We start from the raw sequence: 144,179 nt of genomic DNA, 5'->3' as shown, positions 1-144,179 counted from the left end.
ACAGCCCTACACCTACTATTACTGTCCTGTATAACACAGACCTACACCTACTATTACTGTCCTGTATAAGACAGCCCTACACCTACTATTACAGTCCTGTGTAACACAGACCTACACCTACTATTACTGTCCTGTATAAGACAGACCTACACCTACTATTACTGTCCTGTATAAGACAGACCTACACCTACTATTACTGTCATGTATAACACAGACCTACACCTACTATTACTGTCCTGTGTAACACAGCCCTACACCTACTATTACTGTCATGTATAAGACAGCCCTACACCTACTATTACTGTCCTGTGTAACACAGACCTACACCTACTATTACTGTCCTGTATAAGACAGCCCTACACCTACTATTACTGTCCTGTGTAACACAGACCTACACCTACTATTACTGTCCTGTATAAGACAGCCCTACACCTACTATTACTGTCCTGTATAACACAGACCTACACCTACTATTACTGTCCTGTGTAACACAGCCCTACACCTACTATTACTGTCATGTATAAGACAGCCCTACACCTACTATTACTGTCCTGTGTAACACAGCCCTACACCTACTATTACTGTCATGTATAAGACAGACCTACACCTACTATTACTGTCATGTATAAGACAGACCTACACCTACTATTACTGTCATGTATAAGACAGACCTACACCTACTATTACTGTCCTGTATAAGACAGACCTACACCTACTATTACTGTCATGTATAACACAGACCTACACCTACTATTACTGTCCTGTGTAACACAGCCCTACACCTACTATTACTGTCCTGTGTAACACAGACCTACACCTACTACTACTGTCCTGTGTAACACAGACCTACACCTACTATTACTGTCCTGTATAACACAGACCTACACCTACTATTACTGTCCTGTATAACACAGACCTACACCTACTATTACTGTCCTGTATAACACAGACCTACACCTACTATTACTGTCCTGTATAAGACAGCCCTACACCTACTATTACTGTCCTGTATAACACAGACCTACACCTACTATTACTGTCCTGTGTAAGACAGCCCTACACCTACTATTACTGTCCTGTGTAAGACAGACCTACACCTACGATTACTGTCCTGTATAAGACAGCCCTACACCTACTATTACTGTCCTGTATAAGACAGACCTACACCTACTATTACTGTCCTGTATAAGATAGACCTACACCTACTATTACTGTCCTGTGTAAGACAGCCCTACACCTACTATTACTGTCCTGTATAAGACAGACCTACACCTACTATTACTGTCCTGTATAAGACAGACCTACACCTACTATTACTGTGCTGTATAAGACAGACCTACACCTACTGTTAATGTCCTGTATAAGACAGCCCTACACCTACTATTACGGTCCTATATAAGACAGACCTACACCTACTATTACTGTCCTGTATAAGACAGACCTACACCTACTATTACTGTCCTGTATAAGACAGCCCTACACCTACTATTACTGTCCTGTGTAAGACAGACCTACACCTACTATTACTGTCCTGTGTAACACAGCCCTACACCTACTATTACTGTCCTGTGTAAGACAGACCTACACCTACTATTACTGTCTTGTATAAGACAGACCTACACCTACTATTACTGTCCTGTATAAGACAGCCCTACACCTCCTATTACTGTCCTGTATAAGACAGACCTACACCTACTATTACTGTCCTGTGTAAGACAGACCTACACCTACTATTACTGTCCTGTGTAAGACAGACCTACACCTACTATTACTGTCCTGTATAACACAGACCTACACCTACTATTACTGTCCTGTGTAAGACAGACCTACACCTACTATTACTGTCTTGTATAAGACAGACCTACACCTACTATTACTGTCCTGTGTAACACAGACCTACACCTACTATTACTGTCATGTATAAGACAGACCTACACCTACTATTACTGTCCTGTATAAGACAGACCTACACCTACTATTACTGACATGTATAACACAGACCTACACCTACTATTACTGTCCTATATAAGACAGACCTACACCTACTATTACTGTCCTGTATAAGACAGACCTACACCTACTATTACTGTCCTGTGTAAGACAGACCTACACCTACTATTACTGTCCTGTGTAACACAGCCCTACACCTACTATTACTGTCATGTATAAGACAGCCCTACACCTACTATTACTATCCTGTGTAACACAGACCTACACCTACTATTACTGTCCTGTATAAGACAGCCCTACACCTACTATTACTGTCCTGTGTAACACAGACCTACACCTACTATTACTGTCCTGTAGAAGACAGCCCTACACCTACTATTACTGTCCTGTATAACACAGACCTACACCTACTATTACTTTCATGTATAACACAGACCTACACCTACTATTACTGTCCTGTGTAACACAGCCCTACACATACTATTACTGTCATGTATAAGACAGCCCTACACCTACTATTACTGTCCTGTGTAACACAGACCTACACCTACTATTACTGTCCTGTATAAGACAGCCCTACACCTACTATTACTGTCCTGTGTAACACAGACCTACACCTACTATTACTGTCCTGTATAAGACAGCCCTACACCTACTATTACTGTCCTGTATAACACAGACCTACACCTACTATTACTGTCCTGTGTAACACAGCCCTACACCTACTATTACTGTCATGTATAAGACAGCCCTACACCTACTATTACTGTCCTGTGTAACACAGCCCTACACCTACTATTACTGTCATGTATAAGACAGACCTACACCTACTATTACTGTCCTGTGTAAGACAGACCTACACCTACTATTACTGTCCTGTATAAGACAGAACTACACCTACTATTACTGTCCTGTATAAGACAGACCTACACCTACTATTACTGTCCTGTGTAACACAGCCCTACACCTACTATTACTGTCATGTATAAGACAGCCCTACACCTACTATTACTGTCCTGTGTAACACAGACCTACACCTACTATTACTGTCCTGTATAAGACAGCCCTACACCTACTATTACTGTCCTGTATAAGACAGCCCTACACCTACTATTACTGTCCTGTGTAACACAGACCTACACCTACTATTACTGTCCAGTATAAGACAGCCCTACACCTACTATTACTGTCCTGTATAACACAGACCTACACCTACTATTACTGTCCTGTGTAACACAGCCCTACACCTACTATTACTGTCATGTATAAGACAGCCCTACACCTACTATTACTGTCCTGTGTAAGACAGACCTACACCTACTATTACTGTCCTATGTAAGACAGCCCTACACCTACTATTACTGTCCTGTGTAACACAGACCTACACCTACTATTACTGTCCTGTGTAAGACAGACCTACACCTACTATTACTGTCCTGTGTAACACAGCCCTACACCTACTATTACTGTCCTGTATAAGACAGCCCTACACCTACTATTACTGTCCTGTGTAACACAGACCTACACCTACTATTACTGTCCTGTGTAAGACAGCCCTACACCTACTATTACTGTCCTGTGTAACACAGACCTACACCTACTATTACTGTCCTGTGTAAGACAGCCCTACACCTACTATTACTGTCCTGTGTAAGACAGACCTACACCTACTATTACTGTCCTGTGTAAGATAGACCTACACCTACTATTACTGTCCTGTATAAGACAGACCTACACCTACTATTACTGTCCTGTATAAGACAGACCTACACCTACTATTACTGTCCTGTATAAGACAGACTTACACCTACTATTACTGTGCTGTATAAGACAGACCTACACCTACTGTTAATGTCCTGTATAAGACAGACCTACACCTACTATTACTGTCATGTATAAGACAGACCTACACCTACTATTACTGTCCTGTATAAGACAGACCTACACCTACTATTACTGTGCTGTATAAGACAGACCTACACCTACTGTTAATGTACTGTATAAGACAGCCCTGCACCTACTATTACTGTCCTGTGTAAGACAGACCTACACCTACTATTACTGTCCTGTATAACACAGCCCTACACCTACTGTTACTGTCCTGTGTAAGACAGACCTACACCTACTATTACTGTCCTGTGTAAGACAGACCTACACCTACTATTACTGTCCTGTATAAGACAGCCCTACAACTACTATTCCTATCATGTATAAGACAGCCCTACACCTACTATTACTCTCATGTATAAGACAGCCCTACACCTACTATTACTGTCAAGTATAAGACAGACCTACACCTACTATTACTGTCCTGTATAAGACAGCCCTACACCTACTATTACTGTCCTGTATAAGTCAGCCCTACACCTACTATTACTGTCATGTATAACACAGACCTACACCTACCATTACTGTCATGTATAACACAGACCTACACCTACCATTACTGTCCTGTATAAGACAGACCTACACCTACTATTACTGTCCTGTATAAGACAGACCTACACCTACTATTACTGTCCTGTGTAAGACAGACCTACACCTACTATTACTGTCCTGTATAAGACAGACCTACACCTACTTTTACTGTCATTTATAAGACAGCCCTACACCTACTATTAATGTCCTGTATAAGACAGCCCTACACCTACTATTACTGTCCTGTGTAACACAGACCTACACCTACTATTACTGTCCTGTATAAGACTGACCTACACCTACTATTACTGTCCTGTATAAGACAGACCTACACCTACTATTACTGTCCTGTATAACACAGACCTACACCTACTATTACTGTCCTGTGTAACACAGCCCTACACCTACTATTACTGTCATGTATAAGACAGCCCTACACCTACTATTACTGTCCTGTGTAACACAGACCTACACCTACTATTACTGTCCTGTATAAGACAGCCCTACACCTACTATTACTGTCCTGTGTAACACAGACCTACACCTACTATTACTGTCCTGTATAAGACAGCCCTACACCTACTATTACTGTCCTGTATAACACAGACCTACACCTGCTATTACTGTCCTGTATAAGACAGCCCTACACCTACTATTACTGTCCTGTATAACACAGACCTACACCTACTATTACTGTCCTGTATAAGACAGCCCTACACCTACTATTACTGTCCTGTATAACACAGACCTACACCTACTATTACTGTCCTGTATAAGACAGCCCTACACCTACAATTACTGTCCTGTGTAACACAGACCTACACCTACTATTACTGTCCTGTATAAGACAGACCTACACCTACTATTACTGTCCTGTATAAGACAGACCTACACCTACTATTACTGTCATGTATAACACAGACCTACACCTACTATTACTGTCCTGTATAAGACAGCCCTACACCTACTATTACTGTCATGTATAAGACAGCCCTACACCTACTATTACTGTCCTGTGTAACACAGACCTACACCTACTATTACTGTCCTGTATAAGACAGCCCTACACCTAGTATTACTGTCCTGTGTAACACAGACCTACACCTACTATTACTGTCCTGTATAAGACAGCCCTACACCTACTATTACTGTCCTGTATAACACAGACCTACACCTACTATTACTGTCCTGTGTAACACAGCCCTACACCTACTATTACTGTCATGTATAAGACAGCCCTACACCTACTATTACTGTCCTGTGTAACACAGCCCTACACCTACTATTACTGTCATGTATAAGACAGACCTACACCTACTATTACTGTCCTGTGTAAGACAGACCTACACCTACTATTACTGTCATGTATAAGACAGACCTACACCTACTATTACTGTCCTGTGTAACACAGCCCTACACCTACTATTACTGTCCTGTATAAGACAGACCTACACCTACTATTACTGTCCTGTGTAAGACAGACCTACACCTACTAATACTGTCCTGTATAAGACAGGCCTACACCTAATATTACTGTCCTGTATAAGACAGACCTACACCTACTATTACTGTCCTGTATAAGACAGACCTACACCTACTATTACTGTCCTGTATAAGACAGACCTACACCTACTATTACTGTCCTGTGTAAGACAGACCTACACCTACTATTACTGTCCTGTATAAGACAGGCCTACACCTAATATTACTGTCCTGTATAAGACAGACCTACACCTACTATTACTGTCCTGTATAAGACAGACCTACACCTACTATTACTGTCCTGTGTAAGACAGACCTACACCTACTATTACTGTCCTGTATAAGACAGACCTACACCTACTATTACTGTCCTGTGTAAGACAGCCCTACACCTACTATTACTGTCCTGTATAAGACAGACCTACACCTACTATTACTGTCCTGTGTAAGACAGCCCTACACCTACTATTACTGTCCTGTATAAGACAGCCCTACACCTACTATTACTGTCCTGTATAAGACAGACCTACACCTACTATTACTGTCCTGTATAAGACAGACCTACACCTACTATTACTGTCCTGTATAAGACAGACCTACACCTACTATTACTGTCCTGTGTAAGACAGACCTACACCTACTATTACTGTCCTGTGTAAGACAGACCTACACCTACTATTAGTGTCCTGTTTAAGACAGCCCTACACCTACTATTACTGTCCTGTATAAGACAGACCTACACCTACTATTACTGTCCTGTATAAGACAGCCCTACACCTACTATTACTGTCCTGTATAAGACAGACCTACACCTACTATTACTGTCCTGTGTAAGACAGACCTACACCTACTATTACTGTCCTGTGTAACACAGACCTACACCTACTATTACTGTCCTGTGTAAGACAGACCTACACCTACTATTACTGTCCTGTGTAAGACAGACCTACACCTACTATTACTGTCCTGTGTAAGACAGACCTACACCTACTGTTACTGTCCTGTGTAAGACAGACCTACACCTACTATTACTGTCATGTATAAAACAGACCTACACCTACTATTACTGCCCTGTGTAAGACAGACCTACACCTACTGTTACTGTCCTGTGTAAGACACACCTACACCTACTGTTACTGTCCTGTATAAGACAGACCTACACCTACTATTACTGTCTTGTATAAGACAGACCTACACCTACTATTACTGTCCTGTATAACACAGACCTACACCTACTATTACTGTCCTGTATAACACAGACCTACACTTACTATTACTGTCCTGTATAAGACAGACCTACACCTACTATTACTGTCCTGTATAAGACAGACCTACACCTACTATTACTGTCCTGTGTAAGACAGCCCTACACCTACTATTACTGTCCTGTGTAAGACAGACCTACACCTACTATTACTGTCCTGTATAACACAGACCTACACCTACTATTACTGTCCTGTATAAGACAGACCTACACCTACTATTACTGTCCTGTATAAGACAGACCTACACCTACTATTACTGTCCTGTGTAAGACAGCCCTACACCTACTATTACTGTCCTGTATAAGACAGACCTACACCTACTATTACTGTCCTGTATAAGACAGACCTACACCTACTGCTACTGTCCTGTATAAAACATACCTACACCTACTATTACTGTCCTGTGTAAGACAGACCTACACCTACTATTACTGTCTTGTATAACACAGACCTACACCTACTATTACTGTTCTGTATAAGACAGACCTACACCTACTATTACTGTCCTGTGTAAGTCAGACCTACACCTACTATTACTGTCCTGTATAAGACAGACCTACACCTACTATTACTGTCCTGTGTAAGACAGACCTACACCTACTATTACTGTCTTGTATAACACAGACCTACACCTACTATTACTGTTCTGTATAAGACAGACCTACACCTACTACTACTGTCCTGTATAAGATAGACCTACATCTACTATTACTGTCCTGTATAAGACAGACCTACACCTACTATTACTGTCCTGTATAAGACAGACCTACACCTACTATTACTGTCCTGTGTAAGATAGACCTACACCTACTATTACTGTCCTGTATAAGACAGCCCTACACCTACTATTACTGTCCTGTGTAAGACAGCCCTACACCTACTATTACTGTCCTATATAAGACAGACCTACACCTACTATTACTGTCCTGTGTAAGACAGCCCTACACCTACTATTACTGTCCTGTATAAGACAGCCCTACACCTACTATTACTGTCCTGTATAAGACAGACCTACACCTACTATTACTGTCCTGTATAAGACAGACCTACACCTACTATTACTGTCCTGTATAAGACAGACCTACACCTACTATTACTGTCCTGTGTAAGACAGACCTACACCTACTATTACTGTCCTGTGTAAGACAGACCTACACCTACTATTACTGTCCTGTGTAAGACAGCCCTACACCTACTATTACTGTCCTGTATAAGACAGACCTACACCTACTATTACTGTCCTGTATAAGACAGCCCTACACCTACTATTACTGTCCTGTGTAAGACAGACCTACACCTACTATTACTGTCCTGTGTAAGACAGACCTACACCTACTATTACTGTCCTGTGTAACACAGACCTACACCTACTATTACTGTCCTGTGTAAGACAGACCTACACCTACTATTACTGTCCTGTGTAAGACAGACCTACACCTACTATTACTGTCCTGTGTAAGACAGACCTACACCTACTGTTACTGTCCTGTGTAAGACAGACCTACACCTACTATTACTGTCATGTATAAGACAGACCTACACCTACTATTACTGCCCTGTGTAAGACAGACCTACACCTACTGTTACTGTCCTGTGTAAGACACACCTACACCTACTGTTACTGTCCTGTATAAGACAGACCTACACCTACTATTACTGTCTTGTATAAGACAGACCTACACCTACTATTACTGTCCTGTATAAGACAGACCTACACCTACTATTACTGTCCTGTATAACACAGACCTACACTTACTATTACTGTCCTGTATAAGACAGACCTACACCTACTATTACTGTCCTGTATAAGACAGACCTACACCTACTATTACTGTCCTGTGTAAGACAGCCCTACACCTACTATTACTGTCCTGTATAAGACAGACCTACACCTACTATTACTGTCCTGTATAACACAGACCTACACCTACTATTACTGTCCTGTATAAGACAGACCTACACCTACTATTACTGTCCTGTATAAGACAGACCTACACCTACTATTACTGTCCTGTGTAAGACAGCCCTACACCTACTATTACTGTCCTGTATAAGACAGACCTACACCTACTATTACTGTCCTGTATAAGACAGACCTACACCTACTGCTACTGTCCTGTATAAAACATACCTACACCTACTATTACTGTCCTGTGTAAGACAGACCTACACCTACTATTACTGTCTTGTATAACACAGACCTACACCTACTATTACTGTTCTGTATAAGACAGACCTACACCTACTATTACTGTCCTGTGTAAGTCAGACCTACACCTACTATTACTGTCCTGTATAAGACAGACCTACACCTACTATTACTGTCCTGTGTAAGACAGACCTACACCTACTATTACTGTCTTGTATAACACAGACCTACACCTACTATTACTGTTCTGTATAAGACAGACCTACACCTACTACTACTGTCCTGTATAAGATAGACCTACATCTACTATTACTGTCCTGTGTAAGACAGGCCTACACCTACTGTTACTGTCCTGTATAAGACTGACCTACACCTACTATTACTGTCCTGTGTAAGACAGCCCTACACCTACTATTACTGTCCTGTATAAGACAGCCCTATACCTACTATTACTGTCTTGTATAACACAGACCTACACCTACTATTACTGTCCTGTGTAAGACAGACCTACACCTACTATTACTGTCCTGTATAAGACACACCTACACCTACTATTACTGTCCTGTATAAGACAGACCTACACCTACTATTACTGTCTGTATAAGACAGACCTACACCTACTATTACTGTATAAGACAGACCTACACCTACTATTACTGTCATGTATAACACAGACCTACACCTACTGTTACTGTCCTGTGTAAGACAGACCTACACCTACTATTACTGTCCTGTATAAGACAGCCCTACACCTACTATTACTGTCCTGTATAAGACAGCCCTACACCTACTATTACTGTCATGTATAAGACAGACCTACACCTACTATTACTGTCCTGTATAAGACAGACCTACACCTACTATTACTGTCCTGTATAAGACAGACCTACACCTACTATTACTGTCCTGTGTAAGACAGACCTACACCTACTATTACTGTCCTGTGTAAGACAGACCTACACCTACTATTACTGTCCTGTGTAAGACAGACCTACACCTACTATTACTGTCCTGTGTAAGACAGACCTACACCTACTATTACTGTCCTGTGTAAGACAGCCCTACACCTACTATTACTGTCCTGTGTAAGACAGACCTACACCTACTGTTACTGTCCTGTGTAAGACAGACCTACACCTACTATTACTGTCCTGTGTAAGACAGACCTACACCTACTATTACTGTCCTGTATAAGACAGCCCTACACCTACTATTACTGTCCTGTATAAGACAGACCTACACCTACTATTACTGTCCTGTATAAGACAGACCTACAACTACTATTACTGTCCTGTGTAAGACAGACCTACACCTACTATTACTGTCCTGTGTAAGACAGCCCTACACCTACTGTTACTGTCCTGTATAAGACAGACCTACACCTACTATTACTGTCCTGTATAAGACAGACCTACAACTACTATTACTGTGCTGTATAAGACAGACCTACACCTACTATTACTGTCCTGTGTAAGACAGCCCTACACCTACTGTTACTGTCCTGTATAAGACAGACCTACAACTACTATTACTGTCCTGTGTAAGACAGACCTACACCTACTATTACTGTCCTGTGTAAGACAGCCCTACACCTACTGTTACTGTCCTGTATAAGACAGCCCTACACCTACTATTACTGTCCTGTATAAGACAGACCTACACCTACTATTACTGTCCTGTATAAGACAGACCTACAACTACTGCTACTGTCCTGTATAAAACATACCTACACCTACTATTACTGTCCTGTGTAAGACAGACCTACACCTACTATTACTGTCTTGTATAACACAGACCTACACCTACTATTACTGTTCTGTATAAGACAGACCTACACCTACTATTACTGTCCTGTGTAAGACAGCCCTACACCTACTATTACTGTCCTGTATAAGACAGACCTACACCTACTATTACTGTACTGTGTAAGACAGACCTACACCTACTATTACTGTCCTGTATAAGACAGCCCTACACCTACTATTACTGTCCTGTATAAGACAGACCTACACCTACTATTACTGTCCTGTATAAGACAGACCTACACCTACTATTACTGTCCTGTGTAAGACAGACCTACACCTACTATTACTGTCATGTGTAAGACAGACCTACACCTACTATTACTGTCCTGTGTAAGACAGCCCTACACCTACTATTACTGTCCTGTGTAAGACAGACCTACACCTACTATTACTGTCCTGTATAAGACAGCCCTACACCTACTATTACTGTCCTGTATAAGACAGACCTACACCTACTATTACTGTCCTGTGTAAGACAGACCTACACCTACTATTACTGTCCTGTGTAACACAGACCTACACCTACTATTACTGTCATGTGTAAGACAGACCTACACCTACTATTACTGTCCTGTGTAAGACAGACCTACACCTACTATTACTGTCCTGTGTAAGACAGACCTACACCTACTGTTACTGTCCTGTGTAAGACAGACCTACACCTACTGTTACTGTCATGTATAAGACAGACCTACACCTACTATTACTGCCCTGTGTAAGACAGACCTACACCTACTGTTACTGTCCTGTATAAGACACACCTACACCTACTATTACTGTCCTGTATAAGACAGACGTACACCTACTACTACTGTCTTGTATAAGACAGACCTACACCTACTATTACTGTCCTGTATAACACAGACCTACACCTACTATTACTGTCCTGTATAACACAGACCTACACTTACTATTACTGTCCTGTATAAGACAGACCTACACCTACTATTACTGTCCTGTATAAGACAGACCTACACCTACTATTACTGTCCTGTGTAAGACAGCCCTACACCTACTATTACTGTCCTGTGTAAGACAGACCTACACCTACTATTACTGTCCTGTATAACACAGACCTACACCTACTATTACTGTCCTGTATAACACAGACCTAAACCTACTATTACTGTCCTGTATAAGACAGACCTACACCTACTATTACTGTCCTGTATAAGACAGCCCTACACCTACTATTACTGTCCTGTATAAGACAGACCTACACCTACTATTACTGTCCTGTATAAGACAGACCTACACCTACTATTACTGTCCTGTATAAGACAGACCTACACCTACTATTACTGTCCTGTGTAAGACAGACCTACACCTACTATTACTGTCCTGTGTAAGACAGACCTACACCTACGATTACTGTCCTGTATAAGACAGCCCTACACCTACTATTACTGTCCTGTATAAGACAGACCTACACCTACTATTACTGTCCTGTATAAGATAGACCTACACCTACTATTACTGTCCTGTGTAAGACAGCCCTACACCTACTATTACTGTCCTGTATAAGACAGACCTACACCTACTATTACTGTCCTGTATAAGACAGACCTACACCTACTATTACTGTGCTGTATAAGACAGACCTACACCTACTGTTAATGTCCTGTATAAGACAGCCCTACACCTACTATTACTGTCCTGTATAAGACAGACCTACACCTACTATTACTGTCCTGTATAAGACAGCCCTACACCTACTATTACTGTCCTGTGTAAGACAGACCTACACCTACTATTACTGTCCTGTGTAACACAGCCCTACACCTACTATTACTGTCCTGTGTAAGACAGACCTACACCTACTATTACTGTCTTGTATAAGACAGACCTACACCTACTATTACTGTCCTGTATAAGACAGCCCTACACCTCCTATTACTGTCCTGTATAAGACAGACCTACACCTACTATTACTGTCCTGTGTAAGACAGACCTACACCTACTATTACTGTCCTGTGTAAGACAGACCTACACCTACTATTACTGTCCTGTATAACACAGACCTACACCTACTATTACTGTCCTGTGTAAGACAGACCTACACCTACTATTACTGTCTTGTATAAGACAGACCTACACCTACTATTACTGTCCTGTGTAACACAGACCTACACCTACTATTACTGTCATGTATAAGACAGACCTACACCTACTATTACTGTCCTGTATAAGACAGACCTACACCTACTATTACTGTCATGTATAACACAGACCTACACCTACTATTACTGTCCTATATAAGACAGACCTACACCTACTATTACTGTCCTGTATAAGACAGACCTACACCTACTATTACTGTCCTGTGTAAGACAGACCTACACCTACTATTACTGTCCTGTGTAACACAGCCCTACACCTACTATTACTGTCATGTATAAGACAGCCCTACACCTACTATTACTATCCTGTGTAACACAGACCTACACCTACTATTACTGTCCTGTATAAGACAGCCCTACACCTACTATTACTGTCCTGTGTAACACAGACCTACACCTACTATTACTGTCCTGTAGAAGACAGCCCTACACCTACTATTACTGTCCTGTATAACACAGACCTACACCTACTATTACTTTCATGTATAACACAGACCTACACCTACTATTACTGTCCTGTGTAACACAGCCCTACACATACTATTACTGTCATGTATAAGACAGCCCTACACCTACTATTACTGTCCTGTGTAACACAGACCTACACCTACTATTATTGTCCTGTATAAGACAGCCCTACACCTACTATTACTGTCCTGTGTAACACAGACCTACACCTACTATTACTGTCCTGTATAAGACAGCCCTACACCTACTATTACTGTCCTGTATAACACAGACCTACACCTACTATTACTGTCCTGTGTAACACAGCCCTACACCTACTATTACTGTCATGTATAAGACAGCCCTACACCTACTATTACTGTCCTGTGTAACACAGCCCTACACCTACTATTACTGTCCTGTGTAACACAGCCCTACACCTACTATTACTGTCATGTATAAGACAGCCCTACACCTACTATTACTGTCCTGTGTAACACAGCCCTACACCTACTATTACTGTCATGTATAAGACAGACCTACACCTACTATTACTGTCCTGTGTAAGACAGACCTACACCTACTATTACTGTCATGTATAAGACAGAACTACACCTACTATTACTGTCCTGTATAAGACAGACCTACACCTACTATTACTGTCCTGTGTAACACAGCCCTACACCTACTATTACTGTCATGTATAAGACAGCCCTACACCTACTATTACTGTCCTGTGTAACACAGACCTACACCTACTATTACTGTCCTGTATAAGACAGCCCTACACCTACTATTACTGTCCTGTATAAGACAGCCCTACACCTACTATTACTGTCCTGTGTAACACAGACCTACACCTACTATTACTGTCCAGTATAAGACAGCCCTACACCTACTATTACTGTCCTGTATAACACAGACCTACACCTACTATTACTGTCCTGTGTAACACAGCCCTACACCTACTATTACTGTCATGTATAAGACAGCCCTACACCTACTATTACTGTCCTGTGTAAGACAGACCTACACCTACTATTACTGTCCTATGTAAGACAGCCCTACACCTACTATTACTGTCCTGTGTAACACAGACCTACACCTACTATTACTGTCCTGTGTAAGACAGACCTACACCTACTATTACTGTCCTGTGTAACACAGCCCTACACCTACTATTACTGTCCTGTATAAGACAGCCCTACACCTACTATTACTGTCCTGTGTAACACAGACCTACACCTACTATTACTGTCCTGTGTAAGACAGCCCTACACCTACTATTACTGTCCTGTGTAACACAGACCTACACCTACTATTACTGTCCTGTGTAAGACAGCCCTACACCTACTATTACTGTCCTGTGTAAGACAGACCTACACCTACTATTACTGTCCTGTGTAAGATAGACCTACACCTACTATTACTGTCCTGTATAAGACAGACCTACACCTACTATTACTGTCCTGTATAAGACAGACCTACACCTACTATTACTGTCCTGTATAAGACAGACTTACACCTACTATTACTGTGCTGTATAAGACAGACCTACACCTACTGTTAATGTCCTGTATAAGACAGACCTACACCTACTATTACTGTCATGTATAAGACAGACCTACACCTACTATTACTGTCCTGTATAAGACAGACCTACACCTACTATTACTGTGCTGTATAAGACAGACCTACACCTACTGTTAATGTACTGTATAAGACAGCCCTGCACCTACTATTACTGTCCTGTGTAAGACAGACCTACACCTACTATTACTGTCCTGTATAACACAGCCCTACACCTACTATTACTGTCCTGTGTAAGACAGACCTACACCTACTATTACTGTCCTGTATAAGACAGACCTACACCTACTATTACAGTCCTGTGTAAGACAGCCCTACACCTACTATTACTGTCCTGTATAAGACACACCTACACCTACTATTACTGTCCTGTATAAGACAGACCTACACCTACTATTACTGTCTGTATAAGACAGACCTACACCTACTATTACTGTATAAGACAGACCTACACCTACTATTACTGTCATGTATAACACAGACCTACACCTACTGTTACTGTCCTGTGTAAGACAGACCTACACCTACTATTACTGTCCTGTATAAGACAGCCCTACACCTACTATTACTGTCCTGTATAAGACAGCCCTACACCTACTATTACTGTCATGTATAAGACAGACCTACACCTACTATTACTGTCCTGTATAAGACAGACCTACACCTACTATTACTGTCCTGTATAAGACAGACCTACACCTACTATTACTGTCCTGTGTAAGACAGACCTACACCTACTATTACTGTCCTGTGTAAGACAGACCTACACCTACTATTACAGTCCTGTGTAAGACAGACCTACACCTACTATTACTGTCCTGTGTAAGACAGACCTACACCTACTATTACTGTCCTGTGTAAGACAGCCCTACACCTACTATTACTGTCCTGTGTAAGACAGACCTACACCTACTGTTACTGTCCTGTGTAAGACAGACCTACACCTACTATTACTGTCCTGTGTAAGACAGACCTACACCTACTATTACTGTCCTGTATAAGACAGCCCTACACCTACTATTACTGTCCTGTATAAGACAGACCTACACCTACTATTACTGTCCTGTATAAGACAGACCTACAACTACTATTACTGTCCTGTGTAAGACAGACCTACACCTACTATTACTGTCCTGTGTAAGACAGCCCTACACCTACTGTTTCTGTCCTGTATAAGACAGACCTACACCTACTATTACTGTCCTGTATAAGACAGACCTACAACTACTATTACTGTGCTGTATAAGACAGACCTACACCTACTATTACTGTCCTGTGTAAGACAGCCCTACACCTACTGTTACTGTCCTGTATAAGACAGACCTACACCTACTATTACTGTCCTGTATAAGACAGACCTACAACTACTATTACTGTCCTGTGTAAGACAGACCTACACCTACTATTACTGTCCTGTGTAAGACAGCCCTACACCTACTGTTACTGTCCTGTATAAGACAGCCCTACACCTACTATTACTGTCCTGTATAAGACAGACCTACACCTACTATTACTGTCCTGTATAAGACAGACCTACAACTACTGCTACTGTCCTGTATAAAACATACCTACACCTACTATTACTGTCCTGTGTAAGACAGACCTACACCTACTATTACTGTCTTGTATAACACAGACCTACACCTACTATTACTGTTCTGTATAAGACAGACCTACACCTACTATTACTGTCCTGTGTAAGACAGCCCTACACCTACTATTACTGTCCTGTATAAGACAGACCTACACCTACTATTACTGTACTGTGTAAGACAGACCTACACCTACTATTACTGTCCTGTATAAGACAGCCCTACACCTACTATTACTGTCCTGTATAAGACAGACCTACACCTACTATTACTGTCCTGTATAAGACAGACCTACACCTACTATTACTGTCCTGTGTAAGACAGACCTACACCTACTATTACTGTCCTGTGTAAGACAGACCTACACCTACTATTACTGTCCTGTGTAAGACAGCCCTACACCTACTATTACTGTCCTGTGTAAGACAGACCTACACCTACTATTACTGTCCTGTATAAGACAGCCCTACACCTACTATTACTGTCCTGTATAAGACAGACCTACACCTACTATTACTGTCCTGTGTAAGACAGACCTACACCTACTATTACTGTCCTGTGTAACACAGACCTACACCTACTATTACTGTCATGTGTAAGACAGACCTACACCTACTATTACTGTCCTGTGTAAGACAGACCTACACCTACTATTACTGTCCTGTGTAAGACAGACCTACACCTACTGTTACTGTCCTGTGTAAGACAGACCTACACCTACTATTACTGTCATGTATAAGACAGACCTACACCTACTATTACTGCCCTGTGTAAGACAGACCTACACCTACTGTTACTGTCCTGTATAAGACACACCTACACCTACTATTACTGTCCTGTATAAGACAGACGTACACCTACTACTACTGTCTTGTATAAGACAGACCTACACCTACTATTACTGTCCTGTATAACACAGACCTACACCTACTATTACTGTCCTGTATAACACAGACCTACACTTACTATTACTGTCCTGTATAAGACAGACCTACTCCTACTATTACTGTCCTGTATAAGACAGACCTACACCTACTATTACTGTCCTGTGTAAGACAGCCCTACACCTACTATTACTGTCCTGTGTAAGACAGACCTACACCTACTATTACTGTCCTGTATAACACAGACCTACACCTACTATTACTGTCCTGTATAACACAGACCTAAACCTACTATTACTGTCCTGTATAAGACAGACCTACACCTACTATTACTGTCCTGTATAAGACAGCCCTACACCTACTATTACTGTCATGTATAAGACAGACCTACACCTACTATTACTGTCCTGTATAAGACAGACCTACACCTACTATTACTGTCCTGTATAAGACAGACCTACACCTACTATTACTGTCCTGTGTAAGACAGACCTACACCTACTATTACTGTCCTGTGTAAGACAGACCTACACCTACTATTACTGTCCTGTGTAAGACAGACCTACACCTACTATTACTGTCCTGTATAAGACAGACCTACACCTACTATTACTGTCCTGTGTAAGACAGCCCTACACCTACTATTACTGTCCTGTGTAAGACAGACCTACACCTACTGTTACTGTCCTGTATAAGACAGACCTACACCTACTATTACTGTCCTGTGTAAGACAGACCTACACCTACTATTACTGTCCTGTATAAGACAGCCCTACACCTACTATTACTGTCCTGTATAAGACAGACCTACACCTACTATTACTGTCCTGTATAAGACAGACCTACAACTACTATTACTGTCCTGTGTAAGACAGACCTACACCTACTATTACTGTCCTGTGTAAGACAGCCCTACACCTACTGTTACTGTCCTGTATAAGACAGACCTACACCTACTATTACTGTCCTGTATAAGACAGATCTACAACTACTATTACTGTGCTGTATAAGACAGACCTACACCTACTATTACTGTCCTGTGTAAGACAGCCCTACACCTACTGTTACTGTCCTGTATAAGACAGACCTACACCTACTATTACTGTCCTGTATAAGACAGACCTACAACTACTATTACTGTCCTGTGTAAGACAGACCTACACCTACTATTACTGTCCTGTGTAAGACAGCCCTACACCTACTGTTACTGTCCTGTATAAGACAGCCCTACACCTACTGTTACTGTCCTGTATAAGACAGCCCTACACCTACTATTACTGTCCTGTATAAGACAGACCTACACCTACTGCTACTGCCCTGTATAAAACATACCTACACCTACTATTACTGTCCTGTGTAAGACAGACCTACACCTACTATTACTGTCTTGTATAACACAGACCTACACCTACTATTACTGTTCTGTATAAGACAGACCTACACCTACTATTACTGTCCTGTGTAAGACAGCCCTACACCTACTATTACTGTCCTGTATAAGACAGACCTACACCTACTATTACTGTCCTGTGTAAGACAGACCTACACCTACTATTACTGTCCTGTATAAGACAGCCCTACACCTACTATTACTGTCCTGTATAAGACAGACCTACACCTACTATTACTGTCCTGTATAAGACAGACCTACACCTACTATTACTGTCCTGTATAAGACAGACCTACACCTACTATTACTGTCCTGTGTAAGACAGACCTACACCTACTATTACTGTCATGTGTAAGACAGACCTACACCTACTATTACTGTCCTGTATAAGACAGCCCTACACCTACTATTACTGTCCTGTATAAGACAGACCTACACCTACTATTACTGTCCTGTATAAGACAGCCCTACACCTACTATTACTGTCCTGTATAAGACAGCCCTACACCTACTATTACTGTCCTGTGTAAGACAGACCTACACCTACTATTACTGTCCTGTGTAACACAGACCTACACCTACTATTACTGTCATGTGTAAGACAGACCTACACCTACTATTACTGTCCTGTGTAAGACAGACCTACACCTACTATTACTGTCCTGTGTAAGACAGACCTACACCTACTGTTACTGTCCTGTGTAAGACAGACCTACACCTACTATTACTGTCATGTATAAGACAGACCTACACCTACTATTACTGCCCTGTGTAAGACAGACCTACACCTACTGTTACTGTCCTGTATAAGACACACCTACACCTACTATTACTGTCCTGTATAAGACAGACGTACACCTACTATTACTGTCTTGTATAAGACAGACCTACACCTACTATTACTGTCCTGTATAACACAGACCTACACCTACTATTACTGTCCTGTATAACACAGACCTACACTTACTATTACTGTCCTGTATAAGACAGACCTACACCTACTATTACTGTCCTGTATAAGACAGACCTACACCTACTATTACTGTCCTGTGTAAGACAGCCCTACACCTACTATTACTGCCCTGTATAAGACAGACCTACACCTACTATTACTGTGCTGTATAACACAGACCTACACCTACTATTACTGTCCTGTATAACACAGACCTACACCTACTATTACTGTCCTGTATAAGACAGACCTACACCTACTATTACTGTCCTGTGTAAGACAGCCCTACACCTACTATTACTGTCCTGTATAAGACAGACCTACACCTACTATTACTGTCCTGTATAAGACAGACCTACACCTACTGCTACTGTCCTGTATAAAACATACCTACACCTACTATTACTGTCCTGTGTAAGACAGACCTACACCTACTATTACTGTCTTGTATAACACAGACCTACACCTACTATTACTGTTCTGTATAAGACAGACCTACACCTACTATTACTGTCCTGTGTAAGACAGACCTACACCTACTATTACTGTCCTGTATAAGACAGACCTACACCTACTATTACTGTCCTGTGTAAGACAGACCTACACCTACTATTACTGTCTTGTATAACACAGACCTACACCTACTATTACTGTTCTGTATAAGACAGACCTACACCTACTACTACTGTCCTGTATAAGATAGACCTACATCTACTATTACTGTCCTGTGTAAGACAGGCCTACACCTACTGTTACTGTCCTGTATAAGACTGACCTACACCTACTGTTACTGTCCTGTGTAAGACAGCCCTACACCTACTATTACTGTCCTGTATAAGACAGACCTACACCTACTATTACTGTCCTGTATAAGACAGACCTACACCTACTATTACTGTCCTGTATAAGACAAAACTACACCTACTATTACTGTCCTGTATAAGACAGACCTACACCTACTATTACTGTATAAGACAGACCTACACCTACTATTACTGTCATGTATAACACAGACCTACACCTACTGTTACTGTCCTGTGTAAGACAGACCTACACCTACTATTACTGTCCTGTATAAGACAGCCCTACACCTACTATTACTGTCCTGTATAAGACAGCCCTACACCTACTATTACTGTCCTGTATAAGACAGACCTACACCTACTATTACTGTCCTGTATAAGACAGACCTACACCTACTATTACTGTCCTGTGTAAGACAGACCTACACCTACTATTACTGTCCTGTGTAAGACAGACCTACACCTACTATTACTGTCCTGTATAAGACAGACCTACACCTACTATTACTGTCCTGTGTAAGACAGCCCTACACCTACTATTACTGTCCTGTGTAAGACAGACCTACACCTACTGTTACTGTCCTGTATAAGACAGACCTACACCTACTATTACTGTCCTGTGTAAGACAGACCTACACCTACTATTACTGTGCTGTATAAGACAGACCTACACCTACTATTACTGTCCTGTATAAGACAGCCCTACACCTACTGTTACTGTCCTGTATAAGACAGACCTACACCTACTGTTACTGTCCTGTATAAGACAGACCTACACCTACTATTACTGTCCTGTGTAAGACAGACCTACACCTACTATTACTGTCCTGTATAAGACACACCTACACCTACTATTACTGTTCTGTATAAGACAGACCTACACCTACTACTACTGTCCTGTATAAGATAGACCTACATCTACTATTACTGTCCTGTGTAAGACAGGCCTACACCTACTGTTACTGTCCTGTATAAGACTGACCTACACCTACTATTACTGTCCTGTGTAAGACAGCCCTACACCTACTATTACTGTCCTGTATAAGACAGCCCTATACCTACTATTACTGTCTTGTATAACACAGACCTACACCTACTATTACTGTCCTGTGTAAGACAGACCTACACCTACTATTACTGTCCTGTATAAGACACACCTACACCTACTATTACTGTCCTGTATAAGACAGACCTACACCTACTATTACTGTCTGTATAAGACAGACCTACACCTACTATTACTGTATAAGACAGACCTACACCTACTATTACTGTCATGTATAACACAGACCTACACCTACTGTTACTGTCCTGTGTAAGACAGACCTACACCTACTATTACTGTCCTGTATAAGACAGCCCTACACCTACTATTACTGTCCTGTATAAGACAGCCCTACACCTACTATTACTGTCATGTATAAGACAGACCTACACCTACTATTACTGTCCTGTATAAGACAGACCTACACCTACTATTACTGTCCTGTATAAGACAGACCTACACCTACTATTACTGTCCTGTGTAAGACAGACCTACACCTACTATTACTGTCCTGTGTAAGACAGACCTACACCTACTATTACTGTCCTGTGTAAGACAGACCTACACCTACTATTACTGTCCTGTATAAGACAGACCTACACCTACTATTACTGTCCTGTGTAAGACAGCCCTACACCTACTATTACTGTCCTGTGTAAGACAGACCTACACCTACTGTTACTGTCCTGTGTAAGACAGACCTACACCTACTATTACTGTCCTGTGTAAGACAGACCTACACCTACTATTACTGTCCTGTATAAGACAGCCCTACACCTACTATTACTGTCCTGTATAAGACAGACCTACACCTACTATTACTGTCCTGTATAAGACAGACCTACAACTACTATTACTGTCCTGTGTAAGACAGACCTACACCTACTATTACTGTCCTGTGTAAGACAGCCCTACACCTACTGTTACTGTCCTGTATAAGACAGACCTACACCTACTATTACTGTCCTGTATAAGACAGACCTACAACTACTATTACTGTGCTGTATAAGACAGACCTACACCTACTATTACTGTCCTGTGTAAGACAGCCCTACACCTACTGTTACTGTCCTGTATAAGACAGACCTACACCTACTATTACTGTCCTGTATAAGACAGACCTACAACTACTATTACTGTCCTGTGTAAGACAGACCTACACCTACTATTACTGTCCTGTGTAAGACAGCCCTACACCTACTGTTACTGTCCTGTATAAGACAGCCCTACACCTACTATTACTGTCCTGTATAAGACAGACCTACACCTACTATTACTGTCCTGTATAAGACAGACCTACAACTACTGCTACTGTCCTGTATAAAACATACCTACACCTACTATTACTGTCCTGTGTAAGACAGACCTACACCTACTATTACTGTCTTGTATAACACAGACCTACACCTACTATTACTGTTCTGTATAAGACAGACCTACACCTACTATTACTGTCCTGTGTAAGACAGCCCTACACCTACTATTACTGTCCTGTATAAGACAGACCTACACCTACTATTACTGTACTGTGTAAGACAGACCTACACCTACTATTACTGTCCTGTATAAGACAGCCCTACACCTACTATTACTGTCCTGTATAAGACAGACCTACACCTACTATTACTGTCCTGTATAAGACAGACCTACACCTACTATTACTGTCCTGTGTAAGACAGACCTACACCTACTATTACTGTCATGTGTAAGACAGACCTACACCTACTATTACTGTCCTGTGTAAGACAGCCCTACACCTACTATTACTGTCCTGTATAAGACAGACCTACACCTACTATTACTGTCCTGTATAAGACAGCCCTACACCTACTATTACTGTCCTGTATAAGACAGACCTACACCTACTATTACTGTCCTGTGTAAGACAGACCTACACCTACTATTACTGTCCTGTGTAACACAGACCTACACCTACTATTACTGTCATGTGTAAGACAGACCTACACCTACTATTACTGTCCTGTGTAAGACAGACCTACACCTACTATTACTGTCCTGTGTAAGACAGACCTACACCTACTGTTACTGTCCTGTGTAAGACAGACCTACACCTACTATTACTGTCATGTATAAGACAGACCTACACCTACTATTACTGCCCTGTGTAAGACAGACCTACACCTACTGTTACTGTCCTGTATAAGACACACCTACACCTACTATTACTGTCCTGTATAAGACAGACGTACACCTACTACTACTGTCTTGAATAAGACAGACCTACACCTACTATTACTGTCCTGTATAACACAGACCTACACCTACTATTACTGTCCTGTATAACACAGACCTACACTTACTATTACTGTCCTGTATAAGACAGACCTACACCTACTATTACTGTCCTGTATAAGACAGACCTACACCTACTATTACTGTCCTGTGTAAGACAGCCCTACACCTACTATTACTGTCCTGTGTAAGACAGACCTACACCTACTATTACTGTCCTGTATAACACAGACCTAAACCTACTATTACTGTCCTGTATAAGACAGACCTACACCTACTATTACTGTCCTGTATAAGACAGCCCTACACCTACTATTACTGTCATGTATAAGACAGACCTACACCTACTATTACTGTCCTGTATAAGACAGACCTACACCTACTATTACTGTCCTGTATAAGACAGACCTACACCTACTATTACTGTCCTGTGTAAGACAGACCTACACCTACTATTACTGTCCTGTGTAAGACAGACCTACACCTACTATTACTGTCCTGTGTAAGACAGACCTACACCTACTATTACTGTCCTGTATAAGACAGACCTACACCTACTATTACTGTCCTGTGTAAGACAGCCCTACACCTACTATTACTGTCCTGTGTAAGACAGACCTACACCTACTGTTACTGTCCTGTATAAGACAGACCTACACCTACTATTACTGTCCTGTGTAAGACAGACCTACACCTACTATTACTGTCCTGTATAAGACAGCCCTACACCTACTATTACTGTCCTGTATAAGACAGACCTACACCTACTATTACTGTCCTGTATAAGACAGACCTACAACTACTATTACTGTCCTGTGTAAGACAGACCTACACCTACTATTACTGTCCTGTGTAAGACAGCCCTACACCTACTGTTACTGTCCTGTATAAGACAGACCTACACCTACTATTACTGTCCTGTATAAGACAGATCTACAACTACTATTACTGTGCTGTATAAGACAGACCTACACCTACTATTACTGTCCTGTGTAAGACAGCCCTACACCTACTGTTACTGTCCTGTATAAGACAGACCTACACCTACTATTACTGTCCTGTATAAGACAGACCTACAACTACTATTACTGTCCTGTGTAAGACAGACCTACACCTACTATTACTGTCCTGTGTAAGACAGCCCTACACCTACTGTTACTGTCCTGTATAAGACAGCCCTACACCTACTGTTACTGTCCTGTATAAGACAGCCCTACACCTACTATTACTGTCCTGTATAAGACAGACCTACACCTACTGCTACTGCCCTGTATAAAACATACCTACACCTACTATTACTGTCCTGTGTAAGACAGACCTACACCTACTATTACTGTCTTGTATAACACAGACCTACACCTACTATTACTGTTCTGTATAAGACAGACCTACACCTACTATTACTGTCCTGTGTAAGACAGCCCTACACCTACTATTACTGTCCTGTATAAGACAGACCTACACCTACTATTACTGTCCTGTGTAAGACAGACCTACACCTACTATTACTGTCCTGTATAAGACAGCCCTACACCTACTATTACTGTCCTGTATAAGACAGACCTACACCTACTATTACTGTCCTGTATAAGACAGACCTACACCTACTATTACTGTCCTGTATAAGACAGACCTACACCTACTATTACTGTCCTGTGTAAGACAGACCTACACCTACTATTACTGTCATGTGTAAGACAGACCTACACCTACTATTACTGTCCTGTATAAGACAGCCCTACACCTACTATTACTGTCCTGTATAAGACAGACCTACACCTACTATTACTGTCCTGTATAAGACAGCCCTACACCTACTATTACTGTCCTGTATAAGACAGCCCTACACCTACTATTACTGTCCTGTGTAAGACAGACCTACACCTACTATTACTGTCCTGTGTAACACAGACCTACACCTACTATTACTGTCATGTGTAAGACAGACCTACACCTACTATTACTGTCCTGTGTAAGACAGACCTACACCTACTATTACTGTCCTGTGTAAGACAGACCTACACCTACTGTTACTGTCCTGTGTAAGACAGACCTACACCTACTATTACTGTCATGTATAAGACAGACCTACACCTACTATTACTGCCCTGTGTAAGACAGACCTACACCTACGGTTACTGTCCTGTATAAGACACACCTACACCTACTATTACTGTCCTGTATAAGACAGACGTACACCTACTATTACTGTCTTGTATAAGACAGACCTACACCTACTATTACTGTCCTGTATAACACAGACCTACACCTACTATTACTGTCCTGTATAACACAGACCTACACTTACTATTACTGTCCTGTATAAGACAGACCTACACCTACTATTACTGTCCTGTATAAGACAGACCTACACCTACTATTACTGTCCTGTGTAAGACAGCCCTACACCTACTATTACTGCCCTGTATAAGACAGACCTACACCTACTATTACTGTGCTGTATAACACAGACCTACACCTACTATTACTGTCCTGTATAACACAGACCTACACCTACTATTACTGTCCTGTATAAGACAGACCTACACCTACTATTACTGTCCTGTGTAAGACAGCCCTACACCTACTATTACTGTCCTGTATAAGACAGACCTACACCTACTATTACTGTCCTGTATAAGACAGACCTACACCTACTGCTACTGTCCTGTATAAAACATACCTACACCTACTATTACTGTCCTGTGTAAGACAGACCTACACCTACTATTACTGTCTTGTATAACACAGACCTACACCTACTATTACTGTTCTGTATAAGACAGACCTACACCTACTATTACTGTCCTGTGTAAGACAGACCTACACCTACTATTACTGTCCTGTATAAGACAGACCTACACCTACTATTACTGTCCTGTGTAAGACAGACCTACACCTACTATTACTGTCTTGTATAACACAGACCTACACCTACTATTACTGTTCTGTATAAGACAGACCTACACCTACTACTACTGTCCTGTATAAGATAGACCTACATCTACTATTACTGTCCTGTGTAAGACAGGCCTACACCTACTGTTACTGTCCTGTATAAGACTGACCTACACCTACTGTTACTGTCCTGTGTAAGACAGCCCTACACCTACTATTACTGTCCTGTATAAGACAGACCTACACCTACTATTACTGTCCTGTATAAGACAGACCTACACCTACTATTACTGTCCTGTATAAGACAAAACTACACCTACTATTACTGTCCTGTATAAGACAGACCTACACCTACTATTACTGTATAAGACAGACCTACACCTACTATTACTGTCATGTATAACACAGACCTACACCTACTGTTACTGTCCTGTGTAAGACAGACCTACACCTACTATTACTGTCCTGTATAAGACAGCCCTACACCTACTATTACTGTCCTGTATAAGACAGCCCTACACCTACTATTACTGTCCTGTATAAGACAGACCTACACCTACTATTACTGTCCTGTATAAGACAGACCTACACCTACTATTACTGTCCTGTGTAAGACAGACCTACACCTACTATTACTGTCCTGTGTAAGACAGACCTACACCTACTATTACTGTCCTGTATAAGACAGACCTACACCTACTATTACTGTCCTGTGTAAGACAGCCCTACACCTACTATTACTGTCCTGTGTAAGACAGACCTACACCTACTGTTACTGTCCTGTATAAGACAGACCTACACCTACTATTACTGTCCTGTGTAAGACAGACCTACACCTACTATTACTGTGCTGTATAAGACAGACCTACACCTACTATTACTGTCCTGTATAAGACAGCCCTACACCTACTGTTACTGTCCTGTATAAGACAGACCTACACCTACTGTTACTGTCCTGTATAAGACAGACCTACACCTACTATTACTGTCCTGTGTAAGACAGACCTACACCTACTATTACTGTCCTGTATAAGACACACCTACACCTACTATTACTGTTCTGTATAAGACAGACCTACACCTACTACTACTGTCCTGTATAAGATAGACCTACATCTACTATTACTGTCCTGTGTAAGACAGGCCTACACCTACTGTTACTGTCCTGTATAAGACTGACCTACACCTACTATTACTGTCCTGTGTAAGACAGCCCTACACCTACTATTACTGTCCTGTATAAGACAGCCCTATACCTACTATTACTGTCTTGTATAACACAGACCTACACCTACTATTACTGTCCTGTGTAAGACAGACCTACACCTACTATTACTGTCCTGTATAAGACACACCTACACCTACTATTACTGTCCTGTATAAGACAGACCTACACCTACTATTACTGTCTGTATAAGACAGACCTACACCTACTATTACTGTATAAGACAGACCTACACCTACTATTACTGTCATGTATAACACAGACCTACACCTACTGTTACTGTCCTGTGTAAGACAGACCTACACCTACTATTACTGTCCTGTATAAGACAGCCCTACACCTACTATTACTGTCCTGTATAAGACAGCCCTACACCTACTATTACTGTCATGTATAAGACAGACCTACACCTACTATTACTGTCCTGTATAAGACAGACCTACACCTACTATTACTGTCCTGTATAAGACAGACCTACACCTACTATTACTGTCCTGTGTAAGACAGACCTACACCTACTATTACTGTCCTGTGTAAGACAGACCTACACCTACTATTACTGTCCTGTGTAAGACAGACCTACACCTACTATTACTGTCCTGTATAAGACAGACCTACACCTACTATTACTGTCCTGTGTAAGACAGCCCTACACCTACTATTACTGTCCTGTGTAAGACAGACCTACACCTACTGTTACTGTCCTGTGTAAGACAGACCTACACCTACTATTACTGTCCTGTGTAAGACAGACCTACACCTACTATTACTGTCCTGTATAAGACAGCCCTACACCTACTATTACTGTCCTGTATAAGACAGACCTACACCTACTATTACTGTCCTGTATAAGACAGACCTACAACTACTATTACTGTCCTGTGTAAGACAGACCTACACCTACTATTACTGTCCTGTGTAAGACAGCCCTACACCTACTGTTACTGTCCTGTATAAGACAGACCTACACCTACTATTACTGTCCTGTATAAGACAGACCTACAACTACTATTACTGTGCTGTATAAGACAGACCTACACCTACTATTACTGTCCTGTGTAAGACAGCCCTACACCTACTGTTACTGTCCTGTATAAGACAGACCTACACCTACTATTACTGTCCTGTATAAGACAGACCTACAACTACTATTACTGTCCTGTGTAAGACAGACCTACACCTACTATTACTGTCCTGTGTAAGACAGCCCTACACCTACTGTTACTGTCCTGTATAAGACAGCCCTACACCTACTATTACTGTCCTGTATAAGACAGACCTACACCTACTATTACTGTCCTGTATAAGACAGACCTACAACTACTGCTACTGTCCTGTATAAAACATACCTACACCTACTATTACTGTCCTGTGTAAGACAGACCTACACCTACTATTACTGTCTTGTATAACACAGACCTACACCTACTATTACTGTTCTGTATAAGACAGACCTACACCTACTATTACTGTCCTGTGTAAGACAGCCCTACACCTACTATTACTGTCCTGTATAAGACAGACCTACACCTACTATTACTGTACTGTGTAAGACAGACCTACACCTACTATTACTGTCCTGTATAAGACAGCCCTACACCTACTATTACTGTCCTGTATAAGACAGACCTACACCTACTATTACTGTCCTGTATAAGACAGACCTACACCTACTATTACTGTCCTGTGTAAGACAGACCTACACCTACTATTACTGTCATGTGTAAGACAGACCTACACCTACTATTACTGTCCTGTGTAAGACAGCCCTACACCTACTATTACTGTCCTGTATAAGACAGACCTACACCTACTATTACTGTCCTGTATAAGACAGCCCTACACCTACTATTACTGTCCTGTATAAGACAGACCTACACCTACTATTACTGTCCTGTGTAAGACAGACCTACACCTACTATTACTGTCCTGTGTAACACAGACCTACACCTACTATTACTGTCATGTGTAAGACAGACCTACACCTACTATTACTGTCCTGTGTAAGACAGACCTACACCTACTATTACTGTCCTGTGTAAGACAGACCTACACCTACTGTTACTGTCCTGTGTAAGACAGACCTACACCTACTATTACTGTCATGTATAAGACAGACCTACACCTACTATTACTGCCCTGTGTAAGACAGACCTACACCTACTGTTACTGTCCTGTATAAGACACACCTACACCTACTATTACTGTCCTGTATAAGACAGACGTACACCTACTACTACTGTCTTGAATAAGACAGACCTACACCTACTATTACTGTCCTGTATAACACAGACCTACACCTACTATTACTGTCCTGTATAACACAGACCTACACTTACTATTACTGTCCTGTATAAGACAGACCTACACCTACTATTACTGTCCTGTATAAGACAGACCTACACCTACTATTACTGTCCTGTGTAAGACAGCCCTGCACCTACTATTACTGTCCTGTGTAAGACAGACCTACACCTACTATTACTGTCCTGTATAACACAGACCTAAACCTACTATTACTGTCCTGTATAAGACAGACCTACACCTACTATTACTGTCCTGTATAAGACAGCCCTACACCTACTATTACTGTCATGTATAAGACAGACCTACACCTACTATTACTGTCCTGTATAAGACAGACCTACACCTACTATTACTGTCCTGTATAAGACAGACCTACACCTACTATTACTGTCCTGTGTAAGACAGACCTACACCTACTATTACTGTCCTGTGTAAGACAGACCTACACCTACTATTACTGTCCTGTGTAAGACAGACCTACACCTACTATTACTGTCCTGTATAAGACAGACCTACACCTACTATTACTGTCCTGTGTAAGACAGCCCTACACCTACTATTACTGTCCTGTGTAAGACAGACCTACACCTACTGTTACTGTCCTGTATAAGACAGACCTACACCTACTATTACTGTCCTGTGTAAGACAGACCTACACCTACTATTACTGTCCTGTATAAGACAGCCCTACACCTACTATTACTGTCCTGTATAAGACAGACCTACACCTACTATTACTGTCCTGTATAAGACAGACCTACAACTACTATTACTGTCCTGTGTAAGACAGACCTACACCTACTATTACTGTCCTGTGTAAGACAGCCCTACACCTACTGTTACTGTCCTGTATAAGACAGACCTACACCTACTATTACTGTCCTGTATAAGACAGATCTACAACTACTATTACTGTGCTGTATAAGACAGACCTACACCTACTATTACTGTCCTGTGTAAGACAGCCCTACACCTACTGTTACTGTCCTGTTTAAGACAGACCTACACCTACTATTACTGTCCTGTATAAGACAGACCTACAACTACTATTACTGTCCTGTGTAAGACAGACCTACACCTACTATTACTGTCCTGTGTAAGACAGCCCTACACCTACTGTTACTGTCCTGTATAAGACAGCCCTACACCTACTGTTACTGTCCTGTATAAGACAGCCCTACACCTACTATTACTGTCCTGTATAAGACAGACCTACACCTACTGCTACTGCCCTGTATAAAACATACCTACACCTACTATTACTGTCCTGTGTAAGACAGACCTACACCTACTATTACTGTCTTGTATAACACAGACCTACACCTACTATTACTGTTCTGTATAAGACAGACCTACACCTACTATTACTGTCCTGTGTAAGACAGCCCTACACCTACTATTACTGTCCTGTATAAGACAGACCTACACCTACTATTACTGTCCTGTGTAAGACAGACCTACACCTACTATTACTGTCCTGTATAAGACAGCCCTACACCTACTATTACTGTCCTGTATAAGACAGACCTACACCTACTATTACTGTCCTGTATAAGACAGACCTACACCTACTATTACTGTCCTGTATAAGACAGACCTACACCTACTATTACTGTCCTGTGTAAGACAGACCTACACCTACTATTACTGTCATGTGTAAGACAGACCTACACCTACTATTACTGTCCTGTATAAGACAGCCCTACACCTACTATTACTGTCCTGTATAAGACAGACCTACACCTACTATTACTGTCCTGTATAAGACAGCCCTACACCTACTATTACTGTCCTGTATAAGACAGCCCTACACCTACTATTACTGTCCTGTGTAAGACAGACCTACACCTACTATTACTGTCCTGTGTAACACAGACCTACACCTACTATTACTGTCATGTGTAAGACAGACCTACACCTACTATTACTGTCCTGTGTAAGACAGACCTACACCTACTATTACTGTCCTGTGTAAGACAGACCTACACCTACTGTTACTGTCCTGTGTAAGACAGACCTACACCTACTATTACTGTCATGTATAAGACAGACCTACACCTACTATTACTGCCCTGTGTAAGACAGACCTACACCTACGGTTACTGTCCTGTATAAGACACACCTACACCTACTATTACTGTCCTGTATAAGACAGACGTACACCTACTATTACTGTCTTGTATAAGACAGACCTACACCTACTATTACTGTCCTGTATAACACAGACCTACACCTACTATTACTGTCCTGTATAACACAGACCTACACTTACTATTACTGTCCTGTATAAGACAGACCTACACCTACTATTACTGTCCTGTATAAGACAGACCTACACCTACTATTACTGTCCTGTGTAAGACAGCCCTACACCTACTATTACTGCCCTGTATAAGACAGACCTACACCTACTATTACTGTCCTGTATAACACAGACCTACACCTACTATTACTGTCCTGTATAACACAGACCTACACCTACTATTACTGTCCTGTATAAGACAGACCTACACCTACTATTACTGTCCTGTGTAAGACAGCCCTACACCTACTATTACTGTCCTGTATAAGACAGACCTACACCTACTATTACTGTCCTGTATAAGACAGACCTACACCTACTGCTACTGTCCTGTATAAAACATACCTACACCTACTATTACTGTCCTGTGTAAGACAGACCTACACCTACTATTACTGTCTTGTATAACACAGACCTACACCTACTATTACTGTTCTGTATAAGACAGACCTACACCTACTATTACTGTCCTGTGTAAGACAGACCTACACCTACTATTACTGTCCTGTATAAGACAGACCTACACCTACTATTACTGTCCTGTGTAAGACAGACCTACACCTACTATTACTGTCTTGTATAACACAGACCTACACCTACTATTACTGTTCTGTATAAGACAGACCTACACCTACTACTACTGTCCTGTATAAGATAGACCTACATCTACTATTACTGTCCTGTGTAAGACAGGCCTACACCTACTGTTACTGTCCTGTATAAGACTGACCTACACCTACTGTTACTGTCCTGTGTAAGACAGCCCTACACCTACTATTACTGTCCTGTATAAGACAGACCTACACCTACTATTACTGTCCTGTATAAGACAGACCTACACCTACTATTACTGTCCTGTATAAGACAAAACTACACCTACTATTACTGTCCTGTATAAGACAGACCTACACCTACTATTACTGTATAAGACAGACCTACACCTACTATTACTGTCATGTATAACACAGACCTACACCTACTGTTACTGTCCTGTGTAAGACAGACCTACACCTACTATTACTGTCCTGTATAAGACAGCCCTACACCTACTATTACTGTCCTGTATAAGACAGCCCTACACCTACTATTACTGTCCTGTATAAGACAGACCTACACCTACTATTACTGTCCTGTATAAGACAGACCTACACCTACTATTACTGTCCTGTGTAAGACAGACCTACACCTACTATTACTGTCCTGTGTAAGACAGACCTACACCTACTATTACTGTCCTGTATAAGACAGACCTACACCTACTATTACTGTCCTGTGTAAGACAGCCCTACACCTACTATTACTGTCCTGTGTAAGACAGACCTACACCTACTGTTACTGTCCTGTATAAGACAGACCTACACCTACTATTACTGTCCTGTGTAAGACAGACCTACACCTACTATTACTGTGCTGTATAAGACAGACCTACACCTACTATTACTGTCCTGTATAAGACAGCCCTACACCTACTGTTACTGTCCTGTATAAGACAGACCTACACCTACTGTTACTGTCCTGTATAAGACAGACCTACACCTACTATTACTGTCCTGTGTAAGACAGACCTACACCTACTATTACTGTCCTGTATAAGACACACCTACACCTACTATTACTGTCCGGTATAAGACAGACCTACACCTACTATTACTGTCCTGTATAAGACAGACCTACACCTACTATTACTGTCCTGTATAAGACAGACCTAAACCTACTATTACTGTCCTGTATAAGACAGACCTACACCTACTATTACTGTCCTGTATAAGACAGACCTACACCTACTATTACTGTCCTGTATAACACAGACCTACACCTACTATTACTGTCCTGTATAAGACAGCCCTACACCTACTATTACTGTCCTGTGTAAGACAGTCCTACATCTACTATTACTGTCCTGTATAAGACAGACCTACACCTACTATTACTGTCCTGTGTAAGACAGGCCTACACCTAATATTACTGTCCTGTATAAGACAGACCCACACCTACTATTACTGTCCTGTGTAAGACAGACCCACACCTACTATTACTGTCCTGTATAAGACAGACCTACACCTACTATTACTGTCCTGTGTAAGACAGACCTACACCTACTATTACTGTCCTGTGTAAGACAGCCCTACACCTACTATTACTGTCCTGTATAAGACAGACCTACACCTACTATTACTGTCCTGTGTAAGACAGCCCTACACCTACTATTACTGTCCTGTATAAGACAGCCCTACACCTACTATTACTGTCCTGTGTAAGACAGCCCTACACCTACTATTACTGTCCTGTATAAGACAGCCCTACACCTACTATTACTGTCCTGTATAAGACAGACCTACACCTACTATTACTGTCCTGTATAAGACAGACCTACACCTACTATTACTGTCCTGTATAAGACAGACCTACACCTACTATTACTGTCCTGTATAACACAGACCTACACCTACTATTACTGTCCTGTATAAGACAGACCTACACCTACTATTACTGTCCTGTGTAAGACAGCCCTACACCTACTATTACTGTCCTGTATAAGACAGACCTACACCTACTATTAATGTCCTGTATAAGACAGACCTACACCTACTGCTACTGTCCTGTGTAAGACAGACCTACACCTACTATTACTGTCTTGTATAACACAGACCTACACCTACTATTACTGTTCTGTATAAGACAGACCTACACCTACTATTACTGTCCTGTGTAAGACAGACCTACACCTACTATTACTGTCCTGTATAAGACAGACCTACACCTACTATTACTGTCCTGTGTAAGACAGACCTACACCTACTATTACTGTCTTGTATAACACAGACCTACACCTACTATTACTGTTCTGTATAAGACAGACCTACACCTACTACTACTGTCCTGTATAAGATAGACCTACATCTACTATTACTGTCCTGTGTAAGACAGGCCTACACCTACTGTTACTGTCCTGTATAAGACTGACCTACACCTACTGTTACTGTCCTGTGTAAGACAGCCCTACACCTACTATTACTGTCCTGTATAAGACAGACCTACACCTACTATTACTGTCCTGTATAAGACAGACCTACACCTACTATTACTGTCCTGTATAAGACAAACCTACACCTACTATTACTGTCCTGTATAAGACAGACCTACACCTACTATTACTGTATAAGACAGACCTACACCTACTATTACTGTCATGTATAACACAGACCTACACCTACTGTTACTGTCCTGTGTAAGACAGACCTACACCTACTATTACTGTCCTGTATAAGACAGCCCTACACCTACTATTACTGTCCTGTATAAGACAGCCCTACACCTACTATTACTGTCATGTATAAGACAGACCTACACCTACTATTACTGTCCTGTATAAGACAGACCTACACCTACTATTACTGTCCTGTATAAGACAGACCTACACCTACTATTACTGTCCTGTGTAAGACAGACCTACACCTACTATTACTGTCCTGTGTAAGACAGACCTACACCTACTATTACTGTCCTGTGTAAGACAGACCTACACCTACTATTACTGTCCTGTATAAGACAGACCTACACCTACTATTACTGTCCTGTGTAAGACAGCCCTACACCTACTATTACTGTCCTGTGTAAGACAGACCTACACCTACTGTTACTGTCCTGTATAAGACAGACCTACACCTACTATTACTGTCCTGTGTAAGACAGACCTACACCTACTATTACTGTGCTGTATAAGACAGACCTACACCTACTATTACTGTCCTGTGTAAGACAGCCCTACACCTACTGTTACTGTCCTGTATAAGACAGACCTACACCTACTGTTACTGTCCTGTATAAGACAGACCTACACCTACTATTACTGTCCTGTGTAAGACAGACCTACACCTACTATTACTGTCCTGTATAAGACACACCTACACCTACTATCACTGTCCGGTATAAGACAGACCTACACCTACTATTACTGTCCTGTATAAGACAGACCTACACCTACTATTACTGTCCTGTATAAGACAGACCTACACCTACTATTACTGTCCTGTACAAGACAGACCTACACCTACTATTACTGTCCTGTATAAGACAGACCTACACCTACTATTACTGTCCTGTATAACACAGACCTACACCTACTATTACTGTCCTGTATAAGACAGCCCTACACCTACTATTACTGTCCTGTGTAAGACAGTCCTACATCTACTATTACTGTCCTGTATAAGACAGACCTACACCTACTATTACTGTCCTGTGTAAGACAGGCCTACACCTAATATTACTGTCCTGTATAAGACAGACCCACACCTACTATTACTGTCCTGTGTAAGACAGACCCACACCTACTATTACTGTCCTGTATAAGACAGACCTACACCTACTATTACTGTCCTGTGTAAGACAGACCTACACCTACTATTACTGTCCTGTATAAGACAGGCCTACACCTAATATTACTGTCCTGTATAAGACAGACCTACACCTACTATTACTGTCCTGTATAAGACAGACCTACACCTACTATTACTGTCCTGTGTAAGACAGACCTACACCTACTATTACTGTCCTGTATAAGACAGACCTACACCTACTATTACTGTCCTGTGTAAGACAGACCTACACCTACTATTACTGTCCTGTATAAGACAGACCTACACCTACTATTACTGTCCTGTGTAAGACAGCCCTACACCTACTATTACTGTCCTGTATAAGACAGACCTACACCTACTATTACTGTCCTGTGTAAGACAGCCCTACACCTACTATTACTGTCCTGTGTAAGACAGCCCTACACCTACTATTACTGTCCTGTATAAGACAGACCTACACCTACTATTACTGTCCTGTATAAGACAGACCTACACCTACTATTACTGTCCTGTATAAGACAGACCTACACCTACTATTACTGTCCTGTGTAAGACAGACCTACACCTACTATTACTGTCCTGTGTAAGACAGACCTACACCTACTATTACTGTCCTGTATAAGACAGCCCTACACCTACTATTACTGTCCTGTATAAGACAGACCTACACCTACTATTACTGTCCTGTATAAGACAGCCCTACACCTACTATTACTGTCCTGTATAAGACAGACCTACACCTACTATTACTGTCCTGTGTAAGACAGACCTACACCTACTATTACTGTCCTGTGTAACACAGACCTACACCTACTATTACTGTCCTGTGTAAGACAGACCTACACCTACTATTACTGTCCTGTGTAAGACAGACCTACACCTACTATTACTGTCCTGTATAAGACAGACCTACACCTACTATTACTGTCTGTATAAGACAGACCTACACCTACTATTACTGTATAAGACAGACCTACACCTACTATTACTGTCATGTATAACACAGACCTACACCTACTGTTACTGTCCTGTGTAAGACAGACCTACACCTACTATTACTGTCCTGTATAAGACAGCCCTACACCTACTATTACTGTCCTGTATAAGACAGCCCTACACCTACTATTACTGTCATGTATAAGACAGACCTACACCTACTATTACTGTCCTGTATAAGACAGACCTACACCTACTATTACTGTCCTGTATAAGACAGACCTACACCTACTATTACTGTCCTGTGTAAGACAGACCTACACCTACTATTACTGTCCTGTGTAAGACAGACCTACACCTACTATTACTGTCCTGTGTAAGACAGACCTACACCTACTATTACTGTCCTGTATAAGACAGACCTACACCTACTATTACTGTCCTGTGTAAGACAGCCCTACACCTACTATTACTGTCCTGTGTAAGACAGACCTACACCTACTGTTACTGTCCTGTGTAAGACAGACCTACACCTACTATTACTGTCCTGTGTAAGACAGACCTACACCTACTATTACTGTCCTGTATAAGACAGCCCTACACCTACTATTACTGTCCTGTATAAGACAGACCTACACCTACTATTACTGTCCTGTATAAGACAGACCTACAACTACTATTACTGTCCTGTGTAAGACAGACCTACACCTACTATTACTGTCCTGTGTAAGACAGCCCTACACCTACTGTTACTGTCCTGTATAAGACAGACCTACACCTACTATTACTGTCCTGTATAAGACAGACCTACAACTACTATTACTGTGCTGTATAAGACAGACCTACACCTACTATTACTGTCCTGTGTAAGACAGCCCTACACCTACTGTTACTGTCCTGTATAAGACAGACCTACACCTACTATTACTGTCCTGTATAAGACAGACCTACAACTACTATTACTGTCCTGTGTAAGACAGACCTACACCTACTATTACTGTCCTGTGTAAGACAGCCCTACACCTACTGTTACTGTCCTGTATAAGACAGCCCTACACCTACTATTACTGTCCTGTATAAGACAGACCTACACCTACTATTACTGTCCTGTATAAGACAGACCTACAACTACTGCTACTGTCCTGTATAAAACATACCTACACCTACTATTACTGTCCTGTGTAAGACAGACCTACACCTACTATTACTGTCTTGTATAACACAGACCTACACCTACTATTACTGTTCTGTATAAGACAGACCTACACCTACTATTACTGTCCTGTGTAAGACAGCCCTACAACTACTATTACTGTCCTGTATAAGACAGACCTACACCTACTATTACTGTACTGTGTAAGACAGACCTACACCTACTATTACTGTCCTGTATAAGACAGCCCTACACCTACTATTACTGTCCTGTATAAGACAGACCTACACCTACTATTACTGTCCTGTATAAGACAGACCTACACCTACTATTACTGTCCTGTGTAAGACAGACCTACACCTACTATTACTGTCATGTGTAAGACAGACCTACACCTACTATTACTGTCCTGTGTAAGACAGCCCTACACCTACTATTACTGTCCTGTATAAGACAGACCTACACCTACTATTACTGTCCTGTATAAGACAGCCCTACACCTACTATTACTGTCCTGTATAAGACAGACCTACACCTACTATTACTGTCCTGTGTAAGACAGACCTACACCTACTATTACTCTCCTGTGTAACACAGACCTACACCTACTATTACTGTCATGTGTAAGACAGACCTACACCTACTATTACTGTCCTGTGTAAGACAGACCTACACCTACTATTACTGTCCTGTGTAAGACAGACCTACACCTACTGTTACTGTCCTGTGTAAGACAGACCTACACCTACTATTACTGTCATGTATAAGACAGACCTACACCTACTATTACTGCCCTGTGTAAGACAGACCTACACCTACTGTTACTGTCCTGTATAAGACACACCTACACCTACTATTACTGTCCTGTATAAGACAGACGTACACCTACTATTACTGTCTTGTATAAGACAGACCTACACCTACTATTACTGTCCTGTATAACACAGACCTACACCTACTATTACTGTCCTGTATAACACAGACCTACACTTACTATTACTGTCCTGTATAAGACAGACCTACACCTACTATTACTGTCCTGTATAAGACAGACCTACACCTACTATTACTGTCCTGTGTAAGACAGCCCTACACCTACTATTACTGTCCTGTGTAAGACAGACCTACACCTACTATTACTGTCCTGTATAACACAGACCTACACCTACTATTACTGTCCTGTATAAGACAGACCTACACCTACTATTACTGTCCTGTATAAGACAGCCCTACACCTACTATTACTGTCCTGTATAAGACAAACCTACACCTACTATTACTGTCCTGTATAAGACAGACCTACACCTACTATTACTGTCCTGTATAAGACAGACCTACACCTACTATTACTGTCCTGTATAAGACAGACCTACACCTACTATTACTGTCCTGTGTAAGACAGACCTACACCTACTATTACTGTCCTGTGTAAGACAGACCTACACCTACTATTACTGTCCTGTGTAAGACAGACCTACACCTACTATTACTGTCCTGTGTAAGACAGACCTACACCTACTATTACTGTCCTGTGTAAGACAGCCCTACACCTACTATTACTGTCCTGTGTAAGACAGACCTACACCTACTGTTACTGTCCTGTGTAAGACAGACCTACACCTACTATTACTGTCCTGTGTAAGACAGACCTACACCTACTATTACTGTCCTGTATAAGACAGCCCTACACCTACTATTACTGTCCTGTATAAGACAGACCTACACCTACTATTACTGTCCTGTGTAAGACAGACCTACAACTACTATTACTGTCCTGTGTAAGACAGACCTACACCTACTATTACTGTCCTGTGTAAGACAGCCCTACACCTACTGTTACTGTCCTGTATAAGACAGACCTACAACTACTATTACTGTCCTGTGTAAGACAGACCTACACCTACTATTACTGTCCTGTGTAAGACAGCCCTACACCTACTGTTACTGTCCTGTATAAGACAGCCCTACACCTACTGTTACTGTCCTGTATAAGACAGCCCTACACCTACTATTACTGTCCTGTATAAGACAGACCTACACCTACTGCTACTGCCCTGTATAAAACATACCTACACCTACTATTACTGTCCTGTGTAAGACAGACCTACACCTACTATTACTGTCTTGTATAACACAGACCTACACCTACTATTACTGTTCTGAATAAGACAGACCTACACCTACTATTACTGTGCTGTGTAAGACAGCCCTACACCTACTATTACTGTCCTGTATAAGACAGACCTACACCTACTATTACTGTCCTGTGTAAGACAGACCTACACCTACTATTACTGTCCTGTATAAGACAGCCCTACACCTACTATTACTGTCCTGTATAAGACAGACCTACACCTACTATTACTGTCCTGTATAAGACAGACCTACACCTACTATTACTGTCCTGTATAAGACAGACCTACACCTACTATTACTGTCCTGTGTAAGACAGACCTACACCTACTATTACTGTCCTGTGTAAGACAGACCTACACCTACTATTACTGTCCTGTATAAGATAGACCTACACCTACTATTACTGTCCTGTATAAGATAGACCTACACCTACTATTACTGTCCTGTATAAGACAGACCTACACCTACTATTACTGTCCTGTGTAAGACAGCCCTACACCTACTGTTACTGTCCTGTATAAGACAGACCTACACCTACTATTACTGTCCTGTATAAGACAGACCTACAACTACTATTACTGTCCTGTGTAAGACAGACCTACACCTACTATTACTGTCCTGTGTAAGACAGCCCTACACCTACTGTTACTGTCCTGTATAAGACAGCCCTACACCTACTATTACTGTCCTGTATAAGACAGACCTACACCTACTATTACTGTCCTGTATAAGACAGACCTACAACTACTGCTACTGTCCTGTATAAAACATACCTACACCTACTATTACTGTCCTGTGTAAGACAGACCTACACCTACTATTACTGTCTTGTATAACACAGACCTACACCTACTATTACTGTTCTGTATAAGACAGACCTACACCTACTATTACTGTCCTGTGTAAGACAGCCCTACAACTACTATTACTGTCCTGTATAAGACAGACCTACACCTACTATTACTGTACTGTGTAAGACAGACCTACACCTACTATTACTGTCCTGTGTAAGACAGCCCTACACCTACTATTACTGTCCTGTATAAGACAGACCTACACCTACTATTACTGTCCTGTATAAGACAGACCTACACCTACTATTACTGTCCTGTGTAAGACAGACCTACACCTACTATTACTGTCCTGTGTAAGACAGACCTACACCTACTATTACTGTCCTGTGTAAGACAGCCCTACACCTACTATTACTGTCCTGTATAAGACAGACCTACACCTACTATTACTGTCCTGTATAAGACAGCCCTACACCTACTATTACTGTCCTGTATAAGACAGACCTACACCTACTATTACTGTCCTGTGTAAGACAGACCTACACCTACTATTACTGTCCTGTGTAACACAGACCTACACCTACTATTACTGTCATGTGTAAGACAGACCTACACCTACTATTACTGTCCTGTGTAAGACAGACCTACACCTACTATTACTGTCCTGTGTAAGACAGACCTACACCTACTGTTACTGTCCTGTGTAAGACAGACCTACACCTACTATTACTGTCATGTATAAGACAGACCTACACCTACTATTACTGCCCTGTGTAAGACAGACCTACACCTACTGTTACTGTCCTATATAAGACACACCTACACCTACTGTTACTGTCCTGTATAAGACAGACGTACACCTACTATTACTGTCTTGTATAAGACAGACCTACACCTACTATTACTGTCCTGTATAACACAGACCTACACCTACTATTACTGTCCTGTATAACACAGACCTACACTTACTATTACTGTCCTGTATAAGACAGACCTACACCTACTATTACTGTCCTGTATAAGACAGACCTACACCTACTATTACTGTCCTGTGTAAGACAGCCCTACACCTACTATTACTGTCCTGTGTAAGACAGACCTACACCTACTATTACTGTCCTGTATAACACAGACCTACACCTACTATTACTGTCCTGTATAACACAGACCTAAACCTACTATTACTGTCCTGTATAAGACAGACCTACACCTACTATTACTGTCCTGTATAAGACAGCCCTACACCTACTATTACTGTCATGTATAAGACAAACCTACACCTACTATTACTGTCCTGTATAAGACAGACCTACACCTACTATTACTGTCCTGTATAAGACAGACCTACACCTACTATTACTGTCCTGTATAAGACAGACCTACACCTACTATTACTGTCCTGTGTAAGACAGACCTACACCTACTATTACTGTCCTGTGTAAGACAGACCTACACCTACTATTACTGTCCTGTGTAAGACAGACCTACACCTACTATTACTGTCCTGTATAAGACAGACCTACACCTACTATTACTGTCCTGTGTAAGACAGCCCTACACCTACTATTTCTGTCCTGTGTAAGACAGACCTACACCTACTGTTACTGTCCTGTATAAGACAGATCTACACCTACTATTACTGTCCTGTGTAAGACAGACCTACACCTACTATTACTGTCCTGTATAAGACAGACCTACACCTACTATTACTGTCCTGTGTAAGACAGCCCTACACCTACTATTACTGTCCTGTATAAGACAGACCTACACCTACTATTACTGTCCTGTATAAGACAGACCTACACCTACTGCTACTGTCCTGTATAAAACATACCTACACCTACTATTACTGTCCTGTGTAAGACAGACCTACACCTACTATTACTGTTCTGTATAAGACAGACCTACACCTACTATTACTGTTCTGTATAAGACAGACCTACACCTACTATTACTGTCCTGTGTAAGACAGACCTACACCTACTATTACTGTCCTGTGTAAGACAGACCTACACCTACTATTACTGTCCTGTATAAGACAGACCTACACCTACTATTACTGTCCTGTGTAAGACAGCCCTACACCTACTATTACTGTCCTGTGTAAGACAGACCTACACCTACTGTTACTGTCCTGTATAAGACAGACCTACACCTACTATTACTGTCCTGTGTAAGACAGACCTACACCTACTATTACTGTGCTGTATAAGACAGACCTACACCTACTATTACTGTCCTGTGTAAGACAGCCCTACACCTACTGTTACTGTCCTGTATAAGACAGACCTACACCTACTGTTACTGTCCTGTATAAGACAGACCTACACCTACTATTACTGTCCTGTGTAAGACAGACCTACACCTACTATTACTGTCCTGTATAAGACACACCTACACCTACTATTACTGTCCGGTATAAGACAGACCTACACCTACTATTACTGTCCTGTATAAGACAGACCTACACCTACTATTACTGTCCTGTATAAGACAGACCTACACCTACTATTACTGTCCTGTATAAGACAGACCTACACCTACTATTACTGTCCTGTATAAGACAGACCTACACCTACTATTACTGTCCTGTATAACACAGACCTACACCTACTATTACTGTCCTGTATAAGACAGCCCTACACCTACTATTACTGTCCTGTGTAAGACAGTCCTACATCTACTATTACTGTCCTGTATAAGACAGACCTACACCTACTATTACTGTCCTGTGTAAGACAGGCCTACACCTAATATTACTGTCCTGTATAAGACAGACCCACACCTACTATTACTGTCCTGTGTAAGACAGACCCACACCTACTATTACTGTCCTGTATAAGACAGACCTACACCTACTATTACTGTCCTGTGTAAGACAGACCTACACCTACTGTTACTGTCCTGTATAAGACAGGCCTACACCTACTATTACTGTCCTGTATAAGACAGCCCTACACCTACTATTACTGTCCTGTATAAGACAGACCTACACCTACTATTACTGTCCTGTATAAGACAGCCCTACACCTACTATTACTGTCCTGTATAAGACAGACCTACACCTACTATTACTGTCCTGTATAAGACAGACCTACACCTACTATTACTGTCCTGTATAAGACAGACCTACACCTACTATTACTGTCCTGTGTAAGACAGACCTACACCTACTATTACTGTCATGTGTAAGACAGACCTACACCTACTATTATTGTTCTGTATAAGACAGCCCTACACCTACTATTACTGTCCTGTATAAGACAGACCTACACCTACTATTACTGTCCTGTATAAGACAGCCCTACACCTACTATTACTGTCCTGTATAAGACAGACCTACACCTACTATTACTGTCCTGTGTAAGACAGACCTACACCTACTATTACTGTCCTGTGTAACACAGACCTACACCTACTATTACTGTCCTGTGTAAGACAGACCTACACCTACTATTACTGTCTTGTATAACACAGACCTACACCTACTATTACTGTTCTGTATAAGACAGACCTACACCTACTATTACTGTCCTGTGTAAGACAGCCCTACACCTACTATTACTGTCCTGTGTAAGACAGACCTACACCTACTATTACTGTCCTGTGTAAGACAGACCTACACCTACTATTACTGTCCTGTATAAGACAGCCCTACACCTACTATTACTGTCCTGTATAAGACAGACCTACACCTACTATTACTGTCCTGTATAAGACAGACCTACACCTACTATTACTGTCCTGTATAAGACAGACCTACACCTACTATTACTGTCCTGTGTAAGACAGACCTACACCTACTATTACTGTCATGTGTAAGACAGGCCTACACCTACTATTACTGTCCTGTATAAGACAGCCCTACACCTACTATTACTGTCCTGTATAAGACAGACCTACACCTACTATTACTGTCCTGTATAAGACAGCCCTACACCTACTATTACTGTCCTGTATAAGACAGCCCTACACCTACTATTACTGTCCTGTGTAAGACAGACCTACACCTACTATTACTGTCCTGTGTAACACAGACCTACACCTAATATTACTGTCCTGTGTAAGACAGACCTACACCTACTATTACTGTCCTGTGTAAGACAGACCTACACCTACTATTACTGTCCTGTGTAAGACAGACCTACACCTACTGTTACTGTCCTGTGTAAGACAGACCTACACCTACTATTACTGTCATGTATAAGACAGACCTACACCTACTATTACTGCCCTGTGTAAGACAGACCTACACCTACTGTTACTGTCCTGTATAAGACACACCTACACCTACTATTACTGTCCTGTATAAGACAGACGTACACCTACTATTACTGTCTTGTATAAGACAGACCTACACCTACTATTACTGTCCTGTATAACACAGACCTACACTTACTATTACTGTCCTGTATAAGACAGACCTACACCTACTATTACTGTCCTGTATAAGACAGACCTACACCTACTATTACTGTCCTCTGTAAGACAGCCCTACACCTACTATTACTGCCCTGTATAAGACAGACCTACACCTACTATTACTGTCCTGTATAACACAGACCTACACCTACTATTACTGTCCTGTATAACACAGACCTACACCTACTATTACTGTCCTGTATAAGACAGACCTACACCTACTATTACTGTCCTGTGTAAGACAGCCCTACACCTACTATTACTGTCCTGTATAAGACAGACCTACACCTACTATTACTGTCCTGTATAAGACAGACCTACACCTACTGCTACTGTCCTGTATAAAACATACCTACACCTACTATTACTGTCCTGTGTAAGACAGACCTACACCTACTATTACTGTCATGTATAAGACAAACCTACACCTACTATTACTGTCATGTATAAGACAGACCTACACCTACTATTACTGTCCTGTATAAGACAGACCTACACCTACTATTACTGTCCTGTATAAGACAGACCTACACCTACTATTACTGTCCTGTGTAAGACAGACCTACACCTACTATTACTGTCCTGTGTAAGACAGACCTACACCTACTATTACTGTCCTGTGTAAGACAGACCTACACCTACTATTACTGTCCTGTATAAGACAGACCTACACCTACTATTACTGTCCTGTGTAAGACAGCCCTACACCTACTATTTCTGTCCTGTGTAAGACAGACCTACACCTACTGTTACTGTCCTGTATAAGACAGATCTACACCTACTATTACTGTCCTGTGTAAGACAGACCTACACCTACTATTACTGTCCTGTATAAGACAGACCTACACCTACTATTACTGTCCTGTGTAAGACAGCCCTACACCTACTATTACTGTCCTGTATAAGACAGACCTACACCTACTATTACTGTCCTGTATAAGACAGACCTACACCTACTGCTACTGTCCTGTATAAAACATACCTACACCTACTATTACTGTCCTGTGTAAGACAGACCTACACCTACTATTACTGTTCTGTATAAGACAGACCTACACCTACTATTACTGTTCTGTATAAGACAGACCTACACCTACTATTACTGTCCTGTATAAGACAGACCTACACCTACTATTACTGTCCTGTGTAAGACAGACCTACACCTACTATTACTGTCTTGTATAACACAGACCTACACCTACTATTACTGTTCTGTATAAGACAGACCTACACCTACTGCTACTGTCCTGTATAAAACATACCTACACCTACTATTACTGTCTTGTATAACACAGACCTACACCTACTATTACTGTTCTGTATAAGACAGACCTACACCTACTATTACTGTTCTGTATAAGACAGACCTACACCTACTATTACTGTCCTGTATAAGACAGACCTACACCTACTATTACTGTCCTGTGTAAGACAGACCTACACCTACTATTACTGTCTTGTATAACACAGACCTACACCTACTATTACTGTTCTGTATAAGACAGACCTACACCTACTACTACTGTCCTGTATAAGATAGACCTACATCTACTATTACTGTCCTGTGTAAGACAGGCCTACACCTACTGTTACTGTCCTGTATAAGACTGACCTACACCTACTGTTACTGTCCTGTGTAAGACAGCCCTACACCTACTATTACTGTCCTGTATAAGACAGACCTACACCTACTATTACTGTCCTGTATAAGACAGACCTACACCTACTATTACTGTCCTGTATAAGACAAAACTACACCTACTATTACTGTCCTGTATAAGACAGACCTACACCTACTATTACTGTATAAGACAGACCTACACCTACTATTACTGTCATGTATAACACAGACCTACACCTACTGTTACTGTCCTGTGTAAGACAGACCTACACCTACTATTACTGTCCTGTATAAGACAGCCCTACACCTACTATTACTGTCCTGTATAAGACAGCCCTACACCTACTATTACTGTCATGTATAAGACAGACCTACACCTACTATTACTGTCCTGTATAAGACAGACCTACACCTACTATTACTGTCCTGTATAAGACAGACCTACACCTACTATTACTGTCCTGTGTAAGACAGACCTACACCTACTATTACTGTCCTGTGTAAGACAGACCTACACCTACTATTACTGTCCTGTATAAGACAGACCTACACCTACTATTACTGTCCTGTGTAAGACAGCCCTACACCTACTATTACTGTCCTGTATAAGACAGACCTACACCTACTATTACTGTCCTGTATAAGACAGACCTACACCTACTGCTACTGTCCTGTATAAAACATACCTACACCTACTATTACTGTCCTGTGTAAGACAGACCTACACCTACTATTACTGTCTTGTATAACACAGACCTACACCTACTATTACTGTTCTGTATAAGACAGACCTACACCTACTATTACTGTCCTGTGTAAGACAGACCTACACCTACTATTACTGTCCTGTATAAGACAGACCTACACCTACTATTACTGTCCTGTATAAGACAGACCTACACCTACTATTACTGTCTTGTATAACACAGACCTACACCTACTATTACTGTTCTGTATAAGACAGACCTACACCTACTACTACTGTCCTGTATAAGATAGACCTACATCTACTATTACTGTCCTGTGTAAGACAGGCCTACACCTACTGTTACTGTCCTGTATAAGACTGACCTACACCTACTGTTACTGTCATGTGTAAGACAGCCCTACACCTACTATTACTGTCCTGTATAAGACAGACCTACACCTACTATTACTGTCCTGTATAAGACAGACCTACACCTACTATTACTGTCCTGTATAAGACAAAACTACACCTACTATTACTGTCCTGTATAAGACAGACCTACACCTACTATTACTGTATAAGACAGACCTACACCTACTATTACTGTCATGTATAACACAGACCTACACCTACTGTTACTGTCCTGTGTAAGACAGACCTACACCTACTATTACTGTCCTGTATAAGACAGCCCTACACCTACTATTACTGTCCTGTATAAGACAGACCTACACCTACTATTACTGTCCTGTGTAAGACAGACCTACACCTACTATTACTGTCCTGTGTAACACAGACCTACACCTACTATTACTGTCCTGTGTAAGACAGACCTACACCTACTATTACTGTCCTGTGTAAGACAGACCTACACCTACTATTACTGTCCTGTATAAGACAGACCTACACCTACTATTACTGTCTGTATAAGACAGACCTACACCTACTATTACTGTATAAGACAGACCTACACCTACTATTACTGTCATGTATAACACAGACCTACACCTACTGTTACTGTCCTGTGTAAGACAGACCTACACCTACTATTACTGTCCTGTATAAGACAGCCCTACACCTACTATTACTGTCCTGTATAAGACAGCCCTACACCTACTATTACTGTCATGTATAAGACAGACCTACACCTACTATTACTGTCCTGTATAAGACAGACCTACACCTACTATTACTGTCCTGTATAAGACAGACCTACACCTACTATTACTGTCCTGTGTAAGACAGACCTACACCTACTATTACTGTCCTGTGTAAGACAGACCTACACCTACTATTACTGTCCTGTGTAAGACAGACCTACACCTACTATTACTGTCCTGTATAAGACAGACCTACACCTACTATTACTGTCCTGTGTAAGACAGCCCTACACCTACTATTACTGTCCTGTGTAAGACAGACCTACACCTACTGTTACTGTCCTGTGTAAGACAGACCTACACCTACTATTACTGTCCTGTGTAAGACAGACCTACACCTACTATTACTGTCCTGTATAAGACAGCCCTACACCTACTATTACTGTCCTGTATAAGACAGACCTACACCTACTATTACTGTCCTGTATAAGACAGACCTACAACTACTATTACTGTCCTGTGTAAGACAGACCTACACCTACTATTACTGTCCTGTGTAAGACAGCCCTACACCTACTGTTACTGTCCTGTATAAGACAGACCTACACCTACTATTACTGTCCTGTATAAGACAGACCTACAACTACTATTACTGTGCTGTATAAGACAGACCTACACCTACTATTACTGTCCTGTGTAAGACAGCCCTACACCTACTGTTACTGTCCTGTATAAGACAGACCTACACCTACTATTACTGTCCTGTATAAGACAGACCTACAACTACTATTACTGTCCTGTGTAAGACAGACCTACACCTACTATTACTGTCCTGTGTAAGACAGCCCTACACCTACTGTTACTGTCCTGTATAAGACAGCCCTACACCTACTATTACTGTCCTGTATAAGACAGACCTACACCTACTATTACTGTCCTGTATAAGACAGACCTACAACTACTGCTACTGTCCTGTATAAAACATACCTACACCTACTATTACTGTCCTGTGTAAGACAGACCTACACCTACTATTACTGTCTTGTATAACACAGACCTACACCTACTATTACTGTTCTGTATAAGACAGACCTACACCTACTATTACTGTCCTGTGTAAGACAGCCCTACAACTACTATTACTGTCCTGTATAAGACAGACCTACACCTACTATTACTGTACTGTGTAAGACAGACCTACACCTACTATTACTGTCCTGTATAAGACAGCCCTACACCTACTATTACTGTCCTGTATAAGACAGACCTACACCTACTATTACTGTCCTGTATAAGACAGACCTACACCTACTATTACTGTCCTGTGTAAGACAGACCTACACCTACTATTACTGTCATGTGTAAGACAGACCTACACCTACTATTACTGTCCTGTGTAAGACAGCCCTACACCTACTATTACTGTCCTGTATAAGACAGACCTACACCTACTATTACTGTCCTGTATAAGACAGCCCTACACCTACTATTACTGTCCTGTATAAGACAGACCTACACCTACTATTACTGTCCTGTGTAAGACAGACCTACACCTACTATTACTGTCCTGTGTAACACAGACCTACACCTACTATTACTGTCATGTGTAAGACAGACCTACACCTACTATTACTGTCCTGTGTAAGACAGACCTACACCTACTATTACTGTCCTGTGTAAGACAGACCTACACCTACTGTTACTGTCCTGTGTAAGACAGACCTACACCTACTATTACTGTCATGTATAAGACAGACCTACACCTACTATTACTGCCCTGTGTAAGACAGACCTACACCTACTGTTACTGTCCTGTATAAGACACACCTACACCTACTATTACTGTCCTGTATAAGACAGACGTACACCTACTATTACTGTCTTGTATAAGACAGACCTACACCTACTATTACTGTCCTGTATAACACAGACCTACACCTACTATTACTGTCCTGTATAACACAGACCTACACTTACTATTACTGTCCTGTATAAGACAGACCTACACCTACTATTACTGTCCTGTATAAGACAGACCTACACCTACTATTACTGTCCTGTGTAAGACAGCCCTACACCTACTATTACTGTCCTGTGTAAGACAGACCTACACCTACTATTACTGTCCTGTATAACACAGACCTACACCTACTATTACTGTCCTGTATAACACAGACCTAAACCTACTATTACTGTCCTGTATAAGACAGACCTACACCTACTATTACTGTCCTGTATAAGACAGCCCTACACCTACTATTACTGTCCTGTATAAGACAAACCTACACCTACTATTACTGTCCTGTATAAGACAGACCTACACCTACTATTACTGTCCTGTATAAGACAGACCTACACCTACTATTACTGTCCTGTATAAGACAGACCTACACCTACTATTACTGTCCTGTGTAAGACAGACCTACACCTACTATTACTGTCCTGTGTAAGACAGACCTACACCTACTATTACTGTCCTGTGTAAGACAGACCTACACCTACTATTACTGTCCTGTGTAAGACAGACCTACACCTACTATTACTGTCCTGTGTAAGACAGCCCTACACCTACTATTACTGTCCTGTGTAAGACAGACCTACACCTACTGTTACTGTCCTGTGTAAGACAGACCTACACCTACTATTACTGTCCTGTGTAAGACAGACCTACACCTACTATTACTGTCCTGTATAAGACAGCCCTACACCTACTATTACTGTCCTGTATAAGACAGACCTACACCTACTATTACTGTCCTGTGTAAGACAGACCTACAACTACTATTACTGTCCTGTGTAAGACAGACCTACACCTACTATTACTGTCCTGTGTAAGACAGCCCTACACCTACTGTTACTGTCCTGTATAAGACAGACCTACAACTACTATTACTGTCCTGTGTAAGACAGACCTACACCTACTATTACTGTCCTGTGTAAGACAGCCCTACACCTACTGTTACTGTCCTGTATAAGACAGCCCTACACCTACTGTTACTGTCCTGTATAAGACAGCCCTACACCTACTATTACTGTCCTGTATAAGACAGACCTACACCTACTGCTACTGCCCTGTATAAAACATACCTACACCTACTATTACTGTCCTGTGTAAGACAGACCTACACCTACTATTACTGTCTTGTATAACACAGACCTACACCTACTATTACTGTTCTGTATAAGACAGACCTACACCTACTATTACTGTGCTGTGTAAGACAGCCCTACACCTACTATTACTGTCCTGTATAAGACAGACCTACACCTACTATTACTGTCCTGTGTAAGACAGACCTACACCTACTATTACTGTCCTGTATAAGACAGCCCTACACCTACTATTACTGTCCTGTATAAGACAGACCTACACCTACTATTACTGTCCTGTATAAGACAGACCTACACCTACTATTACTGTCCTGTATAAGACAGACCTACACCTACTATTACTGTCCTGTGTAAGACAGACCTACACCTACTATTACTGTCCTGTGTAAGACAGACCTACACCTACTATTACTGTCCTGTATAAGATAGACCTACACCTACTATTACTGTCCTGTATAAGATAGACCTACACCTACTATTACTGTCCTGTATAAGACAGACCTACACCTACTATTACTGTCCTGTGTAAGACAGCCCTACACCTACTGTTACTGTCCTGTATAAGACAGACCTACACCTACTATTACTGTCCTGTATAAGACAGACCTACAACTACTATTACTGTCCTGTGTAAGACAGACCTACACCTACTATTACTGTCCTGTGTAAGACAGCCCTACACCTACTGTTACTGTCCTGTATAAGACAGCCCTACACCTACTATTACTGTCCTGTATAAGACAGACCTACACCTACTATTACTGTCCTGTATAAGACAGACCTACAACTACTGCTACTGTCCTGTATAAAACATACCTACACCTACTATTACTGTCCTGTGTAAGACAGACCTACACCTACTATTACTGTCTTGTATAACACAGACCTACACCTACTATTACTGTTCTGTATAAGACAGACCTACACCTACTATTACTGTCCTGTGTAAGACAGCCCTACAACTACTATTACTGTCCTGTATAAGACAGACCTACACCTACTATTACTGTACTGTGTAAGACAGACCTACACCTACTATTACTGTCCTGTATAAGACAGCCCTACACCTACTATTACTGTCCTGTATAAGACAGACCTACACCTACTATTACTGTCCTGTATAAGACAGACCTACACCTACTATTACTGTCCTGTGTAAGACAGACCTACACCTACTATTACTGTCATGTGTAAGACAGACCTACACCTACTATTACTGTCCTGTGTAAGACAGCCCTACACCTACTATTACTGTCCTGTATAAGACAGACCTACACCTACTATTACTGTCCTGTATAAGACAGCCCTACACCTACTATTACTGTCCTGTATAAGACAGACCTACACCTACTATTACTGTCCTGTGTAAGACAGACCTACACCTACTATTACTGTCCTGTGTAACACAGACCTACACCTACTATTACTGTCATGTGTAAGACAGACCTACACCTACTATTACTGTCCTGTGTAAGACAGACCTACACCTACTATTACTGTCCTGTGTAAGACAGACCTACACCTACTGTTACTGTCCTGTGTAAGACAGACCTACACCTACTATTACTGTCATGTATAAGACAGACCTACACCTACTATTACTGCCCTGTGTAAGACAGACCTACACCTACTGTTACTGTCCTATATAAGACACACCTACACCTACTATTACTGTCCTGTATAAGACAGACGTACACCTACTATTACTGTCTTGTATAAGACAGACCTACACCTACTATTACTGTCCTGTATAACACAGACCTACACCTACTATTACTGTCCTGTATAACACAGACCTACACTTACTATTACTGTCCTGTATAAGACAGACCTACACCTACTATTACTGTCCTGTATAAGACAGACCTACACCTACTATTACTGTCCTGTGTAAGACAGCCCTACACCTACTATTACTGTCCTGTGTAAGACAGACCTACACCTACTATTACTGTCCTGTATAACACAGACCTACACCTACTATTACTGTCCTGTATAACACAGACCTAAACCTACTATTACTGTCCTGTATAAGACAGACCTACACCTACTATTACTGTCCTGTATAAGACAGCCCTACACCTACTATTACTGTCATGTATAAGACAAACCTACACCTACTATTACTGTCCTGTATAAGACAGACCTACACCTACTATTACTGTCCTGTATAAGACAGACCTACACCTACTATTACTGTCCTGTATAAGACAGACCTACACCTACTATTACTGTCCTGTGTAAGACAGACCTACACCTACTATTACTGTCCTGTGTAAGACAGACCTACACCTACTATTACTGTCCTGTGTAAGACAGACCTACACCTACTATTACTGTCCTGTATAAGACAGACCTACACCTACTATTACTGTCCTGTGTAAGACAGCCCTACACCTACTATTTCTGTCCTGTGTAAGACAGACCTACACCTACTGTTACTGTCCTGTATAAGACAGATCTACACCTACTATTACTGTCCTGTGTAAGACAGACCTACACCTACTATTACTGTCCTGTATAAGACAGACCTACACCTACTATTACTGTCCTGTGTAAGACAGCCCTACACCTACTATTACTGTCCTGTATAAGACAGACCTACACCTACTATTACTGTCCTGTATAAGACAGACCTACACCTACTGCTACTGTCCTGTATAAAACATACCTACACCTACTATTACTGTCCTGTGTAAGACAGACCTACACCTACTATTACTGTTCTGTATAAGACAGACCTACACCTACTATTACTGTTCTGTATAAGACAGACCTACACCTACTATTACTGTCCTGTGTAAGACAGACCTACACCTACTATTACTGTCCTGTGTAAGACAGACCTACACCTACTATTACTGTCCTGTATAAGACAGACCTACACCTACTATTACTGTCCTGTGTAAGACAGCCCTACACCTAATATTACTGTCCTGTGTAAGACAGACCTACACCTACTGTTACTGTCCTGTATAAGACAGACCTACACCTACTATTACTGTCCTGTGTAAGACAGACCTACACCTACTATTACTGTGCTGTATAAGACAGACCTACACCTACTATTACTGTCCTGTGTAAGACAGCCCTACACCTACTGTTACTGTCCTGTATAAGACAGACCTACACCTACTGTTACTGTCCTGTATAAGACAGACCTACACCTACTATTACTGTCCTGTGTAAGACAGACCTACACCTACTATTACTGTCCTGTATAAGACACACCTACACCTACTATTACTGTCCGGTATAAGACAGACCTACACCTACTATTACTGTCCTGTATAAGACAGACCTACACCTACTATTACTGTCCTGTATAAGACAGACCTACACCTACTATTACTGTCCTGTATAAGACAGACCTACACCTACTATTACTGTCCTGTATAAGACAGACCTACACCTACTATTACTGTCCTGTATAACACAGACCTACACCTACTATTACTGTCCTGTATAAGACAGCCCTACACCTACTATTACTGTCCTGTGTAAGACAGTCCTACATCTACTATTACTGTCCTGTATAAGACAGACCTACACCTACTATTACTGTCCTGTGTAAGACAGGCCTACACCTAATATTACTGTCCTGTATAAGACAGACCCACACCTACTATTACTGTCCTGTGTAAGACAGACCCACACCTACTATTACTGTCCTGTATAAGACAGACCTACACCTACTATTACTGTCCTGTGTAAGACAGACCTACACCTACTGTTACTGTCCTGTATAAGACAGGCCTACACCTACTATTACTGTCCTGTATAAGACAGCCCTACACCTACTATTACTGTCCTGTATAAGACAGACCTACACCTACTATTACTGTCCTGTATAAGACAGCCCTACACCTACTATTACTGTCCTGTATAAGACAGACCTACACCTACTATTACTGTCCTGTATAAGACAGACCTACACCTACTATTACTGTCCTGTATAAGACAGACCTACACCTACTATTACTGTCCTGTGTAAGACAGACCTACACCTACTATTACTGTCATGTGTAAGACAGACCTACACCTACTATTATTGTTCTGTATAAGACAGCCCTACACCTACTATTACTGTCCTGTATAAGACAGACCTACACCTACTATTACTGTCCTGTATAAGACAGCCCTACACCTACTATTACTGTCCTGTATAAGACAGACCTACACCTACTATTACTGTCCTGTGTAAGACAGACCTACACCTACTATTACTGTCCTGTGTAACACAGACCTACACCTACTATTACTGTCCTGTGTAAGACAGACCTACACCTACTATTACTGTCTTGTATAACACAGACCTACACCTACTATTACTGTTCTGTATAAGACAGACCTACACCTACTATTACTGTCCTGTGTAAGACAGCCCTACACCTACTATTACTGTCCTGTATAAGACAGACCTACACCTACTATTACTGTCCTGTGTAAGACAGACCTACACCTACTATTACTGTCCTGTGTAAGACAGCCCTACACCTACTATTACTGTCCTGTATAAGACAGACCTACACCTACTATTACTGTCCTGTATAAGACAGACCTACACCTACTATTACTGTCCTGTATAAGACAGACCTACACCTACTATTACTGTCCTGTGTAAGACAGACCTACACCTACTATTACTGTCATGTGTAAGACAGACCTACACCTACTATTACTGTCCTGTGTAAGACAGCCCTACACCTACTATTACTGTCCTGTATAAGACAGACCTACACCTACTATTACTGTCCTGTATAAGACAGCCCTACACCTACTATTACTGTCCTGTATAAGACAGCCCTACACCTACTATTACTGTCCTGTGTAAGACAGACCTACACCTACTATTACTGTCCTGTGTAACACAGACCTACACCTACTATTACTGTCATGTGTAAGACAGACCTACACCTACTATTACTGTCCTGTGTAAGACAGACCTACACCTACTATTACTGTCCTGTGTAAGACAGACCTACACCTACTGTTACTGTCCTGTGTAAGACAGACCTACACCTACTATTACTGTCATGTATAAGACAGACCTACACCTACTATTACTGCCCTGTGTAAGACAGACCTACACCTACTGTTACTGTCCTGTATAAGACACACCTACACCTACTATTACTGTCCTGTATAAGACAGACGTACACCTACTATTACTGTCTTGTAAAAGACAGACCTACACCTACTATTACTGTCCTGTATAACACAGACCTACACTTACTATTACTGTCCTGTATAAGACAGACCTACACCTACTATTACTGTCCTGTATAAGACAGACCTACACCTACTATTACTGCCCTGTGTAAGACAGCCCTACACCTACTATTACTGCCCTGTATAAGACAGACCTACACCTACTATTACTGTCCTGTATAACACAGACCTACACCTACTATTACTGTCCTGTATAACACAGACCTACACCTACTATTACTGTCCTGTATAAGACAGACCTACACCTACTATTACTGTCCTGTGTAAGACAGCCCTACACCTACTATTACTGTCCTGTATAAGACAGACCTACACCTACTATTACTGTCCTGTATAAGACAGACCTACACCTACTGCTACTGTCCTGTATAAAACATACCTACACCTACTATTACTGTCCTGTGTAAGACAGACCTACACCTACTATTACTGTCATGTATAAGACAAACCTACACCTACTATTACTGTCATGTATAAGACAGACCTACACCTACTATTACTGTCCTGTATAAGACAGACCTACACCTACTATTACTGTCCTGTATAAGACAGACCTACACCTACTATTACTGTCCTGTGTAAGACAGACCTACACCTACTATTACTGTCCTGTGTAAGACAGACCTACACCTACTATTACTGTCCTGTGTAAGACAGACCTACACCTACTATTACTGTCCTGTATAAGACAGACCTACACCTACTATTACTGTCCTGTGTAAGACAGCCCTACACCTACTATTTCTGTCCTGTGTAAGACAGACCTACACCTACTGTTACTGTCCTGTATAAGACAGATCTACACCTACTATTACTGTCCTGTGTAAGACAGACCTACACCTACTATTACTGTCCTGTATAAGACAGACCTACACCTACTATTACTGTCCTGTGTAAGACAGCCCTACACCTACTATTACTGTCCTGTATAAGACAGACCTACACCTACTATTACTGTCCTGTATAAGACAGACCTACACCTACTGCTACTGTCCTGTATAAAACATACCTACACCTACTATTACTGTCCTGTGTAAGACAGACCTACACCTACTATTACTGTTCTGTATAAGACAGACCTACACCTACTATTACTGTTCTGTATAAGACAGACCTACACCTACTATTACTGTCCTGTATAAGACAGACCTACACCTACTATTACTGTCCTGTGTAAGACAGACCTACACCTACTATTACTGTCTTGTATAACACAGACCTACACCTACTATTACTGTTCTGTATAAGACAGACCTACACCTACTGCTACTGTCCTGTATAAAACATACCTACACCTACTATTACTGTCTTGTATAACACAGACCTACACCTACTATTACTGTTCTGTATAAGACAGACCTACACCTACTATTACTGTTCTGTATAAGACAGACCTACACCTACTATTACTGTCCTGTATAAGACAGACCTACACCTACTATTACTGTCCTGTGTAAGACAGACCTACACCTACTATTACTGTCTTGTATAACACAGACCTACACCTACTATTACTGTTCTGTATAAGACAGACCTACACCTACTACTACTGTCCTGTATAAGATAGACCTACATCTACTATTACTGTCCTGTGTAAGACAGGCCTACACCTACTGTTACTGTCCTGTATAAGACTGACCTACACCTACTGTTACTGTCCTGTGTAAGACAGCCCTACACCTACTATTACTGTCCTGTATAAGACAGACCTACACCTACTATTACTGTCCTGTATAAGACAGACCTACACCTACTATTACTGTCCTGTATAAGACAAAACTACACCTACTATTACTGTCCTGTATAAGACAGACCTACACCTACTATTACTGTATAAGACAGACCTACACCTACTATTACTGTCATGTATAACACAGACCTACACCTACTGTTACTGTCCTGTGTAAGACAGACCTACACCTACTATTACTGTCCTGTATAAGACAGCCCTACACCTACTATTACTGTCCTGTATAAGACAGCCCTACACCTACTATTACTGTCATGTATAAGACAGACCTACACCTACTATTACTGTCCTGTATAAGACAGACCTACACCTACTATTACTGTCCTGTATAAGACAGACCTACACCTACTATTACTGTCCTGTGTAAGACAGACCTACACCTACTATTACTGTCCTGTGTAAGACAGACCTACACCTACTATTACTGTCCTGTATAAGACAGACCTACACCTACTATTACTGTCCTGTGTAAGACAGCCCTACACCTACTATTACTGTCCTGTATAAGACAGACCTACACCTACTATTACTGTCCTGTATAAGACAGACCTACACCTACTGCTACTGTCCTGTATAAAACATACCTACACCTACTATTACTGTCCTGTGTAAGACAGACCTACACCTACTATTACTGTCTTGTATAACACAGACCTACACCTACTATTACTGTTCTGTATAAGACAGACCTACACCTACTACTACTGTCCTGTATAAGATAGACCTACATCTACTATTACTGTCCTGTGTAAGACAGGCCTACACCTACTGTTACTGTCCTGTATAAGACTGACCTACACCTACTGTTACTGTCCTGTGTAAGACAGCCCTACACCTACTATTACTGTCCTGTATAAGACAGACCTACACCTACTATTACTGTCCTGTATAAGACAGACCTACACCTACTATTACTGTCCTGTATAAGACAAAACTACACCTACTATTACTGTCCTGTATAAGACAGACCTACACCTACTATTACTGTATAAGACAGACCTACACCTACTATTACTGTCATGTATAACACAGACCTACACCTACTGTTACTGTCCTGTGTAAGACAGACCTACACCTACTATTACTGTCCTGTATAAGACAGCCCTACACCTACTATTACTGTCCTGTATAAGACAGCCCTACACCTACTATTACTGTCATGTATAAGACAGACCTACACCTACTATTACTGTCCTGTATAAGACAGACCTACACCTACTATTACTGTCCTGTATAAGACAGACCTACACCTACTATTACTGTCCTGTGTAAGACAGACCTACACCTACTATTACTGTCCTGTGTAAGACAGACCTACACCTACTATTACTGTCCTGTATAAGACAGACCTACACCTACTATTACTGTCCTGTGTAAGACAGCCCTACACCTACTATTACTGTCCTGTGTAAGACAGACCTACACCTACTGTTACTGTCCTGTATAAGACAGACCTACACCTACTATTACTGTCCTGTGTAAGACAGACCTACACCTACTATTACTGTGCTGTATAAGACAGACCTACACCTACTATTACTGTCCTGTGTAAGACAGCCCTACACCTACTGTTACTGTCCTGTATAAGACAGACCTACACCTACTGTTACTGTCCTGTATAAGACAGACCTACACCTACTATTACTGTCCTGTGTAAGACAGACCTACACCTACTATTACTGTCCTGTGTAAGACACACCTACACCTACTATTACTGTCCGGTATAAGACAGACCTACACCTACTATTACTGTCCTATATAAGACAGACCTACACCTACTATTACTGTCCTGTATAAGACAGACCTACACCTACTATTACTGTCCTGTATAAGACAGACCTACACCTACTATTACTGTCCTGTATAAGACAGACCTACACCTACTATTACTGTCCTGTATAACACAGACCTACACCTACTATTACTGTCCTGTATAAGACAGCCCTACACCTACTATTACTGTCCTGTTTAAGACAGTCCTACATCTACTATTACTGTCCTGTATAAGACAGACCTACACCGACTATTACTGTCCTGTGTAAGACAGGCCTACACCTAATATTACTGTCCTGTATAAGACAGACCTACACCTACTGTTACTGTCCTGTATAAGACAGACCCACACCTACTATTACTGTCCTGTATAAGACAGACCTACACCTACTATTACTGTCCTGTGTAAGACAGACCTACACCTACTATTACTGTCCTGTATAAGACAGGCCTACACCTAATATTACTGTCCTGTATAAGACAGACCTACACCTACTATTACTGTCCTGTATAAGACAGACCTACACCTACTATTACTGTCCTGTGTAAGACAGACCTACACCTACTATTACTGTCCTGTATAAGACAGACCTACACCTACTATTACTGTCCTGTGTAAGACAGCCCTACACCTACTATTACTGTCCTGTATAAGACAGATCTACACCTACTATTACTGTCCTGTGTAAGACAGACCTACACCTACTATTACTGTCCTGTATAAGACAGCCCTACACCTACTATTACTGTCCTGTATAAGACAGACCTACACCTACTATTACTGTCCTGTATAAGACAGACCTACACCTACTATTACTGTCCTGTATAAGACAGACCTACACCTACTATTACTGTCCTGTGTAAGACAGACCTACACCTACTAATACTGTCATGTGTAAGACAGACCTACACCTACTATTATTGTCCTGTATAAGACAGCCCTACACCTACTATTACTGTCCTGTATAAGACAGACCTACACCTACTATTACTGTCCTGTATAAGACAGCCCTACACCTACTATTACTGTCCTGTATAAGACAGACCTACACCTACTATTACTGTCCTGTGTAAGACAGACCTACACCTACTATTACTGTCCTGTGTAACACAGACCTACACCTACTATTACTGTCATGTGTAAGACAGACCTACACCTACTATTACTGTCCTGTGTAAGACAGACCTACACCTACTATTACTGTCCTGTGTAAGACAGACCTACACCTACTGTTACTGTCCTGTGTAAGACAGACCTACACCTACTATTACTGTCATGTATAATACAGACCTACACCTACTATTACTGCCCTGTGTAAGACAGACCTACACCTACTGTTACTGTCTTGTATAAGACAGACCTACACCTACTATTACTGTCCTGTATAACACAGACCTACACCTACTATTACTGTCCTGTATAACACAGACCTACACTTACTATTACTGTCCTGTATAAGACAGACCTACACCTACTATTACTGTCCTGTATAAGACAGACCTACACCTACTATTACTGTCCTGTGTAAGACAGCCCTACACCCACTATTACTGTCCTGTATAAGACAGACCTACACCTACTATTACTGTCCTGTATAACACAGACCTACACCTACTATTACTGTCCTGTATAAGACAGACCCACACCTACTATTACTGTCCTGTATAAGACAGACCTACACCTACTATTACTGTCCTGTGTAAGACAGCCCTACACCTACTATTACTGTCCTGTATAAGACAGACCTACACCTACTATTACTGTCCTGTATAAGACAGACCTACACCTACTGCTACTGTCCTGTATAAAACATACCTACACCTACTATTACTGTCCTGTGTAAGACAGACCTACACCTACTATTACTGTCTTGTATAACACAGACCTTCACCTACTATTACTGTTCTGTATAAGACAGACCTACACCTACTATTACTGTCCTGTATAAGACAGACCTACACCTACTATTACTGTCCTGTGTAAGACAGACCTACAACTACTATTACTGTCTTGTATAACACAGACCTACACCTACTATTACTGTTCTGTATAAGACAGACCTACACCTACTACTACTGTCCTGTATAAGATAGACCTACATCTACTATTACTGTCCTGTGTAAGACAGGCCTACACCTACTGTTACTGTCCTGTATAAGACTGACCTACACCTACTATTACTGTCCTGTGTAAGACAGCCCTACACCTACTATTACTGTCCTGTATAAGACAGCCCTATACCTACTATTACTGTCTTGTATAACACAGACCTACACCTACTATTACTGTCCTGTGTAAGACAGACCTACACCTACTATTACTGTCCTGTATAAGACAGACCTACACCTACTATTACTGTCCTGTGTAAGACAGACCTACACCTACTATTACTGTCTTGTATAACACAGACCTACACCTACTATTACTGTTCTGTATAAGACAGCCCTACACCTACTATTACTGTCATGTATAAGACAGACCTACACCTACTATTACTGTCCTGTATAAGACAGACCTACACCTACTATTACTGTCCTGTATAAGACAGACCTACACCTACTATTACTGTCCTGTATAAGACAGACCTACACCTACTATTACTGTATAAGACAGACCTACACCTACTATTACTGTCATGTATAACACAGACCTACACCTACTGTTACTGTCCTGTGTAAGACAGACCTACACCTACTATTACTGTCCTGTATAAGACAGCCCTACACCTACTATTACTGTCCTGTATAAGACAGCCCTACACCTACTATTACTGTCCTGTATAAGACAGACCTACACCTACTATTACTGTCCTGTATAAGACAGACCTACACCTACTATTACTGTCCTGTATAAGACAGACCTACACCTACTATTACTGTCCTGTGGAAGACAGACCTACACCTACTATTACTGTCCTGTGTAAGACAGACCTACACCTACTATTACTGTCCTGTGTAAGACAGACCTACACCTACTATTACTGTCCTGTATAAGACAGACCTACACCTACTATTACTGTCCTGTGTAAGACAGCCCTACACCTACTATTACTGTCCTGTGTAAGACAGACCTACACCTACTGTTACTGTCCTGTGTAAGACAGACCTACACCTACTATTACTGTCCTGTGTAAGACAGACCTACACCTACTATTACTGTCCTGTATAAGACAGCCCTACACCTACTATTACTGTCCTGTATAAGACAGACCTACACCTACTATTACTGTCCTGTATAAGACAGACCTACAACTACTATTACTGTCCTGTGTAAGACAGACCTACACCTACTATTACTGTCCTGTGTAAGACAGCCCTACACCTACTGGTACTGTCCTGTATAAGACAGACCTACACCTACTATTACTGTCCTGTATAAGACAGACCTACAACTACTATTACTGTGCTGTATAAGACAGACCTACACCTACTATTACTGTCCTGTGTAAGACAGCCCTACACCTACTGTTACTGTCCTGTATAAGACAGACCTACACCTACTATTACTGTCCTGTATAAGACAGACCTACACCTACTATTACTGTCTTGTGTAAGACAGCCCTACACCTACTGTTACTGTCCTGTATAAGACAGCCCTACACCTACTATTACTGTCCTGTATAAGACAGACCTACACCTACTATTACTGTCCTGTATAAGACAGACCTACACCTACTATTACTGTCCTGTGTAAGACAGCCCTACACCTACTATTACTGTGCTGTATAATACAGACCTACACCTACTATTACTGTCATGTATAAGACAGACCTACACCTACTATTACTGTCATGTATAAGACAGCCCTACACCTACTATTACTGTCATGTATAAGACAGCCCTACACCTACTATTACTGTCCTGTATAAGACAGACCTACACCTACTATTACTGTCCTGTATAAGACAGACCTACACCTACTATTACTGTCCTGTATAACACAGACCTACACCTACTATTACTGTCCTGTTTAAGACAGACCTACACCTACTATTACTGTCCTGTGTAACACAGACCTACACCTACTATTACTGTCCTGTATAAGACAGACCTACACCTACTATTACTGTCCTGTGTAAGACAGCCCTACACCTACTATTACTGTGCTGTATAATACAGACCTACACCTACTATTACTGTCATGTATAAGACAGACCTACACCTACTATTACTGTCATGTATAAGACAGCCCTACACCTACTATTACTGTCATGTATAAGACAGCCCTACACCTACTATTACTGTCCTGTATAAGACAGACCTACACCTACTATTACTGTCCTGTATAAGACAGACCTACACCTACTATTACTGTCCTGTATAACACAGACCTACACCTACTATTACTGTCCTGTGTAAGACAGACCTACACCTACTATTACTGTCCTGTGTAACACAGCCCTACACCTACTATTACTGTCAAGTATAAGACACACCTACACCTACTATTACTGTCATGTATAAGACAGCCCTACACCTACTATTACTGTCATGTATAACACAGACCTACACCTACTATTACTGTCAAGTATAAGACAGACCTACACCTACTATTACTGTCATGTATAAGACAGCCCTACACCTACTATTACTGTCCTGTATAAGACAGACCTACACCTACTATTACTGTCCTGTATAAGACAGACCTACACCTACTATTACTGTCCTGTATAAGACAGACCTACAGCTTCTATTACTGTCCTGTATAAGACAGACCTACACCTACTATTACTGTCCTGTATAAGACAGACCTACACCTACTATTACTGTCCTGTGTAAGACAGACCTACACCTACTATTACTGTCCTGTATAAGACAGACCTACACCTACTATTACTGTGCTGTATAAGACAGACCTACACCTACTATTACTCTCATGTATAAGACAGACCTACACCTACTATTACTGTCCTGTATAAGACAGACCTACACCTACTATTACTGTCCTGTGTAAGACAGACCTACACCTACTATTACTGTGCTGTATAAGACAGACCTACACCTACTATTACTGTCCTGTATAAGACAGCCCTACACCTACTATTACTGTCATGTATAAGACAGCCCTACACCTACTATTACTGTCCTGTATAAGACAGCCCTACACCTACTATTACTGTCCTGTATAAGACAGACCTACACCTACTATTACTGTCCTGTATAAGACAGACCTACACCTACTATTACTTACTATCATATATGACTTCTTCACATCACTCCCATAATAATTCAGGCGTTATATGCTCAGACATCACAGGGACATGGTAACACTGTCCTCCTCTATAGGCAATAGGGCCAGGAGGGGATCTGTGTGTATAGGCCTACTATACGTAATGATACATCTGTCCATGGAAAAGGCTGGAGACATATACACATATACACGTACCTGCCAACCACAACGCCTGTTACTATTAGATAATAATGTAGTAATAATATATAGGTAAATAAACTGTAACATCATCTATAGATTGTTAGTTACTTACCATTTATATATGATAATTGCAAGTATCATAAGAATAGAGGGCACTAGTACTACCAGCGCCCCTTCCCATAGATTGACATCTATGCAAGAAAGAAAGACATTAGGTCAATAAATGCAATTAAGTTACATCCATGTTATACATCCATTCATTGTATAACACATTTATAGAACACAGAGCTGCTTCCTTACCATGAGCAGTATTGCGCTGATATTGGTAATAAGGAACATTAGACAGCATGGCAGATGTATAGTCCCTATACGCAGTCCCTGAACTAGAAAGCCTGGGCCAGCTACAGATGTGCCCACATACGCCATCCTCACGCCCCACTTACAGCACCGCAGACCCTGTGACTAAGCCGCGCTATGTATCTCACCATAGGCTCACATAGTATGTGTCTGATTCCCATCACTAATGTGACACCATAACAATGCCCGGGTGCCCTGTACTCTGATGCTGGTAGCTGCCCTGTGCTACTCACATGCCAACCTGCATATATAGCCAACAGCTGGAGGTCTGATACCAGTTAGCAGCGCCATGCTGCACACCACGCATCCTAGTGGTTATTCTTTGACTTTGTGCCAATTCCTTTGTAATATAAATCTAATCCTAGAGCCTATTACACTATAAGTGACCCTGTATGCAGCTACAATGTGACTACGGGGCTACATTTAGGGAAAAGCACATTGTCTGGGAATTGCTACCCATGGCGGAGCATCTTGTGCCATCTGCTGCATGATATAGGAGAGCTCTGCAGCATGGGCTACCACCTGTACATGGTAACCAGACCTGGGTCCCTGTACTAATCACATTCAGCTGAGGTGCATAAGCTGCCTATTGCTTCATCATAAGGACACCAAGTAACACTGGGCCTGATTCAGAAAGGAACACAACTGCTAATACGTACGGACCAGCTCAGCAGCAAGAATATACTAATGTAATCGCAATGCACTCGCAGCACAATATAAGGACGCCCACTTCCCCTCTCGCACATCTGTAATATTTTGCAAGTCTACAAAAACATCGGTAACATCGAAGCCTCACGCAGTATTACAGTAGGTCTGACCTTACACAGAAATTGCTAACCTTCCTGCAAGCTATGAGCCCTCACACTGCGTATACCATTGCAGTGGGTAATATATGCCCCTGCAACGGCGTTTGAACGCACTGGCACACCTGCGTTTGGCCGTACCCCCCCTTATCACCACCTACAAATGGCACTTCCTCTCAATCACTCTGCTATGGGTCTTTATACACACTGCGATCGTAGTCCAAATATGGTTTAAGGAATTTATGGTTACATCCATCATCTGACAATAGAGAGTTTATAGGCCAGAGCAAATACTTCATGGCAAAGGTTTAGAATTTTTGGACAACTCCAAAATATATGGAAAATATCTCCCTGCTCTAAACAATTCCGCGAACAAAATTTTGACTGTGAAGACCATATCTTACGTAGCTTAGTTGGTGTATAATACAATCTATGTAACCGTCAAAATTGCATCTCCAAGTGGTTGGAACATTTAGAGAACCAATGAGCCGTTAAATAAATTTCTATCCATTGCTGGGGAGTGAATGTAATCTGTAGATCCGATTCCCACTGTAATTGTGCAGAGGATTTAGTAAGATTCTTGTCTTCCATATATATATATATTGAAAAATCTTATAGCAAAATCAAAATCTTATAGCACCCTGAGAATTACCAGTCGACAATTTAGCTAAAATGGAGGAAGGTGGTAGAGCCAAAGAACCATTGATTCGAAAACATAGCAGAGACCCAATGTCCAATACACAAATAAGTAAAAAATTCTCCTGAGGGTAAGTTATATTCCAATTGCAGATCCGAAAAGGGACATATAGAATTAGTACTGAGTACTTCGGCAACTGTATTTATACCACTAGAACGCCATATTGAAATACACAAATCTGAGATTAAACGGGAAAGAGTCAAAAGAGAGATATTACGAGTGGGTAACATCATACAGTGAGTAGCTCCTATAGTAGCATTCCATGCTGTAAGGGAATCCAATATTGCTCTAGGAGACTCTGTCGAGATTGGGCGAAGTTGTTTAGGAGTCCAGATCATTTTTGCTAGGGGGAAGTGTGGTAACAAAGCTCTCTCCAAATCAGGCCACGGTTTTGAATAGGTAGCGCCCAGTCACTAATATGGGCCACCAAGCATGCATATTGGTATGCTAAGAGATCAGTGACATCCAGGCTACCCCGGTATCTATATCGCATTAAGCGGCGATAAGCAATTCATGGAGTCTTACCCCTCCATATATATTTTAAAATTAGTGTGTGTATTTGGGCTATATAACGCTGTGGAACTAAATAAGTTATCGTGCGGAACAAATACATTAACTTGGGGAGTACCATCATCTTAAATTCTGCCAATCTACCCAACCAGGAGACCTCAAAGCTCATCCAACTTTTTAAAAGATCAGCAACATGCAATATAATGGGAGCAAAATGAATCTCAGCAAAATTGGAATCATTATTTGGAATATGAATGCCAAGATACAAGAGGGCATCTTTCTTCCAATTATATTTATAGATATTTTGAAGATAGGATAGTGTCTCCTGAGTCATAGGGAAGGGTAGTACCTCCGTCTTGGTGGTTTTAATTTATAGAAAGAGGCACTGCTATATATATCTATAACTTCATGTAGGGCGGGCAAAGAGGTCTCCGGGTTGGTATCAAATAACAATACGTAATCGACAAATAAACATAACTTGTGAAAGGTTGAGGTTACAGAAATTTCGGATAGAAATCAAGGGCGAAAAGGGGCAACCCTGTCTAGTGCCATTTGAAATAGCAAACGGGCAAGATAAAAAGCCTTTGCTCAATACTTTAGTGGTTGGATTACTATATAGAGCAGATATACAAAAGAGTATTTCTCCCTGAAAATCAAAAATTGTTAATGTAGTGGTACGAAATTTCCAGTGTAGACGGTCGAAGAATGTCCTTGGTTTTTATTAAGAACTATTATTTTCCATTAGACATCACCGTTGTCCTTGGTGTTGCACTTAATTGCTCAGTGTTCAGGAGACTGGAGTAGACAGAAGCAGTGCATGGTTCACCAGATAGGTTCTCCTGAAGGAGACTAATGTCTCATCCTGTCCTCACAGATGATGTTTAGACATGTGTGGCCTCACTCTTCAGGTTATACCATTGGTTCAGTCCTTTACACAAATATACACCTGAGAAAGGTCAATAATAACCTTTGCGATCATCTCCTGCTCTCGTGACATGAAGGACACGCTGTTTTTCACACAGATTTCCAGCTTCCTCTTTTTTGCGTCTTCCAATGGAATTTTCCACTCTAATTTTTCATTGAACCCGGGATTGTTTGTCTGTTTCTTCACGCTGGCTTTTTGTTTTGTAGCATGATTTTTATCAATATGACAGACAGGTAAGGATCAGGGAGATCAAGTTCTCCTTCACCACTCTATAGTGCTTACAAATTTTCCTCCAGCTTGTGTAAGGGTCAGATTTATCATGCCTCCCATAACGTTATCCTTCGCAATCAGTTTTGTAGCAAGTATTTTAGCAAGAATTTTACATCTGTAGCTAACAAAGAAATCGGACGGTAAGATTCAGGTAGAGTAGGGTCCTTCCCAGGTTTGGCCAGTACTACAATAATGGCTTCAGACATAGAAGGTGGTAGAAGGTTGGGAAACACGGTGGTGAGGGTTGGGGTGGTGGCTGTGCCGGTGGGAGGCAGTTGGTGGTGGGGGGTTATGATGCTCGGGATGATGGAGGAAGTGGTGGGGTAAAGGGAGATAAGGTGGTGGGAGGTGGGATAAGGGAGTTGGGAGTTTGGGAATTGTTGGTACTAATGTAATCACATGGGGTTGGTGATGGACGGTAGAGGTGATTGGACATATTGATTCTCAATGTCTAAGAGAAGGAGACAGAAGGTGACATAAGTTTAATATTTTATTACAAAATAGAGATAGATATAGGTCTTGCAAAAGGGGACTATAGAATGGTGGTAGCTCTTGATAAATAGAAACCATATGTAAAACATCCTTGTATTATGTAGATCCAGTATCTAGTAGAAAGTACGTAGTGCTAAATGAGTCACTATACATTATTGTATGAGTCTACGGTATGCTGCAGTGAGGCTCGGCCTGAGTGCAGGGTATGAGAGAGTAAGTAGTGCTAAATGAGTCACTATACATTATTGTATGAGTCTACCGTATGCTGCAGAGAGGCTGGGCCTGAGAGCAGGGTATGAGAGCGTACGTAGTGCTAAATGAGTCACTATACATTATTGTATGAGTCTACGGTATGCTGCAGTGAGGCTGGGCCTGAGTGCAGGGTATGAGAAAGTACGTAGTGCTAAATGAGTCACTATACATTATTGTATGAGTTTACGGTATGCTGCATTGAGGCTCGTCCTGAGTGCAGGGTATGAGAAAGTACGTAGTGCTAAATGAGTCTCTATACATTATTGTATGAGTCTACGGTATGCTGCAGTGAGGCTCAGCCTGAGTGCAGGGTATGAGAAAGTACGTAGTGCTAAATGAGTCACTATACATTATTGTACGAGTTTACGTTGTGCTGCAGTGAGGCTGGGCCTGAGTGCAGGGTATGAGAGCGTACGTAGTGCTAAATGAGTCACTATACATTATTGTATGAGTCTACGGTATGCTGCAGTGAGGCTCGGCCTGAGTGCAGGGTATGAGAGCGTACGTAGTGCTAAATGAGTCACTATACATTATTGTATGAGTCTACGGTATGCTGCAGTGAGACTCGGCCTGAGTGCAGGGTATGAGAGTCACTATACAGTACATTATTGTATGAGTCTACGGTATGCTGCAGTGCGGCTCGGCCTGAGTGCAGGGTATGAGAAAGTACGTAGTGCTAAATGAGTCACTATACATTTTTGTATGAGTCTACGGTATGCTGCAGTGAAGCTCGGCCTGAGTGCAGGCTATGAGAAAGTACGTATGCTAAATGAGTCAGTATACATTATTGTATGAGTCTACGGTATGCTGCAGTGAGGCTGGGCCTAAGTGCAGGGTATGAGAGCGTACGTAGTGCTAAATGAGTCACTATACATTATTGTATGAGTCTACGGTATGCTGCAGTGAGACTGGGCCTGAGTGCAGGGTATGAGAGCGTACGTAGTGCTAAATGAGTCACTATACATTATTGTATGAGTCTACGGTATGCTGCAGTGAGGCTCGGCCTGAGTGCAGGGTATGAAAGCGTACGTAGTGCTAAAGGAGTCACTATACATTATTGTATGAGTCTACGGTATGCTGCAGTGAGACTCGGCCTGAGTGCAGGGTATGAGAGTCACTATACAGTACATTATTGTATGAGTCTACGGTATGCTGCAGTGCAGCTCGGCCTGAGTGCAGGGTATGAGAAAGTACGTAGTGCTAAATGAGTCACTATACATTATTGTATGAGTCTACGGTATGCTGCAGTGAGGCGCGGCCTGAGTGCAGGGTATGAGAAAGTACGTAGTGCTAAATGAGTCACTATACATTATTGTATGAGTCTACGGTATGCTGCAGTGAGGCTCGGCCTGAGTGCAGGGTATGAGAAAGTATGTAGTGCTAAATGAGTCACTATACATTATGGTATGAGTCTACGGTATGCTGCAGTGAGCCTCGGCCTGAGTGCAGGGTATGAGAAAGTACGTAGTGCTAAATGAGTCACTATACATTATTGTATGAGTCTACGGTATGCTGCAGTGAGGCTGGGCCTAAGTGCAGGGTATGAGAGTGTACGTAGTGCTAAATGAGTCACTATACATTATTGTATGAGTCTACGGTATGCTGCAGTGAGGCTGGGCCTGAGTGCAGGGTAAGAGAGCGTACGTAGTGCTAAATGAGTCACTATACATTATTGTATGAGTCTACGGTATGATGCAGTGAGGCTCGGCCTGAGTGCAGGGTAAGAGAGCGTACGTAGTGCTAAATGAGTCACTATACATTATTGTATGAGTCTACGGTATGCTGCAGCGAGGCTCGGCCTGAGTGCAGGGTAAGAGAGCGTACGTAGTGCTAAATGAGTCACTATACATTATTGTATGAGTCTACGGTATGCTGCAGTGAGGCTGGGCCTGAGTGCAGGGTAAGAGAGAGTACGTAGTGCTAAATGAGTCACTATACATTATTGTATGAGTCTACGGTATGATGCAGTGAGGCTAGGCCTGAGTGCAGGGTATGAGAGAGGACGTAGTGCTAAATGAGTCACTATACATTATTGTATGAGTCTACGGTATGCTGCAGTGAGGCTCGGCCTGAGTGCAGGGTATGAGAGCATACGTAGTGCTAAATGAGTCACTATACATTATTGTATGAGTCTACGGTATGCTGCAGTGAGGCTGGGCCTGAATGCAGGGTATGAGAGCGTGCATAGTGCTAAATGAGTCACTATACATTATTGTATGAGTCTACGGTATGCTGCAGTGAGGCGCGGCCTGAGTGCAGGGTATGAGAAAGTACGTAGTGCTAAATGAGTCACTATACATTATTGTATGAGTCTACGGTATGATGCAGTGAGGCTCGGCCTGAGTGCAGGGTATGAGAGAGGACGTAGTGCTAAATGAGTCACTATACATTATTGTATGAGTCTACGGTATGCTGCAGTGAGCCTCGGCCTGAGTGCAGGGTATGAGAGTCACTATACCTTATTGTATGAGTCTACGGTATGCTGCAGTGAGGCTCGGCCTGAGTGCAGTGTATGAGAGTCACTATACAGTACATTATTGTATGAGTCTACGGTATGCTGCAGTGAGGCTCGGCCTGAGTGCAGGGTATGAGAAAGTACTTGGGACCTCATTCAGAGGCGGACAGAGGATGCAAGCGGTCGCTCAGAAACTGGGCGGCCACTTACATCCTGACCGCCCGCCTCTGTTGCGGTCGTTAGGCTGTGGGTTTACACCCACAGCTCTAACGTCCGCTCGGGTGATGGTCGCGATGACCATCGCGACCATCGGGGCTTACGACGAGACCCTAGGGTAGGGTCTCACTTGTCGTAAGCCCCGGAGAGCTTCTGGCTCTGTCAGAGCCGGAAGCTCTCCACTGACATCACTAGTGATGTCAGTGGGGCCTCCCCCAAACGGCAGGCGTTCCCATGGGAACGCCTCCGTTTGGGCTGCCACCCCCCGGCCCGCCTTCCAAACGGGGCGAGCTGTCAATCAAAATCACAGCTCGCTCCCTTTGGAAAGAGACCCGCTAGGACCGGCGCTGTCGGTCGTAGCGGGTCTCGCATGCGCACGAAGGAGCCGGCTCTCTCCTCCCTCGTGCGCATGCGCACTGGCCAAACATCGAGGTGGCCGTACGGTCGTAGACCGTACGGCCGCCTCTGAATAAGGTCCTTAGTGCTGCTGGAGGGCGCGACTGTCGCTACCACTAACTGAATCCCCTGCAGCTCATCTGCTATGGGGACATCCAGCGTAACTTTATAACTTCATGCTATTCATCTGTACAGCTGTGGTAGTGAGTAATTCAAAGTCTACTGGCTGTGGCCTATCATTTTCTGTAATACATGAGTTAGCATCCTGTATACTCCTCCTCTGCTATGCTTCCTAAATGATGCTGCTATAATTTAGGTAGGTTTGATGTCCTGAACTGTATGATAAGCGCAGAGTGGGATCTAATGGAGTGTGGCGGTTTTTGTTTACTCATTACTGCTGGACACACTGTACCCAGTCTGCAGCTCCTGTTTTCATATACAGGCTCCAGGGCAGAATCTGACAAGCCCCCTCCTGATTAGCCAAGGTAACGCCGGCCACTTAGACTGACAGCCCAGACTCTGTCTGCACTGCAGGGAGGGAACACCAGACTCAGAGGGATCGGTATGAATGACCGCCGGATCAATGATACTGATCGCTTTCTGGCGTGTGCGATTTCAGTCTGATTGCCCCATTTAAAATACACTACACTGCCAAATACAAAATCCTTGTCAGTCGGCAGAGGATTCAAAGCACTGCACAGATAAGTATGATCTGTGCAGGCTTTTGTGTATTATACTGTAAAAAACAAAGGTTAAGGCCAGTACACACTAGACATGTCTAGTGTGTACCAAGCTCGTTAGCGACAGGACCTGGTGGGGTGCTGGCATTGGCAGGTGCATACACACTTGGCGATGATGGCAGCAACGGAACGACAGCGGGGGCCATGCTGCATTCGCAATATCGCCCGTGCACATGCGCATCGTCAGCGACATACAGAGCACACACTACATGATGTGCCCGATATGACGCACCGTTCTGCTGGATTTGTCGACATATCGTCTAGTGTGCACCCGGCATTACATTTTAGAAAAAAAATCATGACCTCTGATACTCGGTCTGGTACTGGAAAATCAGAGGAAACACCAGCCGTGGTGGTAATGCCATAGCAGGGGGACATCCAGTGTGGGGTCTCCCCTACCATCACATTAACCAGCCCCAAACTGGTCAGTCCTGAAGTGAAATTCCTCGGAAACTCAGTCAACCAAAAATTGGTGTGTGTGTGTGTCTCTCCCGAGGAGCCCCCAGGGCTGGCTTGAAAGCCTGGAGCTATTCCCTGCACCCCTGGGTGGTGGGGGCAGAGTTAATGTGTAAAATATAGAATATTATTCTTTACAGTGGAACTACAGATCCAAGCAAGCCTGTCCAGGCAGTCAGACACTCTCAGCCAATCAGCGATTCTGCCACAGAAACCGTCCGCTGATTGGCTTAGAGTGATTCTTCTGTGCGTCCATAAGCACAATGCAATCACTGGACGTGCAGCTTTCCCACATGCGCAATAGGAAACAATCGCTCAATCTGCGAAAATATCGGAATTCTGAACAGCCTGGGACCTGAACTGGTAGCCAGGAACAGGATGGATTTTGGGAACTGAGGGCCTGATTCAGCAAAGAACACACGCTAGCCGATGCACGCACCCGGCCGCTGCCAGAATATGCTAATCAATGCATACGCACGGCACCCGCAACACAAGAAGCAGACACTGTGCCGTGCAGCGCGAACATCGGGAACATCGAGTGCCATCGAAGCTGCGTGAAAAGCTAAGGGTAAACCTGACCCTGCTGCAGGACAGGAGAGATTCCTGCACGCAGAGAGGCGCCGGCGGCGTGTGGCGTCGCTGAGATGAATTTATGCATGCCCCTGTAATGGTAAGATAGACGTAACCAGTAATTGGTCAGCACACTTGCTGCTGTATCCCCATAAGGGCAAAGAATTTCCCTCCAAAACACAGTCATTTACCAACGTGTAAGGCATGTGCGCATTTCTGCAGATATTTGTGCGAATATGGCCCTAGTTATGGCAGCATCACTTTTGTAAATGGCTTTTAGTAATAAACTTGGAAGGGAGAGAGGTCTACGGTCATTATGATGTCCGGTTACCCAGCCTCGTCCATCAGCTGCTGGTGTGAGGTACTCACCGGGATCTTCACCTCTGGACCCTGGATGGCCAGCTTGGATGGAAAAGACAAACTTACCTTCTCGCCTTTTAGTAGTGGTAATAAGAGTCTTTGGCCCTCATTCAGAGCCGTACGCTCTGAGCAGAGCGCACGCTCTGAATGAGGGCCGGCCTCCATGAAAATGGAGCGTCCTTCTGGACGCTCGTATAGCTGTGGGTCACCACCCACAGGCTATACGAGCGTGCATTTTGATGGCCGCGATGGTCGAGACCATCGAATTTGCGAGCCGGAGCCTGCGGTTGAGGTTTTCAACCGCAAGCTCCGGAGTGATTTTGGCTCTATCAGAGCCAAAATCACTCCCACTGACATCACTAGTGATGTCAGTGGGCCGGCTTCTGACGGGAGGCGTTCCCATGGGAACGCCCCCGTCAGGGAGGCACGCCCCCGGCACGCCTACCAAAGGGGGCGTGCTGTCAATCAACATTGACAGCACGCCCCCTTTGATAGGACACAACGAGCGAAGGACTTTCCTTCGCTCGTCGCGTCTGGCGCATGCGCACGACGGAGCTCCCTCCGTCGTGCGCATGCTCAGTCCAGAACATCGACCCACTTGCGAGCGGACAGCTTCTCGCGAGTGGGTCTGAATCAGGCCTTTGTTTCTGCAAGAGTGATGTACAAGTCATACATTTCTTTCTGGGCAAGATGGAGAAGAATCATCAGTTTTATGATTGCCCTCAATGTCCTGCCCCTTCTCCACCAGAGCGTGGCAAATAGCTGGAGTGCAGGGGGGTAGAAAGGGGCATGGAAGATGGCGGTCTAGATGGAGATCTACCTTCTGATGGGAGGTGTTACTGGAGTGCGCTCACATGCGTCCTATTTTTAAGAGGAATTTTGTAGAAAATGAAGAAAGCTCTGTATCAGAGTATTGTGCTGGTAGTAAATAATGCCTGGTAACCGGGTGTATCAAATCTACCTCCTGAATGACATGAATGCACCCGCTCTCAGTGTTGATCCATCAAGTCCTCCCATCAGAAAATGTCGTTGTTCCAAGTAATATCTATGTGTGTGAGCAAAACAGGCGGCTCGTGCAGAGACAGAAAACATTGGCCGCTTACGTGCGGCATCTAGATTTCCGAAAATCTGAAATGATCAGACACGGCGGCATAGATTCTGCGCAGCTCGGACCATATGCACAGTAGTATGCATACCTGTGGACGGTCGGCACCATCCGTATACATGCATTACTTAGATGTTATTGTTGCTGAGAGTCCCTTTAATAAACTGAATAAAAGTATGGCGTGCAGCCACAGGAACTTGTGGTAATTAATCCCGGATCCTCTTGTGAAGAATTTGAGTGCTAGACACAAACACCATAAGCTCGGCCAGATGTGATATTGCGTAATTCTGCTGCTGTGGCCACGCAGGGGTACAGGTTTCATCACTGAAATAACTATTCATCTCCCAGGGATACGGGCTGTCTTGTTTATTAGTCACTCACTGGAGAAAGCAGCCACGTTTATAGGAGCAGGGCCGTTGGAGTGATCTCACTATGGGGCTTCTCCTAAATCAGTTGTATAGGAGCTCTGGTTTTATGGCGGGTATCTGATCTGGCACACTTTGGTGAGGTCAGAGCCTGTTTGCCCGCACATAGGGCCTGATTCAGACGCACTCGCGAGCGGCTGTCCGCTCGCAAGTGGGTCGATGTTATGCACTGAGCATGCGCACGACGGAGGGAGCTCCGTCGTGCGCATGCGCCAGACGCGACGAGCGAAGGAAAGTCCTTCGCTCGTTGTGTCCGATCAAAGGGGGCGTGCTGTCAATGTTGATTGACAGCACGCCCCCTTTGGTGGGCGTGCCGGGGGCGTGCCTCCCTGACGGGGGCGTTCCCGCGGGAACGCCTCCCGTCAGAAGCCGGCCCACTGACATCACTAGTGATGTCAGTGGGAGTGATTTTGGCTCTGATAGAGCCAAAATCACTCCGGAGCTTGCGGTTGAAAACCTCAACCGCAAGCTCCGGCTCGCAATTTCGATGGTCGCGATGGTCTCGACCATCGCGGCCATCACAAAGCACGCTCGTATAGCCTGTGGGTGGTGACCCACAGCTATACGAGCGTCCAGGAGGACGCTCCATGAAAATGGAGCCCGGCCCTCATTCAGAGCGTGCGCTCTGCTCAGAGCGTACGGCTCTGAATGAGGGCCATAGCCAGCAGTGTATACCACACATGTTCATAGAGCTTGTTCTCCATCACTGCCCACGTAACAAAATATATTCCAGGTAGGCTTTGCGGGGACTGTTTCGGTTGGTTGACTTGCATCTGTGCGCCATTACCGTACCGAACTGACATGTGAGCTCCACTGACCTACCCATGAATCGCAAGTGGACGCAAGCATATGATATGCTGGGCTGGAAACAAGGGAGGCGCGCATGATAAACAAAGCGCATTTTTTATGTGGCGCAAACCGACTTGTGTCCACCCATGAAAGATGCCTGTAGTATGGAGAGTGCTTCTATGTTTTGAAAATCCTGACTAATATAATTGGGATGTTAACATGTGCAAAGTGTCTTACCGTATTTATATAATAACCATTGATGGTCACTATCAATGGTACCATTGCTGGATAACCTCGATGGTATAAAACCATCGCCGGGGAAGCATCGATGGGTTCGCCGCACTACTGGTCATCCCTGCTCTATTAATAACCGGGTAACGGGCCAATCAGAGGTGAGAGCAGGGCGGAGCTAGGTTGCATGTCCCGGTGCCAGGCTGGGGGACGAAAATCTCACCATAGCGGGGCTCTGTGCCATCGATGGTAAAGACATCGGATCTCTGTCATCGCCATCTGTGGTAAACCATTGATGGTTGATAACCATCTATGGTCGATGGCCATCCCTACTTATACCCACAGTTGGGACTGGCCCGTATAAATCGGGACTGGTGGTCTGGGCCATTTTATAGACATTAGTGAGTCTGAGGCATACATGAAATTTCTGTGCCTCCTTTGAAAAATGGGAGTTTTTATTATAGCAGAACTGTCATAAAAGTTTGAAATATTTTGCTACAAACTGGGCTGAGTTCAATGTCTCCAATATTAGCATAACTGGTCAGTCAGCCTGCTTTGTACCTCACAATAAAATGGCTGCCAGTACAGTGGTTCTAGCAGCAGGAAGTTATGAGAGAAGACCAGCCAGGGCTGCTGTGGGTACAGTCGAGCAAGACAGAGGGTCTAGGAACACGTGATGCCGCTACATGGCAAGAAGATCACTGGCGCGTGTTTCCAGGCTATATTTGTATCCGAGGATTACATGGTGTGGAAGAAATGAGCAGTTTCAGGCGAGAGAGGCATGTGGGCTTGATTACATCCAGATGGACTTCTGTACAGACAGGCCCGTCCTGACCCCTCCTGAATTGTGCTGCGGCCAGAACGGAACTGGAGTCTGTGTGATCTGTCCCAGGCCTGGCTGGTAGAGAACAGCAAATCAAAGCAATACGATCACTGGTCATGAGGGCAGGGAGTCCTCTGATCTATGAAACCCCTGCGCTCTCTGCATGTAATCAAGTCACCATGACTTCACATTTTCACACTCATTGCTATGTGAAAAACTAGTACTGCTTCTATACAGCGTAATTGTTAATGGTCACCTAATGCTCATTTGCTAAAGGAATAGGAACACAGCTTCACAAGTCACCATCCCTTTAAAATGATTAAATGGAAATATGTTTTATTGCTTAGGACTGATGCAAATATCACTGTATCAATGCAAATAGATCACAGCAGACATATTACTACGGTGGTAAGTGGGAAGGATTCAGAGGCATCCAGCCAATCAGAAGCAGATGGCGATCGTCGTCACTTTGCACCAACTCTACATGAGATCCAAAGTGTTCACAATTCATACAGGCAATGACGTCTGCCTGTACTTATCAGTGAAGATAGGCTTCTAAAGGCCCCTGCACATGGAAAGCTATAGCTGACGATCCGACGTATCAGAACGATAAAACAGCTATATTGTTCCGTGTGTATGCACGATATCGTGCATTTTGCGCTCCAGTGGGGTTGTCAGTCGCTTCACCAGGGCGTCTGATGATCCAATGCATCGCTATGGGGGGGGCATCGGATCGCTCCGTGTGTAGGGACCGCCCGATATGTCGACCCTCGGATCGTTGGTCACATCTGTGGGTACACATCGTACCGTGTGTACCCACCTTAACAGTCTAGGCCTTATTTGAGAATCTATACTAGAGGGACAACAGGTTGCACTATATCTTAAGTTATTACTAGTAGTCTCTCTTTATTGTGAAAGATTAGTCTTGTATACCATCTATTTAGTAATCCTCCATGTTGCATAATAAACCACTGGTAAGGTTATACCACAATCTTCCCTGAATGTTTGATAAATAAAGAAAGAAGCATATTTGTGTAACAGGTTTTGGGGCCAGTCACAACATAACAGAGGTATAATAGCAACTTTCCAGTGACATCTGCAAATAGTATGTAAGTAACTCAATGCTGTATTTCTAAAGGAGTAAAGAAGAAAAAAGAAAATATTGTGCATCTCAGAGCTTAAACTACCTGTGGCTAATTTGAGTAATGACAATTATCTGCTATGAGAATTTGAGATGTTGCTATACAGAGATGACCTGTGGAAGGTTATAACTACAGACAGACCAGACATTAATAGCCAAAAATGGGAAAATAAAGCCAGATGGCACGAGCAATCATAAGCTTGTTCTTTACATAAGATATGAGACTGCTGCAAAAAAGTTGCGGTGTACAGTAAAAAAGCTATATATAATTTTTCAGAAGTGGAAGCCCTCAGGTGAAAAAAAATCAGCTGAGGAGGAAACAAAGGGCCTGATTCAGACCCACTCGCGAGCGGCTGTCCGCTCGCAAGTGGGTCGATGTTATGCACTGAGCATGCGCACGACGGAGGGAGCTCCGTCGTGCGCATGCGCCAGACGCGACGAGCGAAGGAAAGTCCTTCGCTCGTTGTGTCCGATCAAAGGGGGCGTGCTGTCAATGTTGATTGACAGCACGCCCCCTTTGGTGGGCGTGCCGGGGGCGTGCCTCCCTGACGGGGCGTTCCCACGGGAACGCCTCCCGTCAGAAGCCGGCCTACTGACATCACTAGTGATGTCAGTGGGAGTGATTTTGGCTCTGATAGAGCCAAAATCACTCCGGAGCTTGCGGTTGAAAACCTCAACCGCAGGCTCCGGCTCGCAATTTCGATGGTCGCGATGGTCTCGACCATCGCGGCCATCACAAAGCACGCTCGTATAGCCTGTGGGTGGTGACCCACAGCTATACGAGCGTCCAGGAGGACGCTCCATGAAAATGGAGCCCGGCCCTCATTCAGAGCGTGCGCTCTGCTCAGAGCGTACGGCTCTGAATGAGGGCCAAAGTCCATGCACAACAAACATGCACACCCACTGATCTGCCAGCAGTGAAAAAAAACATAGGCTGCAATTGGACACTTATATAACACAGGTGGCAAGGTGAGTATCTTGGTAAAGACATCACAGGTTATTATGAAAAATGGGTTTGACAGACGATGACACAGCTGTTGAGAAGGGGTGATGGAGTGTGGCAACAGCTGCAGTCTGAGTATTGCTCTGGAAGCTAAATTGGCGGGACAGTAGGTGGCGCTGTTTCATAGATTGTGGCAATCTACTGTGTTGTAGAAACTTGTTGATTAGTGTTATGTTATGAAGTTTGCATGTACAACATGTAGCTCTATATTAATATATACACGACAACAGCTATTGTGCTAAATTAAAATTGGTTTTAAGCTAAAAAAAAAAAGGTGCCTTCCGAATAAATCACACATCTGTAATCCCAGTAGATGTCATATGCATAATTAGGAACAGAAGCGTAACAATCCATTGCTGTGACACATAGGGGGACTCAAAGGCCAAACAGGGCTTCTCTGCTCATGCACCAGCTTCATAGATACTCAGAACGCCTTAGGGGTAGATGGACCTGCCCGCTTCCCCAGCTCCTGGGTCTATAATAGCCGCACATAATTTTGGATTGCTTAAATGTTACGTGCAAACATAACCCCTATCCTAAAGCTAATCATTGGATATACTCCCTGTCGAAGTGTACCTAACTAGTACCATTTACAACAGATTATTAACCTCTAGGGCTCATATATACTGTCCTAAACTATGTGTGTCATCTGTCATGTACTCAACTCACCAATGGTTTGAACCAGAGCCGTAACTAGACTGTTTGATGCCCTGTGCCAGAGAGAGCATTGGCGCCGCCCCCCCTCATTTTTTAAATAGGGACATAAGATAATGAACCTGAAAAAAGGGTCATGGCCTTATGGGGAAGGGCCAGGGAACAGATAGCGGAGGCCAGGAGATGCTGGGAATAAAAGAAGAGGAAGCTACAAGTGATGATTTAATAATAATACACAGGAAAATTGACAGGGCCAAACAGCACCCCCTACCCTGTGGTGCCCTGTGCCATGGCACTGGTCGCACCACCCTAGTTACGGCCCCGGTTTGAACAACTGATTTTGCTGCTAATCTACTTTCGTAACTCTTAAAATTTGATTAAGAACCTGCAGCAAAAGCTACTGGGTAGATACTCTTCTAAAAGAGGTTATATATTCCTAACTAACCCAAGTGCACCACCCGAAGAAAGAAAAGTCCACAAACATGAATGAAGCCTTCAAAGTAATATTATACATATTTCATCTTCTCCCATGTCCCTTCTGTCTTCTGTGCAGCATAACACGGAGGGTATTAGTAATACACAAGGTACATTTCATGATTAATCTTCCTATGTTAACATTTTCAAGGTTCTGCTAAATTCCGATTGACTGTGTCCATGAATAAATAAAGCCAGGTATATTTCTTTATGTTTGTGTCAATTAAACTCATAATTCTTAAACTTGGTATCTCTTAACTTAGACTTTTTGTCCTGTCCCATATTCATTTACTTGGATTACTGTGAAATTCCCATGGAGAGAGTCTAGAACCGTGTGTTCTGGGACCTGCATTTTGGCAGTTACAATCTGAGTCACATAATATACGATGATGACCACACAGGGTTTCCATTGGCCCTTAGTAACAGATGTGGGCTTATGTGTTGTGACAGTCTTGCTGTACAGAGGGTGTCTCCGAATGTCAGATTCCAGACTCCTCTTTGTCCTGGGTGTGTCACCACTCGTTAAATGTTCTATCATATGCTCAGCAAATATTTGGCAAGAGAAATGTACTCAAGAGTTTTTCTGTTACTAAAGCAAATGTCATCAAACCGTTGTGAAATCTCTTATTTTTCTATGCATAAAATCGCCACGTTTTCTAACCAGATATCTTATCATAATTAAATACGCTCAAACATTTTGAACCGGTTTGAGTTCGATTAAATTTCCTTGGTGTAAAGATCACAAACATGTTTTGTGGTATATTTGTGTCGAAGCTGGATAATTGGCTGAGACAGAATCAGTTTAAAATTAGATTGGAACAACGCCATCTTGCGAATGGCAACAAGACACCATCTATCTGCACGACGCCATTTTGCGAATGGCCGCCCAGCGCCATTTTAGAGAAACTCACACTTAAGTACATATGGCGATGCTATTATTAGCATCATGCGATCGCATATTCCACCATAACCCATACACACATTAAATACACACCGTTGCGCTGTTAACACGACGCACATTAGCGAATGCATAATATCCTGCATGGGAACTCTGTTTATTAGCTGCATGCGTACACATCTGCCCCAAGTTAAAAGTCCTCACTACATAAATCTAACTAGCGTCTTTTCCCAAACCCCTAATACTTCCACACTGCACACTCACATAAAAGGTTCCATAGTTTCAAAGTGTAATATTCAAGGTTTATTCATCTATTACTAATGTTGTGAAATAAAGACTATTTGGTATCTAAGGTTTAGTATATGATAAGCGGACCATGTTTGGTGTTGTACTGATCTACTCTGTCTCAACAGCTTTCCGATGTCATTGGTGAGAAGATCGCAACATGCGTCCGCAACTTATTAACTGTAGAGAGTTAAAACACTAAAATGTACTATGTAATGTTAGCAGCTTAAATTTGCATGCGGCGGGAAAAAGGAGACAAAAGGCTGTTGGAGGCTGACCTGTGTCCATTTGAAGTGACCTGTTAAATGTCCTGTAACAGAAGCACCGTGACGGAGAACCAATGGGATTATGCCAAACTTGCCTATTGTATTGCCTATTTCTGTAAGGGTATACATGTGCATTCTGACCCCAATCTGGAGTCTTCTTGCTGATGCTGTTGACGGAGGTTTCTTGTTGATGCCGGTAACTGGTCCTAGAGCGCATGCGTATGTATAACTGTACCTTGGGTCTGTATGATTTCTTTGCACTAAATTGTCTTTAGCTCACAGCGTGTAACCTACTGTTTTTATGTTGAATAATATCCTTTGTGCGTTGGAAACACATTTCAAAGTCTGGAGGCATTTATTTACTGTATGACTGCGTACGCAAATAGCGACAATTAGTCCAGTATCGTTATTTTAGCTGTGGGTTCAACATTTTTGGCACGCTTTTGCCATTCATGGGTTACGCTTATATGTTTTTACCTTTTTCTGAAAATACTACTTATATATTATATTATTATTTTTAAGGAACAACAGTATTATTTTAACATTTGTTATAGATTGAACGGTTCGGATGTCATCATTTGAAGATGCAATAAAAAAAAGTTAAAAAATTTAACTTGATTTTTCTTATTTTAATGGTTCTAAAAATTATTTAATTCTCCAGTGAATTTTCAAAATTTAGAGCCTTATTCCGAGTTTTCCATAATGTGAACGTATTATACCGGATGGATGAAGCGAATGGAACGTGAACGAGATACTAAGGCGACTATACGCCTGTATTCAGAGGCTACGCATTTATGTGATCGCACCGCCCCACACTTCCTTCCATGAGCGCAGCCATCACCATTAACTTAGCACTTGCGCCTACCGGGTGCAGGACAGCGTCGGCTCTTGGGGTGTTCGACCAATGCGGTCGAACAGGGGAGCCACCCCATAGAGGGTGCACCCCTCCCCAACATCCCGATTTCAGCAACACAACACTGTCCCACTGTTCCACCCGTGGGCCGAAGTGGCTCGCGGTTGGTCTGGTCGGGAGGTTGGGTACCCCCGGTGCCGGACCCCGGAGTCTGAAAGGATGCTGCGCGCAACATTCATTCAGACTCCGGGAGAGGGCTGGAGGAAGCCCAGCTAGTGGCGAAGTGCTGGGCTCCCCCCAGCTTTACGTTACACAAGAGGCGCGCCATGCAGACACGGCCCCAAATAACATCATTTAAGGGGTGTGGCCTATGGTAATTAGAGCACTCCCCTATTTTTCTTTGTGACCATCACCGATGCGACAGAGGGCACGACTACCCCTTGAGCCGGCACTGGTACAGGACATCTGTTTGATCCAAAACACACCCATGAAACGGTTCTCTGGCGTGCATTTGCACTGTTGCCGCCCGGTTACCACCCAGAAACAACCATTCAGTGGGTGCAGAGATACAATGGGTATGACTTGGTCTCCTAAGCTCACAGAGATGCTGTGCAGCCGGGAACACATGCGCAGTTTAGTAAGTACCGCTAGATGCAGCCGCATTTGGACTTTCAAGCGACTCAGTATAAGGACTAATATATCGAATAGTCTCGAGAATGGAAACGTGGCCGGTTTGAGCATCTTTAATCATAACTATACCACACACAGGAGGCCAAATGGAAGAGGAGAGTGTGAACTGCCGTCTGCCTTCCAACATATCTGCGACCTTCCAGTCTAGCCAGGAGATGACAGCACACACAGGCTGTTGGCAGCGCTCTGTGGATAGTCTCCAACTGCGTTTATCACAATGGCTGATAATGATCCAATCCGCCCTGAAGAAAATAAATAACACTCCGCAATCCCAAGAAGAGACGATTCAGCCCCGTCCCTGCTCTACTCAAGGTAAGATGCAGTGGCATATCAGCGCCTATGGGCGTAAGGTCCCAATGGGGTTAGGTGGTGGGGGCACCTAATGATGGGGACACCTACGGGTCAGGTGCCTGTCCTGTTTGTGTTTCCTATTCTGTATAGATTGCACCATGGCAGCCGAGTATCTTTCAGCTGTTGCAACGATAAAAAGTAACTAAACTTTTTTTTTTTCAGCAATAAAAAAAACTCTCCAAATGAAGATAACTAGGGCCCCAAGATTGCAAACAGCAGCCTCCTATAACAATGTGGACACAGGGCCTGATTCAGGGCCGGACGCTCTGAATCAGGGCCCTCCTACCTAAAAATGGAGCGGCCTCTTGGATGCTCGCATAGCTGTGGGTTACCACCCACAGCTTAAGCGAGCGTCCATGATGATGGTCGCGATGGTCAAGACCATCGGGCTTGCGACGAGACCCTGCGGTAGGGTCTCGGTGACCGCAAGCCCTGGAGTGATTTTGGCTCTATCAGAGCCAAAATCACTCCCACTGACATCACTAGTGATGTCAGTGGGGCCGGACCCAGACGGTAGGCGTTCCCATGGGAACTCCTCCGTCTGGCAGCCACGCCCCCGACACGCCCACCAAAGGGGGCGAGCTGTCAGTCACCATCGACAGCACGCCCCCTTTGGTGCGAGACCCGGAGCGACAGCTTGGCTGTCGCTATGCGTGCCTCACGCATGCGCACGACGGAGCTCCCTCCGTCGTGCGCATGCGCATTAGGGCACCATCGACCCGTTTCCGCTCGCGAGCGGGTCTGAATTAGGCCCACATTCCCATAAAAAAATTAATTTCAGTTGTCCCTCACACCAAACACACAGGAATGGATGAAATAAGCGTGTCAATAAAGCATTTAGAAGAAAGAAGACAAACGTTTGCCTTTTAGGACAGGCACAAAAGAGTTTTCATTTTAAGCGTTTAACGCACGCTCCTAAATCCTATGAGATTTTCTTTGATGCTGACAGTTTAAAATATATAGGGAGAGATTTATCAATCCTTACAAAGAAGACAGTGTACACATACCCTCCAACTCTACCGTTTTAACCGATACAGTGCCGTTTTTTAATGGTCTGTACCGGCAAACAGGGGCTGTACCATTTTGTACCGAGTGGGAACAATCTCCCCATTCTTTTAGCAGTGCTGCTGGGACACAGGACTCCCGCAGCGCTGCTGAGTGCCAGGCGGCTCCGCTCCGCCCTCCGTGGTTCTCTGCAGTGCAGTCTGCAATGACGCTGACCTAATCACCCCAGCGCCGGAGTACAGAAGATAAACCAGCCTGCGCTGGCTGCTTCCGGATCCCAGGTACAGTATCCATGGACAAGCCCCTTTAACTTTTACCACGCCCCTTTTATCTGTGGTCACGCCCCTGTACCGGATTCTTAATGTGAAATGCTGGAGGGCATGTGTACATTAAGGGGTAAATTTACTAAAGTGAGAGTTTTTAGAAGTGAGTTTTAAAAGTGATGTTGTCCATAGCAACCAATCAGATTCTAGCTATTATCTTCTAGAAGGTGCTAGTTAAATGTTAAGTAGAATCTGAATGGTTGCTATGGGCAACATCACTTTTAAAAACTCTCACTTTAGTAAATTTACCCTTGGGTGTTATTCACAGGAACCAAGCAGCGCCTAGCCATTATTTATCTAATACATTCTATAACATGACTCAGGAGCCAACAAATTCGTTTTTATTTTAAGAATTTTTTATATATTTTTGAACTTTAAAAAAAAAAAAATCACTGCACTTGTGACTAACACTGCAGCTGTGACTATATGTAAAAGTAAGTTGGAGCGATAGCCCATTGCATAGCATGGGCCACATAATAATAACTAGGCCGCTGGTCCCCTTTAGCATAACACACAAGCTTCTGTATAAACCTTATCTAGCGTTGTTTTTCTACACCTGCCTGTATGCGCTCTGGCCCTGATTCAGAGCCGCTCGCTCTGAAGCAGGGCCGGGTTTTTTTTTTTTTTTAGAACAGCCTCTTGGCTGCTCGCATAGCTGTGGGTGACCACCGCGACCATCGGGCTTGCGACGACACCCTTGTGGTAGGGTGTCGTGGCCGCAAGCCCCAGAGAGATTTCGGCTTTAACAGAGCCGAAATCTCTCAAATGACATCACTCATGGGAACGCCTCTGTTAGGGCAGCCACCCCCCCAGCCCGCCCACCAAAGGGGGCGAGCTGTCACTCACCATCGACAGCTCGCCCCCTTTGTTGCGAGACCCGGAGCGACGGAGTGCCCGTCGCTATCCGGATCTCGCGCATGCGCATGATGGAGCTGGCTCCGTCGTGCGCATGTGCTCTGGGCCACCATCGACCCGGTTGCAAGCGCTCAGGGCTTGCGACCGGGTCTGAATCAGGCCCTCTGTCCCTTGTTTATGTAAGCTGTTACTAAACTTGCCATTCATTATAAGCTGTCAGTTATGTGAGTATAAAAAGTAGCAAAGTTCATAGAATCAGCCTGGGACACTAATGACATGGGGCAAACTCCACATTCCAGGCCTAGAGTTTCTTAATAACTACTCCCGGTTTGTAACTTGGAATGACTAAATACTGTACCTGGATTAACACACACCTGATCTAAATCACCATTTTAAAACAATCACCATTTTAAAACATTCGAATGCAAAAGAACTGGCTTGGTGTAATTGTATCCCGACGAAGGAGCACTTTAAGGGGTAAATTTACTAAAGTGAGAGTTTTTAGAAGAGAGTTTTGGAATAGATGTTGCCCTTAGCAACCAATCAGATTCTACTTAACATTTAACTAGCACCGTCTAGAAAATAATAGCTAGAATCTGATTGGTTGCTAGAGGCAACATCTCTACTAAAACTCACTTCTAAAAACTCTCACTTTAGTGAATTTACCCCTAAAGCTGCATACACACACAACGATTTTTTTAATGATTATCGTTAAACGATATCGGTTAACGATAATTGATGGCAAAAATCGTTCACTTTCTGAGTCAAACGATGAACGATTATCGTTCATGCGCGTTCACGTTGTAGTTTGTCGTTTGTAGTTTGTCGTTCAGTCAGACTTGTCAACTCAACGATTTTCATTAAGGGAATATTCAAAAATCGTTTGTAGTTCATAAAAATCGTTCATGACATTTAGTAAATGAACAACTTTAGTAAACGATTTTAGTAAATTTTTTCAAGGGAAAAAATCGTTTACTCAAATCGTTCATTAAAAAAATCGTTGTGTGTGTATGCAGCTTTAGGGGTACATAGAATTAAATTTAAAAAAAATGTAGTGGGCATTTAATAAACATTCACAGTGGAATACATATTATTTTCCAAGTCTATGGTTATTTTGACCATGATGCAATGCGATATTCCTCCCCATATGTCCCAGCCGATATATCAGGTGGATCAATCCCAGCTATGAGATCTATCCCAACTCTTTACCTTTGTCTATTTGGGGCGGTCCTAAGATTCTCGGAGACGCTGTGAGAGCCTATCAGAAGACACCAAGAACTTCTCGCAGCCGCTCACAGAATCTCAGAGCAGCCGCACCACCAGCTTCAGACCTAGTGCTGATTTCTACTGTGCATGTGCAACAACGCTATATCAATGCATTAAATGATCAATATTGTCAGTAAGATATTCTTCTAAATAGATTCACACACTCAATCCCGCATCGATTCAGAATATTGCTGGCCATCCCTTGGGTGGACGGGTTGGATGTCTCAATTTGTGTCCTGACAGATTGCCCGACCCTGCGTTATACCTCTGCCTCTATTGCGTGACGATGGGATGAACATTATGACATGATAGGCATCGCCGCAGACCTCCACTGCTCACACAAAACGGTGGGTGGGGTGTAACGATGCCATTTGCGTCGCGATTCCCTCGTTTGAGTCCACTACTACCAATCAGGAGAACTGTGGACTTATACAATACAGTGCAATACTCCACGACACAGCAACCACCAGTGGTAGCCTTTGGTAAATAGAAAAAAAAAAATCTGGCGCATAGGGCTGGATGGGGCTCAATAAATACACCGCTCATAGTTCGGCAACAGGGCAGCCTAACTCAGCCTGTGCTGGGGTGCACTTCAGCAATGTGCAACAAACACAGCGGGCCTAATGCATGGGTGGACGCGTTGTCCATGTCGCACACTAACGGCCGATGTTCCAAGTCTGCGCACTGCACATGCGCCCGGATTGTCTGTGCACAGAGATGCAGAACAGAATCGGACGCACGGTCTGAGATAACAGGGGGGTGGCGAAACCGTTGCGGTCGTGTAACCGTAAGCGACAGCTTTTAAAGACGCCCAGCCGCTCACTCTGAATCAAGCCCAGTGTACGTGAGGACTAATGAATGAGAGGGGGTTGTGGTGGGGGTTACTTTAAGCCGATATCCACTGCAAATCATTTCTAAAAAAGGCACCTTTTAAAAAAAACAACACCATAATACACATTTGTTCCTTATTACTGCTGCCTGGGTTAGAAGCGAATAAAAGCAACACACCATAATACCAATTACATCCTCTGTCCCTTTAAGAGTTTGAGAAGCAGAGTGTCAGTTTCACTATGGTGATCAGACAGGAGGGAGAGCAGACAGAGGAGAGAGAGGCTGTCTCTAACCCCCACACTGCAGCAGTGAGCAGGGGGAATCCCTGCAGTCAAACACAGCGCTCTCCGAGCTGCACAGTGGCTCCTGCAGGCTGGGGTCTCCAGCTGCCCCCCTACCCTACCCCAGCCCAACCTATACTACTGCACTCAGCACTAGAACAAAGTCCTCTTTATACCGTCACCATGGGAGCAGCACACAGGACCTGACTCCCTCCTTCCCCTGCTTCCAGCTATCCCGACTTTCTGCAGTCTACAGTGGTCCTCAGACCCTGCACCATGCTGCCCAGACCTAGGACCACCTTCACCCTCCAGCAGGACCCCAGACAGATCATGGTGAGTGGGCTTCTGGAGAGCACAGCATGTACCGTTTACTGTTTACCATGAATAACCACTTTATAAATAATGGGTGTATTTAATTCTTCCAGACAACCTCCTAACATTGCGTCTACCAAATAAGAATCTATATTAGGAATCTATATTAGGAAAGGAAAAAATATGGAAGTTTGTTTTGCATTAAGTTTTCTTTTAACACAAGAATAGGTGAGAATATTATTTCCTTGACTGGTCCTACGAGTAATGAGCATAACGTAACGTTGCCAGACACTGCAGTTATGTAAAAACGCGATATGGGTGAAATAATGTTTACTGTGGCTACATTTATGGTGCGGTTATGTGATGTTATTTTCCCAGCGGAGCCTATTCTATGGCAGAACAATAGCACATACTCTGCCATTGTATTGGACAATGCCCCTCTGTGCTTCACAGGACTGGCAGTGTAGCCGGGTCAGCGTGCCAGATGTCAGGACCTTATTAGACATCTACGGATATTATTGCATAACAGAAAAATACGCTTTAAACTGCAGAACTGAGAATGGCAGCTACTACCGTAGTGTTACAGATGGGATAGTAGTGGATCCATGGATCCTGGTTCCAGCACAGATGGCAGAGAGTTATGATCTATTGAAATGAGTGCCAGGGATAGCTGGCGTGGGATCACATAAATTCCTAGCAGGCCGGGCGAGCGCCAGGGGTTAACACTCAATGGGAGATTATATATATTTCTGTGTAATCCTGACAATCCCTCATTAGGGTATAGTTTGTACTAAAACAAACCATTCAGTTCACGGCTGGAGTTCCCTATGGGGATTGTCTGCAGAGGCTGCGGATTAACCCTAGCATGGCCAGGTGGTTCTGCTGTTAGTGTCGAACCTGACTTGCATCTTGTTGGGGAGACCACGGAAGGGTTAAGTGGAGGAAGCCGCAGGGCGCAGCCTGTGGGATTATGATCTGAAGCCGGAGAGAAGAAATTTCATTTCATTGAGCCCATGGGAGCTGAACTGAGAGAATGAAGCCAAGTATGAGAGTCATCCCAAGTATGGAGGCAAGTGTCACTGTTATCAGCTGCTGAGCAAGAATGATGTCCTGGGGGCATTATGCCGACAGGTGTCTGATACCTCAGCTGGACATACCTGCCCTACCATTATGGGTGTATCAAGGTGCCATGCCCCCTAGAGACAGCACAGACACACCCTCAGCCCTGTTGTTGGTGGTACCATAGCCCGTTGGTGTGCCACCAGCGGGCATGTAGCCAGTGTCCACAGGGCATGCCTAGGGCCGGATTAAGCCTTTTGGGGGCCCAGGGCACTTAAGAGAGGGGGGCACTTAAGCCACTCCTCTGCGCCCCCCCCCCTGTCAGCACCGCCCCCACTCATGCTGGTACTTGTAGTGCTACAACAGCAGACGGTGATCTCTGGTAGATGTGCCAGCAGGATGCAGCCAGTACATGAGTGACCTCACTCGGGGGATTCCGCTCTCACCTGTCACCGTCTACCCATCAGTCACCTCACATCCAGCTGCGACTCACTCATTGTAATCGCCGCGCCGCTCACACAACACAAACCGATAAAATGTCGGCGTCTGCATCCCGATTGGTCAGAGCGCAGTCTTCCCCCCACACAGGGGATCAGCGTTCCCACCCCCACTTGTCATCCGGCCCGCCCCTCACTACAGGACTGTGTGCTCCTGCAAGATGGGGAGCTCCTAAGAGAGAGGAGCCTGGGGCACTGTGCTCCCCCTCCTTCATCCACCTCTGGGCATGCCTAGATCTTAAGAGCACTAGGCCTCCCTCCAGCCTCCCCCTTAACCTCCTCAGATATTGTACAAAACAGATGGGGGAAATTAGTTACAGTGATGCACAGTATGAGCCAACATGTGATCATTTATTGTTTGTTTGTTTTTTCAACTGTTTGCCAGTTAGTGAATAAGATTATATCACCAAACCTTGTTGACTAATTTCCCCCCATAAACCCACTACCCACACCGGTACTCCCCACAATACCCACCATCTCCAGTTATCCATTGTGCCCTTCATCAATCACCACCCCATTCCTGTTATTCGTAAACCCTCAATCATCCCTATTCATCTCTCATTGCTTCTGAGGTACACGCAGCCCCGCAATACCAGCCTATACCCGTACTGGCTTGTACTGTATCTGTACCAAGCTACTGTACCTTGTAGCATATGTGTATCAAGCTTTCCTTCTGCCAAGAACTGAACCTGCTGGGCCTCAAGCCCTGGATTGATGAACTTAATCTGTTCCTGATCAGTGGACAATCAGATACGGGACTAGGCTATTTCAACCAGAGAGCTTCCTGTTTTCCTTGCCTAATTATTGTGGATTATACCTGTGATCTACTGTTGATACCAATGTACTAAACCATCCTTCCGTTCTCTAAAATCCGTGTCAGGTACTTGCTGTCCAAATCGAAAACTATAGAGATGAAAGCAACGAAAGACATCAGCAAAATCTAGGACTGTGTGTCCACTCTCCCCTAACCCCTCAGGAAACTCATATACCCCTCACTCCACCTTTCTTTGGAGGTTGGCGCTGTTAGTCGAGATTCCTAAAACCTATGCAGGTCACGTTTCCAACATCGATTATGTTATGGTAGGGTAGATCATTTTGTTCTGGCTTGGGCATTCAACTTAGTTTAAGATAACCCTTAAATCTGGATGATTTTATTGAAGAAGTGAACTTACATTTCAGGGTCGAAACTAGATTTTTTGTCAGCCCGGGAAAGGCCATAATTTGGCATTGAGCTAGCTTGAGTACTCAAAACTCCAAAATTTGGAATGCCTATAATACGAATTGAGTAAACACTTTCTGAGAACATTTGCACCATGTCAAGTGTAACTGGTTATCCTCATCCTAACACCCAAAACTTCTCCAAAGCTACTTCTACTCTACTCAGGACCAGAGTTGGTGGATCCGATTGGAGGTTCGCTAAATAGTGAAGAGAGTTGTGCTTGGAAAAGGAGTGTATATACCATGGACAGCCTGGTCACCATGCAGGAAATGATCTAATAACCTCTTCCGAGGACTTGCATACCACTATTTAGTTGGGTCTTACAATCTCCGCTCTGTAAATCTAGGTACAATAAAGAAAAGCTGAACGTGAGTCATCTCAATCTACTGCTGTTAATAATATTTAACTAGAGATCTCATATGATTTATACCGCAGCAATTATTGGTCCTAATGCCGGGGAGACAACCATAGCCTTGGAAGTTCCTGGGCTTCTGACACGCAACCCCTCCACTTATTGGAATACAAGGGCTCTGGCCCTCTGATGCCCGATGGGGGTTATACAGGGTCTCACAGTTACAGAAACAAATTATCCCCTAAGCATCTTGAGTTTCGAGATGTCTACGAGGAGAAGAATGGTAAGAATGGCCACCACATCGACCTGATGGTCCTCCAGTTGAACTTCTAAGCATTGTTCTAAACTAAACAAGTGTGAGGAACCACAAACCCGATATCTTGGGCACATTCTCTCCCTAAAACTTGTAGTTGAAGTATGGATACTGGCAATATGAGATCTTTACTGGAATTGCCTGTCCCAAATAAAAAGAAAAAGACGTGTAGGTGTTTGTCTACAGAAAATGATTACAGAAAAACATTTTCTGAATTATTGCTCCCAACACTTTTTGTTTGGACTTAACTCAGAAGGAAGTTCTGTCTAAGGGTGGGTACACACCTAAACGACCGGCAATCGTGCCGATGTCCATGGCGATTTGTCTGGACATCGCATGATTGCCGGTACACACTTAAAATATGTAATGAAAGACGGAACAATCACTGTTCCGTCCTTCATTAACTTGTACAGGCTCACATGCGATATCGTGTGAATGACTGTGCAGCACGGCCAATCGCACGATATCGCATGCGACCGCGGGAACGCTGAATTTGGGCATACACACTGCACGATATGCCCGATTTGTCGTTCCTATTTGGCAAAAAACGGCCATATCGGGCCGATATCGTACAGGTGTGTATGCACCCTAACTGATACCCAAGAGCAGAAGTTGCATTTGAAAACGATTTTTAGCGCAGATCCTATTTTCATCCATCACCACGCAGAATTGACATTAGTGAATGCCTCTGATTTTGCTGTGGGGAGCTGCCCTTTTCCAGAGTACTGGGCGTAAAATGATGTGACGTTATTGTACCTCCACCTAATATCACCAGTAAGAAATGATGGCATAGGATACAAAGACTTATCGCCCATTAAGTAGGAATGATCTGAACGGTGGCATCTGCTTGAAGGAGTGCTCCATCCAAGAATCGCGCTTACAGTTCATCAAACCAGTCAAGATGCTGCCCGCTAGACAAGCAGTATGGACTTTACCTTTCTCAATTTAATATTTGTATTTCTAAGTCCATGAATTGAAAAGACATCGAACCGGGAGCTACATTCAGTCTTCCAAGAAGCTACAGTGTAAAAGCACGGGCGGATTACCCAATAGGTGATGCAGGTGGCTGACTAGGCCCAGCTACCTGAATTGTGAAGCTTTATCTTTTTTTTTTAAATTAAAAGGTCTGTGGAGGCCAGCGATACCTGTATTGCAGGAGAGGAGGCTCCCAAGTCCACCGTTGGGACAGCTATGGTCAGGCTGCCGAAGCAGCAAGTCCTATACAGATTCTCAGGGTTACAAGCTTGTCCGTTCTATCCAATCAAGAGGGTGTCCTGTGATGTCAGATGTCTAAGAGAACACAGACAGCCAATCAACACAGGAGGGGGGAGTGGTGTGTGGCATCTGGAAGCAAGTGTAGAAAGTAGTGGAGAGCGGCAGCGCACTGTGACATCACTTAACAGATAATTCAGCCCTGCACTAGCCACACTCTTTAAAGTTTCGTTAGGCGGTCAGTTTAAATGGTGCAGGTGGCAGACCATAGGCAGGTACTGCAAGAGTAACATTGCATTACAGGTCACTCAGGTGACATGCCCACCTACCTGTGACCAGGTGGGGCTTGAAGAGTGGACGTGCCAGTGTTTTATTTTACTATATAATTTTTAAGTATAGGGTTTCATTGTATATAATTTGCACTTCATTCAGAATATGTCTAATTAAGAAAACTGCAGCAATATCTGTACATAACTTTGTCTTTCTCTTTTGTGTTCTGGCGGAGGGAATTTCCCATATATATCTATACATAGTATAAAATAAAGTCTGTCTGTGTGTTCGGGCTAATGTCGGGAAGCACTGGACGGATCTTGATGCAGGTGTCACTATTCTATAGAGCATGTGTGGAGGAAGCTTTAGGTGTATGTAACATTAATGTATGACAAAAAGGATATATATATATATATATATATGGCTAAATTAGGTTACAGAGACTGCCATTTACATTCAATTCTCTACGTCACCGATCTTACTAAAGCTAATCATATCCTCAGTATACAGTCTCCCCCTAGAGCACCTGTATTATGTTGGAGCCATTACTGACCCCCAGGACCTTTTATAGCTACATTTTAGTGCCTCTGCACCTAGCTGCAGTTCCTTGTTGTGAATCTGTACTTTGCTGCCATAACTTGTAAATAGGAGGAAGAGGCAGTCTAGCAGGGAAGCCAACAGGGGAAAGGGGGCTTCCAAAGAGACAGAGCCGCCCCCTCTGCATGGTGTGGAATTGCCCATTCATCGTTGCGATGGTACTTCAGATTCGACCCAAAATTTGCAGCATGATGTAGGTGTGACCCACATGTTACAGGGCCAACCACTTTCCTACCAGGGCCCGGTATTTCTCATGGTGGCCCAGCTGCCTGAGGATTTATTACCCCCTTCTGTATGCAGGTAACAATTCCACTCTAAGGACCTCATTCAGAGTCGGTCGTTGCGGCCGCACGGTCGTACGCCACCGATGTTCGCTAAACTGCGCATGCGTAAAGTTCGCAATGCGCGTGCGCAAACTAGCTGCTACGATCAGAAATTTCTCTCTCCTTGAACACAGCCAGGTCGGTAGTTTGAGTGACAGGATGAGGCGTTTGTGGGTGGTAACAGGGGAAGGTGCTTGAAAACGGAGGAATGGAGAACCGAACGCAGGCGTGCCTAATTATGCGAACGGCGTTTTATGGGAGTGCATAATTAACAAAGTAGTGTCATGGCACATGTGACATGGGAGGTTTTACACTGACATGATCGTAGAGCTTAAGAGAAGGTATGGGTGGTGGAATCACCGATCTGCCTCTTGACTTAGATGTTCTTCAAAAAAAAACCTTTAAGATATTTATAGAAACGTTCTTCTTCTTCTTCGCTGAGTGTCCAAGTTGGTTCTTTAATGCAGTCAAAGTAGACTCTGGGCTTTAGCACATTTGTTATTTCTCAGCTTTGCTGATGTGGTAACATGAAAACCACTGAATACAGTCTCTGAGCATACAAGATCCCACTTGTTCTACTGGGAAAACTTGTAGACGTCTGCGTCTCTATACCTTGGCCAAGCCAGCTCGGAACATAAAAGGACAACCTGGCCTCAGACAAGAGGCATATAATATACTTCTACTGTTTCCATGTTCACTTGCGGTCGTACTCAGGAAACACCTACTGTATGATGATGTCAAATATTTGGTGACTGCTAGAGATGATATTGATAACTGGTTTATCTTCTGTGTCTGAGTATAACCAGTGGCGTCCGTCACCTGGTGTGGGAAGGGATGCCGTGCCGTCATAAAGGGGGCGTGGCCACATGGTAGGGGGCGTGGCCTTTTGGCTTGAACCCCGTTGTCCCATGCTTTTTACCGGGGGTCCGAGGGTGGGTGTGGGGGGGTGCAGGAGGTGCGGACTGCCCTGTCCTGTGTGCTCCCTCACAATGTCAGAAGCAGAGTGCTGCACTTAATGCTACAGTCACACAGCTCCTGTTACTGAGGGGGAGTCTGAACCTTGGTGTCACCCTTCGGCGGGTGACACCCGGGTGCGGCCCGCACCCACCTTGTGACACCATGGAGTATAACCTAGGTCAGTCATGTTACCCAGTGTCGCACTGCCATGCAGAAAGGAACAATATCTGTTAAGCGCTCGCTAAGTACCATGTGTGCGCGTTATATAATTGTTATTAAACCAGCCAATGAGTACCAATTGTTGTGCAAGACTAGAAATTAATGTGGAAGTGTTTCTGCATATTTGGATCTGGAAGGGGTCCTGTTTATCATGAGCTGCCTCTTTGTGGCAATAAATAGTCTTATATGTGACTGTTTTCACACCGATTAAGGAACTCTTATTACTGCTATTTATAAAACAAAAGAAGTTGCCTGACCAGTAATTACATGTGTGTGGCGACTCGCGTGTGTGCGTCGGGGGAACTGAAACACAGATTTGAGCTTTCAGTTCCACTTAACAAATCAAGCTTAAAAATTAGACACAATTTATTTATTGTTTAAAAAAGGAAACATTAATTTAAGTCATCTATGTAATAAAAAGATTTATTAAAAAAAATAATCTTCCCCAGCAAATTATACCTTATGATAATAAGTCCATTTGAACTTTCTTAAATCAATCCCTGAATTAGAGCAGGAATTCAGGACACCTGTAATTCCTCTGTGCTTTACCTCTTATAGTCATTATCTTGCTCCCAACATTACACTGAAGGACCAGAAGGTAAAGCATGAGATAATCAGGTGCCTCTTACATCACATGGTACATCACATGGTACATCACATGGTACACCGAGCACCGCTGCAGTATAGGCTTGATTCACTACAGAACGCAATAGCGATTACACACGCAGTTCAACTGCGATAGTATGCTAATTTATTGCCATCGCAATGCCTTGCGCAGCACTACATAAGGACGCCCACCTTACCTTACACATCCATACTACTGTTTAGCAAGACTGCGAAACCATCGGTACAATCGAGAACCATGGCAGCCTCACGCACACTTGCACAAGCTCTGACCTTACTCAGGAATTGCTAACTTCCATGCACGCTGTGAGGCCTCAGGCTGCGTAGGGCATCGCAGTGGATAATTTATGCACGCCCCTGCAATGGTGTTCATACGCACTGGCACGCCTGCGTTTCCCCGACCACCCCCCCTCACCACCCACAAACGGCACTTCCTGTCAATCACTCTGCGATGGATCTGCGTGGTCACTGTGATCGCAGTCCCGAATGCAGTGACTGGTTAGCGCACTGCGATTCATACACATGCACAACAATCGGCCGATTGCGTGCGTATTAGCAACTGCGTTCCTTGCTGAATCAGGCCCTATGCTTAGATAAAGAGGGTGATTCTCAGTCGGTGGGTGTATCCTGGAAGCAGCACGCAGGGCGCTTCAGTTGTGTTCTCTCTATTATTCAAATGGTGCACTCGCTAAGCCACGCCTACTTACACGCCCACTTTACAGAACTGACATTCACAGACTGTACGCTCCCAGAAGGCGCAGGTTATTCTCTTAGTACTTTTGCACAATCCTTCCCAATCTCCATTATACTTAAACCCCCTCCAGGCAATCTTCCAACCTGACATCTATAAAATGTAAAAGAGCTTTTTGTCGCGAGTACCGCCTGAGGCTATCACTGGCACTGGTCCTGTCTATTCCCTAAATATCAACTATAAACTAAGCCAAGTAAGCACTGTTAGTTTATGTAATGCAATCATACGTTATAATCTTCATGCTGCATTGCAGATTGTGCTATTAATAATATTGCAGATTAGTATATAGACTGGTTTTATCATTGAAAAAGAAATCTGCAATGGTTTACACGGCTAACATTAGAAGACAGGAAGAAATGGATTAAGGACGACTTTGTGACTGTGTATATACTACACACAAAGGAACGAGGATTGACACTTTGTTACACATCATTAGACTATATTGTAACATCTGGTCTTGTGTCTAAAGGTAGCGCCACACTGACTGTTTAATATGATTAAAGGTGGGACGCCTTTTATGCTGGTAGCTGCAGAGAACTGCACGCAGAAACTGAGAGCTGATCATATGCTGTTTATGCAGTAGGCAGTGCTATGTCCCCCATATACAGCGATGGTGGTACAATGTACTAGTAGGCACTGTAGGACTGCTCTCATAAGGGAGTCTCAGAGCTGCGTCCACATACAGAGAACGCCAGGGAGGAAAGACATGCGAACAGGTGCGCGTGCCGAAGGTCAGGCTTCCTGCTGAACCCCCGGCAGGTTCTAGAGAATGCTGCCTTGGTTACCGGTTTGGCTCCATAGATGGGTGCAGTCCCTGCCCCATTGGAGGTTACAATCCAAATTCTCAGTCACGCCAGCACACAAGCAGAGTCCATGTTTTCTCAGCAGTTTGCCTACCAGGATAGTTTTGGAATGCTGTGTGCTGGGGGAATCTGTGTCTTGTTTTACCATTTTCCCATTGATGATTTCTGCTGCACTCGGCGGAGAGGTAAGTAGAGCCTATGGGTGCAATGTGTGGGCCCCTCTGGACCTAGGGGCCCACCTGCTCTGTACTCATTGTAGATGCGCCCATGACGAGCGCCTCAATTTATGTGTCTACAAAAGAGGATTTTTATAAAGGTCATGTGACTGCCGTAAGGATCTACCCACCGTACCCCCACTGTGTTTGCAGATGTGGGGCTAGAAGCACTCGGCTTCTGTGGGTACTGTGGAATTCTAATATCCAGCGCCAGTTGGGCCTGGCCTGGCAAACTGGCAACGCTGACATATACCAGTAGGGTTGAGATTATTAGCGGGCACTATGCGCTCACGAGCGGGTCTGAATCAGGCACTTAGTCTTGAGTAGCACTGTTGCACTTAATTGGCACAGATGGCAAAACCCCCCAATGACAGGCCGGCCAGTGTACACGTGTGAGGGCTAGTGTTATGGTTATGCTGGTCCTTTAGCCTATAGTAGTAATCGCTTGCAGTCCCTGACATGTTGACCAGAATACAGTAGATTTATGGAACATCTGCCCTGGGAATGGTAAATAAATCAGTGCCCTTTGGCAGATAATACAGCACAAATATGTGATCTGGGAGGCACCGCCTGCGGGAAGATTGGCAGAGGGACTGGAACCAGTGGCTCCTGTTTGTCTTTCTATATTTTTACATTTCACTTTAGCTTCTGGGAACACAGGGACTGACAGCTTTCACAATGGAAGATTTCACATACCAGCGGGACTGGGGAACAGAAAACACTTTTCATTTCCAGAATAAAAAGGCTTTTAGTGAGTCATACCTCGTGCTTTTGGAAAGAACTTGTACACAAGCTGTCCAGCCCGGGTTCAGTAGACAGGGCCAACGTCTTAGTTGACTAGATTACATTAACATAAGGCCAGTCAATGAGAGAGAGCACTGGATATGCAAAATGCATTCAAAATTCATCGCTAAGAAGGATTACTTGCAAACCAGTCACATTTTATTAGGTTAAGGCCAATCAAAGCAAATGTCTGATTGCTGTGGGTTCTAGAACATTTATTTACACAGAATCATGTTACTGCCTTTACTAATACACAAAGTGGTCGTTTTATTAGGTTCATCTACTTAATAACAACTTTATCTCCCACACTTGCCCTCTGGGCAGCCTAAGGGGTCAATCTGCCCGTGATGTGGCTCTGTAACGCTGGCATCAGGCACCCTGAATTGTGCGAACTAGGCAGCCCTATTGCAGGGCCGAGAGGGGATGTCGCTAATGATGCAGCATGACACGTCCCTTCCCCGTCAGACCCGGGATCGGAAAGTGTGTATGCACTTGCTGCATGCCACGTCCCGTCAGCGGCGATATCTCGCTGGGTACACATCAGCTTTAGTATTACATCTTGCTTGGTATATTACTTTTAGTATTACATCTTTTAGTATTACATCTTGCTTGGTACATTACTGTTAGTATTACATCTTGATTAGTATTACATCTTGCTTGGTATATTACTGTTAGTATTACATCTTGATTAGTATTACATCTTGCTTGGTATATTACGGTTAGTATTACATCTTGATTAGTATTACATCTTGCTTGGTATATTACTGTTAGTATTACATCTTGATTAGTATTACATCTTGCTTGGTATATTACTGTTAGTATTACATCTTGATTAGTATTACATCTTGCTTGGTATATTACTGTTAGTATTACATCTTGCTTGGTATATTACGGTTAGTATTACATCTTGCTTGGTATTACATTTTGCTTGGTATATTACATCTTGCTTGGTATATTACTGTTAGTATTACATCTTGCTTGGTATATTACATCTTGCTTGGTATACTACTGTTAGTATTACATCTTGCTTGGTATATTACTGTTAGTATTACATCTTGCTTGGTATTACATTTTGCTTGGTATATTACTGTTAGTATTACATCTTGCTTGGTATTACATTTTGCTTGGTATATTACATCTTGCTTGGTATATTACTGTTAGTATTACATTTTGCTTGGTATATTACATCTTGCTTGGTATATTACTGTTAGTATTACATCTTGCTTGGTATATTACATCTTGCTTGGTATTACATTTTGCTTGGTATATTACATCTTGCTTGGTATATTACTGTTAGTATTACATCTTGCTTGGTACATTACTGTTAGTATTACATCTTGATTAGTATTACATCTTGCTTGGTATATTACTGTTAGTATTACATCTTGATTAGTATTACATCTTGCTTGGTATATTACGGTTAGTATTACATCTTGATTAGTATTACATCTTGCTTGGTATATTACTGTTAGTATTACATCTTGATTAGTATTACATCTTGCTTGGTATATTACTGTTAGTATTACATCTTGATTAGTATTACATCTTGCTTGGTATATTACTGTTAGTATTACATCTTGATTGGTATTACATCTTGCTTGGTATATTACTGTTAGTATTACATCTTGCTTGGTATTACATTTTGCTTGGTATTACATCTTGCTTGGTATATTACATCTTGCTTGGTATACTACTGTTAGTATTACATCCTGCTTGGTATATTACTGTTAATATTACATCTTGCTTGGTATATTAATGTTAGTATTACATCTTGCTTGGTATTACATTTTGCTTGGTATATTACATCTTGCTTGGTATATTACATCTTGCTTGGTATATTACTGTTAGTATTACATCTTGCTTGGTATTACATTTTGCTTGGTATATTACATCTTGCTTGGTATAATACTGTTAGTATTACATCTTGCTTGGCATATTACTGTTAGTATTACATCTTGCTTGGTATATTACATCTTGCTTGGTATTACATTTTGCTTGGTATATTACATCTTGCTTGGTATATTACTGTTAGTATTACATCTTGCTTGGTATATTACTGTTAGTATTACATCTTGCTTGGTATATTACTGTTAGTATTACATCTTGCTTGGTATTACATTTTGCTTGGTATATTACATCGTGCTTGGTATATTACATCTTGCTTGGTATATTACTGTTAGTATTACATCTTGCTTGGTATTACATTTTGCTTGGTATATTACATCTTGCTTGGTATATTACTGTTAGTATTACATCTTGCTTGGTATTACATTTTGCTTGGTATATTACATCTTGCTTTGTATATTACATCTTGCTTGGTATATTACTGTTAGTACATCTTGCTTGGTATATTACTACTAGTATAACATCTTGCTTGGTATAATACTTTTAGTATTACAATTTGCTTGGTGTTACATTTGTGGTCCTTTGGTGCATAGATCTGTGTATCATGGACACTGATGTATATTGTCGGCACATGGATGCATATTGAGTGGATGATGCTGTGTACCCCACACTTCTTAGATTGTTAGCTTGTTAGGTCAGGACCATCTTCATTTGGCATGTATATATATATATATATATATATATATAAATATTTATATATATAATATATACTGTATAATATATATATATATACACACACACACACACACACACGAAAGACTGTGCTGTCCAAACGTATATTTACACATCCAAAGTTCCTTGTTGGCTCTTTATAAATGTACATGATATATCCATATGCTGTGTTCTTTAGTTTAAGTACCGCAGTATACCTAGTGTGACTGTAATTGGGAGGTATAATTAGATTGCGGTAACATGTTAATGAGTGTAACTGTAAAGTCTGATAGAGATTTGGAGATAATTCCAGACCAGAGCGGTCATGTGGCCTGTAGTATCTCCATGTGGGGCCGTAGTGGGTGTGGCCAGTTCGAGCGTGGCGCCCCACAGCAGAGAAGCATGACTGTGTAACCCTTTCAGACCTGCTTCACGTGAAACCGTTTTATGGTTCCTATACTGCTAATAACATTTAGGGGCAGAGTTTACGTTGTGTCAACAAGTATCCAACATAACAGACTGCACATGAGGTCAGAGTCTCAGGCCTATGGGAAAACGATATTTATATAGATAAACATATTCCGTGTGTTCTAAAGTAATGGCCAATGTAACCGTATTATGGTTATAAAGATGACAGTTAGGCATAACAGCATATGAACCATGCCCAGCCCCGTACTTATTTTGCCAGCATTGTGGCCGTCCTGGGAAATATTTACATAATAACAGTGATTTGGAAAGGGAGTGTAGTCTCTAGTGTAGGGGTGGGCAATTAGCTGCCCCCCCCCCCAGCTGTTGTAGAACTATAAATTCCGGCATGCCCTGACCTGTTGCAATGCATGCTGGGATTTGTAGTTCGAACAACAGCTGAAGTGCTGCTTATTGCCCACCCCTGCTCCAGTGGCTTGGACCTCCCAATTTTAGGAGTCTCCCCTGCTGTCCCCTACATGCAGGATTTTTGTAACAACTTAAGGGACTGTCGGGAGGTCTGTCCCGCCAACTCCTGCGTGCCTCCGCCTGGTGCACATGGCAGTGCTAAATGGTCTGAGTGTAGGCCTAATGCTTAATGGGATGTGACACACCCGCAGCACGGAGTGACCATGACCCATCTTGGTGGCGTACAATCGGCACAGACTCACACAAATAAAATGTTGTGGCACTGTGGTGGTGTTTGTACAGCAGCAGTGGCACTCTATATTGTAGATTTTACCTCGTGCCCCCGCAGGACTGCGCAGGAAAATGCATGACTTATATACGGGAGATGCTCGCACCGCACATTGCCCAGAACATGTCAACTTACATCGAAAGTAAGTGAATTAATAGAAAATCCGTTATCAACGCTGTTTATGAATAAAATGCCACTGGGACAGCTGAGGGCTGCTCCACTTTCTGTCTGGCAGCAGTAAGATTTAATACATCGCCAACTAGTCTTTAGTCACTGTGCTTTGCCAGATCACACATGCGCAGTAACTGGAAACTATTGGGCTTCCAGTCCCAAAATTAGTAAAAAAAATAAATAAATCTTATTATATAAGTTTTTCTATAAATTTGATGCTATTGTGTGTGATTTGCGGTTTCAACTTTATTTTTTAACAAATGCAACTGAAAGCCTTAATGTGGGTACCAAACCCACTTTCAGCAAGGCATTGCCTAATTCGCCCCCCACTCCACTCACCGGATGGAGCAAAGTTTGTGCAGCCATCTTGATGCTCCCAAACCAAGGACCTCATTCAGAGGCGGTCGTTAGTTGCAAGCGGTCGTACTGAATCAGGGCGGCCGCTTGCATCCTGACCGACCGCCTCCTTGTTGATCGCTAAGCTGTGGGTTAACACCCACAGCTCTGGCGACCGACATGGGTGATGGTCGTGATGGTCAAGACCATCGCGACCATCGGGGCTTACGACCAGACCCTAAGGTTGGGTCTTGGCACTCATAAGCCCCAGGGAGCTTCCTGCACTCCCCACTGACATCAGCAATGATGTCAGTGGGGCCGCCCCCAAACGACTTTTCGGAGGGAACGCCTCCGTTTGGGCAGGCATGCCCCCTGCCCGCCTCCCAAACGGGGCGAGCTGTCGCCCCGTCTGCTGCGAGACCCCTAGCGACGGAGCGTCCGTCGCTAGCCGGGTCTCGCACATGCGCACGACGGAGCCAGCTTCGTCGTGCGCATGCCCAGTGGGGCAACATTGAGTCGGTTGCGAGCACTCAGCGCTTGCGACCGACTCTGAATGATCCCCCAACTCTCTTACCCAAATAAATGCATAAATTAGTGCCAAAATAAAATAGGAGCACTGGGTAAGAAAACGTCACTGTGCATTGCAAATATATATTATTTATTAACAGCTATTTATTTCATATAGAGCACACATGTTACGCAGATGGGGTTTGTAACTCCAGATACATATCAAGTACCCATAGCGTGGCTACGCTGCACTTACAATGTGCTGAATGTTACTCTGATATTTTTTTTAAACAGCGACTGCATTTATGCCATGCAATATATTTTATATTAGTCCAAATTGAGAGGGCCGGTCCAGTAATCCTAGCTGTACAAATAAAATATCTAATAAAGTGTGTATTTTTTATATATTTATCCAGCGATAACCACTGCTGTTCTTTGTTTACAGGTCAGAAGCTCAAAGTCTCCAAAAATGAGCAATCACACAACCCAAGGTATCACCCTGAAGTGTCTCCCAGGTGGGTACAGAAAGAAGAGACTACGAGACTGAGGCAGGGTTTGCGTAATTGCTCTGCGCAAGCCTAGAAAGCGTATGAGCCTATGAGGGGTATTCAATATTAAACGTTAACCTCGCCAGTGAGGTTTTCGCCGCACATCGGAGGTTCTTTACGTCGAAAAAGTTTCGCGCGCGCTCCCGATATCCCCGTATTCAATATGAAATTGTCGAAAACGGCACCCGGCGAAACTGAAATCAGCAAAAACTTTGCTGATTTTCGGAAAAAAGACACTAACACCCCCAAAAAGATGCTGATATGGGGGATCACTCTGGATACCCCCGATTAGCCCTTCTGAAGGTTTTTTGGGGTCTTTAAATGGGCTCATTAGCTGCTTTTTTGGGGATTTGGGAAGGTGGTGAAGAATAGTATTTAGAAGTTTTTTTTAGCTGAAAATAACTAGTCCCAGCAAATTTGGGGTACTTGAAAATGGGGGTCAGCATATTTAAAAGTTGCTTAAGTTTTAAAAAACGTAAAAAATCCACCTGCCGCAAACACCTGCAATGAAAAAAACACATGGGGCATACTTGTGGACCCCCCTAGATTCTAGTTCGCTAGTTTTTACCGTTGTACCCCCATTTTTTTTTTTCGCCCCCAAAATGAAAGTGCTTTTTTGGGGGTGTTCTAAGGTCTTTTAAAAAAATTTTTTGACAGTTTACCTTTGGGGGAGTGTCTGAAGGTTGCAGGGTGGTTTCCGAAATGTTGCACCCCAAAACCCCAATTCTGCATTTTTTTCACCACCCATTCCTTGGTGATACTTTTTCGCAGGGTCGAATGCAATATACTTTTCGCACCGGCGAAAAGTTTTCAAATTGAATACGGTGTAAAAGTAAAAGCGGCAAAAATGACGTCACCCGAGCGAAAACCTCGCAGAAATGAGTTTTCACTCCATATTGAATACCCCTGTATGTGTGTGATATGGCGCTTACACCCCCCCTGCCCCTTGAGAAGGGGAGATGGGAGCATAGGCTGAGTACACTAAGGGAATGTAATTATGAATACATGCAGACCGGCAGTCAGGTGCATATGCCTGTGAAAGCCGTATTATTTGCGGCTGGTCAGCGAAAGGTGTAAATGCACTAGGGAACTGCTCAGGAATGGCTGACTGGGAAAGCACCTCTGACGTGGATAATGGTTTATTTGCTTCCCAGTCATAAATTAAACTTTTTTCTTTTAAAAATAAATAAATAAATAACACCCATTTTACCACAGTGAGAGTGAGGCTGGTTACTATAGCAACGCTGACTAGGCCTCAGCATCGCAGACTTCCTGCTCTCGCTCTCTCAGACGTCTGCCTCCTCATTCACAACAATTCCCTCTTGTTATGTCTTCAAATTACAAACATGTGCAGGCACTAAACTATTTATTCTCTATATCTCGCTACCCTAATTTGCATTTTATGGTCGGGCCAGCGGTTTTATGACTGGAGCCCTAGGCCAGCTTCTCTTTGTAGCTATGTTCCTGGCTAGGACGTCTGCATGTCCTAAGGGAAATGCATTGTTCTATGAATGTGAAAATATTCCCTATTTATAAGCATAGCATGTTTTCATTTCATGTCGAGTTTTCCATTTTTGGATTTCTAATTTATTTGCGTATACATGCCATCCTGCAAACAGGGCTGGCTCTTGAGAGATACCACCTGTGCCACCAAATCGATACTTGTGTGGACATCTGCACTTAATGCCCATATCACTGAAATAAATTGAGTGACGGGTTTGTCACTATGGGGCAGGCTCAACTAGACGTTCCCACTTGGTTTTGCAGAGCTGCTTCAAGATGGCCTTCCCAGCGCATTTTCAGGTGCCCGTCTCCGCAAACCAGAGCTGCGCCTAATGCCAGGTACACATTACCCGATTCGCCAATGCGACTCCCCAAGGATACGATATATTGGGCAGTCGGTACACACTGCACAGCCGGTGTCCGGCCACCCGATACATCGCTCACCTGCGCCATTCGCCCACCTGGCGTCAGCAGCTGGGTCGCTCCATCTGCCACGGGCATGCACGGCTGACGGAATGGCCCTGATGTCGCCCCGCATAGTGCACACACACTAGATGATCCGAGAATCGTGTAGTGTGTACATTAAATTAGTTTTATCATTTGTTTTCTTCAAAAATATACTTGTTAGCCTTACTTTTGTCTGTCTGGAGCAATTTTTTGCATATTGGGAAAACTGCACCTTTGTCGAAGTTCAATTGGAAGGCGAAAAACACATTTCTTTTTACCAAGGATCGTCGGCATACCTCCACCAAAACCCACCTCCATACACCTCCAATAATACCTCTCCACAAAATGATTCTTGTGTTTGCACTATACTACCTATATTAGTCATGGCAGCATGCCTGCTCCGCAAGTTCCACCCTCCCGCTGCCCATCTCCTCCCATCCATCCTCTCCGTCTGTCCAGTTGTGCAAACGTCTACTACACAAATGCTGCTATCTAGTTCTGCAATGTTCTGCTCTTTGCTGGCAGTCAATGTGCTCAGTGCCAGATTCAGTCACATGGTCAATAGTTATCAAGCTGGTATTCATATCGGCACCACAATGTTGACCATCCTTAGAATGTCGACATGTGCACAATGTAGACAACTGAAATGACGCCATGTGAAGTGTCGACATTCAGAGAATGCTGACGGGTTAGGCTCTCCCAGGAGGGTTAGGTTGCGGGAGGAATTAAACGCTGGGCCACCAGGAACTTTGGGTTGCCTTTCTATCATTTTGTCATCCGTGTAAGCATGATAAATTGCACGGTCACTGTCGATATGCTAAGCATGTCGACATGCTGCATACCGTCATTTCACCGTGTCGACCAGATACATGTCGACATGCCAACTGTCGACCTAACATACCACACCCACTCAGTGCTGCCAAAGAAGACAATTCACTGCGCTTCGCCCATTTTGTGTTTCACTGGGTATCCAGTCAGGATGCTGGCGGACAGGTTGCCCTGACGCCAACGCCCGTCATAATGGCGACGTCAGCATCCTGAAGGGATCAAGATACCGACGTCAGCATCCCGAAGGTAAGTATGCGGGTTATGGTTAGCGTTAGGCCTGGGATGGGAGCAGTTACATTTAGGGACCTGCCAGAGTGGGTTAGGCACCTGCTGGGGTGGGGTTAGGCTGCGGTTAGGCACCAGCGGAGGGGAGGTTAGGCACCACCGGAGGGGAAGTTAGGTTCCACCCAGGGAGGGTTAGATTTAAAGTGCGGGAAGGGGGGAGTTAGGTTTCGGCACCACCGGGGGAGGGTTAGGCTACTTTCCAGCCCCTGTCGGGACTTGCAACATTGGGATGCCACTGTCAGTCTTCTGACCGCCGACATCCCGTCTGCCGGTAAATCATACCGATTCCGTCCAGTGTGCGGGATCATTATTTTGTGGGGCAAAACACATGCTCACCTACTCTCCCACAATGTCCAGGAGATTCCATAATGTCGGAGAGTTCTCGCACTCCCAGAAGAAGAGTAAAGCACCCTCCTGCATCCTGCCAAATTCCCTAGTAAAGTGGGTCGGAGGTGGGCTTGATGGCGCAATTCGCTACGATATGCGTCACTACATTTGCTCCCACCTCTGCGGAATGCAGTAAATATTGGCACAGCGCAGAAAGGGTGGGACTATAATGACACCGATCACATGACCAGGCCCATGCCCTCGCCCCTTGGACCTCCTTTACAGGATCACCCATAGGTGAGGTAAAACATCTGCAAGTGTGGTATTTCTTATCAATATTCTGCAGCCTTCATGTGAGAAATGAAGTGTTTTCAGGTAAACAAGCAGCGTATTCCATGCAACCATAGGTTAAAGGTGACCTCAATGCTATTTATAGTAAAAAAAAAAAAATCTTTGTTAAGCCACTTTCTTACATTTTTTTAATTATTTAAATGAATTTTCTTTGACAGATAAATTGTCATCACGCAAGTTGTTGTGCAAAGGTTAAGACGGAAAAACCTTGATCTAATATGATATATTGTGACATGACGGCTTTAAACATGAAATATACAAATGCTGACTGCAGACCAGAACAGGAAACTATGGGCCTGATTCAGACCCGGTCGCAAGCGCTGTGCGCTCGCAACCGGGTCGATGGTGGGCCAGTGCGCATGCGCACGACGGAGCCGTCTCCATCGTGCACATGCACGAGACCCGGATAGTGACGAGTGACAGCTCGCCCCCTTTGGTGGGCGGGCCGGGGGAGTGGCTGCCCAAACGCCCATGTGACCGCCTACCGTTTGGGGGCGGCCCCACTGACATCACGAGTGATGTAAGTGGGAGAGATTTCGGCTCTGTTAGAGCCGAAATCTCTCTGGGGCTTACGGCCACGAGACCCTACCACAAGGGTCTCGTCGCAAGCCCGATAGTCTTCACCATCGCGACCATCATCATGGCCGCTCACAATAGCTGTGTGTGGTCACCCACAGCTATGCGAGCGGCCAGTAGGCCGTTCTAAAAAAAAAAAAGAAGACCGGCCCTGATTCAGAGCGAGCGGTCTGTCAGAGCGTCCGGCTCTGAATCAGGACCTATGTGTATTGCTTATCTTGTATTTTATAGTGGACATTATCTGCAATCAACCTTACAAACAGAAACATTACTTATTTTTGTCTATGGATAAAGCTGGGCAGGTGCATGTATATTAATATATTAATTAATGATATGAATGTATATATTAATCATCAGTCATGATAGAAAGTTTGTGAGGCGGCGGCGGCCATTTTGTGAGTACCCTGGCTGCGTATCATGTCCCTATTGAAAAAATTTACATTAAAAAGTTTCAGTCGTAGATATATGATTTTAATTTACATTTTCACCAGGGGAACAGGTGCATGAAGCATCCCTGAGGGTTAGGAAACGCGTACATTTTAAAGATGGACATCATGACGTTTTTGGCTCACTATTCTGTACCAGCTACAGGATTGTTTTCAGACCAGATTGCTTCCAGTCATCTCAGGTAATTATTATTTTTTTTTATTTATTCATACCTGGACCCATATATAGAAATCTAATGAAAACGAACTATTGTAAACGACCAAATTGCTGTGGCAACATTATGATAATTTGGTCGCTTAACATGGTAGCACGCTATACCGATATTCACGCATACAGCCGATGTTTGTACATAGAGAGTCGCCGTACAGGCTTGGACGCACGGTATGAGAAATGTTCCTGGATGGTGACAGGGGGGTGACTACAAAGACACAAGGAGATTTTGGGTCCAATTCGAGAGTCACGGGCGTGTCGTTGAAGGGGTTGCTTACAAAGAACGGCTCACAAAGGAGGCCATAAGCCAAAAGATCTACACCTGCCATAGAGCTGGCGCTAGTTTCGATGGTGCAACCGATAGTAGCGGCTAAATACGCACCAGACGGTAAAGCAGCATCTATAGACGCTATGAGTGGGCGTCTCAATCCTCGCACATTCGGGCGCAGGGATGTACACCACGGAATGTAGCGCCATTAGCATAAAGACACCGACACAACTGCGGAAAAAGATTCCTTTGCGTCCAATTCTGGATTGGGACCATGATCTGGTTACTGTGCTCTACTGGATGTGGCCAGATGTCTATAATACGAGGCACATGAGTTTGGTGTGTGTCTACGAGGCACATGAGTTTGGTGTGTGTCTATGTACCAAACCTCTGAGGAATCACTATACTATTAGGGGCTGTGCATTGTGATCTAGACAATGATATATGAGTAATGTAGAGGCTGCAGGATGAAAAGCTGCAGGGGTAACAGCTGCAGACTGACCAATTTGGGTCATTTTATTTCCATGAAATGTATGTTATACACAATTGTGCAAATCGCTGCATTTTAAATACAGTGTGAGCGCACTTCCCATGAATACATAATACCGTCTGTCGGAGCTGAAATTGTCATCGTTCAATGTATCTAGAAAGCAGCGTGTGCACACTTTCCGCACGTGTAACGTGAAGACCAGAGTGCCTTTCTGCGTTTGTTTTGATGACAGTGGCTCCAAGGGATCTTAAAGCGTTAATGCTATGTGTTTGTTCTGTGTCAGGATCCCTCCAGCGAGGTGTTATATGACGGTGACAATGACATTGCCCTGCCCTGCGCTGACAGGATCTTGGCAGGTAAGTGCTGCAAATCTTACTCTTGCCAAAGGGAGCCAAATGCAGAAAATTGTCACACGCAGCTGGCTTCACATGCGTGGGGAAATCACAGGCGGTTTACTTGCTTTACTTAAAGGCCCATTAGCTATTTGTCAGTAAATTTACTGACAGTAAGGATGGGCTCAATTATCTTCCTGCCAGTAAGAGCCTTATTCAGGGTGGGCCTGCAATAGTGCTGTGACATTTAGTAATCACGTTCTGTCATTCTCCTAGTACACAATTAGAGAGTGACATCAGACCTTTGGTCAGGGATTTCCCCATAGACAGCTTCCCCATAGAGTTTTACTAGATTTTTAATGCTGTGTGTTTTTGATGTACACAAAAATGGGATGTTCACAAGCACTGATGTGACACTGGGGGAGATGTACTAAGGCTTGAAAAAATTATAAAATGGACAGTAATTAAGTACCAACCAATCAGCTCCTGTCACTTTACAGACTGTGGCCCGTATTCAGTGAGTTTCGCCTGCCGTACTTTTCGCCTGTATCGCGTATTTTAGCCGCGGAAGCTTATCGCGCGTACCCGAGATTCGCCCAATTTAATTCAAAAAGACGCGAAAACACAACCCAGCGAATGTTTTTATGTTTGTACCCCCACTTTGCACTTTTTCGCCCTCATTTTCTAAGTGCTTTTTCTGGGGTGTTCCTTATTTTTTTTAGGGGTTTTTTGACGCGGTTATGCTTTGGGGGGCTGTCCCAAGGGTGCTGAGTGGTTTCTCCACCTTTGCACCCCAAAATAGGAATTTTGCACTTTTTTTCCACACCTATTCATATTCGCCTATTACATTGCATTGCGTTTTCGCGTAAGCGAAAAGTGTTTGCAACTGAATACGGAGATAAGTTTCCGCCTGGCGAAAAGTCGCAATCGGTGAAATTTTTTGCGGATTCTGACTTTTCACGGCTAATTGAATACAGGCCTGTGTTTGAAAAATGACAGTTAGGAGCCGATTAGTTGGTACTTTATCACGGCTTAGTACATCTCCCCCTCTATCCCAAGACTGGAATCTACAAGGACTTGTTGCATTGTCCTTCCTCGCCCCAGATTTCACCATTATATATAACCAGTCTCCTTAGAGCCATGGGATTCACAAATACAGTTTTCTCTGATAACATTTTCCTAAGCCGGTCTCATAGAAACATAAAAACATAGAATATGACGGCATCATTTCCTTCTCTAAATCAACTTCCCAAATCATCCCAACTGCAGAAGTACCCACGGTGGTCTCCCTGTACTCTCTCTACTGCCCTGGTCTCCCTGTACTCTCTCTACTGCCCTGGTCTCCCTGTACTCTCTCTACTGCCCTGGTTTATGGCATTAATTTAATACGAGGTGAGCTGCTGTAAATATTTCATGTGAAAGACGAACAAGCACACAATGACAGATGGTGTAACCATATATTTCGCCAACCTGGGTCAATGACATCGTCATTAGGACCGTGATCTACGCCTTGGTCAGAATATAACATCTATTGTCCAGGTCAGTGATGACTGATCAGCTAGTCATAGCCCGATGACCCCCTATTAATAACTCAGCCTGGCATGGGTGCTGTGATAGACAGCATTGCAAGGTGTCGGTCTGTATCAATAAGACACATGGACATTGTTGGGTTACACCATATGGCAGAGCCACTGGAACTCTGTCTAGCTCTATACATGAGGAATAATGGCCTCTATTTGCTTACTGTCGCCCCCTGTTGCTTTTATTATGTTATATTTTTAGTGGACAGCCAAAGCAAAGTGAAAGCTGTCACTGCCGCCTTCAGCCTGAAGTTTATCCCGGAGGAATTGCTGATCTATACTAGAGGATTCCGGCTGATGCACTTCCTCTTCGGTGACCATGGCTTGAAGACTGAGGCCTACAGTGTAAGCCAACATGACATTTACTACTAATATTACATTCATATTATTAATACTTGAAAAAATACCTTTGCTGGAGGCAAAGGTAGGGTGAAAGACAAATAACGTCTATGTTGGGGCACTCTTATATATGATGTAAAAAGCCGTATTGTAATAATATGAAAAGGGTATAAAACTTAACCTTTAATCAAGAACCTTAAAGAAAAAGACAGAGACACTAGAAATACACTGGATATACAGATAGATAATCAATTAACTAGTCATCCTGTTCAAGGAAAAATGAAACAAACAGATCTATCGTAACGATATATCCAGAGAGGTTAATAACATTTGACGTACACACTTAACACATATACACATATACACATATAAGTCATCTAATCAAAAAGATGACAATCAGACTCATGGTACCCAAAGGCATAACAACAGATTTTAGTCACAAGAGAACATCTATTGTGACACATGTAATGACTCTGATATACAACAAATATCAAAATATATCATATGGCGTCACAAAAAGACATCTATTGTGACACATGTAATGACTCTGTTACACAATAATTAACAAGATATATCATAAGGCGAAAATATTGCTGATGCTACCCTCAATAGATAAATTGTATTCATCAATTGGAATGATACCACACAACAAAGTAGTATGTAAAGTGCTGATTATAGGGATCATCTGGATATCTGTGATCCCATTGATATATATTAATAACCTAAACCAGAAGAAGAAGAAAGTAAGACCTGGGATGGAATTACGCCCATACACTTCTGCTGTCACCTGTCTATATCAGACAGGGGATGAGAGAGTGTGTCTGATGCGTCATTCCCAGGTGAAGAGTAAGGCAACGCTTCTGCTTTCTGGGACATCTATATGTAAATCTCCTCTGATACAAAATGCATTGCAGAGGGAGTAATAGGGAAATAACCCAGATGAGAGAGCTTGTTAGAGGGATACAAAAGATATGGAGATGTGTACTATGGTAAATCCAGTTGGTGCTGTAAACATAATAGATACACATATATACAGACAGAATAAAAATCAGCCGTCTAGTACCTAGTGCGAGTGAGAAAAAAAAAAAAAAAAGGGAAGGAAGTAAGTCCTGTGATCACAAAAGAGCAGGGCCCCCTCCAATGTCCCCAGTCAAATCAAACGGAGGACTGGCAGAGGGGTAGCCGCCAGGGTCACAGGAGAAAATGAAGGAACGCTGCTGACAGCAGAGATGTCAGCTGTGTCACTCCCCTGTTACCATCAGGCATAGCAGGGGGGGGTCACCCGCTGGTGTCCTCTGTGCAGTAGCGCAATAGAGAGATAGAAAGGTACCTGTAATCTGGAAGGTAGTAAGCAGCACAATGTGTGGAGGGCAGCATGCAGGTTACAAACGGACGCGCGTTTCGCCGGAGGGCTTGGTCACCTGATCCTATTATTAATACTGTCTGTTTTTTTTATGTTCTACCTTTGGGTCACTGCTATGGGAGACTATGGGGGGAATTCAATTAGACTCGTTAATTTAATGCAGGGATGGGGAACCTCAGGCCCGGGGGCCGTATAAGGCTCGCGGAATCATTTGGTCTGGCCCTCAGAGCATTTTTCTGCTAGCCTCATCTGGCTAGCAGGGTGCCTAGAATGGCACCCTGCAGCCAGAATCTATGCTTTGCAGCAGGGCCACCTGGAGCATCCTTAGGATACTTCAGGCTGTTACACTACTGCCCTTACAGCTCCTGAGGATGCTCCGGGCATGCTGTAATCACCAGAGCAAAAAAATAGCTCCGCTGCATTCAACCATCAACATTACGTTAACCTCTGAATTAGACCCAATGTGCCTCATGTATTGTCTTCCTTCTCCTGCTAGATGACGAAATCCATGGTAAGGAACCAGCAGGTGATCACCTCAATGGTCCAGCAGGAGGCCATGTCACGAAGTCTAGGTGAGAATGAGAAATAGAGCAAGATGGGATATAGTCTATATTTCTACATCATCTATTGATCAGATTTACTAAAACAGGAATGCTGTTATTCTATGCTTTTATATTAAAAACACCCATGTACAAGACTTGATGTTTTTCATTATATTCTCGTGTACTAGGGGGCACTGATCTGCTGCTGTCTATGTATGGAAATTAATTTTATAACAGAATAGAAACCAATGTATCACATAATAATTATTTCATCAAGTGTATGTCCATATATTGTCCTGTATCTTCAGTAAGCTCACTTTGAAATAAGGTCTCAGGCTGCAATTTTACCAAAGGAGTCAAACATTCTTGATGGAAAGCCCCCTCAGATATTACATACTAGATGAAAGAAGGACCACTACTGCCACCATAGTGATGTAGCTTAGAGGACTACTCCCAAGAGTTCCATTGTAAAACAATTACCCTTACTCAACTTTCATACACTGTTCCCTGAACTGTGTGGTTGCCTAAAGGGGAACACCAAAAATTCCACGAGATCTAAATAAAAAAATAAACACATATGTTCCACACTATGCTGAGTCCTGCTTGTTACGCCATCGATCTAATGGTCCCACACCCTAAAGCATGGGAAGAGTGAAATGCGTTGTGAGTCCAACGGATGTGACGCATGGAGTTGGGAAAGTTGTAAAAAAAATGTTTTTAAACTATATCCAAAATGGGTTTTTCAGTTTTGGGTGACGTCCTGTAAGCGGACTTATCACTATCTGGTTAATACGTTTTTACATAGTGCCTAGAGATGGGAATGCATATTTTTTTTTATTTAAACACATCTTATATGTAAATCTATTGACTAGACAGGAGACTCTGACTGCATATTGCTCTATGCTCATACAAGGGTTGCCGCTGCCCTGGTGAGCTCTTGTGACACAGGGAATCCGAGTGAAGGATGCTCAGGAGTGAGAATAGTGCAATATGTGGGATAACTATCACAACATACCACTAAATTTGTAAAGAGGACCTGTCAATTTTCCCAGCCCTAGATAACCTTGAGGGTTTGAAAGCAGAAGAATCACTGAAATCTCTTATGAATAATTTAGAAGTTTGTCATTTGGAGGAATTCAGTGCAGATGAGACGTGATTGGACAAGAGCCGGACAATTCGGTGCTCCCATGTACTGAGCTACCTCCTTCTAAGCGTTTAAATATTGTGGGACTCTTGTGGACGGCGGGAATAGGCATGACTAGGAGACAGGGAATGCCGTGGTTAGGTTTCTCACAGCTCTGAGTTTTCCCTGCATTCCGAGGTGAAATTCTTTGTGGACAAAGAACAGAATTGGATTATGGGAGAACGCAGCTTTCTAGCAGAAGCAGCTAATTAAAATCATTCTCCATTACAGTTTTGTGTATTTGATGGCCCTCCAGCATGTTTTGTCTCTACAATGGGTGAAATAATGAAAGTGAAGTCATGAAAGACCATATGTACAGACAGACGTTCCAGACAAGTTCAATGGGGGGAGGGCTACTGCATTTGGCAGAAAATCACCAAAAAACTAACTAAATGCGTCTTTTTCAAATATGGATAAAACGAAAACAGCACAGGCCAAGTATAACTCTATCCAAAAGTAAAACACATCTCTACTTTGCTCCATTCACCAATCAGCCGTGTTTCTGTGAGAATACTCTGCCAATCTGTGATAGCTTTGCTTATAATGTCATGTAGAGTGTCCTAAAGAGGACACAGCAGTGACAAATATATTTGGCTTTGACGTCACTAATCACAATATAATAATATCTCTCTTAATTGTTTTTGGGGATGTGATGTACGACCCCGCTGGAGCGCGCAGCATGATATCGGGTATGAGATCGTGCCCATACACGCACGATATAACACCTATGTCGTGCCGATCCGTCGGATCGGCACGTATATTGTGCCGTGTATGGCCACCTTAAGAAATAAGGACTATACTTGTATTCTATAGCCAAAAAGAATGTTTAGTAATGTTTCTTCATTCCTTTACAAGTATTACAGTTTGGTTTAGTTCACGTCAGTAACCATCTCTTCGTTGACAGACAAGAGGGAGGGGCCGGTACAGATGGACTACCCCACGCGTTTGTTTGAGACTACAGCAGACTGGGAGAATGAGATTGAGAGACTGGGAGCAACGGCCTGGAGAGTAACCCCCCTCAATGAGCGCTGCGACACCTGTACTAGGTAATGGGAGGATAAAAATGGAAATACACCCCTCTTGCCAAATCTGGGACAAAAATTGGCCATACCCTAATCCGATTAAACGTGCCCCTTATTTTACCTATATTACACTATAAATATGCAAGCCACACCCCTTTGCTTCCAATGAGGGTTATGTCTTACTTAAGCCCTTGAACAAAGGTGGACACTTTCCAATTCTGTATGTACGCTTCACCTCCAGTCATACTCTCCCAGTTGCCCCAGATCAGAAAGTTCATGGACATCAACTCATTAAAAGACATTTACTAGAAAAAAAACACTGGACAAGGGTTGGTAAGATGTTGTACGCCAATTGTCGCATATTTTAAATTTCCCCCAAAAAATTTTCTCCTATGACAACTGCGGAGCAGATTTTGGTGGATAAAGGTTGTAGGACTTTTATTATATCTCACATTGTTGTGACTCTTCTTTTGAGGGCATTTTTGCAAATACTGACTAGTATAAAATTCCAACACCTGGTTTTCTACTGATATGAGGAATTTTTAGGCTTTTTTACGACAGACCCATAGAAGCAGTGAAATGCGTACCTTAAGCACCTACTTAATTTTCCTGGCAGTAATTGTAACTTTGGCTAAGGTTCTTGGCTTACGAGAATGAGTCCTTTATGTATTCAATTTCAGCCTCTCCAAGTATTTTGTGGTCCCATGCAAGATCTTGGACAATGACCTGAAAAAGACATTTGCACATTTTCACCAACGGCGCATTCCTGTAAGTATCGTGCCATTTCAATATATGTTAAACCGTTCAATGTATTGCATAACGTGATAATGGGATTTTGTGGCTGTTTTGCAGAGGTGGTCATGGCATCACCCTGGGGGCAGTGACCTACTGAGATCAGCTGGCTTCCAAACCAACACAGACCCTGATAAAGAGGATTGGAGGTAAACAAAACTGGAACTACTGTAGGGTTGGAGCTCACTGACCAAGTCATTAATTCCCCTATGTGAGTCAGCCATTTTTGTGGGTTAAACCAATTCAGAAGAAACCACTGACCTCACTTCATACCTCAGAGACGGCGCTGGTTCCTACTGAAATCATAGGTTGCATTGTTGCCTGAAAACATTGCTGTCTAAACACTTTCTCAAGAAGATTGCCATGGGCAACAAAATGGCTGCTGGCACAAACACTGAGGAAGATTGGCTCAGGCAACAAAATGGCTGCCAGCACAAGCTCTTGAAAAAGATTGCTTCAGGCAACTAAATGACTGCCTACACATATTCTCGAGAAGATTAATTGAGGTAACACATATTATTCTCTGGAAGATTCATTAACAAGAACATTGCATAATGGCTACCTCCGCTATGTGGAGGTAACAGGTAAATTTCTGACTGTGAAACACTGCTCATGTCCTTATGACTTATACTGGAGGATAGTTAATCCCATAGTTTTACTGAATAGCATTTCTGTAAAGTAATACTCTCGAGTACATTGTCATTCTCCAGTTACATGTCATGGCCTCCTGTCCTGAGATTCCTCTGAAAATACACTTCTCTCTTGTATTCTGTTACACCTCATTGTCTGACCTTCCCCTGTGTCATTTTATACACTGTGTGCTATCTATAGTCAGTCCGAGAACATTGGTACCTTGTAACAAAATGCTATGTTTTGTAGACGAGTTAATCCTCTGTTCTGATTGGCAGCTAATGATGACATTGTGTTTTCCAGGTCTATTAGATCCCTGTTATTTGCCAACCATTCCCAGTGCGTGGTTATTGACACGAGCGATGACCTTCCTTCTATAGGCGATATCCAGGTTTCCTACCTCAAGCTGCGTGGCCTGTGCTCCAGTGGTATGACACTCTTCTGTTGCCATGCTCTGTGTTGTATGTAGGTAGTAATACCTTCTAGTGCATGAATAGGTAATATCACACTGCCCCATTGTTCTCCGCCAGCCAACCAGCCAGCCAGGGTTTGTTTGATACAAGGCCAAATGTTAAGTTTGTGTAATGTGATTTTTTCTCCTTCTGGACTGTGCATTTAAAATCGGCCTGATTCAGAGTTGTGCGCTATTCCGATGGTTTACGGAGTTGAGCGATTATCAGTAAGCCGCACGTGTGTCTAAGCCGCAACGCGCATGTTTTAAAGACCATTACCATAATCGCATGCAGCGATCATTTATCCGCTCCGTGATTGACAGTCAGGGAGCGTTTGGGGGAGGTAACGGGGAGTGGCGGCAAAAAGAATGCAGGCGAGCTGCGACCGTTTTGGGGGCCTGTCACACACCCTGCGACTGCGATCGCGTATGTAAGGCCTATGGCTCAAGCGCCCTAATTCCCACGCCCATTCTGCGGGACCATAGACTCACTCAGGACTGCTATAATTGAATGACCTACATCTGCGTCTTTGTAAGCAGATGCCGCAATGATTTACGCAGAAGTTTGGATTTGCAAAGCCGCAGGTGGGCGTCTCAGTGCATCTGCCAGCGGCTGCATCCTGCTGCATGGGGTCATCAGTCGTATCGCCAGGTTGAGCTGCATGTAGGGACAACCTGACGATGCAGGCGACGACCCCACAGGGGAGCGCAACAGCTGACATAGCGAGTACACTATACACGATATGTTGTTCCAATCCGTCGGAAATGTGCATATCGTCCGAGAAATCATATAGTGTGTACCAGGCTTTAGTAGCCCCCAATTTTTTTTTCAGACTGCTGATTGGTGAATTGGTGGGTTCATACACAGGGCTTTGTCTGTAATGTCACATCAGGAATAATTAAGTACTTTGCTATAACATTCTGACTTTTTGTCCAATGCCAGATTTCCTTTAAACACTATATAAGGATACATACAGAGGCGTGCGTTAGGGCTGGTGCTTTAACCCTTCGATATTTGTATGTTATTCATCTCTATAAAAGAAAGGCTCATTTACATATACTTATACCGCTCCTGTAGTGTATAAAGCGGTTTAGTCAATGACTGGAGTCTCCAATAACATATTATACTCTATAATTAAATAGTAAATTATCTCTATGCATTTATTTTCTCAGCTACTAATTAAAAAGGGTAATTATTTCTATTTATGTTGGTTGCAGAATACATTCAGATGGGTACATGAAGGCAAACTTAATCCCCCCAGCAACTGTATAGTGTGCACCTTCCTAACCCCCTGTCCGGGACCCACTGATGTAATTGGTTCTCCACAATTTAGGCCCTGAATAGCCCACAATTAAGTATCATGTGTGTGCTGTCACATACCATCTGACATACTGTAGGTCCCAATAGTTACCATACAGGGGACTGTGAATCAGTGCCATCACGTGCCACGAGGCAGTACCAGTATTAGTCTGCCAATGTCATCAGGGCAATCCAGCAGCACAGATATCAGGGGCTGCAAAGCGAGGGGCAGCCACAGTTCAGGTAAGGGGGGAAATTCATTTTTACAAGCAAACTTTTGCACAAGTTTGGAATTGGACTGTAATCTGAATATACCAACTGTTTTCTGACAGTGCCTAAGCCGCACTCATATACTCACGCGTTCCTTTTAGGATGAGTAGGCAAATTATTGTACCCGCTTTAGTATAACATCACTATATATATGTATTTTATCAGATAACTCAGCAGCAGTGCCTGATGAGAAATGGCTGTCGTACCTGGAGGGAACCCGCTGGCTCGACCATGTCAGGTAATAGCATAGAGTCACCTCAAATGTCCTTAACAACACAGTGACATAGACAGCAAATCCTAGTGATATTCATCTTGTTATCTACGGTCTGTTTACCTTGTTAGTAAGTTCCTCTAATATGTAATTACTGCTCACAGAATTATTATTTCCATAGCACTTATCATTTATTTATGAACACATAGGTTTATATATATATATATATATATATATATATATCTATTGGTATACCTGTGATTGTGCACAACTATATATTAATAGTGTATAGAGCACCTGTAATTATACACATGTATATAGTAACAGCATACAGTACACCTGGGATTGTACACTTCTATACAGTAATAGTGTGCAGTGCACCTGTGATTGTGCACACGTACATAGTAATACCGTAAGTACACCTGTGGTTGTGCACATGTATATAGTAATACCGTAAATACACCTGTGGTTGTGCACATGTATATAGTAATACCGTAAATACACCTGTGGTTGTGCACATGTATATAGTATTACCGTAAGTACACCTGTGATTGTGCACATGTATATAGTAATACCGTAAATACACCTGTGGTTGTGCACATGTATATAGTAATACCGTAAATACACCTGTGATTGTGCACATCTATATAGTAATAGTGTATAGTGCACCTTTGATTGTGCACATGTATATACTAAGTGTACAGTAATTAGACCTGTGTTTGTTACCATGTATATAGTAATAGTGTATAGTGCACCTGTGATTGTGAACATGTATATAGTAATAGTGTACATTACACCTGTGATTGTGCACCTCTATATAGAAATAGTGTACAGTACACCTAAGATTGTGCACCTCTATGTAGAAATAGTGTACAGTACACCAGCGATTGTGCACATCTATACAGGAATAGTGTACAGTACACCTGTGATTGTGCACATCTATACATATTAGTGTACAGTACACCTGTGATTGTGCACATCTATACAGTAATAGTGTACAGTACACCAGTGATTGTGCACATCTATATAGCGAGAATGGGCTGTTTTCAAGTGCATGTGGCATGATAGACCCTAATGCATGAGAATATGATCGTCCATAGTAACAGCATTTTCTGCCTCTGGGAAATCAGTCTGAACCTACAGTACATTCATAATATTTATGGGTCTGACTGAACATACTCATAGCGGAGACGGTGAAAGCATCACTACCATAGTCAGTCTACTACCACTTTAGGGCCAACACTTTATTCAACTTTTCCAAATTTCCGCTAAGACTCTGCTCAGTGGAAGCTAATTTCAATTTCAACATAAGTTGATCATGAGTCAGGGACCTCCTAGGCTGCCTTCAGTACATGTGACATTTTAGCGTGGTTGAATGTTCAGATTACATTGGTTACAATGCACCTGAAATACAGCAATACACCGTCCCATGTAGGTGCAGGAGTGAAAGCTTATGATGACTCCTGAGCACCCTGAAAATAAAGGGGGGGATGGCGAGTAATCTCCTCCCAGAAATGTCATTATGTATTTGCATAAACGTGCTAAGTAGGTGCATTCATGCATTCGACCCGACCCTCAGCTAGAAATATTCCACCCCGCAACCCTGTAGATGCCACTGTGGCCCAAAAATCTCTGCACTTCCTGGTACAAACAGGAGAATCTGCACAATAACTGGCGTGTGATGTCACCCTGCTAAACCTCTACTGCATTTTTGATGTTTCAAAAATTTACTTTGTGAACAAACATTTAAGTAACAGCCCCCCTGATTATCAGAAGCGTGGAGGCCCAGTGCCAAGGACTGCCATAGAAGAGCACACAGTCTACCAGATGTACAATGACTGTGTCCCAGCTTTGGTGCTCGGGGAGAATTACAAAAGTTCTGACTGGATAGATCTGAGGCTCCTTGCAGCCAGTGCAGGGGCTAACACCGGTACAGCACTGATTACACCCCCTTACGCTGTCCATGGGAGAAGTAGCCGGTACAGCGCTGTTTACACCCCCTTACGCTGTCCATGGGAGAAGTAGTCGGTACAGCACTGATTACACCCCCTTACGCTGGTCATGGGAGAAGTAGCCGGTACAGCGCTGATTACACCCCCTTACGCTGTCCATGGGAGAAGTAGCCGGTACAGCACTGATTACACCCCCTTACGCTGTCCATGGGAGAAGTAGCCGGTACAGCGCTGATTACACCCCCTTACGCTGTCCATGGGAGAAGTAGCCGGTACAGCGCTGATTACACCCCCTTACGCTGTCCATGGGAGAAGTAGCCGGTACAGCGCTGATTACACCCCCTTACGCTGTCCATGGGAGAAGTAGCCGGTACAGCACTGATTACACCCCCTTACGCTGTCCATGGGAGAAGTAGCCGGTACAGCACTGATTACACCCCCTTACGCTGGTCATTTGAGAAGTAGCCGGTACAGCGCTGATTACACCCCCTTACGCTGTCCATGGGAGAAGTAGCCGGTACAGCGCTGATTACACCCCCTTACGCTGTCCATGGAAGAAGTAGCCGGTACAGCACTGATTACACCCCCTTACGCTGTCCATGGAAGAAGTAGCCGGTACAGCGCTGATTACACCCCCTTACGCTGTCCATGGGAGAAGTAGCCGGTACAGCACTGATAACACCCCCTTACGCTGTCCATGGGAGAAGTAGCCGGTACAGCACTGATTACACCCCCTTACGCTGGTCATTTGAGAAGTAGCCGGTACAGCGCTGATTACACCCCCTTACGCTGTCCATGGGAGAAGTAGCCGGTACAGCGCTGATTACACCCCCTTACGCTGTCCATGGGAGAAGTAGCCGGTACAGCGCCGATTACACCCCCTTACGCTGTCCATGGGAGAAGTAGCCGGTACAGCGCTGATTACACCCCCTTACCCTGTCCATGGGAGAAGTAGCCGGTACAGCGCTGATTACACCCCCTTACGCTGTCCATGGGAGAAGTAGCCGGTACAGCGCTGATTACACCCCCTTACGCTGTCCATGGGAGAAGTAGCCGGTACAGCGCTGATTACACCCCCTTACGCTGTCCATGGGAGAAGTAGCCGGTACAGCGCTGATTACACCCCCTTACGCTGTCCATGGGAGAAGTAGCCGGTACAGCGCTGATTACACCCCCTTACGCTGTCCATGGGAGAAGTAGCCGGTACAGCGCTGATTACACCCCCTTACGCTGTCCATGGGAGAAGTAGCCGGTACAGCGCTGATTACACCCCCTTACGCTGTCCATGGGAGAAGTAGCCGGTACAGCACTGATTACACCCCCTTACGCTGTCCATGGGAGAAGTAGCCGGTACAGCACTGATTACACCCCCTTACGCTGGTCATTTGAGAAGTAGCCGGTACAGCGCTGATTACACCCCCTTACGCTGTCCATGGGAGAAGTAGCCGGTACAGCGCTGATTACACCCCCTTACGCTGTCCATGGGAGAAGTATCCGGTACAGCGCTGATTACACCCCCTTACGCTATCCATGGGAGAAGTAGCCGGTACAGCGCTGATTACACCCCCTTACGCTGTCCATGGAAGAAGTAGCCGGTACAGCGCTGATTACACCCCCTTACGCTGTCCATGGAAGAAGTAGCCGGTACAGCGCTGATTACACCCCCTTACGCTGTCCATGGGAGAAGTAGCCGGTACAGCACTGATAACACCCCCTTACGCTGTCCATGGGAGAAGTAGCCGGTACAGCACTGATTACACCCCCTTACGCTGGTCATTTGAGAAGTAGCCGGTACAGCGCTGATTACACCCCCTTACGCTGTCCATGGGAGAAGTAGCCGGTACAGCGCTGATTACACCCCCTTACGCTGTCCATGGGAGAAGTAGCCGGTACAGCGCTGATTACACCCCCTTACGCTGTCCATGGGAGAAGTAGCCGGTACAGCGCTGATTACACCCCCTTACCCTGTCCATGGGAGAAGTAGCCGGTACAGCGCTGATTACACCCCCTTACACTGTCCATGGGAGAAGTAGCCGGTACAGCGCTGATTACACCCCCTTACGCTGTCCATGGGAGAAGTAGCCGGTACAGCGCTGATTACACCCCCTTACGCTGTCCAAGGGAGAAGTAGCCGGTACAGCGCTGATTACACCCCCTTACGCTGTCCATGGGAGAAGTAGCCGGTACAGCGCTGATTACACCCCCTTACGCTGTCCATGGGAGAAGTAGCCGGTACAGCGCTGATTACACCCCCTTACGCTGTCCATGGGAGAAGTAGCCGGTACAGCGCTGTTTACACCCCCTTACGCTGTCCATGGGAGAAGTAGCCGGTACAGCACTGATTACACCCCCTTACGCTGTCCATGGAAGAAGTAGCCGGTACAGCGCTGATTACACCCCCTTACGCTGGTCATTTGAGAAGTAGCCGGTACAGCGCTGATTACACCCCCTTACGCTGTCCATGGGAGAAGTAGCCGGTACAGCACTGATTACACCCCCTTACGCTGTCCATGGGAGAAGTAGCCGGTACAGCGCTGATTACACCCCCTTACGCTGTCCATGGGAGAAGTAGCCGGTACAGCGCTGATTACACCCCCTTACGCTGTCCACGGGAGAAGTAGTGGAAGGGAGTGTGTGAATTAAAATTACATTTCTGGGTGTAATTAAGTCATTGACCACATCATTTGTTTTACCAATTAGTTCCTTTAAGAACCTTTCAGTTTAAAGGGGATGTCTCCACGCAATTAAGTAGTTCCCTATCTCAGTATGCATCATCCCAGATAAAATAAGCTTCAATATAATGTCATTTAGAAGATCCAGCTAGAACCCTGAGTTTTCCCCTGCAGGGTTTCCTGTTCTTCAGCTCCGCCACACTGGCAGATGTCTCCCTGAGACAGGATCCTAATACATGGTGATTGGGTGTCCCTGAGACAGGATCCTAATACATGGTGATTGGGTGTCCCTGAGACAGGATCCTAATACATGGTGATTGGGTGTCCCAAGTGGCTGAGCTGGACTGATGGAGGCACCTGCAGGGGACAAAGAGCGGAGACAGCGCTGGCGGCTAGAGTTAGATATTCTGCATAATACTTTTTGAAAGCATTGCAATTAAAAAAAGTTTGTTTGTTCTTGTTGTGGCGGTAAATGCCAGGGTGACGTGTCATTGTGTAACCTTATTATCCATGCTGTAGAAGCTTTCGATAGCAATACTGTGAATTATGTATTAAAATTAGCTATTTAACTCACTACTGTGCAGGATTAGAGAGCACATTTATTCCTGCAGCTATGTATCAGCCTATGCATTTGTCTTACTGGCCTTTCTGAGGGTGGAACTGGAGTTGCACGTAAGTGCGCTTGTCTGTCATCTCCAGAGTTTTTATCCTATCACATTAAATAAACTTGTTGTATTGTAGAAACTTCAGCTTCTCAGCAGATTCCTCCTATGCGTCATGTTCCTGGTAATACTTACATGTCCTTTGCCTGGTGCTGATCTCGGCTGCCTGGTGTTGGAGGGGGGAGTAGGTAAATGTAATAAGATAAGCTCTTACCATCAGCATTTTTCTCCCTGTGGGATCGTAGGCGAATGTCGTGATGGGAAGGAAACTAGTGATGGGACTGAGATTGCCTGTGTGCCAGCAGGAGAGGGCCGGCGTGTAGTAAGGCAGCAGGCTATGGGATGGCCAGCGACTGACTTTACATGACGTTATCTCTGCTGCAGGTCGTGTCTGAAGAAAGCCAGCGAGTTGTCCGTTTTGCTGAGTGAAAGAAATCGATCGGTGGTCCTTCAAGGTAAAATGCAAACTGAACCAAATCAATCAAAAAGCTGATTTGTGTTCTATTTACTTGTTACTATTAATCCATTTTACTTTTTGTGTTAGTAGTGGGAGTTAGTTATTCCTAACTCTCCCACAGGCGCCAACTTTGTGCCTGCCCACAAGTGTGCCACCAGGTGAGCGGACAGTGGCAAATGCCTGGTCCCACTCCCCCTTGAGTATGATGCAACAAGGTGGACCTGTTCTGATTTTATTGGTTGAACACAAAGCCCATCAGTCAATGTAAAATAATTGTTTTAAAAATAAAAAACAAGTTGTTTGCTCTGACCAGCATCAGAAACCGGATCATCGACTGATTGCGGCAAGCAAGCGTTTGTTGTGTCTATCCGCTTTTAGGCTGACTGAGAAAGGTGTGCGATTCCAGGAGAATGAATTGGGTGTAGAAAAAAAAATATCTTGGTGAATGATAAAAGTAAATGGAGTGTAAACTATCTGAATATCTGCATAAATGCGACAAGATCTTCATATGGGTAATAAAAACTGTTAAAGAGAACACAATAAATCACATAACACACAAAAGGATATACTTTCTCATTCATTAGATGATCAAAATGAGCCAACCATAAATTTCTTTGGCTGAAACCACAGGTGAGCCTCCGGGTTTCAGTAACAGGTGTAACGTCAGTCAGAAGTTTATGGAGATCGTAAATCAGGCCTTCCCATCGGCTTTTCTATTGGTTTAACGTCTGGCCCATTCCAAAACACAAAATGGGCCATTTGTTTTGCAGACTGACTTCTGTGTTTAGCGTTATTGTCTTACTGCAAGTCCCACCTTCTGTTGAGCTTCGGTTCATGGACGGAAACCCTGACAGTTCTCCTGTAGAATTTCTTGGTTCAATTCAGAGATCGTAGCTCTACCAAAAGATGGCAAGATGCCCTGTTCCCGTGGAAGCAAAACCATTATGCTGCCTACCACCATGTTTTTTGTCTGGTATGAGGTTCTTATGTTGGAACACAGTTGTTTTTCTTCAAACAAAAACATTTGTCATTAAAGACAAAAAATTCTATGTTGGACACGACTGTCCACAGAACATTATTCTAGTAGTCATCTGGCTCCTCGACCTGATCTTCCAGGAGAGCAGTGACGTCCCCCTTGCTGTCATCAGCATTTGCCTAATGATGGACTCCTGAACACTGACATTAGCCGGTGCAGGGGAGGCCTGCAGATCCTTGCACATTACCCTGTTGCACGCAAGGCCAAATGTAGTCCCATTTATAATTTTTTTTGCAGACTGTCCATGCGCCGCAGTGAGCATACACATCTTTGCCTATCTCCGAGCGATCCCGAGTCACATCTTTGCCTATCTCCAAGCGATCCCGAGTCAGGCGCATCTTGGTTGTTCCACTCCGTCCTTGCAATGAGTGTTACTGGATGGTAACCGAGCATAGGAGAAGTGTCTCCTGACGTGTAGCCAGAGTTACACCATATTCTGAATTGTACCTATCCTGAAGGGATGCCTATATCAGTTGTATCTCCCAGTGTAGGTTAGGTGTAAGTGCCGATAATAGCGATGGCAGCTGCTCTCATACACATAGAGCTGGGAGGCGCAGGCGCAGAGGTCCGTGGGACTCAGAACAAGTGCAGATAATCGCCTTAGACGCCTGCTCGTGGCCGGCGCACGGAATTAAGGCAGAGTTGCCCTCGGATAAGAAACAGGTTCTTGATAACTGGAGTGTTTTTGTTGGATGACCAACCATGGGGTGGACTTTATTTATACACAATCTGCCTAACGGTGGATTGGTGAAGGCCAAAGAAATCGTTTTGAACCCGTTCTCGGTGTGATGGGCACCTACACCTAATTCCAAGGTACTCAGAGATCTCCTATGATGGAGGCACGGCATGCGTACACAGACCTGTGTGGCAAAAGCCAGACTTTGGTGGTAACGTGGTCGATTTATGTTTTTAAATAGGGACTGGGCAACCCAGACTCACAGCTGACGGTCGCTCCATTGCTTTTTGATTGTCCTAATTTATCCTATTTACTGAATTGATAATATTAGATGTTCACTTCATTTTTCTAACATTACAAAATATATAAAATAACAAGGAGACCGAAGCTGTACACCATGAAGGTTGACTGTTGTATAGTATGAATATTGCATGTTTTATATTAATCATATGCTCAGGAATCTAGGCAAAGATGACAAAGTGCCAAAGTCAAGTTCAGGCAAAAGATGTAGGAAGGGTACAACACTTTCATGAGGGGATATGAGGGGGTTGCAGAAGGTACATTCAGTTCTCAGACTAAGAAGGGGGTGGCTGTATGGATTGCCACTCAGGGACCATTCAAACATGTAGGCGGGGGGGGGGGGGGTCAAGCAATGGTACGGCTCCAGTTCCTCCGTTGTCAGGATTAAGCCCAAAAACAAAGTGCTGAAATGGCTTAGAGCAAGGATGGGAAAGACATCTAAGAAACAACAAAAGGAATACATCCCAAAGGTGTCCTTTTATTCAAAATTCGCCTACCTTTACAGAAACGCAGAGCCTGGAGAACAAGACCGAGGCCGCATGAAGCATAATTGTCAGCTAATTGTCATCTGTGGACTTATTATTTTATTTTAAAAATAACATCAGGACTTCCGGTGGATCATCGCGATGGCCGCCTTTTACTAATAGCTCCGTCCCTGAATACTCTAATCTGTCCCCATCTACTGGCATTAAGCGTCTTCTTTATGCCCCCTGGGCAGCTTTGAGTGGAGGACAACTTGCTGAACAACAAGATAGCTTCATTTTAGTGGACGGAGCCATTTATATCCACCAGAGTCTGCCATACAAGTGCAGGGGCCTGCTGGCTGCACCTCGTGGGATGCCACCGTGACTGAACACTACTCTGTTTCCCCCTTCCCTACCCTGCAGTACGGAGTACCCCCATTTCCTATCAACTCACTGCACTTGATTCTTCTGACAGCCGTTGGTTGGGAGGACATGGTGCGGTCCGGCCGGGGAATCAGATCCGGAAGATACCATCTGAACGGGTGTTGTGCCTGATGGACTTTGAAGGCTCAGTGGCACTGACGCTCATCTGCGGTGGCGTATCCAAACAGCCGCTGGTCTCTTCTTGAGTCTGTCCTCCCTGCCTCCTGTTGTGTGGCACTGCATGGGTAATAGCTCCATCAGTGTCCTGCTGGCCGCTGTGAATGCTGGTTACCTCTGGTCCTCACTGCCTCTGTTCCAGTTGCCTGAGCACTGCAGCCACTGCCTGTGGATCGGCCACTGATCTCCCCCTCTGTTCTCCAGTAGCTGTAATTTATACATGTAATATATACATATTGCTCTGATTATATTGCATGCATTTCATGTAAGTTGTTAGCATACGCTCGGCATCTGGGCTGTTTAATATTGGATCACTGCTGAGGATATTTAATATTGCAATACCCGTGCGCTTACTTTTATGCTCCAACTATGGAACCTTTGACAGAATTCCAGATATTACCCTCTCAGGAGGCCCAGATCCTTAACAAGCTAGATGATATTTGGCTTTCCCTTAATGCTGCAGTATCACGTCTCAACTTGGCTACGCCTAGTGTCACTGGCCTACACCAAGGTTTGATTACTACTGATGACATGCAGCTTTCTTTACCCATTACTACTTTCTCTCACACTCAGGCAGCTGACTCTCTCCCTAATAATGACAGTCCTGGATATTTCTGCTCCACAACCTTTTGTTATTTTCCTTGGGGTGCCTAGGCTCAACAACAACTTCTCATCACCTGATTCAACTTATGACACTTTGGTATTTGCTCCCTTACCCCTTTTTGGCCGTGGCTCATATCTGGGGAGAACCAGGGGCTCCCTCTGTGGCAGAGACCTTCCTTCTTCATTTTCACTAAGTGCCTAAACCAGCTCTCATTTTTCCAGACGTGGTATGGGATTATATTCATCTCTGTTAGCTGGACTACTAATTATGCCTTATATGCTGACTCTTACTAATACCCCTTTTACACCATACAAATAACCCGGGTTATTGCCAGATCGATCCGGGTTGAGGCTCTGTGTGAACGGCACCCAAAAAAATAACCCAGGTCGATTTACCAGGCAATCTTACTCGGGTTGAGAGCAGGGTTGAAAACAGGTTGTTCCCGAGTCATGAGGCAGTGTAAACGGGTGCTACCCTGCTTATTTGACCCGGCTAGCTCCGAAAGATGCTGATTGGAGCTTCTGGGGCATCGGCAGATGATGTAATTTGTCAGTGCCCTGCAGAGAGATGCACATGAAGCCATCGCTTGCCTGCCTAACCTCCTGCACCACAGTAGCCTGACCAGCAGCCACAAAAGCAGGCAGGCACACAGCCTGCCACAGCCAGAACTGCAGTCTGCACCACAGCCTGACCAGCAGCCACAAACGCAGGCTGATACACAGCCTGTCACAGCCAGAACAGCAACCTGCACCACAGCCTGACCAACAGCCACAAACGCAGGCTGATACACAGCCTGCCACAGCCAGAACTGCAGCCTGCACCACAGCCTGACCAACAGCCACAAACGCAGGCTGATACACAGCCTGCCACAGCCAGAACTGCTGCCTGCACCACAGCCTGATACACAGCCTGCCACAGACAGAACTGCAGCCTGCACCACAGCCTGACCAACAGCCACAAACGCAGGCAGGCACACAGCCTGCCACAGCCAGAACTGCAGTCTGCACCACAGCCTGACCAGCAGCCACAAACACAGGCTGATACACAGCCTGCCACAGCCAGAACTGCAGCCTGCACCACAGCCTGACCAACAGCCACAAACGCAGGCTGATACACAGCCTGCCACAGCCAGAACTGCTGCCTGCACCACAGCCTGATACACAGCCTGCCACAGACAGAACTGCAGCCTGCACCACAGCCTGACCAACAGCCACAAACACAGGCTGATACACAGCCTGCCACAGCCAGAACTGCAGCCTGCACCACAGCCAGACCAACAGCCACAAACGCAGGCTGATACACAGCCTGCCACAGCCAGAACTGCTGCCTGCACCACAGCCTGATACACAGCCTGCCACAGCCAGAACTGCAGCCTGCACCACAGCCTGACCAACAGCCACAAACGCAGGCTGATACACAGCCTGCCACAGCCAGAACTGCTGCCTGCACCACAGCCTGATACACAGCCTGCCACAGACAGAACTGCAGCCTGCACCACAGCCTGACCAACAGCCACAAACGCAGGCAGGCACACAGCCTGCCACAGCCAGAACTGCAGTCTGCACCACAGCCTGACCAGCAGCCACAAACACAGGCTGATGCACAGCCTGCCACAGCCAGAACTGCAGCCTGCACCACAGCCTGACCAACAGCCACAAACGCAGGCTGATACACAGCCTGCCACAGCCAGAACTGCTGCCTGCACCACAGCCTGATACACAGCCTGCCACAGACAGAACTGCAGCCTGCACCACAGCCTGACCAACAGCCACAAACGCAGGCTGATACACAGCCTGCCACAGCCAGAACTGCAGCCTGCACCACAGCCTGACCAACAGCCACAAACGCAGGCTGATACACAGCCTGCCACAGCCAGAACTGCTGCCTGCACCACAGCCTGATACACAGCCTGCCACAGACAGAACTGCAGCCTGCACCACAGCCTGACCAACAGCCACAAACGCAGGCTGATACACAGCCTGTCACAGACAGAACTGCAGCCTGCACCACAGCCTGACCAGCAGCCACAAACGCAGGCTGATACACAGCCTGCCACAGCCAGAACTGCAGCCTGTACCACAGCCTGACCAGCAGCCACAAACACTGACTGATACACAGCCTGCCACAGCCAGAACTGCAGCCTGCATCACAGCCTGATACACAGCCTGCCACAAATACTGACTGATACACAGCCTGCCACAGCCAGAACTGCAGCCTGCACCACAACCTGACCAGCAGCCACAAACACTGACTGATACACAGCCTGCCACAGCCAGAACTGCAGCCTGCACCACAGCCTGACCAGCAGCCACAAACACAGGCTGATACACAGCCTGCCACAGCCAGAACTGCAGCCTGCACCACCGCCTGACCAGCAGCCACAAACACAGGCTGATACACAGCCTGCCACAGACAGAACTGCAGCCTGCACCACAGCCTGACCAGCAGCCACAAACGCAGGCTGATACACAGCCTGCCACAGCCAGAACTGCAGCCTGTACCACAGCCTGACCAGCAGCCACAAACACTGACTGATACACAGCCTGCCACAGCCAGAACTGCAGCCTGCATCACAGCCTGATACACAGCCTGCCACAAATACTGACTGATACACAGCCTGCCACAGCCAGAACTGCAGCCTGCACCACAACCTGACCAGCAGCCACAAACACTGACTGATACACAGCCTGCCACAGCCAGAACTGCAGCCTGCACCACAGCCTGACCAGCAGCCACAAACACAGGCTGATACACAGCCTGCCACAGCCAGAACTGCAGCCTGCACCACCGCCTGACCAGCAGCCACAAACACAGGCTGATACACAGCCTGCCATAGCCAGAACTGCAGCCTGACCAGCAGCCACAAATGCAGGCTGATACAGAGCCTGCCATAGCCAGAACAGCACCTGTAGCAATGCTGTAAGCAGTCCCCACCCCTCTCTTTTGTTGCCTTGTGACCATCTTTGTCAGACCTTAAAACAGACCATTTTTAATGACTTCTATAGAGAAAAGCAGAGATTACCCGGGTTCAGTGTAAACGGGGCAAACCCGGGAATAACCCGGGTCGAGTTGCAGTGTAAACGGGGTCTGAAGCCGAGTTCGACCAGTGTTCAAATTCCAGGGTCGGACCCGGGATTTTAGTGTAAAAGGGGTATTACTCAACCTTCCTACTAAACACTACATTATATTTCAAGTTTCAACACATACAATTCTATACACATATTGCATGTTAACACACTATCGGTATCTTCCATACTTGTGTCTATTCTTTTTGTACTGAGTATAACTGATTTGCCTACACTCTTTCTGTGATGATCTACATGACAAATTTGGCTTGGCTTAGTCATGTACCTTGTATTATCCAGTTTTCAACATATTAACATCTCTTATTTTGTGATCATCTTCATTGTTTTTTTACTATTTCCAGCTATCTGCCTCTGTATGTTCTAATTCTATAATACCCATTGCTGTTACATATATGGTATGTTCATATACTGCTGTAGTTTCTTTCTTTGATGTACCCCAAAAAATTCAATAGAAAGCAATATAATATATACGAATTGTTTATTGATACTCTATAGATATGTATGTGTATTACAGCTATCGATATACAGTGACTCATGATACATATCGAGATTATACTGTATCTATAGATCTGATGTTGTTATTATTTTGATGAAGCCAATTCAAACGCTATAATGCAAATATTTTTACTTTACTACGCTATCTGCAATTTTTGCTGTTTTATATATTTCTGTATGTGTTTCACTCAGATGTTTCAACAAAAAATTAGCATTTTTTTTTCAACATGCATTGTGTTTGGTTTATAATATTTTCAATAAAAATATTCTTGAAAAAAAACAAAAACCGTTTAGGCAGGGTTCAAGGCCAAGAGGACAAGCTGTTGTGGGGGTAGATTTGAAATGTAATTCTTACAGCTGACAAAGAAACTTAATAACTTAATGTTGGATTATGAATATGTGTATATACTATATGTGTCTGCCCCTCATTAGTGCTACTACCCTACACACTCAGAGCACTTATTAATCACAACATTCTCAACTAGTGAGCCAGACACAGTCAGGCTACAAATTTGGGACACGTGGTTCTTTGTTTGCCCACGGGATGCAGGTTTCAGCGTTTTCCCGTCTTCATGGTTACAATCCTTACGCTTCTATTGTTTCAGAGCCTGAGGATCGGGATATCAATTGTCTGCTGACATCGTTGATCCAAGTGATACTGGACCCCCACACGAGGACTTTGTCCGGCTTCCAGGGTCTGGTGCAGAAAGAGTGGGTTTCGGCCGGTCATCCCTTCATGCAAAGGGTTAATCACTTCAGGAAATCAGACAAAGAGGAAGTGAGTAACAATTATTAAAAATGATTACAGTTTGAGATCTGATCAATTAGGACTGTATATTTAATGATGGGAATACCCGCTACACATCCTGCACAAGTGCCTCGGGCTGGACTATATTATTGGTTATCTGAGTTGGAGGTCTGGTATAAAATTAGATAAGTGACAAGACATTTCACCAGCCCCAAAAGTGGCACACACTGACTTATGTAGGGCAGTACTGCAGATTAAAGTGCCTTATTACTATGACTAGTATAGGTAAAAATTACACTTTTAACACACGTTTTCTAGTCCTATTTTAACATGTTATCAGTGTATTATGTTTAAGGAATATTTTATTTTGTCCAGTGCTCTTCCCTACTCATCAAAGAGAACATCTGAGCTAGAGAACCACTAACATCCTCTACTGCTAATGTTATATGTGCTCCACCTTCAGTCACTTCCTCTATTTACCTATGCAGATATCTTTATGGGATTAACCCTCGCCCTCAACGGCAGTTATATGTGTGCACATTACAAGATTTTTATAGATGTGGTAAAACTGCCATAAATGGTAATAATACGTTATGCGAGGTCAATAACAACAAAACTTTTACATTTGCAGGAGACACTTTTTTGCTACTGACCAGGAATCTCTTACTGCGCACGGGCAAACCCAAGTGCCCAATGGTGTTCGCAATTGCGGACGGCATCGCTAACACTTGAGAAGGGTTTTGCGATCCCTGGGTGTATCAGGGTGGAGACTTGGCCTTAAGTGATTGCAAAAAGGGGCCTTTTCGTGGCGTGTTATGGGGTTTTCACTGGTGTGACTGGTAACGCTGCTGCGTTCTCAAACTTAAGTCCACAGCCTCAGAGGCCGTGTTTAGTTGGATACGAGTTGAGCAGCTAGACTAGATTCCAGGTCTACAGCAAATATCGATGGTGCAAACGATGTTGCGTCAATGTTGGGGTGTTTACAGTCTCCATCGCAATTGTACAGTCCACGGAGCCTGAAAGTATCCGTCTCACGGCTCCATTGCACCGTACAGCACACAGGGAAGCTTAGCATTTGCATATTCTCACAACCGCTACTGCGAGAGAACTCTTCTCCTGCTAAGTCCGGGAGAAGAGTGCATGGCGGGAGGCTGGACTATGGAACGGTAATATTTCAGTGGTAACCATACTGTGCTTGTCTGCTCCTCCAGTCCCCCGTGTTCCAGCTGTTCCTGGATTGCGTTTGGCAGTTTGTGCAGCAGTTCCCAGCCTCCTTCGAGTTTACAGAGTCCTACCTGATGGCGTTACACGACAGCGCTTACAACCTGTTCTGCAGCACCTTCACGCACAACTGTCCCTGGGACCGGATCAGAGGGAGCCAGGTACGTGTGTCATCCCCAAGGCAATCATAAAAACATTATACGCAGGTGTTTCGGGGGAACAGTGGGCCTGATTCAGAGCCGGACGCTCTGAACAAGCGCCCGCTCTGAATCAGGGCGTGTTTTTTTTATTTGCGAAGCGGCCTTTTGGACGCTCGCATAGCTGTGGGTTACCACCCACAGCTTATGCGAGCGTCCATGATGATGGTCGCGATGGTCAAGACCATCGGGCTTGCGACGAGACCCTTGCGGTAGGGTCTCGTTGACCGCAAGCCCTGGAGTGATTTTGGCTCTATCAGAGCCAAAAGCACTCCCACTGACATCACTAGTGATGTCAGTGGGGCCGGACCCAGACGGTAGGCGTTCCCATGGGAACGCCTCCGTCTGGGCAGCCACGCCCCTGGCACGCCCACCAAAGGGGGCGTGCTGTCACTCACCATCGCCAGCACGCCCCCTTTGGTGCGAGACCCATAACGACGGCTACCCCGTCGTTATTCGGGTCTCGCGCATGCGCACGACGGAGGCGCCTCCGTCGTGCACATGCGCATTTGGGCAACATCGACCCGCTTGCGAGCGGGTCTGAATGAGACCCAGTGTCAGTAGATTCTTCTACCATACAGCAGCTACAGCCCCCCATCTAAATTACATTTAATTTTATTTAGTAATAAAATTGTTTTAATTACTTTTTTTACACAGTCTAAATTTACAATAGAGGGGAACAAGCTTTTGAGACAAGATTGACAGTTTCAGACACCAATCCAGGGTCCCCAGCATATTAAAATTCCGCTAAAATAGAGATTGTCGGGAGTTAATGCAATAGCTGGGAATATGGTTGTCAGCCTTATTAAGGAGTACAGGCCAATAATTGCCATGCGGGTTCTGCATTTCATTCGGAATCTTTTTGTTTTAGCGGCACTCGTCCAACCAGACGTACACGCCTGTGAACGGCTGGAGAGATTTTGTGCGTGAAAAGATATTTCTGAATGGAGACTACAAGGCAGAGGAAGACGTCAAGGCTGGACCCCCCACCGTTTGGGAATGGAGCCTGTTCTACAGTCACTCGCGCCGGCAGCAATTCCGGAATCCCGCTTATCGACAAACCAAGGAGCACTCCGTTCTAAATGGCAACGGAATTATGCACAACGCTGACAAGGTGAGTTTGTGGCGTAAGTGTCCTCACCTACGCACAGTCAAACGGATCTCTTTGCACAGACGGAAATAGCGAGTTATAGCGTACGGCGCATGTAAAGTTGCCACTGGTGGCTAGCGAATTGATAGGCTGAATCCTGGTTCAGCCTACAAGGTGAATGTCTCTGCTGTAAAATGAAGTAAATACACGAGATCTTATAAGTGTAGATGAAATCAAAATACGTACAACTGTGCATCGTCTGTTCGTGATATATTGACATGTGCCATCTTCTTCTCCAAGATGGACGCCTCCAACCCATGCAATGTGTACCTGCTGTCCAAGGGTTCTCTGGTCCTGCAATCTCCGTTCTTCCCGCGGAAGAGTGGCACAGTGTCAAGGCGAGTGGCTCGCCGAGCCCAGTCCTCAGAGAGCTTGCTGGAAGAGGAGAAGCAATTCAGGAGCAACCTCTCCTCCGAACACTGCACGGTGGACATTCTGTCTCCCACGTGTGTGGGGCCCTGGGTCAGGCTGTGGAAGAGATGTTACTTGCGTTGTGCCACGGAGGTGCAGGTAACACAGGTTCTGCAGATGCTCCTACTGTTCTTATGTACATGGATATATACCAAACACAGAAGGGATAGTTATCAGGGGATAACACACATTTCTGGCACGGAATTACCCTTTTTGGTTATTATGTCCCCAAATATTTGCCTCTCTAGTCCTTATTGATGATAACAGTCATTTACACACATTACATGTTTCCCTTTAAGGTCTATACAAATTATTTTATTCAGAAAGTTGCACCTAACAGACCTATGACATCTCAACTTTCAGTTAAGTGCCTTGTGGCAGTCTGCCCCCTGCTGGTACCAAAACACAGCAGCAGCTTTCAATGACCAGACATTACACTTTTTCCAAATTAGGAGTAATATATATATATATATATATATATATATATATATTTAATGAATATAGAGGGATACTATATTGTCTCACCCACTTCTGCTATTTGACGTCATCCACTGGATAGGACAAAAAATTAGAGTGGGGAAACAGCAATCCCATGAAAAATAGTCACAGTGATCACTGGAGGTTCTATATGGGAGTCGTATCTGATGCCAAATGACATTGCAGGAGAAAACTCACCCAGAAGACCCCAGCGTCCCACTTTGAAAAAATAAGTGTATGGTACCTGTATTATAGGGTAGTACGCAGCGGTTCTAGGAATGAGGTTTCATGTACAGTGTTCTCCCCAGAAATTTTTTCCAGTCGGGTGGCATCAAGAAGTAGCCGGGCGGGGGTCTTCACAATAATAAAATGTTTAAAATCCTGACCTTATAATGATCTAAACTTGAAATAATAATTTATATATTAATTCTCTTCTTCTTAGAGGCTCAGTCATCTGCAGCGTTTTCATAATCAAAGCCTGTAGGATATCTGGTCCCTGTAGTGAAATCAGCATCAGGTTACTCAGTGTGCTCTGCTCCATGCCACTCCTTACGCAGGTTTTAATTCGTTTTAGAGTAGAAAATCCTCTGTCACATTCAGCTGTGCTTACAGGTCTGGTCAGTCCAATAGAATACAGCCCCACAGATACTGGCCCCACCTGCAGGCTACATAGAATATATTTTTATACAGCTCCACAGATACAGTCCCCACTTACAGACTCCCAAATACTGTCCCCACAGATTTTATTCTTCAGCTCCAACACAGAGAGGGTGGACGCATGTCTACTCTCTTTAATCAGTTCAGGCGACTGTTTCCGTCTGAATAGTGCGCCCGTGCTTTTATGCAGGGGGAGGCCCTCCAGCCTGATACCGCCCCTGCACTGTGATTGACAACTTCCCCCGCCCCAATGGCGCATCCCCTGCCCGGAACTCTCCCCCGCCCCAATGCTACGTCCCCTACCCAGAACCTCCCCCCGTCCCAATGCCAAGTCCCCTGCCCAGCACCTCCCCCCGCCCGGCACTCCTCCCCTCCGCCCCAATGCGTTGCGTCCCGGAACCCTTACTAACGTGTCCTTATTGCCGACGGACATGGAGCCTCCGATGTGATGAACATGTGACGTCGGCGCCAGATCCGGCATCCGTAGCAACAAGGACACATTGAGGGTGACCGGGCATCAGGGGACGCGGCGCATTGGGGCAGGGTGGAGTGCCAGGCAGGAGTCGCGGCATTGGGGCAGGGTGGAGTGCCAGGCAGGAGTTGCGGCATTGGGGCAGGGTGGAGTGCCGGGCGGTAGCTGTTTCTTGACGGGCGTTGCACCCGCAACAAACAGCCTGAGGAGAACACTGCGTGTGTCTCCCAGGGACCCCAGAAGCAATGGCCGTTTCACCTCCAAAATGAGGCTTGGTCGCACACAATGAGAAAGAAACTCAGAGGGCACAATTCAATTTCGTGGCTAAGAAACGTTTGGAGAATATTATCCCCTCCCACCACATAGAGGTACGCAGGCACATGTGCTATGTTGATGCACTGCAATTCCCGGTGGTGTGCACAGACAAACATTTCCACCAAAATGTCGTTGCCCCCCCCCCCCCCGAGAGTCCTGTGTCTTTGGTTAGGATACATTTTTCCATGCAGACTAACCACAGATGAGGTTAAGCACAGAACAGAGTTATGTTGGAATGTAATAACACAGGACCTGATTCACTACAAAACGCAACTGCAAATGCAATGCCGATTACGCACACGGTTCAACTGCGATAGTATGCTAATCCATTGCGATCGCTATACCGCCGCTGCACTACATAAAGACGCCCACTTTACCTTACACACATCCGTAATGTTTAGTAAGACTGTGAAACCATCGGTAACAGTGAGTACCATCGCAGCCTCGCGCACACTTACACAAACTCTGACCTTACTCAGGAATGTTTAACTTCCACGCACGTTAACAGGCCTCAGGCTGCGTATGGCATAGCAGCGGCTAATTTATGCACGCTCCTGCAACGGCGTTGGAATGCACTGGCACACCTGCGTTCAGCCGACCACCCCCCGTCAACACCCACAAACTGCACTTCCTGTCAATCACTCTGCGATGGGTCTGCGTAGTCACTGCAATCGCGGTCCAGATCGCCATTGGCTAGTTTGCTCACGCGCACTGCAATGTATACGCAGCAATCGTCCGATTGCGTGCGTATTAGCAACTGCGTTCATTACTGAATCAGGCCCACGTTCTCTCTATAAAAGGATTAGAGAATATCTTTGGAATAACTTCTGGTCTCTCCTCTCGAGCAGTGTGACATCTCCCATCCCCTGACAGGCAGCCTGGCCCAGGAGCTGAGGGTTCTCGAAGACAGACTGAGGAACCTGCATGTAAACAGTCCGGATGGAAAACACAATGTTTCAGGCAAGACTGATGTAAATGGCTTTCCCCTCTCATGCTACAGATAGCAGAGACTGCCGGGAACTGCATGATGAGATAATAAAACCTTGAGGGAGAGCATGAAATGACGCTCCCTATCGTCAGATGCTCCGTATATTGTCAGTATACTGGCCCAGGATCCATAACACTCTGCCAGGCCGGTTACACCATCATGCGTAGATAAAATGGAATTTAAAATTTTAATAGACACTTGGGATCATTTGTTCTACAGACATTTTGAACTGATGCCCTTATGTCATCCTGAAGAAACTATATGGAAACTGCCTGAATGGTCTTTGTTGTCCAGTAGCTGAACCTGCATCAGCTTGAAGGTACCGAAGTGAAATCTGGGAGCAGACGCTGCATGTAGCATATGCCCTCATATCTGTACATATGTTTTATTAACTCTATTTACTGAGTCTTTTAGAGCTGTTCTAACTATATAATATATATCAAACTTACCATTGGTCCTAGGAAGAGATTAAGTCGCTTGATCACACTGAGAAATCCTCATCATATTTATTATCCACTCATATCCAGTCTTCAAGTTAAATGATCATAAACACACAAGCGCATTAATGTACAGAACAAGTCACATACAAAAAGTATTTTGGAATAAACAAGAACCGTTCATCAGGTTTATTGAAATATGCAGCAAATTATCCAACTCTATGCTCCCTGTCCCAGAACAATGGCACACTGACACTAATGGTCCCAGAAGAATGGCACACTGACACTAATGGTCCCAGAACAATGACACACTGACACTAATGGTCCCAGAACAATGGCACACTGACACTAATGGTCCCAGAACAATGGCACACTGACACTAATGGTCCCAGAAGAATGGCACACTGACACTAATGGTCCCAGAACAATGATACACTGACACTAATGGTCCCAGAACAATGGCACACTGACACTAATGGTCCCAGAACAATGGCACACTGACACTAATGGTCCCAGAACAATGGCACACTGACACTAATGGTCCCAGAACAATGGCACTTACACTAATAGTCCCAGAACAATGGCACACTGACACTAATAGTCCCAGAACAATGGCACACTGACACTAATAGTCCCAGAACAATGGCACACTTACACTAATAGTCACAGAACAATGGCACACTGACACTAATGGTCCCAGAACAATGGCACACTGACACTAATGGTCCCAGAACAATGGCACACTGACACTAATGGTCCCAGAACAATGGCACACTGACACTAATGGTCCCAGAACAATGGCACTTACACTAATAGTCCCAGAACAATGGCACACTGACACTAATAGTCCCAGAACAATGGCACACTGATACTAATAGTCCCAGAACAATGGCACACTGACACTAATAGTCCCAGAACAATGGCACACTGACACTAGTAGTCCCAGAACACTTGGGGTCCCAGAACAATGGCACACTGAAACTTGGGGTCCAAGAACAATGGCACCCTGACCCTAGTGGTCCTGGAACACTGACACTAATAGCCACAGAACACTGACACTTGGGGTTCTAGAACAATGGCACTCTGACACTATGGTCCCAGAACAATGGCACACTGACACTAGTAGTCATAGAACATTGACACTTGGGATCCTAGAACAACGGCACACTGACACTAATGGTCCCAGAACAATGGCA

At 43.7% G+C, this 144,179-nt stretch overlaps 1 protein-coding gene across 1 annotated transcript; it reads left to right on the top strand.

Moving 5' to 3' along the window:
- Window positions 1–91,455: 91,455 nt before the first annotated feature.
- Window positions 91,456–143,872, top strand: MTMR11 (myotubularin related protein 11). The gene is made up of 17 exons (XM_088474187.1): window positions 91,456–91,706; window positions 107,057–107,126; window positions 111,968–112,104; window positions 113,175–113,247; window positions 115,006–115,148; window positions 117,002–117,077; window positions 119,135–119,276; window positions 119,933–120,020; window positions 120,105–120,193; window positions 120,978–121,102; window positions 122,861–122,933; window positions 128,577–128,647; window positions 136,516–136,688; window positions 137,870–138,040; window positions 138,948–139,190; window positions 139,467–139,736; window positions 142,407–143,872. The coding sequence occupies exons 1-17, from the start codon at window positions 91,650–91,652 to the stop codon at window positions 142,560–142,562; spliced, it is 2,157 nt and encodes a 718-aa protein (XP_088330313.1). The 5' UTR covers window positions 91,456–91,649; the 3' UTR covers window positions 142,563–143,872.
- Window positions 143,873–144,179: the final 307 nt, after the last annotated feature.

The sequence above is a fragment of the Taudactylus pleione genome, unplaced genomic scaffold, assembly GCF_031769625.1.
Source record: "Taudactylus pleione unplaced genomic scaffold, aTauple2 ptg000148l, whole genome shotgun sequence".
Classification (NCBI taxonomy): Eukaryota; Metazoa; Chordata; class Amphibia; order Anura; family Myobatrachidae; genus Taudactylus; species Taudactylus pleione.
This window is presented reverse-complemented; position numbering and strand designations above follow the sequence as displayed.

Bases quoted from the DNA above. Each gene is read 5' to 3' on its own strand.
- MTMR11 (XM_088474187.1), top strand. From the start codon at position 91,650: ATGCTGCCCAGACCTAGGACCACCTTCACCCTCCAGCAGGACCCCAGA. The intron at 121,103-122,860 runs GTATGACACTCT...GTATTTTATCAG, and splicing joins GCGTGGCCTGTGCTCCAGTG to ATAACTCAGCAGCAGTGCCT. The intron at 139,191-139,466 runs GTGAGTTTGTGG...TTCTTCTCCAAG, and splicing joins TTATGCACAACGCTGACAAG to ATGGACGCCTCCAACCCATG.